Here is a 144179-nt window from a genome sequence, read left to right on the forward strand (position 1 = left end):
CGTCTCTTTCCAAACTCTCTGTCTTTGACGTTTATTAATCAGTGTTACAGCTAACATTGCGAGCATGTCACTGTCACTGTCATCCACTTCTTTTTATAATGATAACAGAAATCCAGCTAGTTAATTCATGTAACCTGGGCCTAATTCTAACGTTATATAGTTTTAACGCAGAAGTAATGGGGTATGTCAGTGCGTCGTTGCTATGGAGACGGTTAGCTGTGTATGTGTGCGTTGCGTTGCTTTGATGTGAACGGCCCAGTTTTAGAACGTCAAGGAATTCTTTTGGCAGTTGCATCCAGTCTCGTTGTGAATCATTGATCTGAACTGGCCTTACCGTGTCCTGCCAGAGCCGCTGGGGACTTTTATTTTTTTATATTGTATTTCAAAAACCAACAAATGTAAACATTAATTCTAGAACGGCATAACTTTTGTTGTGATTTGATACATTGCACAGGTATCTCATTTCACAATGCAGGCACACAGGATCAGTAAACAAACATTAGCTTTTACCATTGTCATCTCTCTTGTGATTGGTGGAGGTGTTTCTGCATCTGTGCTGAGCAGGTATGTTATCATGTTTCATGAGTTGAGTGCAGGTGAGTTATTAATGGGGAAATCTTGTTTGTGTGGACATCACCGGATGTAATTCAGGGTTTTGCTGAAATAGTAAAAAGACTGGTAAGATTGTATTGTAGATGCATTATTGTTACTTGTGTTTTAAACAGGAATAAATCAGCCGTCTGTTGGGGAAGCTGTGGTTTTAACAGTACAAATTACACCTGATAGAGGATTCTTTACGAGGCCTAGTAGTACAGGATGTTTGACAGATGTGCAAGAGGAAACAGTTACGTTCCCTGTACTTAACACCACCTACTTACCAATCAGCTCCAAGAGCTCTGTGAGCAGATGGTGGGAGGACGGAGGGGGAGAGGCCGGTAAAACACTTCTACTTAGCTGTATGATTGTTGATCTGCTATTCATGAAAGATATTCATCATGCTTCACTGATATAATTCTACAACAGAGATGGCTGAGGCTGAGAGAATAAATCTAAATCTGTCACAAACACCACAAAAATACATCTTTCAATTATATTTATTTAATGTAATACATGGTTGCTATCATAGTCAATAATTGTGCACTAATAATGAGCAGTGATAGTCTGTGATTTTTGGCAGTTGTCCTTCCTGCTTTTGTCAACTGAGTGGATTGTGGTCTAGACTATGTGTAACTTCCTCATATCAGTTTGTGAAATATGCTGATCAGCTGACGGCAGACTTGTCCCCATGTGATTGGTCATACGCTGCAAACAGCCCTTTTATGTGAACGTGCTCAAACCCTTGGTTAGTGTCACTGATGCCAGATAACCAAAAGATACCCTGGGTATGCTGAACGTGCTTCGTAGTGCAGGCCGCAGCTTATGCATTTCATCAGTTAAGCATTGCTTTGAGTTTTCTTCATCTTCATCTGGTGTTGTGTTTCCTCTAGGAGAGCTGACGCTAGTACAGCAAAGTTAAAGCTGATCTTCGACCCCAGCCTCCTCGAACAGCATGCCAGCTTTACTGACGGTAAGACAGCCATGTTATTTCATTGAAGAAGTTTAGCAACTCCTAATGATGATGAGGTTTTTAATAATGAGGTACGAAGTTATTCTTACACAAGACAAACTGTGACCAAAACCACAGCTGAGAAATCGGAGTGTTTACTGTTGAGCACAAACTACTGTTGTAACCATGGTTACATCCTGATTGTGTTAATGTGTTTGAGCAGATTACGGTGAGATGCCCCTCCCTCCTCCTCCTCCTCCTCCACCACCGGGCACTGAAAATCCTTATGAACCAAACCTGGAGGATGAATACTACTAAGAGAGCAACAGATCCTGACGCAAAATCAAGCCCACCAAAATATAATAAATAAAAACAAATCATCTTGCGTGTTCATGTTTTCCTGTTTGTGTGTGCAAGTGATGCCAGACGTAATAACGACAGGACACGGCGAGATCTGCATTAAAATTTTTAAATAAAGAAAAATTCACACCTAAAAAAATTCCAAAATAAAGAGAAATTTCACATACTACATGTTGAATCAATACAATGTAATATTTATAATTACAGATATTAAATTATTTATTTATATATATGGCATGTCTATACACCCTTTGTATAGCCCCCATTACTTTACATTGTCTCCTGTCTGCCTGATCGGCTCTTGAGAAGGGAACTCATAGAAAAATCAGTGCTGATCTCTCGATGCAAACACGATGGCTTTGATCAAAAGCAGACGACTCGTTTGCTTTGCTCGTGAATCTTATTCTGAAAGGAACAAACTGTGGGGACTGGTGAGATGGATGAAGTGACTATTACCACTCCTTTCATTAATTAATCGTCTTTTGTGGGCATTTTATCCTCTGTTGAATATATATGACATAAAATAATCTGTTAGAAATCCGTGTTAGTGATAAATGATGCAGGAAGTTTGCTTTCTGTTTGTTTTTCACTGCAGGAAAAAAAAAAAACTGTGCTGTACCTGTGCTGGACCCAGGATGAAGATAAACAATACTTTAGTTTCTGTTTTGATTCAGGCCCTCACTCAGAACACACGTTGATGAAAGTTTTAGCTGTTTCGACCCGTGGTCCCATCACGTTCATTTTGAGAATGCAGATTTAAGTCTGTTCAGGGAAAATGTGTCGTATCCTATCCCAGCAATGACCCATACTGGAAATTTTAAGAGTTTAATATTCTCAGAAAACAGACATAAAGGGTAGACGGCCGGTTCAGGTCCTTAAGCAAGGCACCGCATCCCCCTATTGCTCGGGGCGCATGTCCATGTGCAGCCCCTTCTGACATCCCTCCATTAATGCATGTCCTTTGGATCCTGTTTGTGCATGTGTGTATCTTGGGCTTTTGTGTGTGTAGCTTGTTCGTAAAAAAGCCTCACCTCACCCTGCGTGGTAACTCAAATATAATCCCTGACAGCACAGGTTAAGTACAGCATTCTTAGTGCAGCGGAAAACAGCCACATCAAACAAACGCCCATATCCCTATGTGCATTCAAACTCTTAAACTCAACACACACTCAGTGGCAATCCTTTCAAATGCAGTGATAATGAAGACTGAGGAAGGTCACAATGATCTGATGAAGAAGAGGCACTACTAGTGAAGATATGAAGACACCAGAGTTTTGCTTTTGCTCCCTTTACAGCACCTGCACCTACTGCTCCAAACACCAGCCTTATTGTCTTCTCACCGCCACACTGAGAGCATTTCATGTTTCTGATGTGGAAACCAGGAGGAGCACGTTTCTAGAACGCCACACGGAGGAGATTTTCTATGTTGGACCTCGTCTTGTACCACCAAAGAGCCTTAGTGTAAGATGTTTGTTTTTTTTGCAGGTATAAAATATATTTACTGATTTCTAGTTAGAACACACGGTAAAGAAGCGCAGTGTGTCAGCCAATAGATTAGGAATTAAGAACTAAGGCTTTACTGTGTGGGGGCTACTTAGCTTAGCACTACAGTACCAAAAGAAGCTGCTGAAGAGTTTGAAAGGAAAAATCCACACCTGTTCACCCTCACACGGTTTCGTTTCTATCACGGACAAGTGATGTTAAGTGCATTACAGGAGTTTTTTGTGATTAAGTGCTAAAAAAGTTTAGCCTACCTCGTCTAACTTTAATTAATGTTAAACTACATTTCCCAGAATACCCCTTAACCGACAGAGAGACAACCGATGTGCTAGCATGGAAACTGTGGCAATGCTTTCTAGCCTACTGCCCGCTCCTCTGGATGTAGGAATTAGTCTCTGTATTTCCTCTGTTGCCTGTCTGGCTGCTGAACATCTGTGACTCTATGGGTCCAAGTGTCAAATAAAGTCTTATAGGGAATCTACACAGGCAACGTATTTGAAGCGGATTTTTGACACGCGTGTTCCGGGACAGAACCGCTCCAATGTTATGCAATGCTGCAATCTGCACCAGCCGCGTATGCTGCGCTGGAGGCGGGAGTAATACGCGAGTAATTTTCTGCTGCTCCGTCATTTTACACGTCACCTCTCTTTTCCCCGCTGCTGAGCGTCAGTGAAGCGTAGAAAGCCACTGACTGCTATGTAAACATGCCCACAAGCAAGGAATCCATGTTTAACGATGTGATCTCTTCATTTTGGCCAACTTTGATTTCAGTTACCTTTTAAAGTTATTGATCAGCTACATGAGCAGGCAGGATTAATTAGAAAGAGCAGTGAATATGTACATTTCCTCAACATCCTATTAATTCATTCTCATTTGACTTCTACATCCTACATAAATAATGAATTTATGCACAAATAAGAAATAAGTCTACAAGTTGGTTGCAAAGTTCTCTTCTTCTACTGTTTCCAGCAGACTGCACACTTTTTAGCGTCGCTGCCGCCCCTATTTATGGCCACGAATCGCAACTACCATTGGCTAACTTTGAGACTCAGCTCTGCTGTAGTCATAGCCGGTGTAGATTGCAAAATAGATGCTGCCATGACGCTAACGTGTCGCACACGTTCGTCTGACGCTACAGTGTCGGTATAGATTCCCTGTTACACTTCTTGGTGCACATTAGCGAATGGCACCAACTCAGAACCTCACCTGTAAACAGCTCGTACTGCAGATCACGTGTAGGAAGCATTAATCTCTCGATGTTTCAGACAGATACATTTTCTTTTGTGTAACAGTGGATGAAATGGTCCTGAAGTGACAACGAGGTTTAGCCAAACATATAAATGGGACCCTAAAATGCACAAAACATCACTTGTAGCTGGTTTTATAACAGAGCTGTAGGGTGGATCTTTTTTGTTGCATCTGAACAATGTGAATATCACCTCCATAACAGGTGTTCTAAAAAGATAACATTCACTGTTCCTACATGGATTTGTTTTACTAAGTGTACATTTTCAGTGTGAGGATGTTATTTAGTAAATATACACCTCCCTTGTGCTCTGACTGTAAATATTAAACGTCAAAGCGAACTGTTCTTTTTTCCCAAATCTTAGCTTCTGTTTCTCTTTTGTTAAGTGCAAGTACAAGCTGGTTCGGTCCAGTACGGCTCCTGGGCTTTCAGTGTTTCACCTGCTGAGACGATGCTACGGCTAACTAGCGCTGCCAAGGCTGCGGTGATACAATGTTTGTGCTTTCCATGGGCAGCCTGTGATCACCACCTCATCACTGACTCCATTTTGCATATTTTCCTTTTCTCAGGACTCTCCTCCTTTGGCTCGTTTCTCTTTCTTTTCTGCTCAAAGATTTCACCACAGTTCCTTTTCCTTCTTGTTTTTCAGATGTGTTAATTTTTCATTTTCTTCTCCTTTTTTTTAAAGATTTTTAGATATGTCTGTCCTTCATGCAACATTATGTTATGATACAGTGTACTGTACAGGGCTGTGGTTGAAGGCAGGGCAGGGCTATTCCAGGTAGATGTCCTCTGTTGGGCACGAGAACTCCACAAACTCTTTATAGTACAACTGGAAAGCTTTCCTGAAAGACAAAGACATGAACTTTAGTCATTCACCGACTGCAAGGACACACACTGATATTCTTATAATGGCCAATCCAGGGGCTGCGGCCTTCCAAGGACGTATTTTAAGGCCGATTGCATCACAGCGAAGGCTGTCGGAGGCTCCTCCAGATGTGGCCGACAAATACGTCCTCCTTTCCCCCCGGGCCAGAAGTATCCGTTGTGTTCATCCTTCGTGGCCCAACGTATCCTGAGATTCATTGTGCGGCATTACTTATAGCATTTTTACCGAGAGTAGAACCTGGTCAGGTCACTATATAAATCAAGAAACAAGTGTTGGCCATTTTCACATTAACATGACCTATTTGTTGCTGTAGCTTTTACAAAGAGGTGAAAGAGGAACTCTTGAGGGGTATAATAAACTTGGAGTGGACATGACATGCTAAATGCTTCAGTTGATCGGCGGCAAATCTGAGTTGGCTGATCATCTTAAAAGTAATTCAAAAAGTGATGTTTAAATTACCGCTTCAACATTAAATCAATCAATTAAAAAATGATATCAATTGATCTGAGTGTAACTGCCTGATGATCCTCTGTGGTCGGCTACAAGATGGTCTGTCGAGCACAGTTAGGCCCCGATCAGACAGAGCGTGTTTTACAGGCTGTTAAACGAGATGCCAGCACTGAGCTGCATCCCTGTCACACTGTCAATAAACATGATGACAGATACCTCAACCTCAATACCCACCATATACTAGTTTCTAATTTACAGAATTTTGACACAAACCATAAATCATATCTACCTCTGCAGATTAATAAAGTACTTTTATGCACAGCAAGCAGTGCTTCTCATTCAGACTAAACTGTATAACATAGTGCTTAGGGAGATAAACTTGCACGTGCACAGAATATCTAAAAAGCTAGGGTACAAGAAAGTCTGACTCACCCTACTGACTCTGCAAGAGGTTTTGTTGAGTTTTCAGACACAAACACGTGGCAGGCAAATCTCTGGTCTGCTGGGTGCTTAGTTATGAAACCAAAATACCTGCAGAGAAGAGAGAGAATTTGTTGAAACTTTTTTGTCACGTATTAATAATAATAAGTTCTGTCTCACATTGAATCAGTAAGCAGCCAAAAGATCAAGTGCGGTGCATTATTGTTATTTCTAGCAACACCTTGTGTAAGTTTTGTTTAGACCCTACAAGAAACAGCAAAGGGTAAACAATATACCTTTTTATTATATCTTATTCTAGTCAGTACAATGCATGTGATTTGATACTGTTGAAAGAGCTGTTTCAGGTTGTCTGCCGACACTTACTTGCTGTTTTTGGGATGATAGCCGCAGAAGGAAACGTTCTTTAACTGGAAGAAGTGATTGCACTCGTTGCTCTGAGAACGACACAGAAAAGAGGCGGAATAAATGTCTGGGACCAACAGCAAAAACGAGAAGGCTGTGTGCTCCACGTCTACTACAGGTTACAGTATTTTATCCCGCGACATGTCTGTATCAAAAAGATGTTTAACTAATTCATGTCTATAATACATAAGAAAAAAGCCTGCATTCAAAATTACTGACAGCGCATTGTATATTCTTATCACAAGTAAAAGTTCATTATAAAGAAAAGCCCCTTTGTGAATGTTGTTGTATGGTACTATTGTGTTATTACAACACTATTATTAGTTGGAGCAGTACATGGACTATCTACATCTTACTGAATATATGAACCAGTACTTAAGTAAAGACGACCTTTGACATACTCGTGGAAGTATCACACACACACCCGCCCCCCCGCCCCACCCTGAACAGTGAGTAACAAGTTCGTTAACGATAAAAACCTTGGAACAGATATAACTCATAAAATAGCTCAGTGAGGAGCCTTTTGTGAAGACCTCAATGTACACTTTTATGAACAACCATAAACCAAACAATGGTGTCTCTTATGCTTGTTAAGTGATTTAGGTTAATGTGTAGTTGGTCTTTATAGGACTGTTGAAGGACAGGATTGTAAATTCTATCTCTTCAGGTTCAAAGGGTGTAAAAGATTAGTATAAATGTGGCTGCAACAAAAATATATATATTCATTGACTTATAAGCCAATGTGGTGTGCTTATATAGCATTAAAGTTTATCACATGTTCAGCATGTACAACTGGCGTCTTAGAGGTACCAAGGCACTACAACTGTCAAATATATTTAGTGAAGAAAAGAATAAAATGCCTCTCTGATATGTTGAAGAAGAGAAGCTGCTCAAACTGGAAATACTTAGACAAGAACTAGTGTAAGAATACACTCACACCCTATTGGCAGCCACATGGGGGCGACATGTCTTAATTGTTCAATGGGATTCCGACTTGCAGATGAGCTTCATTTTTGACAAAACCTCACAAAGCTGCTCTTAATTTCTTTACATAAAACAGACAGAGGACAGTAAGAGTCTTACTCTGTCACAGGCATAATAATCCTCCTGAACTGCGAGCTTGATGCCTTTCACACTGATCTCCAGGATGCAGGACGAAGGCGGGTTGTACTTGACTGTCATCCTTCTGTTGGTGGCAATCTGGAAAAGAAATGTAAAGATGTCATGTAAAACATTCTTAAAAGTTTGTCTTTTCACCTTCAACCAAATTATATTCTTGATGACAATCATAAAGTCTTAAGAAAATTTTAAATTGTGACGGATTCAATTACAGTCTGTGATTTTGGAAAGCTCCTGTTTATTCAGTGTTCGAAAAACTTAACAGAAAGATAGTAAAATATTTAATTAAATCTTTTGAGATGTCTTAATCACATATAAACAACCTCTAACTGTCTAAAGAGTGCATTTATTTTTAAAAAATATATAAATACTGCACACATTTCTTCTGACAAAGTTTTCTTGAACACCTCATGTATCTGTAGCCTTTTCTGTAGCAGTCAACTTCAAACATTCAAACATGCACAAATGTGCACAATATGGGCCATGCACTGTACCTTCTGCATAGCTGCACACAGAACATCGTTTCCTTTGTGGAAGGGCACTTGAACTGAGCCCAGGAACTTCAGTCGGTATCTGTCCAACCATTCGCTGCTCTTCACTGCACAGGGAGGAAAGGAAGACATGGAACTAGAGCAAATACCCAGGAAATAACTGAGAGTAACAAACACATGTATACCATAAGCTGAAAAATAAACTACGTCCCTCTTTTTTATGTATATAAAAGTAATTTTATGTTTGTCCCCTTGTCTCAAGCAGCTTAAACCTGACGAGTTTCACCGGAAGGCCATTCATTCTAACCTCAAAACCCTTAACTACACATAAAATTAAATGTCTTTGGTAAATAATAATCCGCAGATAATCCTTTCATTAATAAATTGATGTTTACGCTGTACAATAGGAAGAAAGATGCCCAGTTTCTGAAAGCCCAGATGGACATCTTTAAATTTCCTCGATCTTTACAATCAGAAGTTCAAAACACAAAAGATATTCAAGAAAAACAGAAAAAAATATCACAACTGAGAGGATGGAACAAGATTTTTAATTAGATTTATTTAATTGATAGAACACTTTAATTGACGATTCATTTTCTGTCAATTGACAGCTTTAGTTCTAGCAGATGGAACAGGTAAACAAGGTCTTTTTAACTTTCTCTCTCTGTATCCTCTTTGCTGCTGTTTTCCTCTATGACATCTCTCTTCTTGTCTTGCTCTGAATATGAATAACTTCTAAATTTAGATCACTTACAGCAACACTTGCGTGCCATGACTCAAAGAAGCATGAGTGTACAAAGGCTGGAGTAACCTAAAAAAAATAAAATGAGCTAGCTTCATTCTTTAATCTGATACATGCCTGATACACGCCCGTAACTCAGGCAGTAAAGAAAACTAATGCAGGACCAAAAACCTGCACCACTCCTGCTGGAATTTTCCGTCATTATTCAAGTCATTATGAAAGAGTTTTTCTGTGGTTATGAAATAGACTTAAATTAATTCTGATGACTCGATATGACCTACAAAAGCAAACCAGACCATCAGCAATAAGATTGTTTATTTTTATAGTTTTTTTTCGGTGTCAGACGAAGCCATCAACTGCACGCTGTCTTTGCTTACATTTTTCAGGGAAAAAATTTAAAGTGAGTGATACATATGACTGTTAAAGAAAGCAGGTGTGTTTTTTTGTTAAACACACCATCAGCAAAGAGATAAGAGGTACAGTTTTGTCCACAGGGGGCGACAATATTAACACAAACTGAAAGTTTCTCACAGGAGCTTTAAAGTGAAAAAAGTAAACTAAGCTGCAAGCTGTTTTCTTAGCATCTATTGCAAGCTTTTGGAAGCTTAAGAAAAAGCTGTGCAAATGTACTTTTCCAGGATAGTAGTAGTACTTATTTATCATTGTACTGTATATGGGGATTACATATAACAAGACATTAGCTTTTTACACAGGAATGGAAAGCAGGGCTGTCACAGTACTGGATTTTTCTAACTGTGATGAAACACTATCTAACCGCCACCCCAGCCCGCTGCCAAGTATGTTCTCTTTTGTTCACTACAGCGTGTCCCCCTGGTGGTAAAACATCATCGACATGAGTGAACACAGCATGAGTTTATTAACCACTACTACTAAGTTCCTATTCTTAATTGTTGAAATTATATCCGTGGTGACGAGCTTGTTGTCGTAGCGGCTAAACTAACATGTCGCGAGACCGCACACGGGCTCGTCTGCACCGATTAGATGCGCAGCAGTGCTCTGAGAGCCAGGTTTCTTTTTTCTGATTACTGTGGTGTTTAAATTCGTTTTTTATTCATAATGTAATGTATTGTTCTGTATAGAAAGATGAGGTGCTTCCCTGAGACACATGGATAGTGAGTTTACGCAGAACGCGTACCTAGCAACATCACTGGGTCTGTGACAGAGAGAAAAATAGCGATGATGACCGTCACTAGGTGCAACCCGCGGTAGGCGTCACATAACCACGATTTTGCGGTCATGCGGTTCCAGTGACAACCCTAATGGAAATGTTGCCATACTGTGGAAATGTCCTGTTTTCTCTTGTAGAAGTTTAAAAGCGTGATACAATTGTGTAGTACAAAACCAAGCAGCCCAAATAAATATTATTATGATGCTTTTTTGAAGAAAAATGTCTTTTCAAATTTGGTCTTTGATACGCTGACTAATACATTGTACTTGAGCACAGTTTCAGTCAGTGTTTCAAATCAAAGAAAGCACTGAATTATCTTCACTGACACATTTACAGTCAGCCTTCTATAATCAATAATATGTGGCTGTATCAGTGTCTGTACCTTTGTCGCTGTCAGAGTCCTTGGCCACCTCTATAGCGTAGTAAGCTGGAAAGATCCCGCGTGCACCGGTTCGCATGTTGTAGCCCTCGTACCAGTAATCCTCTGACTGCACCTCCACCAGCAACGGGTCGTCCACCTCCAGCTCCAACTCGTCGTCATGTCGAGGGACAAATCTGCCGAGACAGACGTCGTTACGTAGAAGATCAGAGGGACATCACAGGCTAATTTTAAGCTGCATGACATCCGTACAAGTTATCTGCACCACAAACATGTTACACTTTGTCTGTATGCTTTTATGTTTGATTCATTTTAAAGAACACTGGCTGATCAGTTGTGATGGAGGCCTGCAAAAATACAGAACTATACTAGAGCTAGAGACCTTTAAATGAAAAGGGACACTGCATTAAGCCTCCTGCCTTCAGCTATGCATGTATAATGTCCTGCACCATGACATGAGCCCTCAGTGTACAGAGATTCTGCTTTTCACATGACTGCATTGCTGTTATTTTTGTCCCCCTCCTCTATGCATTTATCAGCCGGAGGTCTTCATCAGCAGCTGTAACTGCACGCTGCCAGCTGGAGTGTGAATGTTACCGTGGAAACGTGAAGAAATGGAGTGTTTCTGCTGTAACAACCCCCATCGAAAGATAAAAAATTACTATTGGAGATATGAGCGTGTGAAAAGGTAGCTACACCATCAAATCATGCTAATGCTTGACGAGAGGGGTCAGGGGTCAGGGAGGATACTGACTGACTGATCACCGCTCAGTGTAGCATGAAAGCAACGTGGAGAGTAGGAGGAGTAAGAGCTAACCAGCCATTAACAGCTAATGTCAGAGTCTCTGTTTCAAGGCTGAAAAGGCAGGGAGTCATGTGGAACATGAGTAACAGACTGCTGAGGTGTTTCCTGTTTCATCACAGTTAGTGAAGGACAATAGACCTCTTATAAATCATGAATTCAAATCTAATCAGACAAATACAAGCAAAGTGATAGAATCGTTGTAGTTGAGCGCTGTGGGAGACGGCTGCCTCTCCAGTAGCTCTTCAGTTATTTAGCTCTTTTAATTTTTGTGTTATCTAATTTTGTACTTTTTTATATATATATATATATATCGATAGATATATATATTTTGATCTTTATTTTTTACCCTCTGTGTGCTGATTCTTTCCTATTGTATTGTACTGTATAAGCTGCTGGAGACTGAATTTCCCAGAGGGAGTCATCCCAAAGGGATCAATAAAGTTGAGTCTAAGTCTAAGTCTAAGTCTCTAATTTTCAGCAGAAACACAATGTGTCTGATATTATCTGTACAGCAGTGTGTGCTCTTTGTTGTCTGTCTCTTTGCTGCTGTTTAACACCGGAAATTTCCCCATTGTGGGATCAATAAAGGTTTTCTTATTATTATTCTTAATCTCAAAGGTCTCAGTTTCGTTCCCTTTGGCGCCACCTATGGAGATAAACGGTAATTTCGAGAGCACACTGCCTACGTCTCCAGACAGTGTTGCATGTGTGACGTCCACGTTTGGCTCCGGTTGTAACTCTTGATTTTCCACGCTGACGGTCGCTTTCCTTTTCAGACTGTTTGCCTTCATCTGAGCGTCGAGTTTGTTTCTTTTTCTTTGGATTTTCACTTATTGTTGAAGTTGTATCTGTAGTCATCCATCTTTTCTTTGTTTGTTCAGCCATAGTAGATTACTGTTTACTCACAACACTTGCAGAGACTGGAAAAGCAGCCGCTTAGCTCCGCCTACCCTCTCTGGCAGACCAACCACTGCTGGCTGATGGAAATTGTGTCACTAACTTGGCGCCGCTTGTGATTTTTTCCGTGTAAGTCCCCACAGACAACCGTCTGTAATACTGCAAATGTAAAGGCTTTCATCAGTGGGCCATAGGCTCAATCACCATTGTGTTACCTCAATGACTGAACAGACATTTATTTAAATGAAAATCTTCAAGATTATTACTTCCCAGAGGGGAAATTTGGGTGTTGCAGCAATACAGAGACAAAATTAGCAACTTGGTAAATCCAATTAAAATAAGAATAGATAAAATAAATTAAATAAAATGTGGCACATATATAAACAACTGGTATACAAGTACGAGTAAGTGACAAGTGACCTAATTCAAATGTCAACATAACTACATTTACACAATATGACTGAACTGTGTTTGCAGCCTGTCTGATGGAAGAATTAAAGATATCAATCACAGCTTCTGCAACCAAGGAAATGACCCCCGCCTTGTCGATGAGTTTCACATTTCATGTGAATGTATGCAGCCTTGTGCCTTTCTGACTATTGTCACACATTTCTGTAAGTTATTCGTATTTAATCATTTATTTTATGATTCTAATATAAATTTTGTTTGTACACCTAAATATGCAACCTCCGTTTTGAGACAACAAAATGATCCCCTGACTGCTTGTGTGTTGACGTGTGGCTCACATGACAGGTTTTCAGTCATGGTGCAACATTGAAAATGATGTTGGGGTGAAGGTGCTGATGTTGGTGATGGTTATAATGGTGGACGTGGTGGTATAGTTCTTCTTACCTGTAAACAGCTCTGTGGCTCTGATCCCTCTCCTCTCCATTAATGACACAAGAGTATAAGCCAAAGGACTCTGCACCTTAAAGACGAGAAGAAAAACATGGGAAAAAATTAATTAAGCAGTTTTATACAATGATTAACAAATGGAAAAAGATAAATTATATTAACTTTAAATGACAAAAGTCCTTCATAAACAAACAGAAAAGACGACTAGGGAACACTGAGTTTACTTTAAAGCTGATGCATTCTTTAGGAACTATGAATCACGCTGTAATTAGGCGTGAAACAGATGAGCATTGTGTATTTCTACCTGCATTCCCCTGAGTAATCCGTTATCCCCTCCTGCACAGCTCAGATAAACTGCTGCGGTGTTTCTAATGAGTGTGTAAAGCACATGGACGGCTTCCAACAGGACAGCGAGGACTATTAGAGGGAATGACCACACATACATTATTGAGGAATCTCTCGTTATGTGCGTCTCTTTCATATGAATCCTGCCTCCAGCAATTTCTGCCGGCTGCTTTATTCACACATACGAATCCGATGTGGGTCAGTGTGTGACTGGAATATTTCACCGCTGTTTTCCCAAGGTGAGAATCAGCCTAATGCAGGTAAATCCATCAAAGGAGCCTCCTATCCCTCCGTGGTCCTGTTCTTTATTTCCCAATGGTTAACAACAAAAGACACAAGGAAACCAGCAATGGGATATTCAAGGCCTCCAGATAATCTCTAATTTAGGTGATTAAAGGTATTTCCTGTCACCTATTGGTCCAACATGCCACACCTCTCAAGTTTCAATGATTATTCAGCAGATTCTAATGATTTTTTAAGCAGACTGAGTCTGTCAAAATTATGACTTGCCATATCTCAGATATTGATTATGCAATAGCTCTTGGAATTTGGCAGAAAATCAATAAATAACTGGGCTTTCAGAGCGATATATGAAAACCTCCAAAACTTTTGAGGCCCAAAAACCACAGATTTTGCTTTTTTTTTTTTTCAATTTTCAGAGGAAAATTCACGACAAAATGTTAAATTTTCTTGAGCCTTTAAATCACTTTTCTCTGATGTACACTGGTTTGTCTCTGCCCCTACCAAATTGCATGCATCTAGGAGTTCTATACCTGAAGATACTGAACTACAAAAATGGCCTCCTTTGTAAGAAATTCTTTCGGATGTTAGAAAGAAAGAAAAAAAAAAATGCATGTTGCAAAATGAATACAAAATAATTTACTAATAATAATTCACTTATTTGTCTTGTCTTGAATAGCATATACATCCATCCATCCATTATCTATACCACTTATCCTGTTGCGGAGGAGCTGGAGCCTATGCCAGCTATCATTGGACGAGAGGCGGGGTTACACCCTGGACTGATCGCCAGTCAATCACAGGGCTGACACACAGAGACAGACAACCTTTCACGCTAACATTCACACCTACGGGCATTTTAGAGTCACCGATGAACCTAACAAGCATGTCTTTGGACAGTGGGAGGAAGAACACGAGGAGAACATGCAAACTCCACACAGACAGGCCCCCAACGACCAAACCGGGACTCAAACTAGGAACCGTCTTGCTGTGAGGTGACAGCGCTAACCACTGCACCACCGAGCAACATAGCATACACGTTTGATTTGAATATCATTTAAATTGTTAACAAGAGAAAGACTCAAACTGACTTGTTTTTGAATGTGTGATTGGGGAAACAGAAGGGAAGAGAGTCTGGAGGCAAATCCAGCAAACTGCAGACTGTTTTTGGCTGCGTGTCCCTCCACCCTGCAGGGCACCTAAATACCCGGCTGGTTTCTGCTTTCAGTGCGCTGCTGTCAGAACGCTGATAACAATATCAACAAAGCAGCAAACACTGCAGCTTTCATTTACAAGGCTTACAAGCTGAGCTGGGTCATTCGGCCTAAATGAGTCAAACTTTCATTCAAATCACATTATTTCTCTAACAGTTTGGTAAAACAACATTATCAAGTATTATTCGTTAAATAGATTTAGATGTGACCCAACATGTTGTTCAGTATAGTGCTTTATGTCTTTGGACAAAGCTTAAACAGCTTATCAAAATAAACAATGCTGCCATTTTCAGCACCATCACAACATGAAACCGAACAGTCACAATATCCAGAGCTACGTGTCATGTGTGACATGATCTGTGCTGGATGAGAATATTCCAGCTCTGGACTCTCTGTGGCTTTGCTTCATCAGCCACATCGCTTTAAGCCTTTTTCACCACGCTGCCAATTTGGCCAGACAGCGCTCACTGCGGTGTTACTGCATGTTTAAAGGGAATCTAACAGAACAGCAGCCTGCCCTGCAGCCCTGATGTGTGTCCTGCTGTTTCACACATCATTCAGTGGGGAACATCATGTCCTCCATTGAGAAATATCCAAATTCTCTAAATGTAAAAGCAAGTCTCTGAGACAAAGAGGAGGATGACATGTTAAAGTAATAATCTCGAAGATTTTTATGTAAATAAATATCTGTTAAGTCTCTATCTATCGCCAAATGAGGTAACACAATGGTGATTGAGCCTATGGCCCCCTGATGAAAGCCTTTGCATTTGCAGTATTGCAGACTGGGTGTCTGGTGTGGAAAAAATCACAAGCGGCCCCCAGTTAGTGACGCGCTTTGCATCAGCCAGCAGTGGTTGGTCTGCCAGAGAGGGTAGGCGGAGCTAAGCGGCTGCTTTTCCGGTCTCTGCAAGTGTTGCGAGTAAACAGTAATCTACTTTGGCTGAACCAACAAAGAAAAGATGGATGACTACAGATACAACTTCACAAATAAGTGAAAATCCAAAGAAAAAGAAACAAATTTGAGGCTCAGATGAAGCAAACAGTCTAAAAAGGAAAGCGACCGTCAGCCAGGAAAATCAGGAGTTACAACCGGAGCCAACCGTGGACGTCACACATGCGACACTGTCCGGATATCTGGGAAGTGTGCAGAATATCTTCGAGATTAGAACTTTAACTGAACTTGGAAAACTATGCCTTTAGTTTTTGTGCACCAAACGTGCAATTATTAACAACATATTCTCAACGTTGACACTCTTTTTTTGTTCTGGATATTTCAAACCGATGATCTCAAACCAATTCACCTCATCGTGCAATGATTTGAGCACATTTTCGATTAGTCCTGATTGTGTGTTTCTCTGTATCTCAGTGAAAATGACTCAGTGCTTTTGAGACCTAAATAAAGGTTTGAATGAATGAATTAAATTACTCTTCAGTAAACACTGAAGTTACATAGGCAGTTTCTGGCAACCCCATATGCAAACAAGGAGCGAACTAGTTTGCATGTCTTTGCATGCTGTATTACTTACTAGTTACAGAGCAAAGTACAAACACAATCTGTTCGCAGATTGAACTGACGAATCCTGAGAGTTTAAATGTACAAATGTCATATTTACCAAAAAGTAACAAATGGTTTTAATCTTTCTCACCAAAATCCAGAAGAAGGAAGTACGAAAATTAACATATTAATCTTTTTAACTCATCTTTTATGACACGTTTTGCTGGGCTATCCATTATTGACTGGGTCATATGTGATCTGTAAATGTATGCAAGATGTGAAATAAATATTGAACTAATGTTTAAGTCAAAAACCGTTTGCAAACACTGTTATCTTCTGTTGTGTCATAATTTTAAACGTGCATATTGACATGAAAGACATTTTCTGCTGATGGACAAGCTGGTGTTAGAATATAGTCTTCCGGGCGGAGCTAAGAAGCTCCCACACACACAAAGACTGCATGTACTTAACATGAGGTATTCATGGCAGTGACTTACTGGAGGAGCGCGAGCGTCCATTCATGAACACGTTGAGGAACTTCTTGGAGAAGTGCAGGTCGACCTCTGGAGTGGAGTCCTCCGACAGACACGCCGTGGCCTCTCTCCTCACTCCTCCTATCCGTGAGCTGTCCTCCTCCTCCTCGTCCTCCTCTTCGTACTCCTCCCCGATGGCTGACTCATAGGGAGATGAGACGCAGTTGTCGTAGACGGTGGCTGAGTCGCTGTCGTCACTGTAGCCTTGGTAACACTGACGAAGACTGACCAGTTCCAGCTGAGCGTGCTCGTCCACCACCAGCGTGTATTTGACCGAGTCATACGAAAGCCCGCTGGCCTCCGAGCTCATGGAAGTCCTTAGTGGGGCGGCTCTGCTTCTAACGCCATCCCCCTTTCCTCCCCCCTTTCTCATCCTTCCATCCATTATTATCCTGTCCACATCCTCGTCCTCCTCCCCGCAGTAGCTGTCATCCGTGGCGTCCACATATTCAACAGATGACCCGCCTCTTAGCATCAACCCGGCCCCCGTTCCTGCCCCCTTCAGGCTGAGGTCCAGCGCCAGGGAGGAGCGAGCCATGCTAGGCGGCGTGATGAGGGACTCTACACAGGAAGCATACGAAGGTGGGGGGATGTAGACCTCGTCCTCCTCGTAGATGGAGGGGTTTGTCCGGTCAGGGAGGGGCTGGTAAGGAGGCGGGCCCTCTGTGTCTGAGCTGATGGACATGCGGCCCTGCTCAGTCTGCTGCGAGAGGAACGGCCGGTCCTGTGAGTTGGGGGGATCTAAGGGGTCTGCAGAGCGCTGCACAGGAGTCAGATAGATCTCCTCTGTGGGCTCTAAATGAACGTCCGTGTGGTAGCGGATTCTCTCCCGGTGGTTACCACCTCCATCCGCCTTCCCTGCTGGATAAAGTGGAGCGGGTGTGTAGTTCTGTGGTGGAGGTGGGGCAGGGGGCTTCTCCTGAAGTTTGGAGCGTGTTGCAGCCGCTGTGGATGAGCCGTGCGAGTGTCCGGAGGTGTGGCTGTGCCTGCAGGGGGCATCAGTGGAGGTCCCTCGGTCTTTGGTCTGCGCTCCCCCGCCCTGCACCTTGTCCTCGTCGCTCAGACAGCTGTGCTCACGTGGAGGGGTCAGCTCACCTGCAGGGAGAGCAGACGCAAACAGCAACATGCAGACGGCCACAGAAACACACACACAGACACACAACCACGCACAAAAGCCAGACACAAGCACAGAGTAAATATACACGAGGCAGAAATGCAGACAGGACCGGCAAACAAATACACAAGCAGACGTGAAGGCCGACATGTCAGCGAATGAACGGACAGATACAGGAAAGCACACACAGGAAGAGAGAAGAGAAGCAACGGTTAGGTAACTGATGACAGGATTACGTAGCTAAATCCCCATGACTCATCAAATTCACAGTGCAGCCAGGAGAAGGTAGATGATGTGTTACGTCATAATCCACGGACAGGAAATCCAAGGATAATATTCTCACTGTCTATGACGCAGCATGACATCTGAAGCCACAGGACATGTGAGTTCTGGCTTTTTGACAAAATTCAGGCATCCCTGAAAGGGGCCAAAGTCCAGATAAGCAGCTCCTGTTGTCATTAAAAAATAAATCATAAATATCCATGGTAGATTTTGAAGTGCCAATGTTGTAATCTCTGACCAGGATGGACATATTGTTATCTGGACATGATGTAATCTGTTCTGTGTGACATAACGCCGTGTCCAAGGCCAATAACGCTCTTTTTCTCTACATCTATTCTTCAATTTCATTTTATTGTCTTCCCAGGAAACCTTATGGGATTGCATACTGTGATTGTCTTAGAAGATATCACTTTTGAATTAAGGTTTCCACCACACCTTTTCACCTTCAGCCAGCAGAGTCATCAGGCTCAGTGAGGCCACCTGTGCCTAGAGATACACAGTGTGGAGCCCTCAGCTAGTGGGGTGTTTTTGGTTTCAACAAAACTGAGGGAATAAAACAGGATTTCATAATCACGTTTTATGTTGTTGATTTGTACGTGTTTTTGGTGTCCCACTTAATATAAACCTTACATGTTGCTGTGGTGAGTTTTGCTATTGTTTTTGTGGAATGGTTCAATCCAATTAGGGCGGGGCCAGAAGAGACATGAAAAGAGAGTGAGACGATGACTGTATCAGCTTTCTGTGAGGCTGGGTGTTTACACGTGTTTTCAAGTGTATGTGTTAGTTTACCCAGGACTGTTTTTTGGCTCCTTTGTTTTCAATTTTTGATTAATAAAAATTTTAAAAAGTTCTTCTTGCAAAGATTTCTGCCTCCTGGTTCTTCTAACCAACATCTTTTTTCTTAACCAGCAGTGCTGAAAAGCCACACTTAAATCCCTTACTATCAGTAATGCAACAGTCTGTAGCTAATAGTTACAATAACTTACACCAGATTTGTGAGGTAGGATTATGTTGTCCTTAAATATGGAGGTTAAGCATATCTGAATAAGAATTAAATATTTTCCATTGCATTGATGACGTTCTTTAAAATTACTTATTACAAAAAATAAAACATCCTGCCTCAGTTCGTCTTCTTTCTTTTTTCATTCTGTCGCAGTCAAACAGTGCTGGCCGTCTTTAGATTGATTTAACCGAGCAACACTAGACAATAATGCTATCAGGTTTCCTCGATCATTCTAGTGCAGCCTCCTGTTATTTTGTACAGCTTGTAAACAAGAGTGGCCAAATGTAGAAAGCAGTCTGCATTCGGGTATGACATATTAATGCAGAATTCTTGCCACCATGGCAGGTAGGTCAATCTAAATATAACACAAAATTAACTTTATAATATTTTCAGCATATTAAAAATGAGCTACGCAATGTTTCTATCCTCTTTCTTTCATAACCAACAAAGTAAAAATAGCTAATTGAGTTTATCTGATATGAAAACACAGCTAATAAAGGAGGAAACATCTCAGAATAATGCCTTATAGTTCTACCAGATAGCTGGTTTATCCTGATTTTTGCCGTTTTTTTCTCAAGGCTTCGTTTGTTTTAAAATGATTGAGTTAAAATGTAATATACTCTAACACTTTCCCCAACTGTCAAGCGTTGTTGGCAGCGAGGTTGGTTATTCTCGCCTCACATGGTGGTCTGAAAAGAGTGGTAGCAATGGGCCATGACAGCTCCCAGCTAGCTAAGCCCTGAGCTGACTAACACACACTGATACATGGTAAATAGCATTGCCCCAGCTAGCTACACTTAGCAGAGTAAAGCTAATCCAAGCCTTAACAGTGTCCCCTGAGGATCAGGCAGACCTGCCAGACTCTATGCAAATCACCAGCGCATTCAGCTGCAGTGTTAGTAGCACAAGGGTGAATAAAACCACACAATGTTCTGGTCCTCACGTCCCATTTTGTGTCAAAATCAGACAGTTCACAGTAACATATGAGCTTTATGAAGTTAAGATCCGGTGGGAGAGAAAAGCTCACCTGTTTTAGAAGGCGAAGACGAGCCTGAAACCTTCTCCTGCCAACTGTATTTCTTCCCAAAGGAGTTGTTGTTTAACGTGTCCTGTGGAAATGAAAAGAAAAAGAGGAAGGGAAGAAAAAAAGGAAGGAAGTGGTGAGAAATAAAAATAGATCAATACATCAAATAAAATAAAAAGAGAGAGGAAGAAGAAGAGAGGTTTAGCTCACAGAGTTCTGGATCCAGACGCTCAATGTACACAACTTTTTGTCTCTTTCTCCCTCACTTCTCTCTCTCACTCACACACACACACACACACACACACACACACACACACACACACACACACACACACACACACACACACACACACACACACACACACACACACACACACACAAAGCTTTTATTCTGTTGAATGAGCAGGGAATCTTTTGTCTGTGCTCCGTGGTGTGCATTTAAAGGGACCCAGACCTTTTACCGAAGCTACTGGGAACACACGCAGACACACAGACACACAACCAGTTGATTGACTGGAGAGAGACTTTTCTAGAAACCACGGTACTTTTAAAGGAGTTTTTTTCTTCTTTCAAAAACTTCCTAAAGGCTCAGTCAACCTAAATGTTGATGTTATTTATATTTACAGACGAGGAAAATACAGGTAAAAACAATGACCAAATCATGAATGAAAAGAGTGGAATTGAGTTGAATCTCATGTTATTCAAAGAGCAACTAAGCACCATTTTAATATCTTACTTTAGCTGGTAATCGCTAATTTAAATTCTCACTTTGCAGCAGTGATGGAGAAGAGCACCAGAGGGTGTGGTCAGCACACAGTGACATCACTGTTGAATGTGCTTACAGGTGCACTGGATGGTGCAGAGACCCAGCAAGATTGAAACTTTATATATAGCGAAGATGTTCTGGCAAACCTTTTTATTTCATTTTAAAGTCGAGGTGAAATGAAAAATGTAATTTTAATCCTTTTAGATCACATCCCTGGTAATATTGTGCATCAATATAGGCCAAAAAAAATACAGAAAATCAATTTCTTCGTATTCTTATATCAAAATCCGATCACTTTTTCTTTCGGTAAAACTAAATTTCACACGTGCTTACGTAAGTTAGCACCAAACAATTTCAACCAATCAATCTGCAACATTTAGCCGCAGAGCACCAAGAACGGTCAGTTAGCTAGCTACTGCGCTGTGGAGAACGTCTGTCTACGCCCACTTCTCAATGATCAAATCAAATGATATGATATGTCCCGCCTGCACGTCCTGTTTCACTCGGAAATACGTCACGATACAGAAGCTAGTTACTCTCGAAATGCCGTTTCAGCTCGACTTTAAAGCTCCTGTGAGGAACTTTCGTTTTGTGTGGATTTTGGCGCCCCCTGTGGACAAGGAAGAACCGATTATCTCTTTGCTGAACGTGGGCATGTACATGTTATGTTTTCTGGTGAAAAAACCTTCTCCTGCTTTCTGTTATCGTTTAAAAAAATGTAAACGAAGGCTGTTTTGCCCACATGCTGTCAATCTCTCTCTGTCTGACACCTACCCCGCAGCAGCAGTCAAAGGCATTGGAAATATCTACAAAGAAATAATCAAACCTGTCACTATTGGCCTTGCTTACTTTTGTAGGTCATATAGATGCAAAAGTATTCATTTCATTCTGTTTCATAACCACCAAAAAACTCCTCACAGGAGCCTTAAAGCAGCTTTAACCAAAATGGGTAATAATAATTCAAAATGATAATGTGAAAAAGGCCAAGGGGTTTTTATAGGGAAGAGCCTCCATAGTATTACCATCGTCTTGGCTTTATGGAGATTTATAGTGATTAGTTAATGTCCAGCCAACACATTCTTCACTGTTTTGTTTGGTTCAATCTCGTCACTCTCATGGAGTTGTTTTTGACCAAAGGAGGCCACAGTTGTTAAAAAGATAAACATTTAAATGAATGATATACTTCCTGCCCAGCACCAAAGAGCAGTCAGGTTTTGGTACAGATCAAAATCAGAACAAGCAAATGAAGGATTCTGTTGCTCTATTACTGCTGCTGGTGTTAATTAGCAACTGTTTACCATATTACCTTAAAAAATCTGAATGTTTAATTTAATTTGATGCCAGTTTTTGCGTCTCAGTGGTACACATTTAAATCCAGCTGTTCGTATCAGAAAAGTAGTGCGGTTTGGTATCCAGCCGTGGATCACAAACAGAGACACAGAGATGTAAAATGGAGATTCTATCAGACGGAAGGAGAACTGGAAACTCCTGTGACAGCAACTTGTCATCCAAAATAAGATCATATCGTCCTCCTCTGTCCACCCACCACACATGACTCACTTCCCATCTACGTGTACCAGGCGGGGACTGAGCTGTTGCCTTGGTCACGGGTGAATCAGCAGGTGGGAGACGGCAGCACTGATCCAAGGAGATAGGGTTTGTTCTCACGTAGTAACAAAAAGATTATCGCTCTGGCAGTGAGTCACATATTGTGTGAATTTGTGCATTTATTATTACTGACTGACTTTCATATAACATAATGTTATATTCAGATTCTCAGATCTGGAACACGTTGACTAAATTAAAGTCCAGCAGGCTGAGAAATGAAAGATATCGTACCAGGAAGATGACCTGTAAAGTACAGTCTCGGTTACAACTGTAACACTTTTCTTAAATATTTATTTAAATAGTCTCACTGCTGGGGGTGCAGTGGGTAGCCCTGTCGCCTCACAGCCAGAAGGTTCCTAGTTTAAACCCCGGTTCAGATGAAGCGGGCCCTTTTTGACTGGCTTGTTCTCCCCGTGCATACGTGGGTTCCCTCAGATTACTCCGGCTTCCTCCCACAGTCCAAAGACATGCTCGTTAGGTTCATTGGTGACTCTAAAATTGCCGTAGGTGTGAATGTGAGCGTGAAAGGTTGTCTGTCTCTACGTGTCAGCCCTGTGATTGACAGGCGATCAGTCCAGGTGTAACCCCGCCTCTCGCCCAATGACAGCTGGGATAGGCTCCAGCCCCCCGTGACCTTGAACAGGATAAGCGGTATAGAAAATGGAAGGAGTCTTACTGCTGTGTTCATTAGCCATTTACTTTGTTTAAGCAATGTCATCTTGTTCCCAGATTTCAGTTATTGATGTAATGAGGGATTTTAATGCTAAAAGAAAACATGGCTGAAACAGAAAAATATGGTGTGGAAAATTTGAATTGTTTGGAAAAAAAAAAAAGAATATTGAGGGGGTGTCAAACTGTCTTAACTGCTTTTGTTTCTTGTTCAGTCTACCTCTTTTTAGAAATATAGTCTCGTTCCCAGGACAGTGATTTAAATGCTGATAGAAACTATGTCAAAGGCAACAAAAAAATGATCAAACTTGTAATAAACTGCAATTGTTTTTGGTTGTTTTGGCCTTCTATGCCCTTATTGAGAGACAGAGGACAGAAGGAGTGGGGATGACACGCAGCAAAGGGCCGAGGCTGGGAATTGAACCTAGAGCCGCATTGACCACTGTAGCCTCTGTGACAGGAGACACAATTTAACCGCCGAGCTAAACTGGCGCCCGATAAACTGCAAATGTTAAATCAAATCACAACCAAAGTTATCTCAAGACACTTTACAAAAAGGGTAGGTCTAGAATGTTACTTAGAGAGAGACCCAACGTGAATCCACCATGAGCCGCACTGAGCAACATTTGTCACAGTGGCAAGGAAACACAGGCAGAAGCCTCGAGCAGAACCAGGCTCATGTTGAACAGCCGTCTGCCTCAACTGGAGGGGCCAAAGTACAGTTAAAGAAATGTGTCTTTTGGGGGAGGGTTTGCATTGATTGACAGGAGTTTCAGCCATTCGCACTTAGGTGGATTCATGCTGGACCCACCTCAGATCCATCCTTTGACCAAATTTCATAATTCCTTAATAGTACCTAAAACATAAAACTGAAACATCCTTCTCTCGTCTGTATTTTAGACATAATTTTTTTTAGAAATATTAACCAAATTCATCATCAATGTGTGATGTGGAAGGTATAACTTCATACAGGCCTAACTCTCTCTTATAGACACGCAACAACTTCAACATAAGGTGTGTCCCCGTAGCCAGGTGAGAGATTAAAGTTTGACTCGGATTAAGACGGACGGATCCCTCCTGAGGTGGACGTCTGTTTGTCAGTCTGTTGATCAGTTAGCTTCAGAGGAGACCATCTGTGAAATAAAACCTTTCAAGGTTTCTGCAAGGACCTCGTTTACTGTAGATATGAGTCTACTTCTATTTAAACATAATACAGCATCTTCCCTTACGATGTCTGGATAATAATCTGTTTATTTGCTCTTTTAAAAAAGTTCCTATCCTATTCATTTATCAATGATAAAATGTGTAACAGAACCAGTCTTACCCAGTTGTTTTTCCCAAATATTCTCGTGTCTCACTCAGGCTTCATAGGGTTTTTTTCACCTTGTTTTTCTCAACACAAAACCCTGGCACAATGCATGTTATGGATCTAGATGTAGGTTTCGTAGAACCTCCCTGCTCTAACCCTGATCAATGTTCAGAGGCGTTTAATTTAACCACCTGACTCCGTCACTCACTGCGAAAAGATTCAAAGCTAAATGTTTATTTTGAATTTCACCGATCCACTGACCTGGAAACAGACACCTAGTGAACTGTCTCTTGTACATGTCTCTGTCCCAGGAATAAAAACTGCCTGAGATCCTCAGCACTCACCCATCTCATTTTGTCTGCACTGCCTGACTAAACCTCGGCTATCACTGTCAGCTGGAGCAGGAAGAGCTCCTGAAATGTCTAAAGTATAGGCGTGCTGGAGAATAAAGTTCCCTTAAAACACTTTCTTCGTTATAAACTGATGCACATCTTGGGCATGGAGTGGTGGTTTTATGCACAAAGCTGTAAAACACCAATAAAAGTGAGACTTCAATAAAGAAATCACATCCTTTACTTGTGTGGGACATTCAACGCACGTCATCCACAGCAGAGACACGTTATGTGCTAGAAATCTGGGTTTTCAACAGTCTTACTTTCTAAGCTCTTTGAATGATAATAAAGGTTAAAATTTACTAAGAAAATATTTTAGGGACAATTTAAAGATGCATTCTGATGTTATCAGCTTAGGATGTGCGGGGAGATTATTCCAGTGTAAAACACAGACCAAGTTATGTTGTTTAACCTGTCCATCTCCTGATACACAACAGATATTCTCTAAACTACACTGTTCTCATTTTATATATAAACAACATGTTGAGCCTATGGCGCACTGATGAAAGCCTTTGCATTTGCAGTATTACAGACTGGGTGTCTGGTGCAACTTTCGCAGAAAAATCACAAGCGGCGCCCAGTTAGTGACACGTTTTCCATCAGCCAGCAGTGGTTGGTCTGCCAGAGAGGCTCGGCGGAGCTAAGCGGCAGCAGTGTCTGCAAGTGTTACGAGTAAACAGTAATCTACTATGGCTGAACAAACAAAGAAAAGATGGATGACTACAGATACAACTTCAAAAATAAGTGAAAATCCAAAGAAGAAGAAACAAACTCGACGCTCAGATGAAGGCAAACAGTCTGAAAAGGAAAGCGACCGTCAGCCAGGAAAATCAAGAGTTACAACCGTGGACGTCACACATGCAACACTGTCTGGATATCTGGGAGGTGTGCTCATGCAAGTACCATTTATCACCATAGGTGCCGCCAAAGAGAACGAAACTGAGATCTTCAAGATTACCACTTTAAAGCTAATGATTTCAGGATAAAGGTTATAACACAGCATGCAGCTAGATCCTCACATTAATCCAACATATTATCACAAACAGTCATACATCATCTGTAAATCTGGCAAAGATCAACAAGAAGCATTAAAGTCAAGACACCAAAAAGATCCAGTAATGTATTGTGATAGATGTCATGTTTCAGTTATGTGGTCTGTTGCTTCACGGTTCATGCAAAGGCCACTTTCAGGAAACCATTCAACAATTTGTCTCTAGCTACTGTGTGAGGAAAGTTAACAACGTCCCAGGAGACAGGAAGACTTCCCAAGAATGAAAAGGTTTCAGAGCAATTATTTCCTTTATACTTTCCCGTTCTGACAGCTCCACACACATGCACACACACGAGCACACACACACACACACAGTGACAGAGTCACAGCAGCGAGAACAGTCGGCTTGTTTCCGCCTCATGGAAACTGGGAAAAGAACAAAGCACAGATAAATATAGAGCTGCTTGGTTGATCATGTTGACAGGCTGCACTGTGGGGAGTGTGTGTGGGGAGTGTGTGCATGTTAGCATGACTCACTAACGTATACATTACTGTGTAAATTGCATAACAAGGCATTTATATCTCTACAGAAATGGCAGTCATAGAAGAGAATGTTTACTGAGATACACTAATGATTATAGCCCTGTTTACACTGCGGCTCCGCCTCAGCGCTGTATCAAAGCTACGCCGCCATGCAGCCTTTGCCATTTTACATTTGACCAAGCAACGCCACCGTTAAGCCGCCCCAGTGTGTGTTTTTACAAAGCATTCTGGCGTTGCGGAAGCAAAACGTGCGTGAGGTGTAAACAAACACCTTCACATGGCGCTGTTCCGCCCTGCTGGCGCCGCTGTTTAAAGACATCTGCCATTACACCTCTGTTACTACCTCTGATGCCGGCTCAGAGGCAGAACAACTTCACCCCACCATTCCGCCTCCATGCATTTTACATAGAAGACGGAACGTAACAGAGGCGTAATAATCCCGCCTTGAACAGTGTATAAGGGGCTTATGAGTAATATATACCCAAAAACCCCATCAGTGACTAAATTATGCCCTAAAATTATTCAAGTCCTTCAAATTAAGAGACTGCAGCAGCACGGACTAAAGTCACAGGTTGTTGTGGCAGGCTGGGGAGGTCAGAGAGGATGGCAGCTGGCTGGCAGCTTTGAATTAGTGTTGATTAGTGCCGACCATGTTCTTGATCTGGACTATCAGTTGTCTGTAAAATGTTGGATTCCTACTCTTCAATTCAAATTTTAATGTTTGTTAAGAATTGGTCTATGTAACGTGAATATCTATATATCTTTTTAACCTCTTTAAGCTCATAGTTTTGGTTTTACAGCACATTCACTATATGGGTGAATCTCATTTCTCTCTCAAGCAGCTGTATTGATCAAACAACTTGTTATGGATAATGCATAAGCCAGGGCTGAGAGTAATTATTGGTCTTGCATTAATTAAGTGGACAACATGCCACCAAACGAATGCTAATGTTGCTTAATTTCTAATGGATGTGTAGGCCATTCTTTTAGCTTTAACATTCGTGAAAACAACAATCATCTGACGGCTCATATTCTTTGTTGTGGCCATCTCAGCAATTATTTAGTGAATAAAAGATTAACATAGCCATTCGAAATAAGGACCTAAAGGTGTAACCTGAATTATTCTTCACACATATGTTACCGTCAAACCGATGGTTTCCGTTTTGTCGTCTTGTACTCATAAAGCAGACTTTGTTAGAACTTGGAAAATGTCCGCCCAAGAAAAACAGTTTCGAATTGTTCATGTGACAAAGCCTTCTAGTGGCGGTAGTACTTAAGACAGGAGAAGGAAATCAAGTGAGTCCGATAGGAAGTAGGTCAGGGTGGCTGACTGGATCAACAACACATTACAGTGTCATTCATTTCCAAGCTGTTTTTTTTAAAGCATGAGCACCTTTCTCCTCTAAGTTTAACCACAGGTCTATAATTAGTCCATACATAGTTCTGGCAACTATTTATGCTTTTTAATTTTGGCCTTGATGGTGGTTTTAATGATGGTTTAACATACTCTCTGCGTCCTCTTGTCACTTGATGTATTCTTGTATTCATGTGTTTTAATGGTTTTTGTCCCCAGGTTTATGTGCCTGTGTTTTCCAAATGTTTTATGGTTTTTACCTCGCTGCAAAACAAATTTCCCCTCTCGGACGATAAAGTTGAAGATGTTACTTGACCAGAGCCGTGGTCTTTCTCTTAACCTAACCAAGTTGTTTGTGTGCCTGAATCAAACCCAACCTTCACAATAACACTGTCACATTGTGAAATTGATGTTATTCTTCAGTAACAGTAATTGGTAATGAAAATGAGGAACTAATAATCTGAAGAGAAACATCCTTTATGTGTCATTCTAACCAGAGAATTTAGTTTTATTTGGACGACTTGTTGGACTTATTAGGATCCTCTGTTTAAGACAGACACTTACATAGGTATGACTGAACAAGAGGTGGATGGACACATGACAGTGATCAACCACCTGGCATTCCTACACTGTCACACGTAGACGGCCTCACCCAAACACACGCTGTCATGCATGTATGTCTATACACGGGGAGGACCCTTATTGATACGGCACATTCTGAGGCTTATAACAAAAACTGAATTCTCACCTTAAGCCTAAAATTAACCCTTAACCATCCCTTTAATACAAAATGTCTTCCATCTTGAGGTCTAAAGCTTGAAGCAGTCCTCACAAACACTGAAGTACACGAACACACACACGGTCACGAGCTCCAGCAGCATTCAAACACAAACAGAGATGGGCACCAAGGAAAAAAAAATCTCTGTCTCTGAGCCGTGACAATCGGGACCATTGTTCAGTCCAGCAAACGCATCCTGTCTGAGGATCAATTGTTGTGAATCCAACGGTGATGTCACGCACATTGATCTGAGATTTCCATTTTTTAAATGTCACATTTGTGTGTAAGGAGGAAACACACACACACACATACAAGCAGGTTAATCTTTCTCACTCAAACTCCTCTCCTACTGTTGATCAATATGATCAATATTAAGTCAGCTGACACAAACTGTCTGTGTGTGTATGTGTGTGTGGATAAGGTTAATTCATGCTCTACCTGTGTGCGCGGCACAATCGGGAAGAGGTTAAGGGTAGTGGGTCTCTTGGGCCGGTATGTATCCATGGTAACAGGTGCTGCCTGGTCCTTGGTGACTGGCGGGGGTGTGATGGCAGACGCCTTCGAGGACTCCTTGTATCCGTCAGCACCGTCGATGAGTTCCAAATGCAGCATCTCTGCCTGGAACTGGCCAACAGCACCCAGTTCCGCCCTCCCCGACATGCTATTGGTTCCTCGCCTCACATGGCCCTGCAGGGATTGGAGGAAACGCGCTGTCAGTCGTGTTAAAGGAAAAGAGAGAGATGCAGACGGAGAGGGAAAGAGAGGGAGTGTGGATGGGATGAGGAGATTGAGCCGGGCCAATTAGAAGCTGCTCTGTCTTCAGCCTGTAACACTATCACTGCCGACACTGAGCTGCTTAAAGAGACGATTCCCACTTCAGCTTCTCCACATGACAGCATGTAAGCACAGTCGCAACGCGAGAACGAAGACTCCCTCTGCTCTGCTTATAATGTTCAGCTTTATGGCTTCTTTTGTGTTAATGTCAGTCTTTTGATGACGACAGCTTAAATTTAGTCAAGTTCAAGTACTCACCTACCCTGATTATCAGACTTCCATTTCATTTTCACGTCATTATTTAGTTTGATATTACGTTATTGGCACATAAAGATGAAGCCTCCCTTCTTCATGCGGCCCACAAAGCTCAGTGTGATTAGATTTGCTTCGACTGTCTCTTACATTGCTGCAGAAATCAAAGCAAGTGGCAAACAAACACTCCTCTGGGAGCAGAGGAAGTCAGAGGGCACTGGGACAGTGCTGTCTGCTTCACTTACCATCTCTATGCCTGCAGCTACACACACATACACAGCACATGGTCACTCCTCCCGTCAGCTGACGCCTTGACATGGACACCAGAGTCACTGTTAAGCCTTTTATAGGCTATAGCTCCCTCTAAGCTCAGCATGTAGACACAACATAAACACATGCAGATACAACAAAGCTGTAAACCTAATAATAAATAAACACAAGTACAATGTACAGTTGAATTTTAATGTGGTGCTTTCTGCTTTAGGTCAGAGTGAACTTGGCTTACCAAAATCCAAATCATCAACGGCCTAAAAGCTAAATGAATTACACAACATGAAGTAGCTATATCTCACTCCACAACTACTTGTTACGGATATGTTGTCACTTTACAATTAAAAGGGAAGTTGATATTATTCAGACATACATATCAGTGAAATACTTATTAGAATATGACTAAGCAAAACTCCCCAAAACAGGAGCTCCAAATGAGTGTTGATCAGGGATCAAAATATTGTGTGTAAACCAAAATGCTTCTTTAAGAGCTGTACCAGAACTCATCCAGAGACAGGAAATCAACAATGCAACAGTTGTGTTAACACACAGCCACCACGATAACAACATTCACCACAGTCTGGACCATATCAGGGGAGGAGACCAGTGTTATCAGAGCTGCGAGATAAACCAAACCCCTTTCAAATTGTCCCACATTTTACATGCATACCTGGAGTAAGAGTAACCCACATGAATTAAGCCAAAACCACGTGCTCAGTATTAAAATTGTGTTAATAATATGCAGAATGTGTGTTTATTTATTCATGCATACCTCATGCTGGCTATACGTTGGTGACTGACTATATTTTAAAGATTCTATGTATTTTCTTTTGTAAGTGGAGCAGAGAGGGAATTAACATGCTTGTGCGCAGCTGCAGACATTGAACTAACTCATGAGTGAATGGAATGGAGGTTAATCCAATTCCATCTGCTAAGTGTTGCCTTCAAGCACATTTGTATGCAGCGAAACAGCAATCACAGATATCCTGAGGTCCCTCACTAGAGAAAGAAAGAGGCTTGTATCTGAGAGGGGGCTCTGGAATAATTTGCTTAATAGCCAAAACCTTTTGAATTGGGACCACAATGGTTTGTGTTTGTGTAGCTGCCTGCCTATTCAGGGCCCACATCCTTAAAAGTCCAGTTTTAGACTCAATACCGAAGCGAAACCTGTCCCTTTTCAGATGTTTCTCCAGATGTAGCCTGGATATGCTGTTCTGTTACACTGGGGTACTGCAGGGTGTAAACATTGGGAGCTGGACATGAACCAAATTGTTTTGTAAGAGGGGTTTTTTCTGCTAAATTTTAATTCCAAACAAACTAAGACATAAAAGCAAAAGTCAGCAATAGCCAGTGCACAGAAAAGATGTGGTTTTGGTCGTCTCCATCCTCTTTGGAATCTAAAAAACATAAAACATAAAAACATAATAATTGTAGCAGTTATCTTATTTTGTTTACTGCCCCAGTTTTTAAGCTGTTGATGTTACACTGAACAACAATGTTCATTTAGAATACTGGAGGTTTTGACGGACAGTATTTTTTTTGTTTATGATGGTATAATGTATCACTTTCACACCACAGGGAGTGTTTTTGTACTCCTGAGACTAACTAAAAATATGTTAATTTGCAATGACAAAGGCTATGTAGAGTTTTAATCATCCAATTTTAAATATACAGTGGATGCCAAGCCAAAGTATGGATATGTAGTGATATGGACGTTTCCAAAATGTCAAATATTGATTAATTGGTGCATGAGTTCATAACATAACCATTATTAAAGGAGTTTTAATTTCTTTCCCATCTACCAGTCAGTCAGTCTGTCCATCTGCCAATGATCTATCCTTTCATCTACCAATGTATCCAATCCTCCACATGGTAATCTATATATCTGTCAATCATCCAGATATCTAAACATTGATCAGCCAAAAATCCACCCCTTCTGTCATTCACCTGTCCATCCATCAATCATGCGTCTACCATCCATCCTTCCATTCGTCCATCACTCTGTTTATTTAACAAACATCCATTCATCCATCCATTCCGTCAATCCTGTCTATCCACCTATCCATTGTTCTATCCATTTCTCCATCTGGTAGTCGTCCATCCATCTATCCATAATCTATTAATCAATCCATCATCCATCCATAAACCATACACCTTTCTGCCCATTAATATGCCAATGCTGCGCCTCCTGTCCACCCATCTATGCCAATCTATTCATTTATCCGTCCATCCGTCTATCAATTATCAATCCATTTGCTGATCCTGTCCATCTTTCCATCCATTAAGTACCCCTATTTCACTTCACAATCTGGTGAGCTGTCAGAAGATGCTTTTCACCCCTCCTCCTCCTTCTGTAATAATCTCACTCACACCAAAACACTGTCTAGCTCCGCGCCTGTAATCAGTGCAGCCACTCTTCCCCCATTATATTTGTCATTCTCTTCCTCTTCACTTTTTCCTTCTGTTCACCTTTTCACCTGCTAAAGATCGATAATTGCTCATGCCGTGGGCCTCTTCTCTTCATCCAATGTTTTATGGCCTCAAATAATGACTGGCCCCTTTAAGAGAGCCCTGGCCCCTGTTGCTAGGAGACAAGGGGCTCAGTGACGATGAGGAGGCTGAAGAGATGCAGCTGCCCGGTAGACGCTGTGATGCTCTCCTCTCGTCCAATCAGAGCAGCCAAAGCAGGGCAATCACCCAGCCAACAGGTCGGATACGACAACACATGACTCAAAGAAAGGAAGACGGCTGAAAATACTGAATCACTCAAAACCTGCTGCTGAGCTCTCGCTGGTAAAACTATAACAGAACTAATAGAATCAATGCAATTGCCAATAAATACACAGACAGAAAGAAAAGTCCAAAAAGGCTATATATAAAACCAAGATGTGGAGTACAAACAGACTGATTTCAGGACTCTGAATTTTAAATACTTTAAAACTTTGTAAGTATCTAAATGTATACTCCACATAAATAAATGAATGTGTTTTGCAATTTAAATATTAAGTTTCTAAAAAGCCCTAACTTCGTTTCCCTGGTAGCACCCGAGGGTTTGACTTAAACCAGAAGAAATCAATATCATCCCATACAATTGTGATATGATGAAACATTGAATGCTCCAGTAAACAGAACTAATCTTAGTTAGGACTTGGAAACGCAAAATATTTCACGCCTTATCTTATAGCTGAACACTTAATTCGACAGTGAGTTTTACAACATGAATAGCCATCTTACCAGCCATGTCATTATTCCCAAATCAATCTATCACTTTGTGTTTTTCCATTTTTACTCTGCTGTAAAATAAAGCTTTGGCCAGCAAACGTCTGTCTAATCATCCTCGTCTCTAGCAGCAGCAGGTAGCATTCAAAAGGCTTTGATGAACCCCTCTGGAAGCCCAGCCAGCACTAATCAGTGAAGTTAGCAATAAGCAGGGGAAGAAAGGGAACATATTGATCCCAAAGAACCAGATACAGACAGGTGACTGATTAAAGGCACAACCAACATGATGTCTTAGGAAGGTTTTTGGCTACCAAGAGACCTTTCTTTAATGCACCTTAGAATTGATTCCAAGTATTTGGGATTCTACTGGAGGGATTAAATTACATTCTTAAGCAGAAATGTCCTTATTTGCTGTTTTGATGATGGAGGTAAAGAGGGCTATCTAACACATGGGTCCATAATCTCCCATAGTTGTTTCAGTGTGTTAAAATCTTGAGACATGGAAGACTGGTGGTGCAGTGGTTAGCGCTGTTGCTTCACAGCTAGAAGGTCAGCGGTTCAAACCCCGGTTTGGGCAAGGTGGTCTGTGCAGAGTTTGCATGTTCTCCTCGTGCATGCATGGTTTCCCCTCCGGCGTCTCCGGCTTCCTCCCACAGTCCAATGTGTCTCTATGTGTCGGCCCTGTGAATGACTGGCGACCAGTCCAGGGTGTACCCCGCCCTTCGCCCAATGATGCTGGGATAGGCTCCAGCCCCCCCCTCGACCCTGAACAGGATAAGCGGTATAGATGATGGATGGACATGGAAGACTTTTTTCAGGCTCAAACCATTAGTAACAGCATGGGGCATTGTCTACCCAGATGAGACGACTGCCATCATGACAGAGTTTAGCTGATCACTCAGAGCCACCAATCACCTCACTGTCAGGTTCAAGCATTCAGTCTTTCCTGTAAGTTTCACGCATCTTTATAGATATATATGCATCAAGGAGATGGTGGAGACCAAAGATGAGTGAACAGTGGACATGAATTCATCAAGTGGACAAAACAGGACTCAAATTAATTGTTAAGTGTTACCCAAAAATTCAATTTACAAAAAAACTGGTAACATAAGACTTGCAACATGCTGTCTCAGAATAGCTTTAAATTAGCTCCTTAACAACCAACCCATTTAATAGTAATGAAAAACAATAACATTGCTGGCATCTATAGGAATTAATGAACGGCAACAAACAGCTGTAGGTGGGTAATGAACCCAGAGATAAGAAAAGGTTTCTCTGGTTTCTGTTTGTGTTGATGAGGCAGCTTCCTCTCTGCGGTTTCCATGTGTGGACCAGATGACGCGAGCAGTAACCATGGGTGCATGCCAACACTGTGTTGCATGTATTTTCAGCTCTGACACATGCAGTAGGTGAGAAAACACTGTTGCCATGGCAATAGGTCTCCTTCTCCTCTTGTAAGTGTTTCTCTGGAACCCCCCCCTTTTTTGATTTAATGCTTCCTCTCTGTACACCCCCCCTCCCTCTTTAACTCTGCGTTAATGAGATCTATTTTTACTGTTTGATGTAGTTAAGCACTCTTCATAAAGAATCTCAAAGCGAGGATTTAAATAAATCATATTCATTGGCATGAAACAAAATATATATACTTTCAAGTTCAGATTGCATGTGACTGTTAGAATGTTGTTTTGAATAATTTATATTTATGGTGAAGAAGAAACGACCTCAGATATATCACCCTGATTAATGAAAGACAACCAGAACCATACCCAACCTTACCCTAACCCTAATCCAAGGAAGGCATGTTGGAGAAAGACTCCTTTGATTTTTCATCCATCCATTATCATTACTGCTTATCCTATTAGGGGCCATGTGGCGGAGCTCCATGGACAGGTCGCCAGTCAATCACAGGGCTGACACACAAAGACAGACAACCATTCACACCTACCCGCAGGCACAGGGAAAACATGAAAGGCCAGACACAGCAAGGCCCTGGCTGAACTGGGATTTATCCAACGAACCTTCCCTCTGTGAGGCGACAGTGTTAACCACCGCATCACCGTGAAGCCCTCCTTTTATTCTGATGGACGAAATATGCTCAGTTACGAAAAAGTAAAGCCGGGTTGCTGGTTTAGCTCAGTTGGTAGAGCAGGCGCCCCATGTATAGAGGCTACAGTCCTCCACGCACTGATCGCAGGTTCGACTCCTGGTCTGCCGATCATTTGGCGCATGTCATCCCCCACTCAACTCCCCATATTTCCTGTCTGTCTTCAGCTGTCCTACACAAAAGGTAAAAGCCCCAAAAAATAATCTTTAAAAAAAAGACAAGAAAAAGTAATGCAGAGTTTCATAAATTAAGTCCATGTAAAGACAAAACATTTAATTTTGCATTGCTTCTAATACAACTGTCTAACATGACGTGAGAATGGAGAGCAGAACGCGCTTTGAATGTTCTCTTAGTAGGGTCTGTTTGTGTGTGTGTGAATGTGGTTGTGTGCAGTCACGTCACGTTGCTGCCCCTTCTGTCTGACCTCACGTCGACATATGACTATTACAACCATCCACACGACAAAATGACTGCTAATCAGATCCATTAACCCTGCACACATGGAAGCACTCTGCGCTCTCACACACCCGCACAGAGTGGTCCTGATAATGCATGTTGTCATTTCACATCTCTGGGGAACATAACCTTTTTGTGTTTCATTCTGGACATGACCTACTCCATATTAACCCCTTCATAACTATGTCCCCTGTGTACAAGAATACAAATACATTTGGGAATCCATCCTTTTCTCTCTGTTGGCAGCTTCTGCCCACAACAAATGAGAGGACTAAGCTCTGATCACACAGCATCTTTGGTGTGTTTCCATCACATCTGAGGATCTGTGGAGCTGCAAAGATTAGGGGATTCGACTTATACCAGATCAACAAGCAGCAGCTTTGTTTGAGAAGCAAGCTTTTGCTTACTGTTTTTCTTTTTGTTGTTGTAGTTTACAACTGAATACTGTGATATTCTACAAGATGTTGGACATGGATTTACAGAGATAGAAATGGAAAATAGAAATGCCTGCTCTTTTTCTTTCTGGAACAGACATTAAACAATCAATAAACAAAGTTACCTTTCCTACCAGCTAATTCTTGTTTTTTTGCTACAAAATAGACATAACGACAAATTCCCCACTTGTGCTTGCTTGCTTTTTGAATTAATTACTTGTTGCATTACTCAGTCAGGGGTTTTTACGGGGCTACAACATTTATTTGAAACCTGTTCCTGCATTCTAGATGCAGGTCAAGGCCATGTCTACACGTACACGGGTATTATTGAAAACTGAGTTTTTGACTCCTTCGTTTCCAAAAAAATCCACGTCCACACGAGCAAGGTTATGAAAAATCCTCGTCCAAACAAAAACACAACAGAAACACTGTCATGAGAATGCCACACCAACAGGCGGCGAAATAACCCGGTCATGCAAAGAAGAAGAAGGAGAATCACGGCCAGAAAAAAGACGCCTTTGTTCCTCAATATAGTAGACGAGTAACGGGATATGTATGTGCAAACATGTAAAGAGTCCTGTTAAGCATCACTGTTGCATCACCGTGGCCGGAGTTTTACAAAAGATCCGTTTTCAGTGACCTGAAACGGCGTTTGTGTGGATGAAAGGCCAAAACACAGAGAAAAAGCTATGTTTTGAAAAATACCCGTGTACGTGTGGACATGGCATAAGTTTGGTATATTCTTAGGAAGTCCTACAGCTAAAAAGGTAGAGTACCTTGTGAACCATGATTAAGTCTGCAAACCCATGCCTTAACAGATCTTTGGGAAGAACTCCTCTGGGAGCAGGGACTATTCCCTCTGCAGGGGCTGGAGATATAAAATCTTTCTGCACTCTCGAGGAAACCGGTGAGTCAGGAGAGACACCTTGGGAAGGGAATCCGACTTATGAAGATCCTTGTTAGATCTAAATATTGTCTATGAATAAAGTGTTTATTTTTCAGATGTGGGGCAGAAACAAAACCTAGAGAAGAAGAAGAAGAAGAAGAAGAAAAGTTTTTCAGTCAAACAACGGGCAACACGTTGGTGTTTTCCACCACTGAAATCACTCAGTTACACAGCTGAAGATGATAAAATAAAGGACAGACGTTATTAACATTTTTTGCACAGAAAGAACATGGAATTTAAATAATCTTTACTTTGTCTGATTGTTAAAGTGTGAGAGGAACTCAGTTTGACCTGTAACACCGTCTTTAAACGTGTGCATCAGATGGGACCACCCTCTGACCCCTCCCTATAAACCCCTGCATTCAGACACCACGCCTGTCTGCGGTGACTGATGCTACCTCTATGTGACCGTCCATTATTGATGAGACAAGATGCACAGTGAAGCCCCCCTGGGATGATGAGGTCACCACTCTGTGTGTGTACATACAGCTAAAGCTGTGCACAAAGTGCTCAGAGTTCACAACCCCACACGCTGCCACCCCCAATGTTCTGCAGCTGCACCTCTTCCTCATGCATTTTTAAATTGGTCAGGCCTCCATCAAATACTGCGCACTTGAAATAGAAATGTTTGTCCCTACCTCTCTTTTTCATATTCGAATATTTACATAAACTTGCTGATTGACATCACAATGGAGTTGTCCCTCCTTTTGGCTTTGGTTTGGTCTCCCTCAACTCCTACAGATGTGAGATAAACAGGGCAGAAAAATCTTGCAGCCGTGCAGGAGGGACTCAGCATTCAGACATTGTTAGAGACCTGCAGCATGACAGAGCCAAGAGCAGACAGACAGGAACAAACCCAAAGAAAAAAGGTAGTCCTGCATCGCCCAAAAACAAAACAAACTAATATTAATACTTCTTCTTGTTCCCTTGAAAACACACAAACAAATGTGAGAAAGGAAATCGTTTGAAATCCCACCAGTTGTACGCCTGCCTACTCTGCCTTCAGACCTCTGTTTACGAGGTCTAAATGAAGCTTTGGAGTACGCCTAGCCTTTACTTCCTTTTCTTCCCACTCTGATCTCCTACGTAAGTCTGCTATCCCAAACTGTCAAAAAGAACAAGCATTTATCTGGCCAATCATCTTTTCACCAGCAACCCATCAACTCATTATATCATCTTATCTTTAAGACTATTGCGCTGCCCATCACCTCTCTCATCATAACTTCCAACGAGAGTTTCCATCATCCACTTCTGGTTTTACTTTACCAGAGATTCAATTTGGTCTTCTCTAATATCAGTTATGCTACCCGTGTTGACACATGTGTAATTAAGATACAACGTAATGACTTTTTAAAAGTCTCTTCTCAGCCTCCAGTTCATTCATGCCGTCCTTATGCGCGGCCCTCCACCTCCCCATCACCGCCCAGTCTTTGTCATCAGCTTCATCATTTCATCAGCAAACAACACCACCAGTATCCGGACTCCGTGGGGGGATATATCTTGCGTCTGCTCGGGGCCGACACCCTTCGATCACCATATCTCCCCGTAGAGTCCAAGCAGCAAAGACGTCTGACCGTGATTCATTACCACATCATCATCGTACAATAAAGGATCTTCCTTGCTTCATTTACTTGCCTCTCCTCAAATACTGTTAATAACAATGACTTACTTTTATGCCTCCTCAACTGATATACAATGTGAGTTTTAAAGGGTAAATGTACGTGGTGATGTGTTGTGTTTCTCCAAAGGCCGAACCACCAATGTAGGCAAAGGGGACAATTTCGAAGAAATGTATGGATCCGACCACCGGCGTCACGCAGGGCTAACACTGGGATACCAACCACCCACTCTGTAAGAAGTGTAGGCTGTCTGTTCAGTTCATGTTCAAAGCCAGCTGCTACCTTTGGCCTTTTTTTGAAGTGTGTCAGCTCAATGAGTAGTTGTGCACCTTCACAAGTACTGTAGTCAGGGTAGAAGAGAGGACATACTGTTTGTGTCTGACTGGCATCAAAACCAACAGAGAGAGACAAGCTACCATCTACAAACAAAATGACACGAGACTGAGGGATGGAGGGGAAACTCATTATTGGGACCAGCCAGCAGGGCCTGCTCTTTCCCTGCAGAGTGATGCTGGAAAAACCCTGAGCGGAAATATTCCTCACGTGCTCCACAAACACACAGTTTCATGTCCTGACATAGACGACACTCAGGGACACGTGTGGTTTGTTGTTGTTGTCGCTGTCACAGCTGTCTCATGTTTGCCAGTCAGGGAGCCATTTTGGATTCTGATCTCTGTGAGTCTCCTGCAGGGGTATGAGTCATCAATGTCCACACAAACAGACACACATAGACACACACACACCTCCAGCAGAGAGCTCTTGCATTCAATAATCTGGGTTATAATAAGCTCCCTGGACAGGAAGACAAGAAACTGCGGGGGGAGAGAGATCGGGCTTTTTAACCTAAAAACATTCCCGGCGCAATTTCTCATCCGTCAGGTCACTAAAACAATCAAATACAAGTCACACTGGAAAAAAATGTCTTATCTGTTCAATACTGAAAAAAGCCCCTCGACCCTCCTGTTGCCTTGGTTACGGTCGAGGAGATGAATGGAGGAGGAGGTGATGATGGTTTCACTGGGAACAGAGTCGGGGAGATCTGACAGCATAATAAATTCACCTCTGCTTATTTTCCTCCCTCTACTTCTCTCTCTCTCTCCCTCCCACAATAGTGCTTCACACTTGCTCCAGTTTTTATTAATGACCCACACATTTCCACGGCAATAAAAAGCAGGGTGCAGTAGAGCCCACGGTGGCCCCGGTGAAGTTTCAGTAGACTCAAACAAACAATAAACATCTCAGAGAGAAGGATTCGGATATGCAGGAAGCAGCGGGGTAATCATAAGTGACCAGACTTAAGGTTCATACAGAAGGTTTCTGTCGGCGGCTGTCAGGCCGCTCTGCCTCTAAACTCTCTGCTCTGCTGGCAGGTGGAGGAGTGCAGCAGCTGTTCAGGACAAAGTGAAACAGAGAGGAGATTCTCACCCCTCGCAGAGCTCAGTCTCAAGCTACAACCTCAGGCTGCAAACCGCCTTAGAATATGAGGATGAGCATACTGAAGGGAGATTATGTTTATGACTCACTATTTTATGTTTATTTTTATAATCCTTAAGCAGCAACTAATCTATTTTGTTTAATACTTTAATACTTAGACTTTGCCGCATAATCAGCAGCCTATCTGCTATCCGTCTCTTTCCCTCTCACTCTCTAGAACAGAAGTTTTTGCCTTGTGTTAAAGTTATAATCTCAAAGATTTTCATTTAAATAAATGTCTGTTAAGTCGCTATCTATCACCCAATGAGGTAACACAATGGTGATTGAGCCTATGGCCCACTGATGAAAGCCTTTGCATTTGCAGTATTACAGACTGGGTGTCTGTGGCAACTTTTGCAGAAAAAAATCACAAGCAGCGCCCAGTTAGTGACGCGTTTCCCATCAGCCAACAGTGGTTGGTCTGCCAGAGAGGGTAGGCGGAGCTAAGCGGCTGCTTTTCCGGTCTCAGCAAGTGTTCCAAGTAAACAGTAATCTACTATGGCTGAACAAACAAAGAAAAGATCGATGAGTACAGATACAACTTCAAAAATAAGTAAAAATCCAAAGAATAAGAAACAAATTGGACGCTCAGATGAAGGCAAACAATCTTAAAAGGAAAGCGACCGTCAGCGAGGAAAAACAAGAGTTACAAGTGGAGCCAACCGTGGACGTCACACATGCAACACTGTCTGGATATCTGGGAAGCGTGCTCCCGCATTTACTGTTTATCACCATAGGTGTTGCCAAAGAGAACGAAAGTGAGATCTTCGAGATTACCACAACTATGTTATTGAGAAAACCAGCATAGACAGAATAATGACAGGTTTTAGTTGTGTGTTTTGGACAGAAATTCCTGACTCTGAGTTTGAGCTGCATGCTATTGGAAAGAAAGGAAATTGCAATTTGCCATAATGCATATTGCAAAATGAAAAAAATCAGAAAAATTGCCCACATAAAGTGTGTTTTTAAATTCAGATTCACTGAAAAATATTTTATCATCTGTTTAGTATCACTAAATATTGGTCAAATTTCAAACAACCAAACCCTAGTGTCTAGTGCTTCCTGTGACTTACAAGAATCTTAACCGTGCATGCACTAAATGTTTTGTGCAGCCCAACTCGTACGAATGTCATGACATTTTAGTTTGTGGTTTGTTGTGCAACAATTTCAATCTTGTTTTTCTCACCAAACAGGGGACAAAGGTCAAAAACACACACCTGACATCTATCCGTGATAATTCTCCAACAAGACCACATCTGGTTTGACTTTTCCAGCAGTGAAATGGAGCTACGGAATTTGTGAATGGACAGATTGTAAACAAACACTTTCCTGCTCCCCGGCACACTTTGATTATGTACACCTCTGCTACACCTCAAATGATGGACGCGACAGAAGTGAGAAGCAATAATGCAAGGAACGGCCGACATCATGTCAGAGGCACAGCATCGAGCTATGCAAATGTTATACTAACTTGCCAACCAATCAGCTGACTGCATGCTCCTCTAGTGTGGCTCGTAATCAGAGCAGAGAGTAATTGTGAGAAGTGGCTAAAGACTTCTTTGTAAGAATGAGAAGCTTATTTTAAGAAATGTGGAGAGAAGAGGCTTTCAGCGAGGACAGCTTACCTTTATATCCGGCCCATTGCAGTTTAGGCTCATCCCGCACTCGTCTGTGATCTCTGTAATCTCCGACAGGTCGTCATCTTCAAACTCATCCAGGCTGATGTCATGGGTCAACCTGGTAGAAGGGAGGGATTAAGGTGAGAAGGGGGAGAAGTGAAAGGGGGAGAGATGAGGAACGGAAAAAAAATCAATGTTAATCCTTCAGCACTCATCAGCAGCCGCAGTACATCTCAACATCTGTGAATTAATTATGTGTCTGACAGGGTGGCAACGGCAATCCAACAACCAAACCTAATGACGAATCAGCTGTGGTCATACAGTATATCGTAGTTGTAAGCAGACATGTTTAAAATGATGATTTAACACTTAACTGGTTGGTTTAATTGGTTAAAATATGTCAAATAATGGATTTACTGTACAACTATAGTGTGTAACAAGTCGTTCATTAGGGGTTTGGGGTACAGTGTTACATTTATTTTAACAACATTTTTGCACTTCTCTACACCACTTCAGCTTACTTGTTTTATGGCAAACATCTGCTTTTATTCTGGAAACACAACAAAAAAACGTCTTGTATTTTTGGGGCTTCTTCTACGCATAGCTCCATCTGCTGTGTTTTTACAAGCAAGGAAGGATTCTCCTCAGCTGCTAAAAGAGGATGACAAAAATACAGAAAGAAGAAAGCCTCTGGTGACACTTTCTCATCACTGTTATATCCCCGGCCTATGACAACAATAGATATGTGACTGGCAGAGGGAGTGTAGTGGGAAGACAACTGTTAGCTGTGGGGACACAGCAGTTTGGATATATCTACACACATTGAGTGTAGACTGTATAAAGTCAAAATGTTTAATTTTCCAAACATATATTCTTTAAATGATCATCTCTCCTTCATAGGACAAACAAATGAGACAAACAGCAAACAGTCCAATTAGCATCCTGAAGAAGCCACAATGTTAATTCAGAAGACAATGCATTCAAAGAGTAAACATGAAAAGCTTCTTATAAGGGGACTAACATTAAAAGATTTGGCACTAAAAAGAGAGGTCAGAGGTCAAAAATGGTCCACTTGAATGTTTTCAGCAATCTTCATAGCAATCCGATGCTAACAGAAGTTCGTCCTCTGGGGAGCATGAATAAGCTCAGTAAATGTCAGGGCATGATTTGGTGGTTCATTGTAAATATATTAGACAATGGCCCAGGGCGACATAAACAAACATTACAATTCATCAAATGGGTCCCTGGTGTATCCACTGTTAAAGGTCCATTGTGTAAGATTTCCCATGTATTAATCATTTTATATTGCCAGTGTGTGAAGGGATTGTAGAGGGAGTGAAAAATTGAGACCTTCCCCAGCTTCCTCCATTGCCTCTAACCGCCTGTGGGCTGATTCCTATGTTAATCACTCGGGCCAGTTTACCCGCCAAAAGAAGAGGATGCGACGTATATGCACGCTCTCCTCTCCTCGCTGCCTAGAGCTTATTCTCCGCCCCTACAGTCAACAGTGTGCAACACGAGACAACGCAAGCTGAGAAATGGAGACGGATTATGCCAACAAACGACAGCACTCACAACAACACCAACACAAAGTACACACAAGAATAAAAACAAAACAAAGTTTCATCAAGTGAAGCCTGTCTGGCCAAACAGGAATGTGACCGACGTCAGGAGGAAAACTAGAGTCAACATCGGCAGGACATTCGAGTCATGGAGACCTTTGATTGCTTTTGGGAATCAAAACAGACCCACAACTGGCTTTCTTGCTATCGGACAGGTGAGCTGACATCAAAGCAAAGCATGTGAAATATACATAATTGTGATACTGTGGTTTTAGCTGGCTAATGTTAGCTTGTGACAATTTGCTGGGTCGACTACATAATTTGCCGTTTGGTTACGAAGCACAATGCCGGATTTATGCAGTGTATTTACGTTAGAGCTAGTTGGCTACCCTTAGCATGGTCGCTAACATTATGACTACCAAAATACTATCTGAGAGTGTATGTCAGTTATCTAGCTTGACAAATAACTTCGCCAGCTAACATGACAAAAGGTGTTCGTATTGGCAAACAGTAAAGTATGTAGCAGAACAAAGCAAATGTGTTTAACTACCAATTGTTTTCTATTAGCCAATATCATTGCATTACCTGCCGAGGCTAAGGTTAGCCAGCTAGCTGTAAGCTGGCAACAAGCTACCAAACAAGCAAATGTTAGCTTGTTTGCTATCGCAGACGATTTGCCAGTTAGCCTGCAGTGTCAGGCAGGGAGATGTAGTGTCCTGTTGTCTGTGGCAGGATTCAATTATCTTCCAGTAAACAATGCTTCAGTTTTCCCCATCTGTAATTATGTCCGCCTTTTATCTATTTACCCTGCAGCCTCGTGGGCATATCGAACAGAGCCAAGGAGGTAGGAAAATGTTATTAAAGGGAGGGAAGAGAGGATGACAGTGATAACAATGTGCACAAGAGCAAACCGTTCGTAAGACTCGGTGAACGTGGAGGGACACGATCCTTCTGTTGTTGAATGATGCTATAATTTCATTTCTCGCTACAGCCACACTGCAGCTGCCTCGTTTTGCCAAAGTACACACAGCTGTGGTCGTCTATAACCGTCACGTGTTGGAAGATGGGTATGGGAGTTAAATAGCTCGGATAGAAGCATCTGTTTGCTTCTATAATGAGGCCCTGAAGGAGGCAGGAGAGAAGGGCTGAAGTATGAGGAGAAAAAAGAGAAAGACGAAGAAGACAGGCAGGATATGAATCCAGCGCTCTATTGGGAGTGAAGGCTCTCAGATGGGAATAAATGTACACCTGATGGACAGAATGAAACAAAGGGAGACAGAGGCAGAGCAGAAATCACCCAGTGGAATACAATCATCCACCTCCACTGAACACTCCTTACAAAAATGCAACTTTGCACACCTTTATGTTCGATAATCAATCTTCATCACTGCGTCATTTTCTGAAGCGACACATACATGCAAAGGTGAGTAGTGGCTAACTTTTGTTAGTTTTGTGGGATAGTTTTGTTATCCCATGAAAAGACTGCAATGCCTGATACAACTTGTCTATGAGCTGCCAGAGAACCAAAACAATGAGCTAAAACAGGCTTAAAGCTCATTGGAGCTGCAGAGTGTGTTCATTCCCGGTAATTGCGGGAGCACACTTTCCAGATATTCAGACAGTGCTGCATGTGTGACGTCCACGGTTGGCTCCGGTTGTAACTCTTGATTTTCCTCTCTGACGGTCGCTTTCCTTTTCAGACTATCTGAGCGTCAAATTTGTTTCTTTTTCTTTGGATTTTCACTTATTTTTGAAGTTGTATCTGTAGTCATCCATCTTTTCTTTGTCTGTTCAGCCATAGTAGATTACTGTTTACTCGCATCACTTGCAGAGACCGGAAAAGCAGTCACTTTGCTCCGCCTACCCTCTCTGGCAGACCAACCACTGCTGGCTGATGGAAAACGCGTCACTAACTGGGCGACGCTTGTGATTTTTTCCGCAAAAGTCGCCACAGACACCCAGTCTATGATACTGTGAATGCAAAGGCTTTCATCAGTGGGCCATAGGCTCAATCACCATTGTGTTACCACTTTCGGGAATAGAGACTTAACAGATGTTATCTCTTCATTTGAATGTAATTAACTAATGACTGCACGAGCTGCTTTTTACATATTGTAAATACAGTAAAGTGACTGGTGTCCTACATGCATCATGCAATTCAAGATTTTTCGAGCAGAACAGAAACGCAGTGACTGATAGCAGTAATCATTTTAGTAAATGGGTTCTGCCTATATTTCTCCACTCCTCTTCACCCTCCAGATCAAACCAGCACTGAGCAACAGCATGCGGTTTAAAGTGCCATCTGAATTTTGTTTAGTCCCATTTGACTTGACAGGCTTTGGTCTGAGGACACGGCTCTGCTTTAAAATGACAAAATCTGGAAGCTTACCAGTTGACTACAAGTGTGATGTATTGCTGTACAGATGTTTGCCTGGGGAAGCAACAAAATCAATATTTTCTGGAGTGTCCCTCTGCTATCAGCATCACTTACAGGAAGGAGGAGAAAGGTGGAGGGGCGGAGAGTACAGACTGCAAATGCTGATCAGAGACAATAAGCCAAACATACAGTATGCCATGTTATTCTGCCCTTAAAGGGACGGTTTGCTCTATAATTGGGGCTTTACAAGGACAAAAAGAGGACAGTCCTGAACAAAAGGTGAGAGGAAATGATGTCGTGACTGTAGATCTATACAGAGGAAAGTCTTAATGGAGGCAGCGGACAGTGACAGGATGGAGAGAGTCATGGGGGCAAACATGAATGAATGGAGGGAGGGAGGGAGAAAATTAAGTGCAGAGAGATAAACCACCTAGACTGGACAGGGTGACCTCTTTGCTGCAGTGAATTGTGGGTAAGGAGGGACGCAGAGAAAACCAACAGAGTGTATAATAAAGAGCAAATTAGGTTGTCACACACCACGGCTCAGACTTTACAGGGTAACACGCCGGGCGAACAATGTCAGGCAGGCTCACGTCAAACCGGCCACAGAAAACCTGACAGGTGTCGTGTGTAAACCTCCGATCACACATTCTGGATATTTGTTACTCAAACAAAAATGATTACAGGGTTCCGGTTTGAGTCTGATCTGGCAGGTGCACAACAGCAAAAACAACAATATTTCACTCCAGTTCACTTTTTCATTGACAAAATAGAACCAAATCATCTTAATAAACTCTGAAGATTAGCAAGAGTTTTAAGAATTTGAAACATGCATTTCTGTTAAAAAAAGAGAGATAGTTTAGAGACTAAACATTTATCGAATAACTAAGAAAATACTCAGTAAACCAATCAATAATGGGACAATCTTGCAGCCCTGTATGTTGTATTCATACTGAGTGAACTAGGGCAGCATGACATTGGAAAAAACTAACATTGCGATATTGTTTTGTTCTGCGATATTTATTACCATTTTAGAAAATACAGGACATTATACAAGATAAACAGTGTGGTTTTATGTCCATATAAACAATTAACAATCGTACTTTTTTATTATTCGGGACTTTTAAGTCTGTTTTCTTCTAACAAACCCCCCCTCCTACTTTTACCACTCTTGCTTGCTCTGACACCCACATGAAAAAGTAACGCGTCAGGAGAAGCGACACATTTCTTTATAAAACAAACACAAACACACTTGTGGGTTGCTGTTGTTATTTACTCAGTATATCATCTACCGTTTCTAACAGGGTTCAAATGAATGTTTTAGCAGCGTGATCAGCCTCGTGACAGTAACTTTTTGAAACGAAAGCTCACGTTGCCTACTTCCTAAAAACGTTTCGCTGCACGTCCGCTCCGTGAACGATCCGTTTACCGTGACCACAGCGTTAACCAGCACTGGGACGAGGTGCCATTGATAACGGGAATACACACACTTATAAGCCAGATCTGCCCGGATCATCCCGCCGACATGATCTGTGACGGCAGCAGCGTCACGTGCTTGTTTACAGTTTACAGGCAGGAGACACACAGACTCTGTTGCACAGCGGCCAGTTCACTCTGAGCTCTGATGTGACATCAGACAGACCTTTCCTGTCCATCAGTGATGGGAAACAGGAAACTGGCAAGTTTTCATTCTGCATGAGCAACAATAAAGTAGCAGCTTGATGTCCATCCATCCATTATCTATACCGCTTATCCTGTTCAGGGTCGCGGGGGGGCTGGAGCCTATCCCGACTGTCATTGGGCGAAGGGCGGGGTACACCCTGGACTGGTCGCCAGTCAATCACAGGGCTGATACATAGAGACAGACAACCTTTCGCTGTCACCAATTAACCTTACGAGCATGTCTTTGGACTGTGGGAGGAAGCCGGAGACCCCGGAGGCGACCCACGCATGCACGAAGAGAACATGTGGGATCCATACACAGAAAGGCGCATCTAGCCCAAACCGGGATTTGAACCCGTGACCTTCTAGCTGTGTGGCAACAGCGCTAACAACTGCACCAATGTGACTATTGCACATCGCTATTGCAGTTGTGAAACTATCGTGCAGCCCTAGACACATGATGTAAATGTGACACTTTTAACCGATCACATTATTTAGACTCCACAGATTGCTTAGAGTGGTGGACTGCCCTGGCATCTATGATGAATCACAAACTTTATTTTGCATATTCAAAACACAGTTGCAATAAGCTTTACAGGACAAGCTACAATAGAACACAACAGGTGAAATAAAAGGCATAAAAGAGGGATAGATAAGAAGAGCAGATTTGCTAGAAAAGTTAGTTTGCAGTGGGTGTTTAAGAGTCTGACAGGAAACACCCATCTTCCTTTAGTAACAAGGCGAGCTATGGGATAAGTTAGGTGGCTGCTACCTAAAGAACGCCTGCAGTGGTTAGGTTCATGGGGTGAAAGTAAATCTATGATTTAGTAGCAGCGAGGCCATGTAGAGCATTAAAAGTCATTTGTAAAAGTTTAAAATCCAAGTTGAAGGTCTGGTCTCTTGTCTCTCAGCATTTTTTTAAGTCTGCCAGCTGAATAGTGAACAGGCTGGAGACGGGAGATGGCCTTTTGACTGAGCCTGTGAATACAGGGAATTAGAATAATCCAGTCATGACGAGATGAAGGCAAGCGTGACTTTTTTAAGGTCTGCTCAACAGTAGCATCCATACTTCCTCAAAAGTCCCTAAATACAAATACCTGCAAGGTCGGGAGGCAAGTGACAACGCAGGAGCTGATACAAAGAGGTTCATGGTCTGAAAGTGTGGGAACCTCTGACCTAGAAAATCCAGTACCTAAAATTACCCCATTAGCTTCCTCCGGGGTTGTTTCCTTGTACGATGTGTACACATCATCTCACTCTCACTCACAACAGCCTCAGTGATCGATGCCCGCTGACTCAGCAGACTGGCTGGGCTGTCCAGGTCAGAGATCTCTGTGACACATTTACTGTGTCATCATCACTGAAAGTGACTCTACAGTCGGTCAGAGCGTAGTAACAGCAAGCTGACACCAACAACATGGTTGCTGTATCACTGTTACCCCAAGGGATCCAAAAGACCGTCCATGAAGCTCAAGGGAACTCCGAGTTAGCGTTCCAGCATCATGATGGAGCTTTTGCCTCGGCCAGAGGGATAAAGAGCAGGATATGTTTTCAAGTGTGATAGTCATGACTGACTAAACAAAGAGCAAGAACTGGGAAATCTGTTGGACCAGATATTTCTCCTGCAAATGCAATTTGAAACTATCAATGTGAAGAAAGTTCTAGAAGAAACTACAATGATTGGCTGACAGGGTTCGGAGTGACCGCATAGCCCCTACCTCACATGTGCATTCCCACGTGGGGGAGTGGCCGTCACTCCAAAGTTGTAGAAAACATGGCTGCTCTAGGATCGGTTATTCGGACTCATATGTATGAGCCAGAATTGACAGGAGGCATCGGAATACTAAGTTGAAATCTTGACAATGACTTGACTACAAGCGAGTGCAAGAAGGCAGCCTGAGGTGAACGACGGTGAATGACAAAGGATTTCAGCAAAAGCAAGGTTCTACGTAGAAACCTGCAGCTGTTCTGAACGGCCCATTTCAGAGGCTACCTTTTTAAAAATGTAAATCTGGAAAAACACGGAATCATGCAGTTTTAACTTTTTCACTGTGAACAATAAACACCCAAAAATGTGAAACTCATGCAAGATATGAGAATATCCATTCAAAAGGTACGGCCCCTTTAAGTAAGTGTGGGTCTTTTTTTCTAATTAAGATCATGATCCTAACCAGGGCTGCACGGTGGTGCACCGGTTAGCGCTGTCACCGTACACCTTAAAGGTTCCTGGTTCAAATTGTCGTAAGGGGCCTTTTCTGTGTGCAGTTTGCATGGGTTCCCTCTGACCTGTCCAGGGTGTACACTGCCTCTTACCTGATGGATAGGCAACAGCCCCACGCGACCCTGAACAGGATAAGCAGTTTAGATAATGGATGGTTGGATGATCCTAACCAAAGGTAGAGAGTTAAGCGTAACTGTATGATGATCATGCTTTAGCTGCTATGAGTGGGTAACAGGTCCAAGAACCAGCTGGGTGCACACAAGCAACTTATGAGGAAAGGAATTAAGAAGCTACATGCTACTCTGCCTAGCTGTTCATTCATTGTCCACAGCTCCAATGAGGACACAACGTCTTGCTTTTCTTCGTCTACATGAGTGCAGCGTATCATTTTTTAAGGCTCATGTGTGTAAAATGTAACATCATAGCTAAATGCTGCTGCAGACCATCTTAGCACTTAGTTCATCAACAGACAGGAAATCAGTCAACTGAGAAGATCCCAAACATCTCAGAGTATAGATTTTTTTCTTTTCAATTCAGTGTTCTTCTACACTTAAGCCACGAGCTCACCTCTCCAGGGTTTAGCTTAATATTTCATGTGCTAATCACTGATTGTGATCCCATTCTCAGTATGTATGATCTTTCTCCCACGACTTCATGAATAAAACGGATACCATGATGCTATCAACGGCTTAAAGAGGAGTAATTTTGAGTATTGACTGCTTTCCTTTACTGACACATCTGTGGTTATTCATAGCTATAATCTGCTGCAGATTTCTGGATCTACATAAGTGACTAAATGGCAGCTGGTGGATCGAGTCTGGATTTCAAAACATCCCTTCAGAAACATCCCAGACAATAACCAGCGTTCATGTTGTCAAACAGCATCAGAGGGCACCGGCACTGCAGGATGGATGTCTCTGAGTGTCTCGCTGAGGATTTGGGCTAAACTCCTGCATTTTTCTAGCAGTGGGTGGTGACAGGGCATCCTGCCGGCCTGTTTGTGCCTCCTTGGCCCGCTTCTCTTGCTTGTGTTAATGAAGGACAGCATGACCTCGCGCTCAGGCCACGACAGGCCCGGCCAGCTGATTAGTCTTTATCCGAGTCCAGCTATGACCCTGATAAAAAAGCAGCGCTGTATTTACCTGACGCTTGTTGGCAAATGTGGACTGCAGTGTTTTTGTTTACAAGTAGCATGCAAGGTCAAATTATATGAGAGGCGTCTTTTTTCTTTTAACAGATTTTCACAGACAATTATATTGATGAAGGAGTAGTTAGGCTCATCCTGATTTTCACCAGGACCTGCTGCAAAAAAGATGATTTTCTGCAGCGTTCATGGGAAAAAAAGGTGTTGACTGATCAGAAGAATAGCTTCCGGCGTTAGCATGTGAAGAGAAAAAAGTAGAAAAATGCAAATGAGCTTCTAACTACGAACCAAAATCCTCCCTAGGAAAAAAAGACATGCCTAATATACAAATATGTGTTATGTATTTGTGTTGTTAATGATTCCTAATGCATGCAAGCATGACAGGCGTGCTTCCCACACACTCATGGATATAGCACACCTGACATTTCTTTTCATGTTAGTCTCATAGAACTAGCATCTGTGCTGTGCTGTTATCATTCAATCAAGTCAGACTCCATACACTCTAAGCCCGGCATTCATTCGTCACAGCAATTCCATATATTCCCCTCGCCTGTTTCTTTCTTCTACATCTCCCCCTCATCATTTATGCTCTTCCTCTCTCTAGATAGATCTAGATTTTCTCTCTCTGATAGATTACAAGGCTGCACGCTGTCTGTCACTCATCAGCCTCGTCCTCCTGCAAGGACAGGACCAGGACCACGATCAGGACCGTCCCGTCAGACTCGCCTCATCCGGACACCCCCACCTCCTCCCTCCCACATCATCATCACCGTCGGCTGTATGAAAACAAACTCTGAAGACGCACATTGCTCCACTTACATTTGATTTCTCAGGTCCTATTTTTGTCAACATAAACCAGCAACCGCTGCTGCACGCGCTACCGCTCTTCCATAAACACAAACAAACACAGCCATATGCCTCCACTCTCCTTCAAGGGCATCCCTGTCCTGAGCTTACAGATGGAAGGAGGCGACATGTAGCAAGAAACAGGCATGTTAGCAGTTACACACTCACAAGGTCACACACAGCCATGTTGCTGCATGAGGGAAAGAAAAAGAGAGACTCCCTACCATTTCTCCCACTGGTCCTCCATCCAGCCCTCTTCTCCTTCCCCTCCCGAGTCCATACTGTAAGTGAGGAGGGCATCCACAGCCAAGATGAGAGGAGGAGGAGGAGGAGGAGGAAGAGAAGGAGCAGGAGGGTTAGAAAGTGAAAGAAGGGAGGGCGAGGGAGAGGGAGGAGCGAGCAGGAAGAGAGCCGGAGGAGAGGGGAGGAGGGGTGCAGCTCGTTCGGGTCGATGGGAAAAGCGTCCGATTCAGAGCCCTGCTGCTGCTCATCATCCGGAGGAGAGAGAGGAAGAGAGGGGAATTATTTAAAGCAGAGGAGCTGAATCTGCCACAGAGGAGTAGTGTTATATAATCTCCTCCTCTATCTTCCCTTTCTCTCTCTCTCTCTCTCTCTCTCTCTCTCTCTGATGTTTACTCCATCCTGTGAGCATCAGATTTACTACACAACCGCAGAAAAGTGCTGCTGCTAGCAGAACATCTAACGCCACGCACGGCGAGCCCAAACAGGAGAAGCATCAGCACAACAGGACACTCCTCTCTCTCTCCCTCTCTCTGTATCTCTCTCTCTCTGTGTCTCTCTCTCTCTCTCTCTCTGTCTCTCTCTCTCTTTCCCTCTCTCTGCAAAACACCCTCCTGCTCAATTATTCATGAGGCACATTGATCATGAAGCTCCAAATTTTCATCATCCTCTTAGAGAAAAAACAGGCTTTATTCCAGCTTTTGTCTTCTTGTTGTATTTTGGACCATTATTTCTATAAGTTACGTTAGTGTGTCTTTTTCCAAAGGAAAATACTGAGGTCTAAAAATATAGCACTTGAAGCATTTCCGCATATTTCATACAGCTGGTGTACTTGCAGGATTCTTGCAATTCTTAGGTTGTATCCTTCCGGTTGAATGCACTTTTTGTGAGTCCCTTTTAGATAAAAGCGGCCGCTAAATAACTGTTACGTAACGTAACAAAAAGCCGCGAGCAGTCAGCGAACAGGACGGATGTAAACAAGCTAACAGAGTAACCAGATCATCCAAATCACTGCTTTTGAGGTCAAAATTTAAAATAAGTTTAATACATGTTAATTATACATTATGCGTAATCTTCTCATTATGCAGGAAGTTGGAATGCTCACAGCAGGCAGTTTCGTCAATAACATTCCTCTTGGCTGAGAGGTTTGGGCTGACTGCTCATGTTCCTACGTAAAAGCACTGTGTTCTCAGATTTCAGCCATTAACTTGATCAATTAAAGAGCAGCTCCAGTCATGTTTTAAGGCTCTGCTGGAAATAATAAATAGTGTCTGATGTGTTTTTTCTGCAAAATACGTTTAATTACCTTGTAAAAATCCTCCCAAAGCATCTCCTCCTTCTCCCTCATTAAAAATGCTTGAACCTGCATAGGCCCCGCCCACTATGCACATTTCCAACCGCCCTCTCCGTCGCGAAAATAAAACACGTCTCTGCCATCGTTTAGTGGCAACTTGTTGAAACTCAGCTAGCATCACATGATGATATGCGTAGCGTCACCCCGTCCATTTACGGGATTGGCTCCTCAGGTTTGTGACGTCTCAAACCTGCCAATCTGAAAACGTGTTGTTCAGCCTGTCCTTGGTACACTGCAGTTTAAAAGCAGACAGGCCCAGCCGTGGAGATGACTGCTGATGTTGTCCCTGATATGTCTTGTAGCACATGAGAACCACCACATGGAGATGTTTACAAGGTGGTTTTCACTGGAGGGGGTCTTTACATTACTACTGGCTACAGAAAGACAGCCCAACCCACTAAAATAATGTAAAAGTTGCAACTAACCCGAATCCTCCTCTAACCTGCTGCTACAAGTCTTTGCTTGTTCTTGCCGGTGCTTCCTCTCAAAATCAATGTGATTATAACGCCCACGCGCAGTGAACTGTTCAGTCCATTAACCCCGTCAACACTGCTGACCTTTAAACCACCTGCCAGCATCTTATTGGCTGAAACATATTCACTGTAGGCAGGCCATAACACTGTATCAAGGAGCATCCTGCTGAATATGAAGTAAGGAGGCGTATCTCTGTTAAAAGAGAGACAAAGACAGATTTTGCGAACAACCAGGACATTTTTATTAGAATGTTAAAACTGCACTAATTAACATTCAGCTAAAGGGACATTTTTTTTCTTCTCAGGTGCTGGAGGAGACCAAACCTGAGCTAAAACGTAAAGAAGATTGGACTTTCATTCATTGGGAGGGCAGAAAAAAAAGGTTGGAAGGTGTTTTATTTCTCAGCGTCTGCTACACATATAAACAGGTAATTGCTCGTTTGCTGCTATAATCGATAAACACCTCATGACATGCTAATATATCACTTGTCTGGCATCTTGTTTTTATGTTTCTCTGCCCCCTAGAGGCGAGAAGTAAATCAATGAAGCTCCAAATGACAGGAAAAGCATTTGATCCGGCCAAGTGTTCATATTTGCAGCTTCCATTATAACAAAAAAAAACTTCAAATTTTCCTTCAGAAAAGGTCACGAAATCCTTGTTTCTTTCTTCACACTCTGAGTGACAAACACTCGGCCATATGGCCACACCTGGGCATCCGGCCAGCACCTACAGTATGGAGATCACACACACCACGAGAGCTTCAAACACGTCCCCCTACACATGTAATGAAGAGTATAGAAAATAATAAGAAACACTTGCTGAAGGAACAATAAGAAAATGCTAGAAAACAGAGAACAGGCTCAAAGGGTTCTGTATCTGAGAGAAAGAGTTTCAAATGTTCGTGTTAGTCCTGAGAGACGGAAAGAATACGAGAGGTATCCCTGGATTGTGTGTTCGTGTGTGTGTGTGATGTTTAATCCCTCTTCAGCCTGTCGGAAGAGCCAATTTAACCCTGTAATAGCCGTGAGGAAATGAGCTGAATTCTTCTCTCCAGAATGTTCAAAAGAAAAAGGCTGACAATACTGGTTCATTTGTCAACGGGTCAAAAAACCTCCAGTGTTGAAAAATGAAGCCAATGCGGAAGTACAAAAAACTGCAGCTCCTCGAGAAACCAAGAAATAACATTACAGCAGGTGGGAACATGCCCATTTTTACAGCAGAAAAAAACATGTTTACAGCCTGGTACAAAAACGGTTTTGTTATAAATAGCAAATTTTACTGTTCAAGTACGGGGGGTGAATTGTTTTTATAACACACCTGTTTTAATTATATTAAGCCTTAAATCACAGGAGCCGGGTCACTTGAGTGACAGGTGGATCCTGCTGGCTGTCTGCTGGACGTCACCGCAGACACACAGTCACTGAACTTCGCCTGTTTGTGTTGGAAACTTGTGGGGACATTTCCATTCAAATTTTGGACAAATAATCCGTCTCTCTCTCTGCGGGATTTATGGAACTTTCTGGCCGAGCAAGAAGTCTGAGCTCCTGCTTTTCTGTGAGTTAAAGTCTAGTGTTATTGTATTTAATTTTTAGCACTATATATTAGTAGCAGGACATAGCTGGCTTGTAAGCCTGTTCAGTGTTTATCAAACAGTTATTTAATCGTTGGCCAGTAAATAAGAGTCGGAAGTTGTTGGCTTTCCCCTTTTACAGAGGACCGTAATTTCCTGCTACATGCTGTACACCTGCTGTCTGGTGAGAGTCCTCTACTTCTTTAGTGTGATAAATAAACACCTGCAGTCAGTCGCCGTCACAAACAGAATCTCCTCTGTGGGAAACATGAAGTTAAACCAGCTCATTCATGAGCTGATGAACTAACCGTAACTTGCTGTTTTGTAACCCCGCGCTCCTCTCCAGCTCCACCCTCTCATCCAAATTTGGTCACTTCAGTAAACCAACATGGCGGCGGCCATATTTCGGCTTCATTTACACAGTCGAGAAACCAGTGGGTGACGTCACAGTGGCTACATCTGTTATTTACAAAGTCTATGCTTGCATTGCACAGAAATTGACAGCCCTCTAGCCACCCTCTCTGAGGGTCCATGCTTAGACACTGTTTACATAAATAGTTTAGGTAAGAAGTGTCTCACTAAAATATGGTCAAATATTCCTTTTTCTTCATACACGCTTGTAAAAATACTTTAGACAGAATATAAAAAAAGGCTTGTGTTCATAGGGGAAAGACATGGAGAGAGAGAGACAAAGAGAGAGGGAGATACTGTATAAGCAGAGGGGAGGTGCCATTAGATGGAACGTGCAGAGTCAGCAGAACTGATCGACAGTAGTAAATAATCAGCGTGGGGGGGAACTGCAACCAGAGCACTAACTGTCCACTGTGTCAGCGCACACTGTGGGTGAAATTCAAATCAGGCCAATTTAAAATTCTCTCTCTCTCTTTGTTTCCCTGTGAGAGAGAGGAAAAGCCGGCTGAAAACTACAAGCTCACACCGAGAAATCAAGCTGTTTTTTTTATATAGAAAACATCAAAGTCCATAAAAACCAGATGCAGTGAATCAGGGAAACTGACACTTCAGAATCTGCTTAACCTCCCTCGTCTCTCACATCCTCTCACCCTGTGCATCTATCCGCCTGAGCAGATCTTGTCAGCAGAGTCACGTCAGAGTGGAAGCTGCAGTGAAAAGATGAAAGGAGAGAAAGAAAGAGGGAATATGCTGATGAGTTCGTGAGAGAGAGAGAGGAGGAGGGATCACGGAGACTTCGGCGCTTTCGTTTTTCGATTATTCAGTGATCTGCAAAATACACCGAACAGTCTGTCTATTTTGTGAATGTACTGCTGAATACTGCAGTTTGTACACAATAAAGTCTGATGTGGAAACTGCAGGGACAGAGAATAATGTAAAAGGTAGTCATCAGTCTTTGCCAGGAGGTCATTTAAGGAAGTATTCAGGGTGAAGTAGAGCTAATGTACTCCCAGCCTTTAATGTGACAGTATTAGTAGGCTGTTTTCATTCACTTTATATGACATTATGCAACTCTGTCTCCTTCAAATTACATTTTAGTTTTCCCAATTATGATTTCATGCTGATAAAGGTAATGGCTGCCTGGATTCACTTTACAGGCAGTGTTTTTGTGGTCATAGAAGGTGGGCTCCAGAGACCCTGGTGTCGTCCATGGTTTGGTTTAGGCAACAAAAGGACTTAAAGGTCCAGTTCGCAGATTTTCAACCTCAGTCCTATCATGCTATTATGGGGAGCTAATGCCATTAAGATAAAAAAAAAGCAATTTCACTCTGTGCCTTTGGACGTGGGATTTGGACCTCCCGCCCACCTCCAATGTCATGTCTCGTTCAAAATCGTCAAGTATGAAATGTGTTCTGATCTCTGGTCTGATTTTTCAGACGATCCACCGGTATATTCTCATCGTATTTTGGATTCTGTACCGCTCTGAGCCGTTGCCTGCAGCAAAAACGGTAGTATTTCACTCCAGCGTCTCTCGCTGGGCCGTGCCTTTCAGAGGGAGGGGCGCAATGCATGCTGGGTGTTGTAGGAATGTAGAATGGGCAAAACCACGAGCTGTTTGTACAACTTTCTCCACAGCTATGGCGCCAATTTCAAATATTACTGCTTCTATCGATTACAGAGAACACCAGCTTTGACTGACAGTTGCTTTTTCCAGGGGCGAATTGCTCCTTTAAGCCGGATATATATTTGCTTTTTACTACGCGTTCGTGTGCGTGTGATGGCTGCCCTGCGTTCCCTGCGCCTGTTTGGGAAGTCGGCTGTGCACGTCCTCAAAGATTAACATTACGTGTAAGCAAGATGCGGTATGCACGTCAAAGGTGGGGCAGTGTAGAGGCAGAGGGGGTGTGACATGGACAACACAGCAGCAGTGACAACAATGGCAGAAAGTTTTGAAGACCGAGTCCACAATTATACACATCTGTACGATGTGTCATTGCCACTGCACAGTGACAAACATGCCTGTCATGCCTGCCTCCAGTAACACACGTAGCACATAGATAAGTATGTGAACAGTTACGTTCATGATGCAGCCAGTTGTGTACGCGAACGCAGGATTAAAAATTCAATAACAATGGCAACGCACAGAAGTCCTTAATCACTTACTGCTGACATCACTGGAAGCCCTGAAAAGTTGGCTGAGACTGTGTCATCATCAGACGACAGCCGATAACTGCACTTTGCCTGTCTAACAGTAGTTAGAACATTATTATGGTGATACAAAATATTACTTTCCTTAAATCACACATGTATGAAAGGTTGCAAATCAGTTTCATATAAGCTAAGTTTCTAGATTTAAGTGGGGGCACGGTGATACAGAGGATATTTAATCGCACACAACTGCAAAAAAAATGTAATGAATGACAACAACAAAGTCAGGACTTCTGTTCTATCTGTTGTGCTGTCTGATGTGTGGATAGCAAAGATGCAGGCGCCCAGGTCATGTGGCAGAATACATGCCTCTATAATCATCAGTAAAATCACCTTTAGGTTTTGAATAAGGGATTCTATTTGCTGCTGATGGAACATTCATTTTCTGTTCAGACAAACAGCTAGTGGTCAAAAGCTGATGTCGCACAATCAATATCAATCAATGACTTGGCAACTGGACACACAGGAATCCCATCAGTTACAACAATAGCCAATCAATAAACCCATATCCAAAGAGGTTTGAAAAGAAAAAAACAAACATAATAAAAAAGTGTCTCCATAAGTGAATGTCCTCATTATTTATTTATGGTATGTTTACCTGTCATATATCTGAGCTATAAGTGTCAGATAAATAGAAATTGCAAACAGGATGAGAATTAGTTTTGCCTTAAGACGGATCAATCTCTGGCTTCATGTTACAGTCATCATGAATTCCCTATTTTTCCCCCATAATGCACCACAGAGCGGACTGCAATCCTACACTGTGTTGTATCCTCACACTGTGCATGCTGCAGTGCACACACACACACACACACACACACACACACACACACACAGATATAAATACTATGCTAATGTGAAGGAATCTCCTGCGACGCCCTCTTGTGCCTGACATTATAAATGCAGTGCAGGAGAATTTAAAGGTACAGTTCACCTAAATAATGTTGATCTGAATACTATGATGAACATTATACAACAGTTAGGTCCAGCCAAGTAATCTGATTGGACAAGAGGCAGTCCATGGGCGGTGATATAGAGAACAACATCACTGGGACTTTTCACTCTGTGTATTACTCTGCCTCAGCCAGGTGTTCTGAATACTGTTAATTAACATTACAGCAGACTGTGTGTGTCTACATTAATCAAGCTGGTACCTCTGAATCACACAGCAGACTCTTATCTCACTGGTTGATGATAAATTAAAACAAGCAGATAAATGTACATGATAAAAAACAGCTGATCTGGGGTAACCTGGAGACACAGAGTGCAAAAGAATGTTTGGGTTGCTCGGCAACAAGAGTCCAGTTTCAGTTAAGTTGTTGAGTTGATGATTATTACTGATTACTGCTTTTTGCTGCTTGTATAACTGTTGTATAAAAGCAATATCACACTAGAGGTAGTGATGTTGTACTGAATAACATCACTGCTGATTATCTGCAGACTCCTGCCTATGACCGACTCAAAGCCATGATGTTATTCTGCACAATATCACGACCTCGAGTGTGATATTGCTTAATCAGCTGATTTGGTTCTAAGCACATAATGCAACGTGCTGGACACAATGTTTAGTTAAAACTGGTAAAGCAGATTGGTTTTTAAATTATTACAGCCTGCATGTTCAAACACTTTTTCAAGCTTGAAGTTCTTAAACATGCTATTTTAATATTAATCTTAAAGTACGACGGTGTAACAACATGAAAACCAACAGAGAATGATTGTCTGAACGTGAGCTCCGTTTCGCTTTATAGCAGGTTCAGCACATTGTCCATGTTTCAGGCCCATAACATCACTGTTTTAACATAACTGGTGCACATGTGTTGACCGCACATGCAGTCTGTTACAGATGCTCCTCTTCATTTCCTTATTCTTCCTTTACTTAGTCGACTTCTTTTTATCATAATGAAGGATTCATTCCCCGGAGACGCACCGCAGAACGCCACAGGAGGTCAATCCTGCCTGTGGCTGTCAGACTCTACAACTCCTCCACACAGACACCTATTTAAAACTGTGCACTGAACAAGCTGGATGATGTGCAATAATTCAACTGTGCAATATGATCACACTGTTCATATGTAAAGAGCTCTTATTTTGCATTTAACTTTATTCAGGCAATTATATTAAATTCTGGCATTCATATGTAAATCACCATAGATCCACTTCTCAGCATTTCATCTTTAGCTCTTATTTTACTGTATAGCCTATACTGCCCATATTATGCCCTATATTTCACCATGCTTCTCTGTGTCAGAGCAACTGTAACGGACGACCCCTGGGGATAAATAAAGTATTTCTGATTCTGATTCACTCTCATCGCTCTCATTGTAACACTGTTGGCCACATTAGGCAGCTGTTTACTGTGAATAAGCTCTAAAAACCCTCTGTGCCCCACCTGCTCAGCATTAGAAGGCCCACAGACACAGTTAGCAACTAGCTAGCATTTAGAAGCTAAAGAGCCAGATCTTTCCATGAGGGGCTGAAAGGTAATATTGGACTAATGTTGTTCAAATGTAACTGCTGGATGCTAAAATATACAGCTGTTTTCAACAGGTTCCCCACATCAACATAGCAGGTAATATACTGTATGTAAACGTTGTGTTTACATCTTTACCTGGCCCAGGTTTCTCAAAAACACAGGTTTAAATGAGCTCAGGACATCACTAAAAATACTGACGTTTCAGCAACTTGACCGCAGTGTTGAATCGTACTGACAGTTTTAAAATGTGTCATATTTGGGCTGTATTTTGTCACGCAGAGGAAGGTTAGCAGCAATATTGGTTGCTCTGATCCAATGTACATAGATGTCTTTTAAATTCAAATGATCTGTCAACAGCTTTAAGTCCCGTCTGTTTGCTGTACATCCTGCACGTCGACATCAATACAGAAATATGTCGCACTCAATGTCATCTCTCTACTGACAAGTCATGAAAATTTAAGGGGGCATCAAACTGAGATCACACGAGGGAAACTGTGGACTGAATCTAGATTTGAGAATGAGATGCTCCCGTATCTCAGTCACTGAATATCTCCACACAGAGCTGCACATACGGCAGCAGATCGACAGTCTGTTCTCCAACAGGATGAGGTGGAGGATTGGATCAGGGTGTGTGGAGGCAAGGGAGGGTGACTGGGAAAAACACTCCAACATATGGCTGCTCTGGGAGTTGGCCAACTCCAAGATTGTGGATTATCTGGCCTCCTTTCTCCAGTAGGCAACCACTCTGAAATATCAATCAAGACTTCTTGTAGATTTAAAACTATTTCCTACAAGATTTGATGTTATTTCAAAAGACCTATATTCTTTACCCATGCCACTTCATTAGGTACACCTTGCAGTACCGGGTTGGACCCCATTTTGCTTTCAAAACTGCCTTAATTTTTCATGTCATAGATTCAACAAGGTGCTGGAAACATTCCTCAAATTCTCAGGTAGGCTGTGGCGATTAAACGATGCTCAAATGGTACTAAGGAGCCCAAAGAGTGCCAAGAAAATATCCCCCACACCATTACACCGCCACCAGCAGCCTGAACCGTTGATACAAGGCAGGATGGACCCATGCTTTCATGTTTACGCCAAATTCTGAAGCTACCATCCAAATGTTGCAGCAGAAATCAAGCATATCAGACCAGACAACATTTTTCCAATCTACTGCCGTTCCACGTGTTGTGCGTTGAGAGATGCTCTTCTGCATACCTCGGTTGTAATGAGTGATTTAGTTACTGTTGCCTTTCTATCAGCTCGAACCAGTCCGGCCATTCTGCTCTGACCTCTGCCATCAGCAAGGCATTTTCGCCCAGAGAACTGCTGCTCACTGGACATTTTTTAAACCCTAGAGATGGTTATGCGTGAAAATCCCAGTACATCAGCATTTTCTGAAACACTCCAGCCTGTCTGGCACCAACAACCGTGCCACGTTCAAAGTCACTTAAATCATCTTTCTTCCCCATTCTGATGCTCGCTTTGAACTTCAGCAGACCGTCTTGAGCATGTCTACATGCCTAAATGCATTGATTTGCTGCCATGTGATTGGCTGATTAGATATTTGCATTAGCAAGCAGTTGAACAGGTGTACCTAATAAAGTGGCCAGTGAGTGTATATTTACATAAAGAGCTTGATTTACAGCTAATCCTTTTTAACTTATAGTCTGATGCATTGTCTTTTAGGTGTACTCTGGTTTGCTGTGGCTTACATGAGTCTTTAAATAACCCTGCCCGTGTTGTCTCTATTGCTTATTTCCCCCTCTGTGGTTTGATTTTTATTCTGTGCAACTTTGATGCCCTTATTTATTTTCTTCATATATTTTATGTGACAGACAAATCAAACACTGCTGGAGCCACTTTGAAGCCACTGTGATGAAACATCTGAAGAAAGATAGTCGTGGATCCGCCCGCTCGCAGCCCAGCTAATGAGACAGGGACACACTGAGCCTGAGGGTGTGTATGTGTGTGAGCATGCGTGTGTGTGTGTGTGTTGCTGTCTCACTGGGGAATATTGATCACGAGCCTCCATCCACCCAGTAATGCCAGTGCAAAATCACAGCTTCTCCCCATGCAACATTGTAAGGCTCTCGGTGTGTGCGTACAGGACGGTGTGTTGGTGTGTATGTGAGTATAAAAGCATGTGTACTGCATGCAGCTAATCCCTCACACAGCTCAGCGCTTTAGCATGTTGAGCTGTTCTGCAGGTTGATTAGCTGACTTAACACCTACCTGATGAACTCTGTTATCTGTTGCTCTGAAACACTTCATTATTAACCACCTACCCTTTCAATCACAGCTTTATGCAGCTCATTATTAATTAATTATGTACAATAAAATGCCAATCATGCTCTATAAGTGACTCGTCAGACTGCTTTTTCAGTCTAAACAACCCTCCGGGAGGCAAAAGAGACTGAAATTACACTGCTGTGAAACTGACAAAAGAAGAAAATACTCTACTATAATCAGCATATAAAAATAAACAGAATTATAAATACAGCTAAAACAGTACAGCCGAGGCTTTACAGTATAATAAAAGTTATTGCAAATAGGCTGGATCCAAACAAAACAGCCTGTAGGCTCTTCAGAAATAGGCCTACAACATTTTGATTGACTGCACTGCAATGTTGCTGTCAACACACTGAGTCCTGCACACATCAAGAGTCTCTTTTAAAGCCTATTAAAGTTAAGTGGATTGATATGATGATAGAGTACAGTTGATAAAGTCATCGATGTGTGCCATAAACAGATTGAGTCAGTGGCTGGTTATCAAAGGGGTATACCAGAACAATAAACCTGTACTGTATTAAACCTGTATTAACCTATTTGTGTTAAATCACGGAAACTATCCTACAGTAAAAGTAGCCTATGAAGGTAAGAAAATAACAGGCGACAATATAAGAGGCATTATGGCCAATATAAACTCATTAATCGAAGCCGGGAGTCGCGCAGCCGCTGCACAGTTGTTTATTACAGGGATCTTTGGTTGGAGCAGGTTACCAAAAAGTATGCCACATTAAAAATGTATGGTTTTAGTGGATGCAGGGAGCACACAGAGCTCGTCTCGGTCCTCCAGGGAGCAGACACGCCCAAACACAAAACATGCCACTCAACAACACACTGCGACTTCAACCTGCAGAGCTGAGCCGAGCCAAACGCAGCTGCAGCGGCTCCGAGCAGACAGCACCAGCGGCTTCAGCCCCGCAGAGCCGCGCTGCCTCACACCGCTCATTCACTGCCTCCGGGGCTGGGTTACAGCTCAGCGCCCCCCCTCCACAGGCTGCCTCCGCCCGGAGCTCTTACCTGAAGCTGGCCGGGGACTTCACCTGAATGTTGCGTCCCGGTGGCGGGCTGGTTTTCCTCTTCTCTCGGTCCGCCATGCCGCCCCGTTAGCAGTCCTCCATTGGCTCCGCCGTGCGGCCGCCCAGCAGAGACACCTGAAGAGGTCCGCCGATGCTGCGATAGGGTGCTGCCTTCGAGGACTGTGGGAAAATGGCAACTCAGTTACACTGTGAATAAATTAATAAATAAAATTGAAGCATTTGGAAATAAGTTTTTATTTTTAAGTCCTTGTGCATGTAAATTAAGTATCCTTCTAGGCAACAACAGACCCATTTACAGATTGTAAAAAAAAAAAAAGCTCTGGTGAAATGTTGAATTTTTATTAAATGTGACATTAAATTAAAGCCAATTACAAAATTATTTAGCAAAGCGTTGTGTGTAAACATGCTCCAAAGGGCATGCATGAGTTTTTAGTTTATTTTATTTTTACAGTGTTTGACTGTACATCCCATGATAGGTCCAAAATTCATAGATATGGCTCTTCTGGATCAAAATCCTTTTATTGTGTGGGGATCACAATTTGAAACAGCACACCAAGTCAAATGAGACATTGGGATCTTTTACAGTTTTTTTCCAACATATTTCTAATATTTTTATTATCCTTATGTGTAATGCTTGATTAAATATTCATGTCATACATTAAATGTAACATAGACCGTGTGCCATTTTCATGAGTAGCAGCCAAGACCATAAATTATAAATTATATCAACTTTTAGGCTTCAACTTAATGCACAACACACCTGTTTGTACTATATGCTAGTTATAATTTGCTTTACTTTATTCAATTATCATTGTTTTCTGTTTAATTGGAAAAATGTAAAGTGTATGTTCTTTATGACAAAATTTAACCAAGTCCCTGGGGCAAAATTAGGCTTTGGATAATTTTTTAACTCATTAAAAATTGTTGCACCAAGTAGCCTTAAAGTTGCTAAATTGTCTTTTCCACACTGTTCAACACAACGTGTTTTTAAATGTTCAATTCTGTCTTAACTTTATTGGAAGAAATTCAGAGACCATCACATAAGAATTGTGTATAAAATGCAGAAATACATATTTTTATCTGTAATGTTCTGTACTATTGTAGCACTTCCTGGTTTAGCAAGAAGGACCTGAACACAAGACCAGGCTGTCTTTGTAAGTGCCTGAGTGGGGCACAAGGGTGTAGATAATCATACCTGGCACCATGATGAAGATTTGTTTTGTCATGTAGAGCAAAATACCGAAATAATATTCATGCTGAACATTTTATGTTGCAGTAATCATTTGCTGCCAATTGCTGTCAATAATCAGTGAGCAGAGGGAGGAGGCAACCATGCTGACAGTTTCATTTAAAAGTGTGATGCTGAGCAGATTGGGATTGCTGATGAACACAAATCACACCTTATTTTATTTAATTTTTTTATTAGAACAATGTTTATTCTTTTATACCACTTTACATAATCTCATATATTATACAGTTAGAGTTATAGGTGACAATAAGGCAGACAAATTATTATTAGCCAAGAAGTTGTTCAAACAAAGCAAAAACTTTTGTATCGCATCCACTAACAAGGGTTTGCCCTGAATATTAAATAACATTGAATTTCCATCGAAGGTTCAGATTTGTGGTGTTTTTGATCTTCAGCTATGTCAGACAAAAATCTTTAGATTCAAAATCAAAATAATCAAAAAGAGGTCAACCCTTATTATTTTAAGATTGTTTTATTTATTCATGGTAGGCTCACATGTTGAAGACAATTTACCAAATAAACCGTCCTGCCACTAGGAAACTGCTATTTTTATTATTGGATCTTATTTAAACACATTGCAGGCACGACCGTAACCTCCAAAGAATGGGGATTACAAGGAGACCCTGAAGGCAGCAGGAGCTCCCCCAGAGAGGAGAGAGCTAGGATGAGAAATACAGAGTCAGATATCAACTATGTGTGTATCAGAACTCAGTATCAGTTTGTGGTGATTTCAAATGTCTGATCAATATATTGAACAAATCCGTGTGGCTGGTTGGCATGTAAGAAGAGCAACTTCCCTGCAGGTTCAGCACTAACAGTCATTGTATGATTCAGAGAGAAAATCCTTCATCATGTTGAGCATGAAGCAGTTTTGTCCTGACACAGTGAGACAAACAAGCTGAAACAGCCTCACCAGAGACAGTTCTCATTTAAGGAGCATGACGACATTCTAAGAGCATTGAGTTGTAAGTACAGTGAGAAACCAGCAGAGGGCGATACTGCACACAGCAAACAGCATACTGTTTTCAGACATACAGGAGGTCAGTGAGAAGTGGTGATTCTCACAGCATAAGAAGAAGAAGGAGAATTATTTCCTCCTGTAATACCGTCTCCGCCTTTCCTGTTTTTCTCTTCTGTCCTCCCATCTTCCTCTTTTTCTTGATTTTTGTTATTGCATATCACACCCCATTGTCTTTTAACCTTTCTTCTCTCCTTTTTCACTCCATCTTTCCTGAACCTCAGAGCTTCCATCTGCCCAGCTTCCAACCTGGATTTGTTAAGCTCAGATCAGTTGTTTACATTTACACTTAAAGTAATCTTGAGACGCTGAGAACACTTAGTGTAACAGCTACCAGTGCTTCAGTGCATCTCACTCTTTTGGTGCCTTCTTTGGCCTCCCAGATACGTAGATTAAGAGCTATAAGAGAGGTTAAGAATCCATTATCCCTCAATCTAATACAATGTGTCATTCAGTCTTATCATAGAAGATAACTTGTGTTCACCATTGTGAGATTTCTGATAGTACTTGAAGACTTGAAGGCAACATAAGACAAAACGGGAATGGTATGCATGGGATTTGTTGTGCTGTCCTGATTATAAAGGAGATTAATTGGCACACCAGGATGTTTTTGATTCTTCTGTTATCACAGTACATTCTCTTAAAGAGTAGCTCCAGTCATGTTTTAAAACATATAAAATGCTCTGCTTGAAATAATGAATTGTGTCTGATATGTTTTTTTTCTGCAAGATACGTTTAATCACCTTCAATCCTCCCGAGGCATCGCCTCCTTCTCCCTCATTAAAAATCCCTGAATCTGCAGAGTCCCCGCCCACTATGTGTTGCATTTCTCCTTTCATAAAATTAAAGCCGAAAACAAAACACGTCTCTGCCATCGTTTAGCGGCAACTTGTTGAAGCTAACTTGAAATGTAGTAATTAGTAGTGGTAACGTTAATGTTAGTAGTCAGTAGTGGGTTTGCAAAAATGACGATGATGGTAACAGCTGGCTTGCACACTGCTGAAGTGGTTGACATAATGATATGCAAAGCGTCACCGCGTCCATTAACGGGATTGGCTCCTCAGGTTTGTGACGTCTCAAACCTGCCAATCTGAAAACGTGTTGTTCAGCCTGTCCTTGGTACACTGCAGTTTAAAAGCAGACAGGCCCAGCCATGGAGATGACTGCTGATGTTGTCCCTGATATGTCTTGTAGCACATGAGAAACACCACATGGAGATGTTTACAAGGTTAAACACTGGAGAGGGTCTTTAAGATATTCATTGCTGCAATTCAATAAAAGATACTTTTTATGTGACACAAAAAAGGCAAAGAAAACATGACACATTTTGCTGCCATCTTTAAAACAGTCCCAAAACCTAGCTGCTAATACAACTACATTTTCAACATACAGATCAATCAAGGTGAACACTTGATTTCATTTATTTATCTTTTGGAAAAATCAGCTCAGCCCGTCGTGTGTGTCCTCCCTTGCAAACTAATTTCTCCTCCTTCACCCTAAAAAAGACAAAAAAGTAGTGCATTGTACTGCTGGCAACAGAAACATTATATGTTATGTAGATTATCTTATAATGACAACACCTGGTGTTTGACTATATTAAAAGACAAAACATTGGATAGGCAATCATAGTGTGAGTTGGAGCACACATCTTTTATGTTCCTGTCACTAATCCTTTGTCATTACATTCAAGAGCTAACCCTTCATTTTAATGAGAGGAACATTTTGGCCATCTTTAAATAAAATGTTAAACAACATTATCAGTGTTCCGACGGTATTTCTAGAATCCAAAGTCCCTCTGACCATCTGGATCTCACCAGGGATTTTTCTATCCAAAGAAAGCTGCATAGCTCCCGAATTAAAATAATGATAATATGGCACAGGTGGGGGGCTTATCTTAATAAATGTATCACTTACAGGTTGTAGAAGTCAGTGTTGTTGAACTCCCGACAGTCCCTCCAGGTGAAGTAGTGTGGACAGCCTCTCTCTGGACAGGATGTGTGCACCTGCTGAGTCAGGCCCGGCCACTGCCTGGACAGCACAAACATCTTTGACATCACGGCCAAGATCAGGTCCCACAGCTGCTGAAACTCTGAGAAGAGAAACGGCTGTTGTTACTGAAGCTGAGCAGAGCATTTGATGTCATTATGAAGCAGTGAATACATTTACCCCCATCTTTCTCGGGTCTCCTGCAGCGTATCTCTATGAAAGGATCTTCGTCTTTACTCTGGTGTCTCACCAGACACAGTCTGTTTCCACAGCAGAGGAGACACTGCTCTCTCCCAACCCAGTGAGTGGGGTACAGGGAGCATGTCTTGATGATCACTCTGATGGTAACACAAAACAGATACAGACAATTTATGGAGGTTTAGAAAAAGGGATGAAAGCATTAAAACGTTGGAAACCGAGTCTAAAGTCTTCTCTATAGCTGATCATGTCTTTGAACCAACTGGCATTCAGTGTTTGTTTTTTGATATGAAAATATGATGTGTCAGGCTCAGCTGGTATTTAAATGGGTCAGATCAGATCAGATAATATTACCAACATCTAGGAAAATACTATATAGGAAAGTATTGGATTTGTGGTAGAAATTTCCTTATTCAGGTGTTAGAGTAAATAGATATTAGGTAAAGCATTGACTGAGGCCCAAACGGACTCAGAGGTCAGGCATAGGGAGATAGTACATTATAGATTGTAAATCCTAATGTGTGCTGATGAAGATATGCACCATCCATGAGCTGGCCTTCAAGTTATCTGTTGTTATGGACAGAGTGGCTCCATACCCAGATAACTCCTCTTAATACTTGTTCTCGGCCCTTTGCACATTTGAGACTGTCTGCCTTATTTACCTATAAGTAAGATTGCTTACAATATATTTCTAAGATTAGGACTATTGGCTCCAGTGAGGTCCTTGTATGGTAGATAGTAGCTAGACACCATGTCATCCGAAGGGTTAAATACCGAGCACGAGGAATGGTCTGTTAGAATTGACTTGGCATTACACTGCTCCTCCAAGTGTGTTGTTTCTGTCACTTCCCCTTGATCAAGTATATAAACTCTTCAACTTAAGCCATCTGGGTCTCGTGAGTCTTCTTCCTCTTCTGGGTTATCAAGCTTAACCAATTTTATCACAGGATTGATATCTGCAGAAACCTCACATAAAACAAATATCAACACTTTCTCTCCACTCTACATATAGCACCTTATATCTGTATTTAAAGTCGAGATGAAACGGCATTTCGAGAGTATCTAGCTTCCGTATCGTGACGTATTTCCGAGTGAAACAGGACGTGCAGGCGGGACATATCATTAGAGGGATTTGATTTGATCGTTGAGAAGTGGGCGTAGACAGACGTTCTCCACAGCGCAGTAGCTAGCTAACTGACCGAGCGTTCTTGGTGCTCTGCGGCTAAATGTTGCAGCTTGATTGACAGGTGGATGTCATATTATTGGTTGAAATTGGTTGGTCCTAGCTTACGTAAGCACACGTGATATTTTGTTTGACAGGAAGAAAAAATGATCGGATTTTGATATAAGAATACGAAGAAATGGATTTTCTGTATTTTTTTTGGCCTATATTGTCAAATAGATGCACAATATTACCGGGGATGTGATCTAAAAGAATTAAAATGACATTTTTCATTTCACCTCGACTTTAAGGATTAATTACCAATTATGAAACATGTTCCAATGCTACCTGTGGAAGAAGCTGTAAGGAATCTCAGGGAGGAAGTAGACGTGAACACTGATGTCATCTTGCCTGTCTTCACCCCACTTCTGGCACACTATGAGGTCGTCCTTCAGGTAGATGGGAAAGAGACAGGCTCCATCTGGATCTCTTCTGGCCTCTCTAGCTGACTTCCACTGTGTCTCACCGGGGACGAACTCTGGGGCTCCGGGGTTCATGGTTCCCCCAACAAGAGTGGGGAGGCAGACCTCGAAATGTTGCAGCAGAGTGAGAATAATGCCTTCCTCCCTTTTGGTCCCAACCACCTCTCCGACCAAGTCGTCATCGTCAACAACCAATTTCTGTATTGCTCTGCGGACCAAGATGCGCATGGCTGCATTGTGCAGAGTGCCTCTGCACCTCAAGTCATCCACCCAGGTGAACTTCTGTTTAACCAGAGCCCCTTCCTGCATGAGAAGGTCTCTGGAGACCCCCTCCAGCTGCTGCACCAGGTCATGTCTCACAATTGTCTGCAATTACAGAAAAAGTACGGGGAGTGAAAAATGTGGTTGATGAATTGGTAGAAAAATAGGAATTAAGAAAAACGCTCGAAATTATAATTTGTACCCTGTCTCATATATCTTTATGGACGATTTTATGAACTAGAAATGCTGTAGGATCTGTTACAAGATTGGAACATTTTCTCCCTGGAAATATAAAAAGATGCTGACCTTGAACATCGAGATGAGGAACGAAGGCTGGATAAACACTCTGTCACTGAGCACACTGATGTCTTCGTACCAAACGATCACCCCAATCCGATGCAGGTATCGCAGAAGGAATCGCAGGATGGAGTTGAGACTCTCTCTGCTCAGCTTAACATGGTTTAGAATTAAATCACTCAGTTCATCAAGTTGTACAATACCTAGTATGGAAAAAAGAAATCAACATGAGTTTATTTTGTCCTTTAACTACAGTACACAGTCCCCTGTTAAAAGTTGGCTCACCATGTTGTGGAATTTCATGCATAGCAACCAGTGTATGAATGGCCTGCTCCACTGCTTCGTAGCTTTTTGGTAAGATGCTCTCAGAACACAGAAACACACTCTCTGATTGAATGCACATCAAAATATGACTTCTGAGCTCTTCGATATCTTCTACCTTCGTGCAGTCGATGGTTATGAGATCCAGAACCTAAGATGAAGGTTAAGTGCAGCTGTGAAAGGCTGTATATGCAAGGACAGAAAATTTAATAATTTATACTGTGGAGAAATGCGTGCACTGGGGGAGTTTTTTCCCAAATAACTTGGATTTAAAATTAAGATTTTACAGTTTCAGAGCATTTTTTTTTACATAGGAATATTGAACATAAACCTACAAACCCAAAACTTAAAAAAGGTCAAACAAATATGAGCTTTAAAACAATACATCAACGTCTGATTCAGTACCTTCAAATTGTATTCCAAAAGGCATTCCAGCTCATCAAGCTGGTCTGTGAAGAGGGAGGGGTTCATGTTTTCTTCCAGATTTCTCTTCTGCTGTTCTAAAACTGTCCTCCTGTCTGCCAGCATAGTTTTGACCTTCCCCTCGATGTCTTCCTTCTTCTCCGTCACCTCCTCCTGGTCTCTACACTGGTCACAGTGTGTTCCCACCAGCAAGACCACTGAGTCTGGCACACGCAACTGTATGTTGTTTATCCAGAACCACAGCTGGTCTTTGAAAGATTGTGGGTCTACAATGCTGTAGCTGATGAAATATGAAAATCAAAATGAGCTCATTTTGGAATCAGTGAACAATTAAAGCAGTAACCTGATGTGCAGAATGGGTGGCTGTGGCTCTGTGGTAGAGTTGGTCGCCCCCCAGTGGAAGGTTGGTTGATCGATCCCTGACAGCTACAGTCTATATGTTGAAGTGTCCGTGGGCAAGACACTGTATGCATATCTCATGATTAGAGATTGTCACTTAGGCCTTTGCTATCAGTGTGTGAATGTGTGTGAATAGGTGACTGTGACATGTAGTGTAAAAGCACCTTAGAGTGGTTGGAAGACCAGAAAAGCGCTATAAAAGTACAGTCCATTTACATTTACAATAGTGTTTGTTACTTGTCTGAGTAAGTAACTTACCACCCAGACAAATAAAAATAAAAACAAACAAGTCTATTACTACTGCAGCCATGCTAGTTATCTCTGAGGCTGTACTACTTGATACTTGATACTTAATATCTTGCACTAAATAGTAACTTGTAAGTGAAGCAGGTGCAAAACTTGCAAAGATCACCTTCTTTAGCATCTTAGCATACAGATGCATTTACCGCTGAGGCTAATGGTTGAATAAGTCAGTAGTTTTGCAGATGGTCGGTCATGAACCAGCCCTGATGTTCATGCTTGAGTCCAGCCAACAGATCCAATCAGGGATTATTGGAGCTTTACCTTTTAGGTCGGCTTCAAATGGGCACGGTTTCAGAGTGGGCTTTTAAGTGGGCTGGTTTTAGGGCCCATATGGGCACATACATTGGCGAAAAATGGGTATCCAAGTTAATCAGGAAAAAACCAGGTTTCAGATGGGTCCCAAATAGGTTGCATTCTACAGATATAGGCGATGTATGGAGCCTATCAAGGGCCCTTCATGACCCACCTGGGCTAGCCAATGTGAGGGAAACTAAAAATAAAACATCTTGGTTGAGATTTGGTATCCCGCACATGAATGACTGGAAAAAAAAAGGTGATAACAATTCAATCTTAACCGGACATGATTGTGTATATGGCAATCCAATAAACACTTGTTGAGATATTTCACCAAAGTCAGCATGTTTCAGTCTCTAAGGATCAAAAATTACATGAAAAAACATCAGAGCAACGCATGTAAGTGTTCCGATTTTTCAATCAGGAACAAAGTTGTGGACCAATTGGACTCTGTTGACAAAATTAGCAGCAGAAATCTAAGCACCTTGGAAATGAAATTTGAAATCGATTTCATGTCATCTGTCGCAGCATTAAGGGGTCATAAGCGTCCAAGCCTTATTAAAAAAAAAAAAGGTAAGATCAGGAAGTGAAATCATTAGATGTACTCACCTGGCTAAATCAACAGTAAGGATGACAAGGGCTCTTGGTGTGATGAAGACATGGTGTGTCAGGTAGTACTCCTCCTGCCCTGCAAAGTCCCAGAAAAGGAAACGGATTCCCTGAGCGTAGAGTTGACTGATTTCTATTCCCTCGGTACGGTCCTCCACTGCCACAGACACAGGCTTGCGTTCCCTCAGGCTGCGGCAGAGTGTGGACTTCCCTGCCATGGAGCAGCCCAGGAACATGGTCTTTACTGTCCAGGCACTGCGTGTGTTGGGGTTTTCCTCCATTTCTTGGAAGTAGCTCTGGATGTCCATGACCCCTCCAGCACAGACCTCCTCTGGTGGGCACCTCAGTGGGTTCCCCATGGCTTTGCACACAGTCAGCTCACAGCTACCGTTCTGAAAAAGCTGGGACGGGAGCTCAATCAGTTGGTTCTTCTCAACTAACAGCTCCTTCAATTTTGGGAGACCAACTAATGGTTGGATGTTTTGCAGGCAATTCTTGGAAAGGTCCAGATAAGTGATACTGGTGCACTTGTTAATGTCTGAGGGAAGCTTGGCCAAGCGATTGGTGCTGAGTTTGAGGAACTTTAACCTCCGGAGATGTGGAAAAATTCCCTCAGGAATAGATCTGATGTTGTTTTGGTTCAAGTAGAGTCCTTCCAGTTTCTGCAGGTTGTGCATTTCATGTGCAAACTCCATTATCTTGTTTCTTGAAAGATTAAGTTCAATGAGGAAAGTGAATCTGGAGATGCCGGTGACCCGTTTCAGTTTGTTCCTCTGCAAGTCCATACTTTTAGCATGTGTTGGAACGTCATGAGGAAGGGACCTGAGTTTCTGTCCTGACCTGTCATATTCCTCCCAACTGGATCCTGTGTTATGGATATGTAGGTTTACAGTGTGTTTACAATATGGGCACTATTTCAAATATCAGGGTTACAGAGTTGAAACAGTTAATTCTACATGAGTCAATGCTCCAGGTTTAACAAAGCAAAGCTATCCAGATAACTCAGCAAAGCAATTTCTTGGATCAAACCCTGTTTGCACATTTATCATGCTTCCTAGGAACCAGAATATCCTTGTTAGCTTACTCTGATTAAAACCAGTACATTGTCATAAATCTGGTCAAAGCTTTACCACAACAGCAACCTTGGTCAGGTACTGCTTGCACTCGCTCGCTACCTAGCCTAGCTAGCTAGCTTGCCTTGGAACCAGGTCATGTTTCTTTTCTTTTTGCTCTGGCTGATGGGTCTGCCCCTTGATGTTTGTAACCCAAAGTAAATGAAAGTATGTTAACACAGTTACTTTGTGGTCTGTGGTAAATTGATCTACTTTTGTGGTTGTAAAATTGAGGGATGAAATCTAACTGTTGCTACCTACACCTGTTACCACAAACATGAATGGGGCTTTAATTCAGACCATGCTGCTTCTCTTTTCTAAAGCATTTCATATTCAGAGACTTATATGACACTAAATGGTGTCACTTATCTGCTAGTATGGCTTCCTCAATTGTGGATTCTATGTTTCCTCAAAGGTCAGGACTGTCAATCTGGTATGTTCAAGTTGAACTCAAAACAGCTGCATCGATGTATTGCACCTATGCCAGTGAAAATAACAAAAAATCCATTGAAGTTCATTCATCTGGGACCATTTTTACTTTGTTGCTGGTTGGGTCCTAGCTCTATTATATTATAAATATTGTTAAACAAAGAAATTCATTTTAAAAAAAATATCTGCATGCTTAAGTGCTCCTCAGTTCCTACAAAAACCAAACTGGTAAGCCCAAAGAAGTTCATTGTCAACTTCTGAAATTACTCTGAAGCTGGAAAAGAAATATCTCTGACGTTGAGAAGGTCATTAAGTAAAAAATCAGACAACTCTGACAACCCTGGTGAAAGTTATAATGACATAAATACTGAGGATACTCTATGCACCATAAAGTCTGATCAAAGACAGAATAAGGCACATGACGTAATTACTTTTAAAACTGAACTGAAGCAGTCCACTTTTAAATGATAATGCAATCACTTAGCTCGAAACAAGAATGTCTGAACCATGTTGTCCTTGACTAAAAGCTTCATATTGAATTGAACGGGGGAAAGAAGTGATTCAGGGTCATCTTTGACTCCTGTTCATTCAACTATAACCTTACCTTGAAAATGAAAGAGGAATGTTAAAGGTGAGGTAGAGTGTAGTTTGGTTGGACATTAACTGAAAATAGATTCAGTGGTTATAGAGCATCAAATGGTCTCTTATTAACAACAATAACAAATGGCAGCTGTTTGGTAATTAAGTTCATCGACTGAATGTTTAGCCTCCATAAAAGGATGTAGAGATGTCGACTTGGACTTGCAAGTTAATGACTTGAGACTTAACTCAACTTGAGGCATTAGTTTGAATGTTAGCTGTTCGACATAACATGATACAATTCAATGTTGTCAAGTTTCTAACTATCACGTATGTATCAAGCGCAAACTGGGAGTCATGATTGGACGACTCAAAAAGCTCCCCGCTATGTGATTGGAGGACTGGCTGTCAGTCAAACTCCTCGCTATGGCAACATCAAAGCCCCCTGTTACCTGATGTTTTTTCCCTAAAGAGAAGCCTCATCAGTCGTACTCGTTACTACTCAATGCAGTCTCAGATCAGACCATCAACGGCTGCGTCTGTGCCAAGATAATACAGATACAATTCATTGTCATACTTTTTGAACACGTTATATAAATTGGCCAATAATATCATTATTAGACGGGCTACTAACACCTTGTCTTTTCTCTTTATAAAGACCGGATACTACAGGTAAGAGTGCTGGATCTTGGGTGGAAAAAAGTGACCTAACCTGTGACTTTACTTGCCCAAGAAAAAGAGACTTGCTTGAGTCTTGGACCAAATGGCTTGAGACCTACTTGGCACTTCAACACTGCTTACAAGGCACAATACATTGCTGAAAGTTCCTTAGCAATCATTATGATGTTGTGCAAGATTTATACCCCCATTCTTTCAGTATTGTATTCCTGTACTGCAACCAGAAAAGCCAACGACCTCTATAATCACAGACTTTTTTTTAAGTGTTCAAAATAAATATTAGTTTGCTTACCAGAGAGCATTTTCTTATCTTCTTCAGATATTTGTGGGGCAGTTTTCTTGTTGAGTATTTTCCATAGGAAGTGTGCTGAACTAAGAGCTCTGCTCACTGGTTAGCTCATGACGTAAAACCACCAGTTACTAGTAAATAGTTAGGGGAAGTGAAAAGATGAACAAATGATTACTTCCCCAATTTGAAGAATTTACATTTTAGCTGTCCTCATTTGTAACTGGTTGATGCCCATTTGATCTGTTGACCAATGAAAAAGCATGGATTTGAAAGCACTGTACGCTTATTATACAAAGGTTTAAATCACTGTTACTCCAGGGTTTAAAGCTGTTGGCTGGGAAGGACGGATTTTAAATGTTCACTACATTTCTTCAAGGGTTTTACCCACAAGAAGAAACATGCAGCATAAATTCATGGATTGATAATATTCATAATGGATGAATACCATTAAGGTATACCAGTTACAGTGCTTTTAGTTACAGAAGATAACTATAATATCTTATTGTTTGTATTTGCTTACAACAGAATTGTTCTTCTTTGGGGTCATGAACCACCTATGATGTGATTTGATCCTCTTTTACTTATATTCAAACATTACTCATTAGTGTAGCAGACCTTACACATATCTAGGCCTATTGAACGCTTGTGAGCATATTTAACCTTTTCTACCAGGACATTAGCATAACTACTCTTAATCTACTTTGGTCAGCCTGTGTGTGCTATAACTGTTATTTTAAATACTTGGCAATGGTGGGATTATCTCTCTTTTGAGCTGATGGGGTGGATTATTCCTCACCTCTACAGAGCATTATGGCTAGATGGAAAGTGACGAACCATTCCTGACCGACCTGCTCCACAATAATTTTTAATAAAGATTGTAAGCTTTAACCTCTACTATAAGTTTAAAAAGCAAAGCACGTTTTCCTTTGAACATCGCGTCTTACCCTGAAGCTTTTTGTCATGTTTGCTGAGGGAAAGTTGGATTCTTGGGTATTCTTCTTTGCACTGCATATTGGCTTTAAGTGAAAATTTTATAACTAAAAGAATAAATCTGAAGTCTTAAGGGGAAGTTTTCAAAAAGTAACCATAAACATGTTCGCGGCATGTAAATGACTAAAATGAAGAGCATTATGTCCATGTTTATCCATGTGATAAGTGCTAATAAGAGCTGAATGGGTCACTCTTCATAAGTTGTTATATTATGAGTATTATTACACTACTCACAAGATTACACCTCTGCCTTGTTTTTCCTCAAATGCTGCTTTTGTGGAACTGTAACTTGTATTACATTTTTAGGAATGCTAAGTCCACGGAGGATACTGCCTTTATATCCTGCATAGACCGAACTGAAATGAGACGGTCTGCTCTACCCTTGCGTCACCAAACGCTGCTCCTGTCACCTAGCAACAGGTAGCTTTCGGGCTAACTAGCTAGCATAACTAACGTCGGGTAAGTTAACCTATTATTTTAAAGATAATTTAACTTTCATTTTCTTAAACATGTGTAACACTGGCTACTTGATTGAGTTGAAACCAAATACTTTTTAAGCGTATTCCTTGGCTGTTTAAAAGTCTGCCATTTCGTTTGAATTGGCGCGCAATGAATCTCGGGATACGGTGGGCCGCGAAGGATGCACCCGATGGATCTTTCGTGGCCGGGGAAAGGGAGGACGCATTTGTCGGCCGTATCTGAAGGAGCCTTCAAATTAGGACAGCCTTCGACACCCTTCAGTGACGCAATCTGCCTTCGAATACGGCCTCTGAAGGCTGCTGCGCCTGGATTGGGACACAGCTAACGTGTGTGTTTTTACTGACATTTGTGAAATAGCATCATCAATGTAGAATTGCACAAATGAATCACACTACTAGAGTGGACTTGAGTGTATCACTTTTAATGGTAAATGTACTATACTCATATAGCGCTTTTCTACCACTCAAAGCTTCTTTACGCAACATGTCACATTCACCCTTTCACACAGTATCTATGTACATTCAAAACTGATGGCTACCGACGAATTTGAGGTTCAGTGTCTTGCCCAACGACACTTTGACATGTGACTGTAGCAGTCAGGGATCGAACCCCTCACCTTCTGAATGAGAGTCGACCAACTCAACCACTGAGCCACAGTCTCCCCAATGCTGTTTAATGCTGTATCACATTAATCATTGGCATTATACACATATTCAAAAGGATGTTGTGTTTGTAATAATTCAATATAAATATATACTACAGAGTAACATAAATGGCGTAGCAAACATCATGGCTGCCGTCAAGTCTCTGCAGCAACGCAAAGTACACAATGAAGCATAACTCATTGTTGGTATGGGTCACATCGTAGTGCAAAAAGAAGGCAGTTTATCAACAGAGCTTTTTATAGAACATTGTGTTTTGTAATATAACAATGTGTTAACAACACAGTCTGGCATAACAATAATTTAAGTACTATAGTACTTTAACATATGTATATTGATATTGTTTGCCAAATCCTCTGAGAATTTTAAAGGGCACTGCACCACTTTAACATCTGCTGAATAGTCATTAAACTCTATGAAATGAGTTGATGTCATCAACTTGAAGTAGGCTTAAAAACTTCAAATTCTGTGTTACAAAAAGTAAAGTAGTGGAGTTCAAAGATGTGGCTGTTTACCAGTGTTTTTGAAGCTTAGCCACATAAGGCTAATATCTTTTTTATATAAGCTATGAGACTACTTTAATTCCAGCAGAAAATAATCATGCTTCATTGTATGCTAGTATAACCAGTTCCATTGAGTATGTAAATAAAAATAAATGGATAGATAGATGGATAGTCATTTACAAAATCATAAAAGAGCAATCATTTCAAAGCGATATGAGGCCACAAAATCAGTAACATCCCATAGCGTAATGCCATATATTGGACAAAAAAATGAAGTCCTTGTTTTGCTCACAGTGTACAGGCTCAGTGTGTCCAGTCGAAGAAGTTCAAGTGAGCCTAAAGGAAATAAAGAGTCAGCACAATGCTGTATCTCAATGAAGGCAAGATGAGTCTTCTCACACGCTGCTGGTTCACAGATCACACTCCACCATCAGTTTCCTTTTCATTTGGCATGCTGGTCTGAAAAAATTTAACTCTTTCAGGAGTCTTACTCTTTCAGGTACCCGTAAGCTTCCTGTCACACATGTACTTCTGGACATATCCATTGGGATTAATATCAAGCTTTAGGAAGCTCTGCAGCCACGGACTCCTCTGAGCCCCCTCGACGAACTCCTCCAGTGTGATCTGACCTGCAGCACAAACAGAAAAGCTTTCAATGAATCATTTATGGCTTAATATGTAGGACAACTATTTTTGTGGATTTTGTTTGTTTTCAGTATCCAGTCAACATACCGTCGCTGTTCGCATCGACCTCCTGAAAGATACGCTCACACACCTGCTCAGCAGTCAGGGTCACTGTTCCTGTTTCGTCAGGCACAGAGCCTTTCTTTATCTTGTAGATTATCTGAAAGGCAAATCAGCAATTGGATTCGATTGGATGTTTTTTTTTAATCTCATACAGTTGTTAAATTGTGTGGTTTTTAGCAATGATATTGGTGTGGTTTTAGGGATGGCATGACAGTCAAATATCTCAACAAATATGGATGAATTATCAAACTTTGTAAAGACATTTATGGTCAGTTATATTTGTTAACATTTCATTGAGTGGCATCATTAGGTCAATATTGTTATGTGTTCAGTACTTTGGTTTATTAAGAAGTGTCTGTAAACTTGACATTTACTTCAGCATTGGCTCTATTTTGTGTTTACTGTTATTAGCATGCGGATGGATGGACTTTAAGTGACTGGAATGTCAGCATGTTAGCTTGCGTTAGCCTTTAGCTTAAACCTCCACTGAGCCTACAGCTTTACAAAGCTGCAGACTTTTTTGACACAATGTCATTTTACACAATGTCATTTTATAAAATCATCACTTTTTTACCTTCACAATTTTCCGTAGTTCGCGTCTGTCAAGGCGGCCATTTTCATCTCCGTCAAACACCTTGAAAGACCACCGCAGCTTGTCTTCAAGTTTTCCACGCAGAACAAGATTAAGTGCAGCCACATACTCTATGAAATCCATTGTGTTGTCCTGAAAACAGGAAGACATGATTATTGAAACCCAAAATTGTAAAGCGTACTGGGATAGTTGATGGTATGATGGTTGCTCTTATTGCTTTTGCTCTCGTTTTAAGACTCAAACATTTGACTCACATTATTCATGTCAAACGCTCGGAAGATGTTGTCCATGTAATCTGATTCAGGTGTACCATTCTGTACTCCAAACATCCTCTTGAACTCATGCAGGTACAAAGAACCACTGGGGCACTCCATGATGAATGACTTGTAGAGGTCCTGGATGCTCATCAACTCCAGTTCTTCTTCCTTTGCCTGCACTTGCTGGTTTTGTCCCATGCTTAATCCAAATCCTTCCTCTCCAGCAAAAAACTTCTTCTTTGTATGGGAAATAATTAAACGCATACACATTAGTAAAGCATTATCCGTAGGACTGACAGCAGGGAAGAGCTCAGAGGTCTCTTCATGGCGAGTGGTAAAGGTCTCTTCGGCAGCTCAGGGGTCGCGAACGGAGAAGAGTGCAATAACTGATTCATGTGATGCTTGACCCCTGTCAAGAAGATTATTTTTAGCTAAAGTCTTTGGCAAGCTGTCTTTAACGGACTAATCCGCATGCCTTATCCTATCTTGAACCTCTAGTGACCCAGGGTCAGTAGTGCACTTTATGCTATGGCTTACTGAACTGACAACACTTAATAGTAACTTAAAGCCCCTGTGTGGACACATGTGTGGTATAGCTTAGATTCATTTAGATGAAAGCCCTCACCCAGAAACAAACAAATAAACAAATGGGTTAAGTTTAATTATTTAAGTAGGCTATTCACAGTTACCCCCTGCTTCGAATCGGCAGATAACATGACCATTTGTCTTTGCAAATTGACGTCCCGTTTTAGCACAAACTTTCTGTGATATTTTTCTGAAACCAAAATCTCAAAAGCCCCTCCACCAAAAGAGCTTTGTTCCATCCCCCCTGTTTCACCATTGTAGGGGAGAAAGTAGAAGTGGCACCCAGATACCCTGGCATTACACTGGACAATAACCTGCACAGCATTCTATAAAATAAATCACCTGTCTGTTATCATAATCTTTTTCTTCTCCTTCACTGTTACATCAGCTTGCCAGTTCGTCTGTGTGGTGCCGTAAGAACAAACTGTTAAAGATAACTCATTTAGCTAGCAAACTCATTGGGATTCCCACCAGCAACTTATTGGATTGTGTCACCTCAGCCCGTAAAGTACTCATAATCATACATGACCCAGGTTGTGAACTCTACCGACACTTTCTTCCCCTTCCTTCTGGATACAAGTATAGACTGCCCATGCTCAGAGAGGCTCGAAAGAGATTTGTTTCTGCAGCCATACAAGCTCTAAATAAGTCTATAGATCTATAAATCTATTAAACTATCTTCACAGAAAAGGCATATTCAATTAGTTGTTGTAACCCTGTCTCCTAGAAATGACATTAAGAGCAAATAAGTTCAAAGTTAAATGGTAAATGGACTGTACTTATATAGCGCTTTTCTAGTCTTTGCGACCACTCAAAGCTGCTTTTACACTACATGTCACATTCACCCTTTCACACACACACACACACACATTCATACACTGGTGGCAGAGGCTGGTACCTAAAGTGCCCAACTGTCAATTAGTCATCACATTCATGCCTGTTGGCTATGCCACCGGGAGCAATTTGGGGTTCAGTGTCTTGCCCAAGGACACTTCGACATGTAGCCTGAGGGAGCTGGGGATCTAACCTCTGAACTTCCGACTGAGAGACGACCGACTCTGACCACTGAGCCACAGCCGACCCAGTTACTTGAGTTTAATGTGTAATTTGAGTGTAAAAATGGTGAACAGTGAATACTATATACACACTAAATTGGTTCCAGATGCATACAAACAAATTAGACTCCAAAACCCAGGCTGTAATATAATCAATAGGCCCCTTTTTTAATCCATAATTTTGACCTAAGTTGTAATTTGATAGCTGGACTGTAGTTTGCATTTAAATACAAGTATGTCTGATATGGTAAGTGGTAAACGTAGAAATAAATGTACGTAAAGTAAGTAAAGTAAAAGGTAAAGAGCTAGAAAATCAATAGATAGAAAATATTTTTGCGTCTGACTGGCTGAAAGGTGGTGGAAACATTTTGAATGTTACGTATACTCAGGGTTTAATCAGTGAATACAGACGCACACATTTATACAGCTGTAGAACAGCGCATGATAACTGATCATGTTTTTATTGAAATGGAATTCATGGGTGTTAAATTGTGCCTTTACAATATTGATTTACAGATTACAGTTAAATTCAATATGTGCAACAAGAAAATAACTGTTCTAGTTTTTGTTATCATTTGATGAAATCACAGAAAAAAAATGACAAACAGTAAAAAAAAAACTCACAACAATAAAAAACAAACATTACAGTCATTCATGCATTATTTACATATTGACACTTTATAATCAGAAGGCTGTGGCTTGAGTTAGCAAGCAATACATTTATATATTAAATTGATATATAATCACAAAAATCATGAGTCTAGATGTAATGTGTTTTAATACATTCTCTAGATTCACTTAAAAGCTTGCGTATAAGCCACGATTGTTCCCTAATGGGAAAGGCCTATGTGCTTTGACAGCCAGCTCTTACTCCCAACCGCTCTGATAGGGCCGCTTGGTCAGAGGACCACCAATTCAAAATATGACGACGGTATCGCTGGAGCGAAATTTCTTGATACTCCACTCAGCTTATGGTTTTGATTTGGCATTTAAGTCAGGTGACGTACCCTAACCCTAACTTAGTCTACCCTGACATTGCTCATTAACAAACACTAGTCGGGATTGGGAATGTGTTGGCTTTGACTTCTCAGAAGTGTGCACTCTTCCTCCTCTGCTCCAACATCCATTTAGCAGGGTTCATGTCCAACTTCAACATGTTTAACAGCCAGGGGTCCTGCTTTGCTCCCGCAATAAACTCATCCATGCTAATATGACCTGTGGAACAAAGAAAGAGTTATTATGGGTTATTGTCTGTATTTTCTGGCTCTAGCAGGTCTTTCTTTCTGTTTTAAAGTTGACGGCAAATAAATGCTTACCATCTCCATCACTATCGACAGCCTGAATTATTCGATCCACAACCTCATCAACTGTAAGCTGCCCATCAGCCACGCCCGTCTTTGAGCCTTTCTTTATCCGATAGATGCTCTAGATGGGAAAAAATGATGAGAAATGATGTGGAAATAAGACAAAACTGTTTGGCATTTAAGATATATTAATTATTTTCAAGAAAGATGTGTCTTGTTTGATTTAAATGTCATTTCACAGTTTGTACTAAAAGTCTTTGAATAAAGATTGCACATTGCATTGGGTTTTGCTTTAAAGCTCCTGTGATTGATTTCTGTCTGTTTCATAACCACAGAAAGAAATCCTCACAGGAACTTTAAATTTAAAAAAACTCAAAGGAATAATATGGTCAAATGATTGGTCAGACAAACACAAGACATTCAACTAGGAGACAGGGGTTTATATCCATTGTCAAAACAAAAGTCAGGATTGATTTATCTTAACTTTCATGACCAACCTCATGAAGGTACCAAGACTCACAAAACAAACTCACCTATGGAATTAAGCTAATGTAGAGTATATAGTTTTAATCCAAACCACACCCTCTTTTTTGTTAACCAAGTAACGGCCAACAAAGTAGTTTCTTTTGCTCGGCATAAAAAAGACGTTGGTGAAGTTTTGTCCGTGTTGCCAGCCATAGGTAGAGGCTCTAAATACATTTTAAATACTATATGGTTGCGAAAGAGGGTCGGAACAATCGATCTATGCAGTCGTATAAATAAGAGGACTCAATGGATAAAATGACGTTGCTAAGTGCAAACTCCTCGAGATAATCCAAACACCAGCATGACGAGTAAAAATACTCTCTCCGTCCTTTATGAAACAGAAGTTATCTACAGAAGTTATATAAGTTAAGTTAAAATTGTTGCTTGCCTCTCACAGAATAGACATGTCCTTAGCTTATAGACATGTTTGGTTCACTCTTCAAACCCCTAGTACGTGGTAGACAGGGGTGACAATATTACACTGTATGACTATATGACATTTATTCAAGTTTGAAAACTACCGTTAGTAATTAAAAACTATAACTGGATTAAATTAGATTCATATGCAACATACCATTTAAGGAAAAGCACATGTAGGCTAAATAAAAACTTTGTGATAGCTGCGTTATATTTGGCTGCTTCAGTTTTAGGTTCCTGGAATAACACTACACTGCCAGGGCTTAGTGGGAGACCTGGCAGAGCCATTGTTAATGCCATTAGTAACACTTATTCTTTTACTATAATGACAACATGTTTACTCAGTTAAGACATTCTGTGAAATGACAAAAGTTTTGAAGAATGGCAGTGAATAGAGAATAAGAGATGGGAAAGATATGTCAAATATTCAAGTTTAGTATTTCAGCAACCTCCAACATCCACGAAACATTTTGTATAAGTTGACTTATGGGTAGACTTACATCGATTATTGACCGTAGTTCCTTCCTGTCCACATAGCCATTGTTGTCTTTGTCATACACCTTGAATGACCAGCGCAGTTTATGATCCAGGTCTCCCCGGAAAACCAGATTCAGCGCTGCCACAAACTCGAGGAAATCGATTGTGTTGTCCTGAAAGGTTGGTTGAATGAGGACAGGAAAGTGAGAACTTGGTCATATTTTCACATTTCGGTAAAGATGTACAGAACGACATGCTTAAACAGCTTTTTATACTCTTACCCCGTTTTTGTCAAAAGCTCGAAACATGTTCTCGGCATATTCCGACGCTTCCCCTGTAGGATCCACACCAAAGAAACGCTTGAACTCGTGCAGAAAAAGTCGTCCGCTTGGGCACTCCGTGACAAACTTTCTGTACATGTCCTGAATTTCTTTGATATCAACCTCCTCACTGTTCTCTGGTTGCTGTGCCTGGCCCATTGCTGGCTAGAGATTTATCAGTCCATATTCCTGTAGCCTTTGGATGTGCTCCGCATTGGACTGGCCTGACTTGAAATGGACACCTCACACTGATAGGTGTTTTGTAATACCCTGTGGAATCCTAAAGCCACAGTTTACGTTTGTGACAGGTGATTAGTGTGGCCTAAGGATTACTCTGGTCTTAAGTTGCTGGGGTTTCCTCTCTGAGTCCTAGGTCTGCAGCTCAATGTAGGTCTTGTCCAAGCTCAAATTGAGGTATTGTTCCAACATGCAAATTAAAGGTACAGTATGGCCATTCTTAGGCCTACAGTGTCACTGCGGGTCAAAAATAAAAAGAACTGCATTGAATGTAAAGAATGTTATGAAGGACAAACCACAGTTTGTGCAGAGTGTGAATCAAATCTCAGATTGAATATACGTCAACATAAATGTTACTGTCTTTAGTATTCGTTTGACGGCAAACATTGATACATAGGAATGTCTGATGTTAAGATCTGGATCTGGAAGGGCTAAAAAATTACCTTTTTCACATAACACTTAATAATCCATCCAATCAATCCATCCATTATATATAGAGCTTATACTGTTCAGGGTCGCAGGGGGGCTGGGGGCCTTTCCCAGCTGTCATTGGGCGAGAGGCGGGGTACACAAGGCTGACACATAAGCCCCTTTCCCACTGGTCAAAAAACCAACTAACAACCGCTAACACCCGGCTTTTTTGTTTAGTGTGAAAGGTTACAATCGGCATTCAGACCCGGGTCAAATGACTCTGCGGTAGACCCTGTGTAAGTATCTCCTCGACTCCGATCGGCATTGATGGGAAGAGGCAGAGGGAGCCGGAGTCCCAGGAGGGAACCCACTCATGCGCGGGGAGAACATGCATAACACTTAATAATCTTACATCTAAAGCAAGTAACATTTTCAAATTGTTTTTTAGCCATTCTAGTATCATGACTTGAGGGGATAGCAATGTCTGTCCTGCTGCTCAGGATAAATTCAAATTATTTTGGTTATCTTCCATCTCGATACTCTAGAGCCAGCTTAAAGGACAACATCTCAATTTGTTAAAAAAATTGGTTTTATCAACAATTATCAACAATATTAATGACATTGCTATCAGCCTAAGCTCTATTTTGGGTTGTGAGCAAATGATCAAATATAGCATGCTAACATGCTAAGCTGAGCTAGCAAATATGATCATGCCATTTTTGTTGCTTGTAGCATCAGAAAGGTGACATTTTTATTGTGATCAGATTAGCATACTAATGTTAGCATTTAACTCAAAACAACACTATGGCTATGATAAGCCTCCCAGAGCCAAAATGGCTGCAAGACAAAGACTTCAATTCAACAAAATAATAAATTCAATAGCTGGTCTTGTTTAGTTGAAAAAAATCGCCTTTTCCACCCTTAATTTTACCAAGAGAAATGACTTGTTGACCCGGAGCAGTGAGTAATGTTTGGCGTGACAGCTCTCACTGGCCTCCAGTTCATGGATATATCTGCCAAATGGCTGATGTCCAAACCAATTGCTGTCCCTAATCAGTCGTAGTGTTTTTTCTGTTCTGATAAAGAAGCTAAGGGACTAAATCGCTCTGGGTCATGCTAAGTCTGGATTGGCATATCAATCACTGTTAATTAGATTGCTTTAACTGTGTAGGTTGGCCAGTGAGACTTTCTACTGCAGGGTCTGAGTGGATCCCTCAGTGTGTTCAAATCAACCATGAGTGTACTGTCATTCACTGAAAACAGCTGATGGTTGCTGTTTCATTTAACAGCCCATCCAAAAGAAATTATCAAATGGACAACAGTAAGTGAATGAACTCAATGTTAGCTAATTAATTTAAAGTAAAGACATGTTTTACACTCTGTTAACTTTCACACTTTAAGATGATTTGTTGAATGAAGTTCTGGTTGTAATCCAGCTAAAAGTTCTTTCTTTGTGAGCCACCTACAGTCAGTAAAACTGGAGATAAACCTCTGTTTTCACAGGACATGAGTATTTTCCTGACCTAAAGGAGATGCTCTGTGTAAAACACTGAAACACCCTGTGTTTAGTGTCATTTTTCACTCTGTGTAGTTACAGAATACTGTCAGGAGCCTTCAGTCTGCTTTGCCAAATTGTGCCGATTTTCAACCTCAGACCTATCATGCTATTACGGGGAGCTAATGCCATTATGGTAGAAAAAAATGCAATTTCGCTCTGTGCCTTTGGAGGACGCTATCCGCTTCTCCAATGGGTCCTGGAAAACGTCTACATAACGTACCACATAAAACGCGTCATCTGGCGGAGGCCAGGGAGCTTGCTAAACTACACTTCCTCAATCTAGGACGCCCGCCTCTGATGTCATGTCAAAATCGTCAGGTTTGAAATGTAGTCTGCAGACCCGAACATTTTTTATATGGTATATTCTCGTCGTATTTTGGATTCTGTCCCGCTCTGAGCCGTTGCCTGCAGCAAAACGGTAGTATTTCACTCCAGTGTCTATTCCTGGGCTGTTCCTTTCAGAGGGAGGGGCGCAATGCATGCTGGGTGTTGTAGGAATGTAGAATGGGCGAAACCACAAGCTGTTTGTACAACTTTCTCCACAGCTATGGCGACAATTTCAAATATTATTGCTTCTATCGATCACAGAGAACACCAGCTTTGACTGACAGTGCCTTTTTCCAGGGGTGAACTGCTCCTTTAAATAAATGCTGATATTTAGGTGGAGAGGAAGGCACACGTTCCTCTTGCTCATTTATCAGGGTTTATTTCTGTGGATAAATTTGGCTTTTAAAGGTTTGTTAAGTTCATAGGAATTTTAACATGAACTAAAATTATTTTTGTTATGTTGACTTTATTTGCTTCTTTAATTTTGGAGCTGTTAAGAAGGTACATTTTGCTGAGTATTTTTTGTTAAGTCATGATTAAGTCTCGTTGAACTCCAGGTGAGGGGAGAATTGATTCCACCTGAGGCACGGTGGCACTAAATACAGAGCCCCACCCTGATTGGTCAAAGAAAGCAGGCGACATGGTTTAAAAGGTGTGGGGAAACAGTAGACTGGTTGCTCTGTGTTTGCCACTGATGTGAAGGCTGTGAGGAGAGCCACTTTTTCCTGTTATGAAATCTGAGTGCTGGTTGTCCACGCTTTCCACTCACGCTGCCTGAAATCCACAAGTACAGGAGATACAAAAACATGTTTACTAGCCAATCAGATAAATCTCAAGCTATTGCTAATGAGCCTGGGGAGTTTAAAGGCAGCTGTACTACTGTATGTTCTTGCACAAAACGATCTTGGGTCTGTGTAATTAACCCTTGTGTGTAACTGGCATTCCTTCCATGCCGCTGACTCATTGGTTAGTGGGCACAGCATTAATAGTGTGATCCACATTCAATTAGATTAGAGCTTACGAGGAGTTTTACACAGCAAGAGGTCCATTAGAATGATTTCTGTCACATGTATTTAAACAATCGTTAATTAAATGCAGAGCATGTCTCATGAATGTATGTATGGTGGCAGCTGGATTTTTAGTCTCATGAATTCACTTACAAGATCAAATCTGGAGGATAAATGAGAGATAGATATCTTGTTGCTTTAATCATCTTTGTCAGCCTATCCATTCAGAAGGTAGCCAGCTACCTGCGTGTTCACTTCACTGGTGCACTACTTCTTTGTAACCTCTAAAAGGCCAGCTACTTTTTCCTTCAGTTGATCTGATTATGTTGCTCTTTCAGGCTTGATCTATAGACCTCTTTGCATCGAGAACGATATACTTAGGATGGCATCCCAGAGTGCAGCAGGAGTGGACTCTGGCAGCGGGGTGCAAGTACATTTTAAGATCCTGACCTACATCTGAACGGCTCCTTCGCACCAATGTACCCGTGATGTTAGATGTTTGCTTTTTTTTCTCTACACTGAAGAGAATCCTGCTGAATTTACACATCAAAACCAAACCAGACTGAGCTCCTCAATGGAATTACTCAACGTTTTTAATTTAAAACAGGCAAATTATTTTTGAAATTTTCATTACAATCAATTTTAGTTCCCTGTAATAAAGTGGAACACGGTCTGTAAACTGTTCTGTACAGGTCTCTCAAATAGATGTAGATCTAAATGAGTATGCAAACAAAAGCAAAATTTACAGCACGCCAAAAATACCCGATTGTCATACTGATTCAGAGAAAATCACCAGACCAGTCTACCTCGCCTACTGTATCCCACAATGCAAAGTGCTGGAACGTCACATCGGCAGTTGAAATGATGGACAGCAGCAGCATTCCAGCAGAAGGGGGCGCTATAGCTAAAGAAGCGGCGGTTATTGTTTACCTCCACCTGGCGTAGTATACTGCAAAATTAATTTGAGAAGCCCCTCAATACTACATACTACCGCCGAACGCAGTATATAGCATGCAGCATGTAATGTATCGTATGCAGTATATAGTACCATTTCGAACACAGCCTGGATGCCTGGTGAGATTTCCACAGAAAAAAATCACTAGTTTTCCATCAGCCAGCAGTGGTTGGTCTGCCAGAGAGGGTAGGCGGAGCTAAGCGGCTGCTTTTCTGGTCTCTGCAAGTGTTGCGAGTAAACAGTAATCTACTATGGCTGAACAAACAAAGAAAAGATGGATGACTACAGATACAACTTCAAAAATAAGTGAAAATCCAAAGAAAGAGAAACAAATTGGACGCTCAGATGAAGACGAACAGTCTAAAAAGTAAAGCGACCGTCAGCGAGGAAAATCAAGAGTTACAACCGGAGCCAACCGTAGACGTCACACATGCAACACTGTCTGGATATCTGGGATATATCTTTGTCAGGTCTGTCAGAGATTACTTTAAAATGGTCGTTTGTTGAACGGAGGTCAGATCGGTCATTTAAATGCTGACCGGCTTTCGTGACAGTGTCGGGTATTTTATCACAAGTTGACTTTGAGATCTAGAGCAGATTGTTAGCTGTTAGCATGCAGATGTCTGTTTAGAGAGATTAATAAGAAGCTAAATCGTTACACTGAAGCCTGCTGATATGTGATTGGTCAATATTACTTGGACTAGTGGGGCACTACAAACGGAAACCAGAACACTTGTCATCCATAAATTCCACGTCCCTGCTAACGGATTGTACATTTGTATGTAGAATCTGTAAATAGAGATTATTGTCACACAAAAATATACTTTGATAAATGTATGTACTAGACTCATTTTGACTTTTATTTATCCCAAACATGCTAGTCAAAAATAGGAAATATGTTGTACACTATCTTGACCCATGGTGTTGAAGCGATACCAGGCCAACCTTTAAGGTGCTGATAAATTAGCAGATCAGTCGTGGCTAAGTTTAGAGCCAAGAGAGGGTTTACTCAGTGACCCTAAGAGGATTGAATGAAAAGCATCATGGGTCGTTCTATTCATGTCTTGAAAACTGCCAAGAAAAAAACAAAATACAAAAGCAAGAGGAGAATACGAAGATGCTGGTCCATCCAATCCATGCTGGTAAATGTTACACTACAGGGGATATTAATGCATGTGTATTACCACATTATTATGTAGATTTATTAAATACTTTTAAATGTTTATTTTTAGAGAGAGGTGCAGAGATTGAACCAATGTAACACACCGCAGCATTTTTAGCCAATAAAGTAGTTTGCAATAATTGTCCCTTTTATGGGCCTTTAACGTACAATTTGGAGATTTCAATCTAAAATACACTCAAAAAAAAGGCAGTGTTTGTTTAGCTTATCTACGTTTGTGTTCGGGTCCATGGTTTGTTGGTACAGCTCCTCAATTATAACTAACTTACACGGGTCAACAGGCCTAACAGGATTAGGATCCTGAAGGAGGGATTCCCACCACAGGGGCCTGACCTCCACTCCCTCTGTTGTTCTCCTATGAACTCTTGTATTTGTCTCTAATGATGCACATAATCAAATCATACTTACATGTGATGCATACATTTTTATTACTTTGCTCTTTCCACACCAACGGTTCCAATAGTCAAATAACGTGAATTGCATGTGTCCATTCAGCACATGGACTTCTTTTGGCTTCAATGCTTTGTGATGTTTTTATAAGCACGTGTTGTGTCCAAAAACTGTTAAATCAATAACAAGATGAAACTGACAATGTTGATCTGGTCATTTTTTAGGGATTTATTCAGGGGATGTATAATAATATTCAGGGATGTAGAGTACAATAATAATAGTATATATGTATGTAACATTCAGTGAGTGCAGCTGTACAGTCTGTTTTTGGTGACCTTGTTATAAGTGTGTAAAGGAACTTATAAAGTTAAAAAATACTGCATGTGTTTCAGATTATGTCCACTAGATGGCGACATTGGTTCATGTGACTTTTGGAGTACACATAGTGGGTGCACTTATTGGGAAACTATTCAATATTAACTATCTGTTACTTAATGATACGGTTATCCAAAGATCCACAGATAAAATATTACAATTTGTAAATCCGAATGTAATGGATTTAATAATCAGCGTATTCAACTGTGACATTTTTTGGGCATATACAACATATACTGTGTGTCTATTCTAGTGGATTCAATTTATTTGTTATATTGGAGCATGCATTGAAAAGATGCCCAGGAGCATGCAGTCATTAACCTCTCTTTCCCACTTTTATTACATTATTACTCATATATGCATATTATCCTGTTATTTAAAGTATCATAATGCAAGAATGATTCAACAGTGAAATCCATTATTACAAATGTCCCTACATAAGAAGAGCTACAGTAAGGGCTGTCATCAGTGTCTCACTGCATTGTTTTCGACACTGATGAAGCCAAAATTTTTAAGAGAAAGAAATCAAAGATGCCTTGGTAGTACAAAGGAACACAAACATTTATAATCATGTCCTTCTTCCACTTGCACCGAATTGATTGATTCTGTTTACTAACTCTATGAAACGTATTTAAAACGGGTTCAAACATGTACACTTACGAGCTTTTGCAGAACCTTTGTAGCGCCTCTCACAAAGCCCCTCGTCGATGGAGACTGCTAAATTGCCATCACAGGACTAATCAGGACGAATAATTTGTGTACTTAACTACATGCTATTGTTTGCAGATATAAAGGCAACATAAAAATTAAGAAAGCATGTCAATATGCCTCAGCCTCGTGTGTATGACTGAATCACAGCAGTGCTGAGATTCAGTACAACATCCCTCCCTCTCGTCTGATATTGCTTTCATATAGTTAAACAAGCGGCAAATAGTAGTAAAAAGTAATAATCAACAACAGATTATTCTTTGCTCCACCAACTCAACTAGTTCCACAACTTAACTGAAACTGGACTTTTTGTTGCCAAGCAACCTAAACATTCTCCTGCACTCTGGCTGATCTGTTTGTGTGTTCAAATTACCACAGATCAGATACTTTGTATGATGCACATGTATCTGTTTGTTTGAAGTTATCAAGCAGCCAGAGAAATAAGAGTCTGCTGTGTGATTCAGAGGTAACAGCTTGATCAGTAGACACTAGACATACACGGTCTGCTGTAATGTTAATTAACAGTTTTCAGAACAAGTGGTTGAGGCGGAGCGATACACACAGTAAAGTCCCAGAGATGTTGTTCTCTATAACTGTGTGCTGCAGCCTTTGAAGGCTGTATTTGAAGGCTGATTGCGTCACAATGGCATGTCCCATGTCGAATGGCGCCTTCAAATGTGGCCGACAAATGTGTTCTCCTTTTTCCATGAAGTGCATCCTCCGCGGGCCAACGTATCATTAGATTGAGCCCATTCAAACGAGATGGCGGACTCTTACGCGGCAGAGGAATATGCTTTTAGATGTAAACGTTTTTGGTTTCTACTCAACTGAATAGCTAGAGATACACGTATAAAAAAGTGAAATCTTTAAAATAATAGGTGAAGTTATGTGACGTTAGTTAGCCCCCTAGCTACCGGTTGCTAGGCAACAGGACCGGCGTTTGGTGACGCAAGGGTGAGGGCAGGAACAGCTGGTGACGCCAACAGAAAATCCTCCATAGACCAGACGGTCTCATTTCAGGTCGGCTTTAATGGTCTACACAGGCTATGAACGCCGCATCCTCCGTAGACCGCCTCCTTTGAAGGCTGCAGCCCCTGGGTTGGGACAAAGCTTACATCAGCACTCATGGATTGCCTCTTTTCCAATCAGATTACTTGGTCGGAACTAACTGTTGTGTAATAAACATTAAAGTAGGGCTTTTATATCGACCCCTCCATGCCTCGTGGCGTTTTGCACCATGTGGTGGCTTCTAGATTGTGACCACAGGTCTAAACCGCCGTGCTGCCCACTGTTCCAGTGCTTTTTAATGTTGTCTGCACCTGAATGTCCACTGCTTTGTGAAAAAAGATCGCATCAACAGCGACACCAAAATGCCATTAATCTTCCCCTTTTCATCTATTACTCATATCTTTAAGAGCTTTCTGTTCTTGCTTGTGTTACTTCCTCCATCTGTTACCTTCTGCCAATACAGAGGGAGGTGAACGTTCAGCTGATGGATAGTGGGCTGTGACTTTTATTTTTTTGAGCCTTTAAAATGTTGTCGAGTGATCCACTCTTATAAAGTAAGGTGAACAAAGGTGATGCTTGATTTCAGAAACTGACTTTAATATGACTACAGCACAAACATGTTCTCTTGCTGAGTAACAGAGCTCAGAGAGATCCACATCCTGAGTATAAAATATGTAACTTAGCAGACACACTGTACGGTTATAAAGTGTGTTTTTCCGCCATCTTTCTCGGGGGTCTAAACTGGAGCGTCTGATTCTCTCTTTATGGATTGTTCTCGCCCTTCCAGCGCACGCCCATGATGAATTTACTCCATTTCTAGGAGCAGTGTAGGGGGGTTGAATACAGTTGGGGTCACTAAGAGGTTTGTGCAGATTTTAAGTCTTTTCATATTTTCCAAAGCTCATGGCCTTCACAGGGTGAGACAATATTTAAGAGAAATCCTCTTCAGATTCTGCAATAAGTGCACATTCACTGGCCAACCTTTCTTAGTCTTTTACTATTTTAGTGAGGAAACTGAGAGTGTTTGTGTTGGTTCATGTTTGCCAGTGGAAGAGAGAAGCAAGAGAGCCTGAGAGGCAACCAAAATAAAAGGTATGAGTGAACATCCGCAGAACAGAGGTAAAATCTTTAGAATCATTCTTTATACATTCTTAGAGAAGCTGAAAAAAGTTGGCTGAATTCCAAACATATTCAGCATTTATGTCGTACTCAATGATCCCTTAATTCAAAATGTTCAACAACAAACAAATGCAAAAAAAACAGAAAGATCCTGCCTTTTTGTGTTTTCCCTCCTTTGTAATTTTGTGCCCCGCCTTCATTGTTTTCACCTGCGTCTTCTTAGTCTCACCTGTGTCTGATTTACCCCAGTGTTTATAGTCTTTGGCTGGGTTCGAAATGGCATACTATATTAGCAGTACATACTGATTTGGCGAAAGTGTAGTATGCAAACAAAAGCAAAATTTACAGAATGCCAAAAATACCAGATTCAGAAAACATCTCCAGTATGCATCGGACCACTTTGCCTCGCCTACTGTATCCCACAATGCAAAGCGCTGGAACGTCACAGCGGCAGTTGAAATCTAGGACGGCAGCAGCATTTACGCAGAAGGGGGCGCTATAGCTAAAGAAGCGTCAGTTTGCTTTTGGCGGGCTATTGTTATTGCTAAACCGGAAACGTGCGCCTGGCGTAGCATACTGCAAAATAAATTTGAACAGCTCCGTACTGCATACTACAGTTGAACACAGTATGTAGGATGTAGTATAATACAGGATAGTATGCCATTTCGAACACAGCCAGTGTTTTGCCAGTTTGTCTTCATCAACATTAGTCAAACCTTTGTTTAGCTCTGTGAAACCTTTCGTGAAACCTACGTCAACCCTCTCCAAACCTTTCTACCCTTCCTACCTGTCTAGATTCCCCGTGGCTCCTTGTGTTTTTTGCCTTGTGTTCTCGCCTGCTTGTTTGATTGGTTTTAAGTTGAATCCTTTTGCTGGATTTACCTGGAGTCAGTTACAAGTCAGCCTTTCGTTTGCCTTTCGTCTTTAGCTGAAATTAAGACTTTTGTGCTGCCTTTTGGATCGTGACCTTGCTGTTAAAATAAATCTGCATCTGGGTCCTCTCCCTTTTTGTTTCTACTCCAAATGTGACAGTAATGGCAGTACATGTTGCAAGAAGATGTTTCAGAATTTAACAATATTTTGCCTGTTAAGAAATTGGTTATACTTCTGAGTTAATAAAGCACGGTAAAATATATGATATGGATGTTGTAAAGAGTGTTAGTGCAGCTTCAGTTCTGCTATGTGTAGCCAAATGCAAGTCAAAACAATTATGTAAAGACGGAACTTATCAAATCATTGGTACTGGCAGTTTGTGAAGGAGTACTTCTGGCTACGAGTGCCTGTATTGTTGAGATTTTCCACTGTGGGAAAAAGGGAAAACCCTCTTTATTTAACAATATAGAAGAGTAATATGATCCTCTTTCCACTGCACGTCCTTCAAACAGACAGACTAAGCAGGTACGGCCTGGTTCATTTTGAGATGATGAGACTGTTGATTGTTTTTATGGTCTGGTTTCTATAGAGGTTAATATCCACTTCTCAGTTAGTGGCCTGTTTGATCTATTGTTTAATCAAACAAAACCAAGGTCAATGCAGTGTTTCTTGTGACTTTTCCCTCCTTGGTATCTCATGATGAACAGCCTGTGGAGGTCAAAGGTCACCACTGCTTGTGATGAAAGACAAGAATACCACCGATGATCGGAGGACATGTTACGCCCCTGAAAATGGGGAGAAATAATCACAGCCGTGATTTAACGTGTGTTTCCTTAACCAGGACTTTACTGGAATTTATTAACAATGTAAAAATGATACAAACGCATGAATCACAAATACGTAAATGCATACCAGACTCATAAAACATACGTGGCGACTACAGACCACACATCGCTAGCAACCGAGAGTTCTACTCGCACGTGCGCGCTCATTTACATTCGATAAAACTAGCATTTACCTCGCTCAAAATACAACACAAACACATTTCTCATACTCTAAACATGTTAGCACTGTATCACAATCATATTACTTCTGTCAAAACCCAACAAACCTGAAAATGGGGAGAAATAATCACAGCCGTGATTTAACGTGTGTTTCCTTAACCAGGACTTTACTGGAATGAGGAAAAACACCACGATTCCCGCTCAGAGTGGGAGGAGACAAAAGCAATCGATCTCAGACTAACTGATTGAGGCATAATGGAAGAGTACCGATCCTTCAGTTATGGCATAATACGAACAGTAATGACTTAGATAACATACATGAAATCAACCATTAAATATTTAACTCTTTTTAGACACACAATTTAACTACTTTGAACACTGTATTGTAATTTTAACATACTTATAAATTCAATAACCTTTTTTTTAACTCGTCTGTTTTTAAATCTCTTTTTAAACTTAGTATACCATGACCACTATTATGAATTCTCAGATTTTAACCAACATATCATTAGCTTTTAGTCTGTCACATACATAATGTCCTCAAAAGCACAACTATTCATTACAGTTGTTCACATTGCTTTTATGTACATTCCAACCTATCACACTCTCCCCCACGAGATAAATGTCGTCCCGACATTAAACACAATAGTGTTTCTGTTATTACAGTCTCTTTCTCTTCTGTCAACAGTCCTTCATGAACTTGATGCTGAAAATGTTCTGTGAGCCAGTACTCAAAACAAAAATCAAGGACAGCAGTCCATATAGAATCACAGTCCATAATCACAAAACCACAGTCCACGTCTGCTGACTGGCTACTGTGCAAACGATCCATAAACAGTCTTTCTGTAAAACATGCTCGTCCATTAGTTTGTCATGGTGAAGATCTGCAATCACAGTCCCAAACTTTCCATGGCAATTGCCTGTGAACTCATGTTCACTAAAGTCCATATATAAAAGGGGTCCGCGGATAGAATGGCTGTAAGGGTACCAGCCATGGGACTTGCCCTGCATGACAGGCAGGAAAAAGCTGGGGCGTAGGCTGGACATTGTAGCAGGAAGGGATGCCCAGCTGGTCGTAGGTCATGCGTCGTGGTGGTCGTCTCTCTCTTTGTGGTAGTCGGTAGAAGGGCTCCACTGGTTCTGCAGAAGCACTTGATGAGGGCGAGGCAGGCGGTGAGTGCTCAAACATATTTCCCGCAGGCAACTGCTCAGCAGGTGCATTGAACTCCTCCAGCTGATCACCACTAGGGGGCTCTGCAGGTGGTGTAGCAGGGGCTGGGGGTTCCTGTGTCATTTGTGGAGGCTTGCAGCAACTCTCCATCCTCGGTCCAGCAGGCTCATCATTATCAACCGTATGTGAAACAGGGGTCTCAAGTGGTTCATAATGAAGGTCATATTCATCTCCACTGTCCTCTTCAGACTCCTGAGGCTGTGGCACAGCGTGGTGTTTCCTTCTCAGTCCATTTTGTTTATCATCTTTGGCTGTTTCTGTCTCAAAAGGTAAGTAGTCACAGGACATAAGCAAATTTCTGTGCAAGACTCTGGAGCGTCCCTTACCCTTTTCTGGTCTCACTTCATAAATGGGGAGGTCAGAACCCATTTGTCTGACTACTGTGTGTATAGTGTCTTCCCAATAGTTACGGAGTTTACCTGGTCCTCCTCTCGGTGTCAAGTTTTTGACCAGAACCCGCTCGCCAGGCTGTAACACAGAACTCCTAACTTTCATGTCATAGTGCTTTTTACCTCTTTCAGCAGTTCTTTTCGCATTTCTGTTGGCAATGGCATATGCTTCCTCCATGCCTTGTTTCCATTTCTCCACATAGTCTCTGTAGTCACAGGACCCTGTCTCTGCATGTGATCCAAACAGGATGTCCACGGGAAGCCTTGGTGATCTTCCATACAGAAGATAGAAAGGGGAATAACCTGTTACTTCACAACGTGTGCAGTTATAGGCATACAAGAGTTTGTTCAGGGATTCCTTCCAGTTTGATTTCTGTGTCTCAGTGAGAGTCTTAAGCATTTGTAACAATGTCCTGTTCATCCGTTCCACCTGACCATTCCCCATCGGGTGATAGGGTGTTGTTCTGGACCCGGCCATTCCACTGAGTTTCTTTAGTTGACTGAACAACTGATTTTCGAATTCTCCCCCTTGGTCATGATGGATGCGGGAGGGGAAGCCAAACTTTAGGGCAAAGTCATTGAAGATGAGGTTTGCAGCAGTTTTACCTGACTTTGATGTGGTGGCGTACGCTTGCACAAAACGCGTAAAATGATCAACAATGACCAGAATGTACTCATATCCGCCTTTGCATCTGTCAAGATGGAGGAAATCAATACAGACCAGTTCAAAGGGCTGTGTGGTCACAATGTTTGTCAGGGGAGCTCTCGTATCATGGCATGGCTTTTTCTGCTTGAGACAGGAACATAGTTTAGTCACATAGTGTTCAATGTCGGATTGCATATATGGCCAGAAGAAGCGGTCGCGGACTAGTGACACTGTGCGATCAACACCCTGATGTCCCATGTTGTTGTGTAGTTCCTCCAGTACTTTCCTCTTGTACTGCTCTGGCAGGACTAACTGCTTGCGGGCTGTAGTGGTTCGATACAGAATACCATCACTGTCTATATGCAACTTTTCCCATTCTCTGAACAGACTTTTTGTTTTTGGTTCACATGTTTTCAGTTCTCTGATTGGTGGCTTAGAACCTGACTGTTTACAACGCAACACTGGGCATATTACTGGATCTGATTTTTGTGCTTCAATTAGCTGTTCTTTGGGTATTGGGCTGATTGATGCAGCAGCTTGTTCACATTCGGCTGAGACTGACATTGATACAGCTGTGACTGGCCAAGGGGCGGATGACTCCGTTTGAATTTCCACAGCCTGGGTGACGGCTGCAATGGCGTCAGGTGGCAGTTCCTCAGAACAGTCTGTCATTAGCGCCTCTACATCCAGTGGCATTCTCGAGAGGGCATCTGCATCATTGTTTTCCTTCCCCGGCCTGTACTTAATTGTAAAATGAAAGTCAGCTAACTCTGCAACCCACCTGGAAGTGGTGGCGTTTAACTTGGCAGTCGACAGTATGTAGGTTAGCGGGTTGTTATCACTATACACAGTGAAAGTCGGGGCATAGTATAGATAATCTCGAAACTTGTCAGTGACTGCCCATTTTAAAGCTAGAAACTCTAGCTTGCCTGCATGGTAGTGATAGTTCTTTTCAGCTGATGTCAGAGTGCGGGAACCATAAGCAATAACTCTAAGCTTAGCATCTTGTCTTTGATAGAGTACTGCACCCAAACCTTTATGTGATGCATCAGTGTGTACAATGAATGGCTGAGTGAAATCTGGAAAACCTAACACTGGTGGATGAAGCAAACAGTCAATCAGCTCCTCAAGTGCCTGCTGGTGCTGGTCAGTCCATGTGATTGGCTTGTTCGAGGGCACAACATGGCTCGCTTTTTTTGATTTCATTTTTGTTTTCATTTTTGCTTGTCTTACACTGTCAGGGACTTCATCTGATTCTGCCTTCAAGAGGTCATACAGGCAGCTGGCTTTTCGGGAGAAGTCTTTGATGTATTGCCTGTAGTACGAGAGCAGACCAAGCATTTTTCTAAGATGGCCAACATTTTGTGGTTTAGTGTCTTTTAGTGCTCTGACAGCTTCAAAATCAGCTGGATCAACTCTACTGCCATCTGCAGAGACTATTCTGCCCAAATACCGTACTTCTGGCTTAAACAAGTCACACTTACTGGGTTTCAGTTTTATGCCATACTCTCTCAGACGTTGTAACACTTGCCGTACGTCATTCACATGGTCACTGAAGGTTTTGCTGAAAACAAGTGTGTCGTCTAAATAGGGAACACAGATGTTATCACGGAGGCCATCCAAGCATTCCTCCATGCAACGCTGAAACGCTGCTGGGGCGTTCATAAGTCCAAAGGGGATGCGTATCCACTCATACAGCCCCCAGGGGGTGACAAAGGCTGTCAATGGTCTGCTTTCTTCAGAGATAAAGCCCTGGTGGTAAGCTTTCCCCTGATCTAAGAGAGAGAACCAAGAGTTGCCACCTAAGCTGTCCATGATGTCTTGAACACGAGGAATAGGTTGACGGTCAGGATGGGTCTTTCTGTTCAGATCTCTATAATCTATGCACAGTCGCAATGTACCATCTTTTTTCCTAACGCACACAACTGGGGAGGAATATGAGGAGTTTGACTTTCTAACCCAGCCCTGTGCTATGAGGTCATGTAAGTAACCCTTCATCTCCTGGTACAATGGTTTAGGTACTGACATGTATGTGCGCTTGACTGGTTCAGGATCTTTGAGAGAGATGGTCATTTTCAGTCTTTCAATGCAACCTATATCATTGTCTGACTTTGAAAAAGAATCACATTCTTCCTTAAGCATCTGCCTAACTTCCTGTCTCTGCTCTTCATTCAGGTGGCTAAGGTCTACTGGTGGGTCCCACTTTTCACTAGCACTACGTGAAGCTTGCATGTTGGTGTGATTTACTGTGACTGATGTTGCATCTTTTCCAACGGCCTGGGCAGGCAATACAGCTGTAATGGCCTGTACTGTGCCAATTACAGTGCGCCCTAATAAGGTAATGTCATGGTCAGTTGGGTTAGATATGGCAATCGTGATGCCTGGAAAAACACCTTTTTTAACTCTGACTAGTGTGTCAAAAAACTCAAGACCATCTGGCCACTGAGGGTTCAAATCTGGCTCAAACAACATAGTCATGTCCTCTTTAAAGGGCTGTGTGGCTACACGACAGTCAATATGAATATGACTGTGTTTTGGTACCGTAACCCCATCCTTCTTAGTTTTCACCATATACTCTTCTTCTCTGTCTGCACTAACAGCCTGTATGAAAGCTCTCACCTTGTTTCTTTTTAAACTTGGGAAAGATGTCCTCACTGTACTGTACTGCTTGGTTTTCTCTGTGTTCATCAGGATGTGCTCGATGACATTGAAACCTATGATAGGGTGGGAAAGGTGCCAACCCTTCATCACAAGCACTGGAATGGTCAGTTCTTCTGCTTGGTCATCTCCTGAGGCTAGCTGAAAAGTGGTTTCAATCCACCCCAGGTAAGGCATTTCAGTTCCGTTTGCCGCCATCAGTGTCAAACCATCAGGTGAGTCCAGAATTTCCGAAACATCTCTTAGTCTTGTGTTTGGTAGGTATTCCTCTTTCCACTTCTCATCAATGATTGAGACCTGAGAGCCCGAGTCCCACAACACTTGAAGTCTGTGGCCAGCCAGGTAACACTCCACCAAACACTGCCTGCCAACTAATGAAGTGACTCTATGCGGACAGCCAATTTGAGCTAGGGGTGGTGGATCGTGACTATTTTTCTCTTTACCTGAAGGATTAGCTTTGTCATTTGTCAGGTGCATACATTCTGATTTATGCTTAGTCCAATGTTGTTTTTGACATGCCCTGGAACAATACAATGTCTCTTTACAGGATGAGCACTGTTTCAGCTTGTGCGGTTCATTGGTTTGTGCATAGTCACAATTTGCACATTTTTGGGACTTTTTACTGGCTACGGTTAACACTCGTCCCGCAGTGGCAACCCATTCCTGTTTAAAGGAGTCTCTCTGGCTGGTCTGAATCCTCTGATCTTACAGCCGGCTTGAAAATGTTCCCCACTTCCACAGCGATAGCAGTGCATGCAGCGTTCTTCTGCTCCAGTCTGTTGGCAAACATAACACCTCCTTGGAAGACGAGCAGGGCGACTCATGTAGTGGTGAGGTGTATACTGAGGCTGGGTCGAAGCAAGTACTGTGGGGGGATTGGGGCAGCTATAATAATGCTGTTGTGGCTGGGGGTCCCTAACTGGCTGCATAACTGAGGGCTGAGCATACTGCTGAGACCGAAACATAGGCTGCTGTAATGTCTCTTTAATCTGAGCTATCTCTGCACTGAGCCCTTTTAAAGAAGCTACACCTGTTTTAAGCTCTGCTAGCTCTGTTAACAGTTCAGAAGGTGCTTTTGCTTTGGCTTCCTTCACTTGGCACCTAGCAGCTAAAAGATCATCTGACTGCACTACACTTGCACTTGTAGCTGACTGTGGAGCACTAAGCTTCTTCTTGTTCCTGCGTTCTGTCTCATTAGCACAGGCAATGTTCAACCTCTCTAATAAAAGCTCATCTGATGTTCCAGTATCTAACAGAAGTGGCTGCATGTCTACTCTGACACTATCATTTTGGAGACCTGTTAGTACTGTGTGGAAACACATGCGCTGGACTAAAGCTGGGTCATACTTGAGCCCTGACTCTGACTCTTGAGATGCAAACAGCACTTTTTGTCTTAAATCTAATACTCGCATTACAAAGCTTTGAGGGGTCTCTTTGCTATGTTGTGCCTCTGAGGCCAACTGTTTGTAAAGCTCTGTGGCACTTTTTTCTTGGAAGTGGGAACGCAGAATGCATCTGAGGGTGGGAAGGGTTAGGTTAGGCTTTCCCTCCAGGTAGCTGCGTAACTGTGAGCCTGGTGAAATAGCCCTAATGACAGAATCCACTATTTCAATTTCAGGGTAACCTCTGCTCAGTCCATTTTCGATTTGATGGGCAAGACTGGAGAATGACAGCTTATCTTTCTGGCCAGGTTCGCCTATTTGTCCTGAAATCTTGAAGTCCTTGCGCCAGTATGGGTTTGGGGGTTGGATGTTTTCTAAGCGACTAGCAGTTGTGTGGCGCAGGTGAGGAGAATCACTGGTTGTGTCGTTAGCTGTGTTAACCTGCTCATTTGGATTAACAGTTCTCTGTTCTTCTGACTTGTTGATACTTTGTTCGGGTTGTTCTGCTTCATCAATGCCACTGATCACCGCCATTATTTTGTCTTTCAGCAGCAACATTTCAGACATGCCTTCATCTTCTAACTCTGCTAGTTCCTCTCTTTCCATGTACTTCATAATGTGAGTCATCAATGATATGCGTGACTTTCCCTCCACATTTATTCTTTGTGCACCTGATATATCAAGGAAATCACAGATGCCCAGTAAAATGTCTCTGCTCAGTGTGTGCATTTCCCGCACTACCTCTTCCCGTAGCTCTTCCAGCTCTGTCATCATGTCGGCAGGATAGGAGAAATGGTTACCGTACATCAGTCGATGCTGAACCAGACGGTCTTTGCTGTCCCTGACGATCTCTGACTGGCCTCAGGTGACACGCACTCCACCTCCAGCTACAGCTCTCCTCTAGAAGCAGCACCTTTCTCGCTACAGCCTGCCTGGGTTGTTATGGGGGGATTTGCTGGCTCAGGGTTCGGGGTTCAGGTTGTGGATGCCAAACATCTAAGCAACAATCCCAGCGGTGCCTCCAAAATATGTTACGCCCCTGAAAATGGGGAGAAATAATCACAGCCGTGATTTAACGTGTGTTTCCTTAACCAGGACTTTACTGGAATTTATTAACAATGTAAAAATGATACAAACGCATGAATCACAAATACGTAAATGCATACCAGACTCATAAAACATACGTGGCGACTACAGACCACACATCGCTAGCAACCGAGAGTTCTACTCGCACGTGCGCGCTCATTTACATTCGATAAAACTAGCATTTACCTCGCTCAAAATACAACACAAACACATTTCTCATACTCTAAACATGTTAGCACTGTATCACAATCATATTACTTCTGTCAAAACCCAACAAACCTGAAAATGGGGAGAAATAATCACAGCCGTGATTTAACGTGTGTTTCCTTAACCAGGACTTTACTGGAATGAGGAAAAACACCACGATTCCCGCTCAGAGTGGGAGGAGACAAAAGCAATCGATCTCAGACTAACTGATTGAGGCATAATGGAAGAGTACCGATCCTTCAGTTATGGCATAATACGAACAGTAATGACTTAGATAACATACATGAAATCAACCATTAAATATTTAACTCTTTTTAGACACACAATTTAACTACTTTGAACACTGTATTGTAATTTTAACATACTTATAAATTCAATAACCTTTTTTTTAACTCGTCTGTTTTTAAATCTCTTTTTAAACTTAGTATACCATGACCACTATTATGAATTCTCAGATTTTAACCAACATATCATTAGCTTTTAGTCTGTCACATACATAATGTCCTCAAAAGCACAACTATTCATTACAGTTGTTCACATTGCTTTTATGTACATTCCAACCTATCACAGACACATTGATTTTTAATTTCTCAAAGCATGATGCTCTGTCAACGTATGGTCCTAATGCTTCTTTACGCCTATTTTTCTTAGTGACACACACGCACACACGGGCGCACACGCACAAACACAACAATCCGAAGTACTCCAGGGACACGGCTGAAGAATTCTCTTGCTGGTTTCACAACAGAGGTCCCTTAGACCTTCCTACATTCACGTCCCCATTTCTCATGTGCAATGAACAGCAGTCAAAATGGTCGACACTGGACAATACACTTCATAAACTTAAGACTTTATGGTGGCTTGTGTTCCTCTGAGTCCTCAGAGTTTTTCTCCTGGGGTAATTTACCACCTCAATATAAACTGTCCTACCTATTGTTGGTAAAAGAAGAAAATATTTGAATTTATAGGCGAACACATAAAAGCATTCAGTAAAGTGAAGACTTGAACCAAGGCCTAAATATCTCCTCAGTGTGCTTTTGCATTGAGGGCCTGTAACGCTGCTTTTTCTGCTGGCAGCGCCCACAACGTCAATTTCAGAGCACTTCTCATCGGCACTTACTGTTGCTCGGCTACGAAAGTTGTCTAGCAGCACTTCCTCTTCACTCGTTAGTGATTAAGTCTGTTTTTAAATCGCTCTTCACACTTGCATTCAATGACATTTTACAAACATAAAAACAATGACAGGAATTGTATCCTGTCGTGAGCAGCAGCTCTACACCTGGAGATTGCAGCCTCGAAAAAACAAAACTATCCGCTTCTCCTCTCCATTGTTGTTGACAAAGTTGATATCTGGTGTCCCGCCCCATCTTGATTTTGAGTGCAGCAGGGTTCCAAAAGTTGATTTTTAACTGAAGGCGCATTCACACCCAAAGTCCGTTAGTTTGGTCCGAATCAAAGACCAAACTGTTACAAAGTTGCATCTTGCCTCGAGTTTGGTTTGTGTTCACACGGCAGCTTTTGGCAGCGGAACAAAAGTTTTGATGCGCGGGGAAACTGCTCCCTGATTGGTCAGAATTTCCACGTGGGAAAACTCCCTGAAGTAAACAAAGCAAAAGATCACACTCAACATGATCGCAGACTTTAATGTTGCTCTAATTGTTCCACAGATCGATCAGTTCCATCTCCTTTAGTTTGAACACCTCTGTGTTCTTGTGCTCTTCCACAAGCATTTGTGAAACTGTTTGGTCAGCCCATATTTCTATTTCCTCATTGCTCCCCCACGTTTGTCCTCTTCTCATCTCGCTGCGTGTCTCTGCAAATGTCATCACCCGTAAACACACTACAATGCACAGTTTTATGGTTTTTGTTTCCTGTATTTGGTCCTACTTTAAGTCCGTTTACGTTCTCACCAGAATCAAACCGGACCGTTGTTCGTTTGGAGACGGACCGAGACCCGTCTTTTCTTGCGGACCCCGGTTTGTTTGGTCCGCACCAGAGTTTAATTACAGCGTTCACACCACCTAAACGAAACGCACCGAGGGGACAAACGCTCCAGGGTTCGGTTCAATCGGACTAAACAAGGCTTGTGTGAACCCGCCCTGAGACAGGTGACAGAGAACAGTTGACGCTGAGGGTGTGAATTGCGTTGGTTTTTTATAGAAAGTACGCTGCCAGGGCAAAAAAAATAGTTTCTAATAGTGTTATCAAGACTGTCAAATTGTGGAGGAAAGGTCATGGGGTTTCAAAAATCAATGGTTTGTGTCTTCATTAGTTATGGATCAGGGAGAGGTTCATTATAAAATATTTGGTGAAAGGTCAGAAGATCCTCAATCAATCGGTATTTTCCTCTAGTTCATGCATATACTATATAGATTTATAGAAATAAGCATTCAGACTGTCAGCGCAATAAATTCAACAGAGTACGTCTTCTGGTAACCCAAACTCCAAACTCTGATTGTCCAAAAGCTCAGCAACAGTAACTAGACATGTCCAGCTCTTTTCCCCACACAGTGAAATGGTGTGCATGGGGCTCTAACGAGAGTGACTCAGGAGTTGCCCAGAACAACAATTAAAACAATAGATTAGGAGTGTAAAGGTTTACTGCACACTCCTTCTTTACAGCCACTTTTGTTTTGGGATGGTGCTTCAGTTTCTACAGAGGCCTCAGAGCACCTTTGATACCTTCTAAATAGTGAATGCAGTTATTATTGTGCGGGGCTGTGTGTTCAAGTGTGCCTAAGAATTTGTTAGTGTGTTTTAATGGTGTTTTTTTGTGCAGGGGATGTTGTGGGGAAGAGGTATGGTTTGGGTTGAGAGCTATAAGAAACTCTGAATCATTTATACAGTCTGATCCCGGCAGCATTACTGAGATAAACCAGAATAACACCCATAGGTACGAGGAGGAGGCTGCAGAGAGACAAATCAAACTAAAAAGCACTCGAGCAGAAACACTGGCCAGTGCTGAACAATATCTGAACACTCCGTTAGGCTCAAACAACATTTCCATCTCTTACATTTCAGTTAATTGATTTTACCTCCTGAAACGCTCCCTCAGGACTCGGAAAGATGTCTCTATTTGTGTTAGTCGCTCATAGTCATATATATTTTTGTCTGATGGCACAAACCCCAGATTAACACCAAACTTTAATGAGTTCTTTCCTACCCCAAGGCCCATAAGTCGGCCAAATCTCAGTGAATACCATGAAATGTTCTCAGAGATATCGTATTGACAGACGGAGACTAATTAAATGGATAGAAACATAACCGTCTTGCCGGAGGTAAATCTTAGATCTGAAAATGGGGGATTGTCAGACCCTCCTGATAATTCTCCTGGAGTTTAAAAGTTTACTCAGAATAAAACAACAGCTCACTGCGGAAATACTGACAATCCAAAGAAATTGAACGGGAAGAAGCCTGTTATTGTTTCCTATACGTCTTCCTCAGTGCTCGTGCGAGGTCTCACGCATCAAAGCGACAAAATAGTTCCATTATTCTCAACTAGACTGGTGAAAGTCGAGTGGCTGTCATTTTATTTCCTAGGCAAGCATCCTTTTTCTGTAGCGCTAATCCTGTTCAGGGTCGCGAAGGGGGGGCTGGAGCCTATCCCAGCTGTCATTGGGCGAGAGGCGGGGGTACATCCTGGACACATAGAGACAGACAACCTTTCACACTCACACCCACACCTTCGGGCAATTTAGAGTCACCAATGAACCTGAGGCGCATGTCTCTGGACTGTGGGAGGAAGAGAATCCACACATGCACAAGGAGAACATGCAAACTCCACACAGAAAGGCCCATGATGTCTGAACCGGGGATTGAACCAGGAGGCCACAGCGCTTACCACTACACCACCGTGCAGCCTTATCTTATTTATACAGAACTTAAATACAGTTCTGAATGCATGCAGACATGTGACCAACTGTATGACTACAGTATATGGAAAGTACATCTCGTGTTAAAGCAGTGAGTTCTGCATTTTGGCCACCACCATCTTGTTTTTTAACCAGAAGTGACCATATTTGGAAGACAGGGTGGACATTCAGTGTTGTATTTCTATCTCGACTTGTCTCACCTTGTCAATCACATGCAGCCACGCCCTAAAGCATATCCTGCTTTATTGACGATTTTTGTCTAAATTGGACGATAACTTCAAAAATGAACAACATGCTGCATTGAAGAAGACTTAAAACGAGCTTTTGAGGCCATAAACTCTTCAGGGAAATGCTGACCAAGCTGATAAATCAACTGAGAAGTTTGGTTCATTTTCCCATCAGGTTAAAGTTGTAATCTCAAAGATCTCAGTTTCGCTCTCTTTGGCGCCCCATGGCGTTAAACAGTAATTGCCGAAGCACACTTCCCAGATATCCAGACAGTGTTGCATGTGTGACGTCCACGGTTGTAACTCTTGATTTTCCTGGCTGACGGTCGCTTTCCTTTTTAGACTGTTTGCCTTCATCTGAGCATACAATTTGTTTCTTTTTCTTTGGATTTTCACTTATTTTTGAAGTTGTATCTGTAGTCATCCATCTTGTCTTTGTTTGTTCAGCTAAAGTAGATTACTGTTTACTCACAACACTTGCAGAGACCGGAAAAGCAGCCGCTTAGCTCCACCTACCCTCTCTGGCAGACCAACCACTGCTGGCTGATGGAAAACGCGTCACTAACTGGGCGCCGCTTGTGATTTTCTCCACCAAAGTCACCACAGACACCCAGTCAGTAATACTGCAAATGCAAAGGCTTTCACCAGTGGACTATAGGCTCAACCACCATTGTGTTACCTCATTCAGCGATAGACAGTGACTTAACAGACATTTATTTAAATGAAAATCTTCAAGATTATTATCCGATTTCTTCTCCCAACCACTGGAGTCGCCCCCTGCTGGTCATAAGAAATAATGCAGGTTTGAGGCACTTGTGCATTTGTTCCTCTTCTGAAACCAGAGGCTGTGTGCTGTAAGCAGCATTCTGTCCTTTGAGTTAATAAATTACCTGCAGCAATCACAACACATCTGTTTCCAAATTGAGGGACGTGTATTTGGCGCAGCAGCAGTAACTTATACATTTTTAAATCTCCTGTTAGGGCAACAGGATCAGTCAGGATGTAGCTGTAATTAACATCAGTAATGAATCCAAAGAATTAATTTCAATGAAGCCAGTGTGTCGATGCAGAAACGTGGATCAAAGTTTGCAATGGGATGTGGAAGCACAAGGAGGAACACACAAACTGGTCAGAGGCGTAGTTTCACTGTCACCTTAACTGTCGTGACGTAGGATGAAATGTGTAGAAGATGTGGATTTTGTGGTAATGTGTTTATTTTTATGAGACACCAGGTGCAGAGATATTAAGGCCCAGATCAGCAAATAATCAAGTTTGTTTTATCAAGGCAGAGCAAAGACTTTATATCCATTCATATACATTGTAAAAATACTTTAACGGATGTTAAGTATATGTTATCTGCGTTTTTTTCCCCTGACCAGCTGCTGATGTGTTATTTCCTCTCGTACTCTCTGCCTTTCTATGTCGCAAATTCACGCTCTCCATGAGTGAATTGCACAGGGCCCTAAGCTAAATGTAAGCCTTTGTTGATGATTTGTGCAGTAGAAAAATGATTTTCTGCTGCTGGTTTCTCTTTGGAGAGAGAAAGCGGGGTGCAGAGGATTAAAGGCATCAGGGCTTCCAACTGGAGTCTGCATTCACTGCAGCCCCGGAGTCATTAACACAGAACAGAGATATCACAGAAAAACTACACCTTGGTGTTTCTTTATACCCATCAGGTAACTTTCCACTGCTAGCACTGCAAGAAACTCAGCTCTATTTTAATGTGAAGCCCAGCGACCTGGAGAAAATCTGACTGTCCAACAACTATTTCACCTGATTAAAGTTCGCTTACTTTAAACTTCCAGCTGTTTGTCTCTTGTATGGCAACTTTTCTTTTGTTTTATATTATTATTAATATTTTTATTAAGTCACAGACATCCTACATGGCAGTTGATTTTAAGTCAAAGACTGCAAGAATAAGATCAAAAGATTTTCATTTTTTTAAGATTATATTTGCGTTTTTTTTTATTGATAGGACAGCTGAAGAGAGAGAGGAAATATGTGGAGAAGAGAGGTGACGCGCAACAACTCAGGAATATACCGAGGAAGCTGAGTTCTCCTGCCACAGCTCCGGCTCGCTCTGCAGCATTTATTGAATAAACACTGCTGAATATTTAAAATCTATACTTGTCTATAACATCCTCTGCACTCACGCGTATGGCTGCGGTTTTTGCTGTTTGTAGCAAGCGCTGCAAGGTGTAGGGAAACTGAGCGGAAACAGCCTGTAGATTGTGAATAACATTGGTTAGATAGGCCCAGCTTCAGGCTAAACAGATGTTAAAATGTGTACTGTGTTCCCACTTTAACGCAGATTAGACAGAAAAATTATGTCAGTCAACCCAGATACTGTTTGCCTGGGCCACATAATTTTTAATAATCTTCAAACTCCTAACATCCATTATTGTCCCAGTTTCGCTCTCTGCGGAGTGTTTCCTGTTTCCTCCTCCCATCAAAATGGACACAAACTGCACACAGGGGAGGGAGCTTTTGCCCTTTACCCCATCATTAACCTTTGTCTCCCTTCCCCAGACACAATGACATGCACCAGTGAATATCGACCACACGGCTAAGCAGACCGAGTGTGTCTGTGTGTGTTTGTGTGTGCGCGCTACCATGGTGGTTATCTGCAAATCATGTTCTTTGTCTCTGGAAACGGTCTCTGGGTCAATGATCAAGGTCACAAAATCCTGCGTCAGTTTCCTGGAAATACTGACAATTCTGCTGCCTTTGAATTCCACAATATGAAGGAAGCAGGGAGGGTGGTTTTTTGTTCTACTGCGGTATTATTATCAGCAACAACCTGTGCATGTGTATGAACATAGACTTTATTGATTAAACGCTCAATTGTACTTCCCCGATGGTTTGCACTGAGTCAGATGTTTCATCATCTACAGTTGCTGTGCAGAACATCTTACTTACATAGAAACTAAGTTATTTCCCATGACATACATCAAGACTTTAAGACTATAATAACTAGTTTGTGTCACCACTTTTACGATGAAGTTACAGAGGTGTAAAGAGTACTGAAATATTCTACTTGTAGAAGTACTGTTCCTTAACATTAAAATAAATATAAATAAAAAAGTAAAAAGTAGCTCACTTAAAAAATACTCAAAGTAAAAGTTACTCTCCCAGCCCGCAGATTTTTATAATAAACAAATGTCTCCAAGGTTACCGACTCTTAAGTTTTATCAATTATTTCATTTACTCTGGCCGGCACGGTGGTGCAGTGGTTTGAGCCATCACCTCACAGCTAGAAGGTCACTAGTTCAAATACCGGTTCGGACGTAGGAGGCCTTTCTGTGTGGAGTTTGCACGTTCTCCCCGTGCATGTGTGGGTTCCCTCCGGGTACTCCGGCTTCCTCCCACAGTCCAAAGACATGCTCGTTAGGTTCATTGGTGACTCTAAGTTGTCCGTAGGTGTGAGTGAGAGTGTGAAAGATTTGTCTGTCGCTCAGTACACAGCGTACGCCGCCTCTCGCCCAATGACAGCTGGGATAGACTCCAGCCCCCGTGACCCTGAACAGGATAAGCCGTGGAGATAATTGAAGGATGGATTTTATTCATTTTTAACTTTTGCAAGAACATTTGTGTCTTTTTTATCTTCAAAATGTCTAATTGGTAACAAAGGCTTTCATGACACTTTAGCACATTATTCATATGTGATGAGAATCACTAAATGATGTCAAATGACAGTTGGCTTTATTTTTGTCAGCTGAATCCAATTTTATTCACCAGACAGAATTACTGTCCACCAATCTGACTTTGTGTCAGAAGGTTTAAAGAAAGCCTATTTGTGTGATATAATATTGAGTGATTTCTATGATGTGCTGTTTAATGGAAGTCATTGCATTCCTGTCAACCACCTTGCTGTTGGAAAGCCGGAGTGTGAGGGAGGTTAATCCCGACCATTATGCAGCTCGAAGCCTTCTCTTATCTGCCACTGTCCAGCAGCTGAGAGGCTCCAAATGCTTTCTGTTTCTGTAATTACTGCCATGTGAAAACGGTCCAGACGGAGCAAAGAAAGGGAGGATAAAAAGGTACCAAAGAACGGAGAGGCCGGAGGGCTTGTTTTATCTCATACAGATGAAATTTGCTCTTAACTTATTTTCTATGTACCAAAAATCCAATCCAAATGTATTCATAAAGCACATTTAAAAGCTACAAAAGTTGACCAAGGTGCTGTACAATCAAACCATAATAAAACACTCATACCAATTTTAAAACAAAAGGACTGTAAAAAGAGTGACGAACCATTTGGAAATTAAAAGGCAACTCTCATGCAGAAGCCGAGGAATAAAAGTGTGTTTCGAAGCAGGCAGTGCGGGGGATGGCTGAACACGTGGAGGCAGAGCGCTCCAGAGCTTTGACGCTGCGACTGAAAAGGCTTAGTCACCCATGAGCTTCAACTTTGACCTTGGGACAGCCAGAAGCACCTGGTCTGTAGATCTGAGGGCCCTTGATAACAGATGAGGTTTTGAAAGGTCTGAGAGATGATGGCAGCAAGCCCGTTTCACGATTAGTTAGTTAATAATAAAGTCTTAAAATCAATCCTCAAACGCAGGGGGGGGGGGGGGGGGGAATGTATGGTGGCAGAGAGGTTTCGAACGAACTGCATATCCGAAGCGCTTTGCAAATTCAAAAGCTGCAACACAAATACAAAAGCCACAAAGAAAGTGATGGAAGACGGGCAGAATAGTGTCTCCGGACTGTTATTGTTGTTGCACAACCTACATGTGAGAGAGAAGAACCTGCTCGTCTGAGAAGTAAGTGAGTAAGTTTGCTGGATAATTAGAATCAATTATTATTACTATCGCTCTGTATTTGCCATATAATGTTAGGCCATTGAGACTTGTAACAGAGAAACCTACATAAATATAAAAATATAGACAGTGAACCGCATTGCGCGTTTGTAACAAATACATAGCTTATTTGTGTTGCTGCTTTTGCACTCGAAACGTCTCGACCACCGTAGAGACGTGTTCACGTTTATGTTTAACAGTCAAAAGACGAGCTGCAGGCGTGACAGAGAGGCTTGGCTAACACCAACGTGCAGTGCATTAACAGCATGCGTAACCTTTCATAATCATTCAATACCAGCTCCAGTCATGTTTTAAGACATATAAAATGCTCTGCTTGAAATAATAAATTGTGTCTGTTTTTTTTCTTCAAAATACATTTAATTACCATGTAAAAATCCTTCCAAGGTATCTCCTCCTTCTCCCTCATTAAAAATAGTCCCCGCCCACTATGCAAATTTCCAACTGCCCCCTCCATCCCCAAAACAAAACACGTCTCTGCCATCGCTTAGTGGCAACTTGTTGAAACAAAGCTAGTTTGAAATGTAGTAATCAGCAGTAGTAACATTAACGTTAGCAGTCAGTAGTGAGTTTTTTAAATTACGATGATGTTACAGCTGGTTCGCAAATCGCCGAAGAGGTTGCCATAGGTTGCACATAATGATATGCATAGTGTCACCCCGTCCATTACAGGTTTGTGACGTCTCAAACCTGCCAATCTGAAAACGTGTTGTTCAGCCTGTCCTTGGTACACTGCAGTTTAAAAGCAGACAGGCCCAGCCATGGAGGTGACTGCTTGTGTTGTCCCTGATATGTTTTGTAGCACATGAGAAACACCACATGGAGATGTTTACAAGGTTAAGAACTGGATTGTTACTGGAGGGGGTCTTTAAAAGATACAAATAAGAACAATCATAAAATAATCCTATGAAAAGATCTTACTCTGTGTGGATGTACAGTAAGTGCAGCTCTGTCTCTTTGGCACAGCCTCAGCTTGTGAAAAATGCATATCATAGCAAATGGTTCATTTGGCGTCTTCATAAAACGGCTATGCTAAATGTTAATGATCACATTACACACAGGAATGATCCATGACCTTTGTGCGTACGACAAAGCACACAGAGGAGAGTGTATCAAACATTTATAGAGAACACTTTATTGTCTTTTCACTTTTATGTTAATGAGCTGGGGCCTCAGCTACGTGACTACAAATGCATTTAATGACACGAGTGCACGCAGTCATTCCAAGAAGCACTGGATTGGATGTACACGTGCTCTCCCAGCATCACACTTCACATGCAGTGCACAGGCAGGCTCCTGTCGCAGCACGGTTTGTGCAGTAACCAGAACATTTAAGTATTGTCATTGTTAATGACACATTCTGTTGACATAACCCTGAGTAAGCTCCTCTTCCAATTATGTGCGACACAAATACTCCGTACCTCATCCCGTTTACTGCACACTTTGTTATCAGTAGAAGCTTGGACTCCATTGTTGGATTTAAACTTTATTTGTTCCACTCATGCATGAAAACGGTCTGTTCTTCAAAGTCTTACAGCCTTTTTGAAGATGTCATATTACTTCCACGCATAATCACTTCTGTCCCGAGGACACTGTAATGAAAACCAGACAGGACTGTCACTCGCTGTTATTCTTTTGCTACATTGCGCGCGTACATGATCAGAGCCATTAAAGCTGTCTGGTTTAGGAGATGGGTGTGTTATGATGTCGAATTTAAAGGTTGAAGGCCAAATTCCCTGTAATTTGTGCATCAAGATGAGATAAATTAAGTCCTGAGCGCATGTGGAAAGATGTGTTGTCGAGTCTGTTGCTGTGTATTAATGTTCATCAATCTCTGACAGTTAGCCTATCGCTGCACAGAATGGTTTTACAGCTACAATGCTATTTTAATATGCGATGGGAGATTAGACCTTTAATGAGCAATGAAGTTAAAAGCCCCATTTGTCCTCTTAATTGGGGCCCAGCTGCTGCTGTCATAAGGGGACTTTTTGAATATTTTTGCTCACATCGATTTGGTTGTGAAATCTACTGTACATACCAATTTAAAAAGTGGTATAAAAATATAACATACGCATCCTTTTGAGAAGCCCCGAGTTGCTTCACCAGAGGTGTAAAAAATAACAAGAACGCCAGATGTTCTCAAGAGAGGCAGCGGAGTGAGGAAGATGTCAAACTTGTAATGTGGAAACAAATTCTAGGGAGAGAAATGTCCGTCCTTGAATCAGACTGCCTGTTTTTATAGACGATCAGAATCATTGTCAAAGTCATAAAAGTCTGCAGAATAAAAACAAGCACATCTCAAACCTAACGACCACATCGGACCGAATATGCAGCCAATAACAAAAGTCCACACATTCAATGTTGCCCTCGAGGCATATCAATGAATGAACACCTTCATAATATTTCAAGGCTCTGGGCTTACCATCAAACAAGAGAAGAATGAATACAACAGTATCGCTGGATGTCCACATCGCTTCCCTGAGACACGAGATAATCTGCCTCACTGCAGGACGCCAAGCAGCTCTACAGAACCGCCTGGAACAGGAGCTAATACATTTAAACACCTGGGAGTAACTTGAACACTCCTCTCCTATGAAAAAGGCTGCTTTTTTATGCGCCTCGATTCTCTTTTTCCTAAAAATGATTAAAGGGAGAAAGAATTAGCTCTGAGTATTCAGAGAAAAATGTTGTATGAAAGCAATAAAGCCTGTAATGAGGATCATAAAATGAACAAGAGACATCCCTCTGAAGTCTGAAAACTGACTTATAATTGTCATAAGCTTCACAAAATTGCAGTTTATTGCAAAGTTATTGTATTTTATATTTTTATGAAATTGCCACTTGAAGAAAATTATAATCTCAAAGATCTAAATTTCTCTTCTCTTCGTAATTGTGGGAGCACACTCCCCAGATATCCAGACAAAGTTGCATGTGTGACGTCCACAGTTGGCTCGGTTGTAACTCTTGATTCTCCTCTCTGACGGTCGCTTTCCTTTTTAGACTGTTTGCCTTCATCTGAGCGTCCAATTTGTTTCTTTTTCTTTGGATTTTCACTTATTTTTGAAGTTGTATCTGTAGTCATCCATCTTTTCTTTGTTTGTTCAGCCATAGTAGATTACTGTTTACTCACAACACTTGCAGAGACCGGAAAAGCGGCCGCTTAGCTCCGCCTACCCTCTCTGGCAGACCAACCACTGCTGGCTGATGGAAAACGCGTCACTAACTGGACTGAACATATTTTCATCAAATGCATTTTGGCTCTTCTTCATAAACATGTATTGTGCCTTAATTCTGATTCTATCTTTAAAGGAGCCGCAATGCAGTTGTGCGGTGTCAAACTAATATCTAAAAGATAAAGATAAATTAAACATAATTGGTCCTGCAGTAGGTTAAAACTTCTGAAATATTGCATTGCAACATTTATATGAAACTTAGAAAATAAAAGAATAACAGAGTAAAGTGAAGATGCATTTTCTGGATCAACTTCAAAGCATTACTTCCATGATCCTCATAATTTTTTACTTACTAACTTCAAAGGCTTGGAGCAGTGTTTGTGCAATTTATACTTGTGTTTTTAATATTGCATTTTAGAATTGATCCTGACTGACGGCCTGCATCTCTCTAACTTTGGAAACCTTGTAGAAAACAGACAGTTTTGACATTCCCCTGCATAAAAGACAACCTCATTAAAAGCCAGCAAAACATGCTGCAGGGGATCAGTCACCAATCAAGTGTGACCGTCTCCTCCCAGTCAACATTTGAATATCTGCTGCTTTAGCCCTCTGAGACAGTGGATGCCATCACAATCCTGTGAAACTGATTTTCCACAAATGATTACGCGCGTACCCTCCTGATCCAATCTAATAATTGCATCTGAAAATGAGCCGAAGCCGACACCTGCGGCAGCGACACCTCCATTCATTTTAAATTAGCAAAATTAATTTCTTTAGCACGTCATTCCAATTTCTACGGCCTCTCTAATGCTCATGAACAAAAAGACGGCTGTACTTGCTGGGAGATCTGTTTGGGTCCTTGTTATTGTTAGATCGTAACATACACATTTCCTGGACATCATTAAGGGATCATTTCAGAGAGATGAAAGCTTTCTTTGAAGGATTATTCGTGTCAGCTGAATCAGGTGAATGCAGGACAAAGTCACATGCATCCAGCAGCTTTTGGAGGCCAGTACGCCGACACATAGCAGCCGTGAATCAGGCAGCTGTAGATCATCCTTGGGGAGCAGTCGTTCCTTCGCCTTGAGGCCGACGACAAACTCATGACATTCTGATTCATCAGCCTTAGCCACGCTAATGCAACACAGCCTGTACAAAGACCTCCATAATGTTTTCATAAAATCAGCATAAAAGACATTAATTTGTTTGCAACACCGGAGGACTTGATTTATGAATCCTCTAACGGGATAAACAGCTTTCAGGGTTTATTCATTATTTGTCATGCTATCAGTGCGGCTTTATGGATGTTCTGTTCAACATTATGGCCACACTGAACTTCAGTCTGTTTCTATAAAAAGGATGACATGAGATGTTGCAGAAATTCATGGTCCCCAGATGATGAATCCCACTTTCACCTGACTTTTTCTTTAACACTGCAGCAGCAGCAACTGCTTCACAGTTTTTGGCTTTCTGTGAAAAGTCTGGACAGACATTGGATGGACTGTTACAAAATGTATTATTGATCCTTCATGATGTATCCTCCCAAATATGGTCGGTTCCCTGACCTTTTCTCTAGAACCACGATGAGGTTGATTTCTGTGAAAGGTTTCCAAAACTACTTTTTTTCCTGCTAGACGAATAACATTTCCACCAGACTCAACTTTGAAGTGATAATCTTGAAGATTTTCATGTAAATAAATGTCTGTTAAGTCACTATCTATGACCGAATGAGGTAACACAATGGTGACTGAGCCTACGGCCCACTGATGAAAGCCTTTGCATTTGCAGTATTACAGACTGGGTGTCTGTGGCGACATACACGGAGAAAATCACAAGCAGCGCCCAGTTAGTGACGTGTTTTCCATCAGCCAGCAGTGGTTGGTCTGCCAGAGAGGGTAGGCGGAGCTAAGCGGCTGCTTTTCTGGTCTCTGCAAGTGTTGCGAGTAAACAGTAATCTACTATGGCTGAACAAACAAAGGAAAGTTCGCTGACTACAGATACAGCTTCAACAATAAGTGAAAATCCAAAGAAAAAGAAACAAACTCGACGCTCAGATGAAGCAAACAGTCTGAAAAGGAAAGCGACCGTCAGCGAGGAAAATCAAGAGTTAAAACCGGAGCCAACCGTGGACGTCACACATGCAGCACTGTCTGGATATCTGGGAAGTGTGCTCCCGCAATTACCGCTTATCGCTATAGGTGCCGCCAAAGACAACGAAACTGAGATCTTTGAGATTACCACCGTGACATAACTTCAGCAACAGATAGGGCCATGAATGATGTATAATAAAGGTAACATGAAATATGTTTCACTATGTAAAAGCTCATTTTGTAGCAGGAACACCTATGACATGATAAGACTCAGTTAAGATTTAATTACATGATGTACATATGATGCCTCTACATACCATAATTACCAGAGTTATGTTAATTAATTACCAAAGCCTTTGATATGCAAAGCGTAATACCACACAGTTTCTGCTATGAACTATGTAATTTCTGAACAGCAGGAGAGATTTGTTGGTACTAATTAAAATTATGTTACTTTCAATAGAAGGGAAAGAGAGATGAATTAGCATTGATAGTTAAACACTTTCAAAGAAAATCTTGCAAATGTCACAACAAAAATCAATTAAAATATTTTGTGTGTCCATTACAGGTGCAAAAATGTGAGGTTGGTTTGAGGTTACACCCAGCAAATACACACAAATGTTAGGCGAGTGAATGAAAAGACCGAGAGAAGCAGAAATAAAATGTGAGGATTGCAGAAGTAAAATTGCAACAATTAAAATGAAATCAGCAGATGGCCGTGGTCTGTTACCTTGTTCACAAACTGCCAGGAGACACTAATTACTGATGTATTCTCTCCAATCCAACTGTTTGAAATACGGGAAGGGAAACTCGCTTTTTATTTAACACATTACAAAAACATTAGATGAAACAGAAGATTCTTCATTTGTTTGACAAACTGTTGGCAAACACGAACAGCATACTGTCTTAAACTATCAATTCAGCACATGCACGTACTTAAGCAAGTGCAATCCGCCTTCAAACAACAGAATTTGTTTTTCTCACTTACGCCTACCTTCCTTTAGCGCACTATTTGTTCTGGCTCGCTCCTTTTCCAATTTCATCTCTTTTTTCTCACTAGTCTGCCGCCCACCCCTCCCTCCCTCTCCGCCCGCGCTCTCTTCCCCGCTGTCAGTGTGTGACAGATCGATGCTGTATCCTTTCGGCTTCCCTTTGCAACTGTATTCTCCTGGTAATTGAGCTCAGCTGGTCTCCCAGGGGGCCGCTGATTTTCACAGGCGCTTCTTGGAGCTCACTCCCTCCTCTGCCAGCCACATCATCGCTCCCTCCCTCCATCCGGCCTCTCTCTTCCTGCCATCTTTTTCCTCACTCGCTGCTGCCACCTGTAAAACCTCTAAAACCAATATCCCGAGGCCGTAATTGGTTTTGATTTCCACCAGCAATGTCATCTCTCTCGCTGTCTGATGCCTGCTGAGCTTGGCCATGTCGCACTCACAAACAAACACATTTTCTCCCTTTAAAACTTCAAACTTTGGGATTTCAAACAATGATGTAAAGTGGAGAAATAGACTCTCTGCATTTGCCAAATTGCTTGGGTATTGTAGCTGTGTGGGACGCCCTTATAAGCCTGAGACTGCAAAGAGATGAGAAAAGTGACTCTGGCTGCAGGATCTATATTGTAAAGCATTACCAGTTTAAAGGTAGACATGTGTATAATTTATAGAACAGTCTAATTACAGGTTTACATTAAAATGATATGGTACTAATGGCACTAAAAACAGGAAGAGATACTTCTCGGAAGGCCTGTTAAAAACCACGCCATAAATCTCTTTAAAAGGCACCAACAACATTTGCATGGCTGAGGGGTAAAGTTCAGCGACACTCAAAGAAACAAGTTGTGCAGAAATCAACCCTGTAGAGTCATGAATATTAGCTCTAGAGACCTTGTAAAAGGCTATAAACCTGTTTAATTCTGCTTTAAAGTCGGTTATTTTAGTAAGGGGCCAAATGGGGATTGACTTATTTTTGGAGTCAGCCTCAAGTGGCCGCTCAAGGAACTGCAGGTTTTGTCACTTTCTCGTTGCCCCGTGGGCTGCTGTATGATTCACACAAAAGCCGCTGTAAACAATCAGAGAATGGATGTGCATGCGTAATATCTCTGCATACACACGAACGCGCGTGTAAGCTGCACTCTGTTTCCTCTCGGAGTGAATTCTGGGAACTACATGTCTGTGAAGGTGTTAATGAGATCAGCAGAAGAATGATGTTCTGCTCCCTGCATTCATTTGGCAGTGTGAAAAATAGGCCCCCCTCCTGTTAATTAAATGTTTGTGTCAACAGCTGATATATTGGAGGTTTATTAACCTTAGTGGGCAACAGTTACCTTTGTGAAATCCGGGCTATAATAAACTAGTGCTGTCCCTGTCTTTTAAGGGACTCTAGCGTGACTCCATAATCACAATGTTTCCTAGTTTTTCTTTGATCTCACAGAGGACACACATGTCAGACTGCAATAACTGCTTTCCTTCTCCATTGCCTTGTTGCATATTACATCCATGTTCATGAATTGATCGGTGTGCCAAGGATGGATGATAAAATCAAGTGAGAAAATTATGAAAATTGATGCTTTTATTTTGTAGCACCAAAGGCTCAGTTAGCTTTAAAATGCACAGTGCTGGCTGCGCGGTGCTGCAGCGGTTAGCGCTGTCGCCTCACGGTTAGAAGGTTCCTGGTTCGGATCCCAGTTCAGAATTAGGGGGGCCCTTCCGGTGGAGTTTGCATGTTCTCCCCGTTCCCTCCGTGTACTCCTGCTTCCTCCAACAGTCCAAAGAAAATGCTTGTTAGGTTAATTGGTGACTCTAAATTGCCTGTAGGTGTGAGGGTGAGCGTGAATGTCTATGTCAGTCTAGGGTGTACCCCACCTCTTGCCCAATGACAGCTGGGATAGGCTCCAGCCCCCCGACAACCACTATCCAACAAGATAGGCGGGATAGATGATGGATGGATGCATGCATATTGCTCTTTGGAAATTAATCAGCAGAATCATACGACTGACGGCTCACTTGACTGTGATTATAGTAGCTTGATAGAGACATCAATTAATGTGAGTGAAACATTCTAAATGTATTGTATCGAGTTTTGTTATGTTTTAAGGACTGTACATTTTTTACTGTTCAAAAATGTCGGTTCTGTTCAGTCTTCCAAAAACCTGCTGTTTAAGGGCACATTCACACCTAAAGATCGATCAGTTCCACTCTCCTTTAGTTTTTCATGGAACAGTTTGAACACCTCCATGTTCTTGTGCGCTTCCACAAGTATTTGCCCATATTTCTATTTCCTCATCGCTCCCCCACGTCTGTCCTCTACTCATCTCGCTGCGTGTCTCTGCAAATGTCAGCACCTTTAAACACACTACGATGCACAGTTTTATGGTTTGTTTCCTGTATTTGGTCCTACTTTAAGCCTGTTTATGTTCTCACCAGAATCAAACCGGACCATGGTTCATTTAGAAACGGACCGAGACCCATCTTTTCTAGCAGACCACGGTCCGGTTGTTTGGTCCGCACCAGAGTTTAATTTCGACGTTCACACCACCTAAACGACCTGCACCGAGGGGACAAAGACATAGCACGTAGACAGAACGACAGAATAAAAAGCTTTCATTTGATTTTACTCATCCTACAATCGTGACCTGAAGCACTTAACAAGAAGAGAATGGAAATTCTTAAAGTCTTGAAAATAAAATGAATAAAGTGTTAGAAATGTTTGACACAAAAAATATCTAAGTATTGTATTGTAATCACTGTGGAATAATTAATAATATGCCAAATTAACTTTCATCATACTTTGCTGTGTGTTGCCTGAGGTAATTTGTCAAACCATGTCTGCCTTCAGTTAAAGCCAGCGGTAGGTCAGCAGAGCCAAAATATATTCAATTGGCCTGGCAGCCAGACAAAATAAAAAGAGAAATACTACTGAGGTTAAAATAACTACGGCCTTGTTCAGACTGCCAGCCAAAATCCATTGTTGGCATATCCAATGCATCTGGATTGATTTTAAAAAGTAAGAGTAAAAACGAACATAAAGGCATGAAATGTGAGGCACGTTTGGAGACGGCTCTAAATGTGTCTCTAATCAGATTTCTACAGATGCATCCGGAGGCTCTGGCTGCACGATTCAGATTTCCCACTGTCTTTTGCATCCCTCACAATGTGACACAACAAAGACGGCAGGAAATCCTGATTGACAGAAGCGCATCAGAGTAGCTGAGAAGCAGCCATGTTTCTACTAGCAGCCGCTCGCTGTGTTTGTCTGGTGGGAGTGCTAGGTGGTGCGTCATTCCTCAAGCCGCATCACCATCGCACGTAGTTTCTGATGCCTCCATGTTTACCCTAGAAAACCATGGGGAAAGGATGGACGAACATCTGACCTCACTTCTAAATCAATTTGAGACTGAACATGAGCACTGGTTCTTTTTAAAGATGTGATGTGCCTGCAGACTGAACACAGGCATATATAGGGAAGCAAACCCACTAAATACATTTTGGACCACCATGGCTAGAAAACAACTAAGGCTATGGGTGGGTAAATAAACTTATAATAAGTAAATCGATGCATATATATACTATATTTATAAGTTAATGGGGGTCAGGTGTGCATGCAGGTGGATAATCAGGTGACTTGCAAGGGCCGCGCCACACTGAGGACAGAGCCACACTGAGGACAGCTAGTGGGCAAAACAGGAACTGCAAGGACTCAAACGACAGCAGGTGTTTACATTTACTTAAATGATTAATCAGATGAAAGGGAAGATGAATTAGCAGTCATAAAATGTTTCATGCTGTAAAAGAAAGTTAAGGTAAGGAATAAAAAGTAAAGCAAGTGCACTGCAAGATTTGTGATGTTTCTGGAAAGCTCAGCATTTCGTTTTGGCCTAATCTGATTCATGAAATCCTGAAATATACAGCATGTTATGTGGAGATATGTAGGTCATCACCTTACCGCTTGCTGCTATCTCTTAAAATGTTGAGCCCAGTCAATTACAAAATCATATTTCCATGTTTCCTGTCCTACTTTTCCAAACGGAGGGAGCAGCTCTCGTAGATAACACGGATGCTGTCGAGAGCCCGGAGAAGGAGTTTGTGCAGCTGCTTTTATTACTATTGATAGTTTCGTCAGAGCAAATTAATGGCATCTGGTGTTGCCTGTTCCTCATCTACACTGCAGACCATCCATATTTCATGAGTTGCTATTTATGACTCTCCTAACACGTTTGTAGCACCTGCTCTCATTGTGTGTGCATCTAGGATGTGTTTTACTGAGTTGTTGGTCATGATCATGTGTAATGCAGATGAAAAATAAAGATGCAAGCTGATGTGTGATGAAAAGGTAATTTAATTATTAGAGGACTGAAGCTACACGACAATTACCATAAGGAGTTCTTACATCTAAGTTCACATAGATAGAATGCTCCAACATAACTCCTTCAGGATCATCCCCTTCTCCCCTTTACATCTTATGAGTCAAACACAATGCCTACTGTCAGATACACTAAAGACTCATCGTTCTTACATATGTAAAATATTCATTACAGTGTATAAGACATGGTCTGTCCATGTGTGGCCTCCTTCCTCTTTAAAGAGCAACTTGCAGGTGGGAGACCCCAGTGAGTCAATACGGAAAATTATTTACTCATATTTTCAATGAAATATATGAATACACTACAGCGGCATCTGGAGTCACTTTTTGTCTGTTTTCTTTCCGCATCAAAACAGACGACCGGATGTGACGTAACAGAAGGGAGTCCCGCCGATTCATGACGGGTTTAAAATCCATAAATATGGATCTGAATGCCAGTCTTGTTGTTGAAGATGAAGAAACTGGTCATTCATAAGCATACGACGAACCACGGGCTTATAATTATGAGTCTGTTAGGCGTCAAAGAGACCAGGAAGAGGCCAGGACAAGGAGAAATAACGGCCACAGGAGAGACATTGGAGAACCAGTGGAGAACTGGGCAGGTGTCGTGATGAGTGACCGGAGTTAGCTAGCGATATCTAACCCTGTGCTCACATCACAACACTGTATGTTTAAAGGCTATAACAAATCATAAGTAGTAGCAAGTAGAAGCATTAATACTCACCAATTACAGTTACTAATGGGCGAGTGTCAGCTAGTAACAGTTTTATTTGCCTTCTTTAACGGTAAATCCGTACTACGATTTAAGGTGCCACAGCGGTGTGTGAGAGAGAGAGACAGAGAGGGAGAGAAAGTGATGACAGTTTGACTGTCTGACTTGTGTGTCCCTTCCCGGAGTCCCGTCTCTTCACCTGCACGAAATGCAACCAGGCACCAAAGCTAGCGTCACTCCTCTTCCTGTCAGGAAAACGGTGGGCTCGACATCCTCGACGTGCAACCGGCACAGACGCAAAAATTAAACATCACAAGAACTGGTGAAATGCAACGTTGGACTACCAAAATAATATCTACACAATACGATACAACCGGTCAGACTCACTACCACCTACTTCTGCACTTCTGATCTTAACAGCTTTACTAAAAACAGCCACTTTTTCCTCTAAATGTGTGCCCTTATGTCTTGTAAATAGTCTGAAATCAAGGATTCACCTTTTCCACAGCCATTTACAGACAAGATTGAGTATTAATGAAGTAAAAAATTTAACCTGCAAGTTGCTCTTTAAGGCAATGGACCCTTAACCAAACTACTTTGATGGAACTTCATCTCGAACACATCTGAAAGCGACATGATTCACCTTTTCTGAAGGCGAATGAAAATCCTGCTTTCATTAGGAGCTGCAAGATGCAATGACTCAGTCAATGCAAACTTTTCGACAGTCTCTGCTCAAAGGGGAGTCATGCAGTGATTTGGGTTGTACAGACAAAAGGTAGCAGTAGTTCTGTGTAGGAGTTTGGATGTATAGAATGAAAATAGACTCAAAAGAGGATTTCAAAGCATGCACACGTTCACACCTACACAACTGGCGTTAACTTGGTGTGTTTATCAGATTGTCTGATTCTGTGACAAATTGTTTGTAGAGAGGATTTCAGAAGGTGTTCTCCAAACCAACATTCACTTTCAAACATACGGAAGCTTATAAAGTAAAAACTTTATTGGAAAGCTTCATACGAAAAAGAGAGGGGGAGATGAAAATACAGTAAGATTGGCAATGCAACTGTTGTGCCTTCACAGCATATTCAATATGTATTCAGTTAGAAAATACAACATCTGCCTGATTTATCATTAAAAACCATGTTGAATGAACCCCAGTGTTCTGTTTGATTACAGACATGGAGACGGATAGTTCATGGTGGCTGAACAGATGCAACCACAGACGAAGTGACATCTCTGTGAACCTCTAATTCACCCGTTTGTGGCATGAAACTGCATTAATTAATCATGAGCCCACTTTAAAGTGCAATTATGACTGAAGGTCTATTTTCGTCAAGTTTTCAGCCCAACGATGGAAGTGTTGTCGACATGGGGCCTTGGGGTGCTGTTGAGTCAGCAGTCTGCTGTCTGTAAACAAGCTAAGTGCATATCTGAAGACCTGAGAATTCCTTTAATTACTAACTTTTCTTGCACTGTGATGTTTTTCAACGAGTGCTTATTTTGTTTAGCGTGAAAAACCAAAGAGATCAGATAAAACAGTTGGTCTTCCAGAAAGTATATTTTTTATCATTAATAGATAAACGTCAACTTATGGTAATTATACCAAACTGATTTCTGACAAGAAGCCGAATTATGTCTTACTGTCCTCCTAATAAAAAAGGCTAATCGATGGCTGATGCGACATAGAAATATGAGTCAGCTTTTCTTTTGTACATCGCCTCATGCGCTGTGTTGCTGAAGGTTGCTGGTGCAGTTTGGGTTTTCCGTTCTGTTTAAAGAGTGAGTTATAACCATCTTCCAAAAGTTCACAACCTTCATGCAGGTATGTGCAACAGCACCGTGAACGTCGGATTTTCATGGACCTCTTGATTCTGGAGAGAGCAAGGGTATACACGATGGACTGGATGAGGGGATTGGTTAAGACCAGGCAAGATGTGAAAAACCGGGCAATGGACATATAGAACTTTAGATAAAGCAGAGATGTATATATCATTTAAATGTTTCCATTTGTTTTCACTGATCCAGAGAATATAAGTCAGCCGTGTCCTCGGTTCTTAAATTTATCATTGGTCTGCTCTGATTTTAACGCAGTTTGTCTTGCATGGTCTGGCATCGTTACCTCGATAGTCAAACTGCCTGATCTTTTGGTTCAAGTGCAAGGAAAGTCCCAAGCTGTATGATGACGGATTTACAAAAGATTAGAGAAAATAAAATCTAGCTTAATTATATCAGAAATCAGAACCATAACTAAGGTACTAATCATCTTCAGGACACTAAAAATGCTGCTTATTCAACTTTGCTGTGCAAGACAAGTGGTCGCCCAGGACCTGGGATCTGTATCTCTGTATAGTCTTTCCAGAGAAGTATCTACTGTGATTTCTTTTTTTCTATACCATTTTCATTGACATATTTTGATGACAACATATAAACCAACAAAACCCAAGCTAAAGATACACACACCTGCACTCCCACACTCACTTACTCCCAGGGAGGAGGGGTACAAATACATTTGTCTAAACTGCGTGTCAAGCACACAAAAGCAATACAATGCTAAAAAGACTGTTGTTATGATATGTTAAACAGAAGGTGATAAGGACCTCAACTTTCCAGGCTTTCATCTATCAAGGCTGAAGTGTTTGTAACAAAACTAAATATTTGGGGCACTTCATCCCGGATCAAATGTCTGATGATGATGACATATACAGGCCGTGCCGTATACTATACGCCCAAGCTAACATGTTGGCTAGAAAATTCCACATGTGCTCAGACCATGTCAAGATAAGCCTCTTCAGAGCGTATTGCACTCCCCTCTATACTGCCCCTCCTGTGGGTCAAGTTTAAAAATGCAAGTATGCAAAAAATTCAGGTCGCCTCTCATGACTGTATGAGAATAAAAAACCTAGGTGGTGCAGTGCTAATGAAATGTTTTGTAATGCAAGAGTCCCCACTTTCCATGCTCTATTGAGAAACCTAATGTATAAATGTATATGTCGCCTGAACGACTCCAAGGATGTCGTTATCATGACGTTATCGAATCCTACTTTCTTTGTTTTATGGAAACATTAATATAATTGACTTTTATAAAAATTGGGAATGTTTTTCCCCTTTCTTTAGTTCTGTATGTGTTGTACCTTGTTCTTTAATGGACCTTGAGTCTGACAATAAAGATGAACTGAACTGATATCATCCAAACGTGATGGTTTAATGGAAGCCGTTAATGGCCGTATGCAAAACAAAACAGAGAAAAGGAAATAAAACAATAAATATATCAATACAAATGCTGTCCCCCAAGATTCTTCCCATTTATGTTGACATTTTAAATTATTAGTTTGCAATATCTCCAGGTGGATACCAGTTAATGCCACCAGTCTCTGAAGCACGGTGGAGTCGTTGTCTCCCAGTACTTTGCGTTTCCTCGTTCCTGTCCCAGGTCAGTCTACAACTTTATTCCATTGTATAACCCCATAAAAAGACCTCTGTTTGGGTAATGATTTATATATATTTTTACCATCCCACATCTTGGTCGGGTTAGCTAAATTAGTTAGCTAGCAAAAGTTAAGCCTCTTACTGATACAGAACTCTAGGAGTTGGTTCAGAAAATGGTTTCATGAACGAGAGGCAAACTTTGACAACAGCAGTCACATTCCAAAGTATGTAAAAGTGCAATTTGAATAAGACGGGGTTGTATTAGATACAACTGTCTGTCAGCTTAACACTGTGTAGGCTGAAGAGTCTTTATAAGGGCTTGGAAAGTTCAATTTACTTCTTCAAACCGCTCCATGTCGAGAGTCATTAATGCACAAATTTGCAAGAGATGCATTTAATTTGCTCATGCTTGCTGTCTGGATTTATGAGACACGACAGACTGTGGCAAAGTGTCTACAACTTAACAGAAGGATTATGTTTTCTTTCCCAACATTGCTGTAACAATCAATCTTTTATTCAAACGCAAGTGGTAACCTTGCTGCAGAAAAGCAATTAAATTGACTAAATTTGACCGTGACAGCTGGTTGTATGAAAGATAGAATGAGTTCTGAGCTGAAGTTTAACAGGAAGCTTCTTCAACACTAAGAAGATTAAGTTGCATTAGGATGCTTAACACTTTACTCTGATGACTATATTAAATATTTGGCAACTATGGTTCTCGACCTCTTTTTAAGAGCCGAGGCTCTCTTTGCAGAGCTGAAGTTGTTCTGTTAGACAGCTTTTAAAACAAGTAAACATCAACCTGGTTTATAAGCATCTTATTATTCCAGAGAGAATCGCTGGACTTGGACAGCCTAAGACTGGGACTAAGGAGTATACAAAATCTTGAGGTTAAATGATGGAAGGAAAGCGCTTTAGAGAAACCATTCTGCTCGTCATCTGTCCCTCCCTCCTGCCACATTCCCTCTTCTTCCAACCCAATCATTCTCCACCTGTCCACCAGATGCCTGCGGACTTTCCCTCATCCATGTGGGGCCCTTTACTCTCCTCATCAATTTTAGTCCTGATTTAGCCCTCACCAATGAGTCTGGCACAAGTTTTCATGTAGCTTCTTTATCGTTTCTGCATTCATTACTTTTATATGATATGCTGAGTATTTTTTATGTACAGCTATTAAAAGCAGATTTGTGCATGCACATGTAAGCCAAAGACAAATGTCTCCCGTTGGCATGCAAAAGGTAGACACAGAAGTATTTTCTATTTTTCTATCAACCTGCACACCTCTTTCCAGATTCTCTCTTCTTTGCTGCCAAACAACCTTAAGCGCCTTTCAGCACTTGACTTTCCCGGCCCACATATTCTCCTACTTCCCATTTTGCCTAATCAGCCCATTTCCACCCACTTTGCAAAACAGTCAGTTACCATCTGTCTCATGCTGTTACTACTTGCCCAAGCCTGAACCAAAATCGGTCTCGGACTCCATACCCTGTACCTGTTGGTTCTACCTTCAAATCCTTGATTTCTGCCTCAAGTGTAGGAGTTAAAGTATCTCGGGGTCTTGTTCACGAGTGAGAGTAAAATGGATCGTGTGATTGACAGAGATATCGGTGCAGCATCCGCAGTAATGCGGGTGTTGTACCAGACCGTCGTGGTGAAGAGGGAGCCGAGCCTGAAGGCAAAGCACTCGATTTACCAACAAATATACATTCCAACCCTCACCTTTGGTCATGAGCTTCTGACTGAAAGAAATACAAGCTGCCGAAATGAGATTCCTTCGAAGGGTGTCTGGGCTCAGCCTTAGAGAGAGTGGAAGGAGCTCAGACATCCGGAGGGAGCTCGAAGTAGAGCCGCTACTCCTTTAAATCATAAGGAGCCAGTTGAGGTGGTTCGGGCATCTGATTAGGATGCCTCCTGGGTGCCTCCTTTTGGAGGTTTTCCGGGCACGTCCAAGTGGGAGTAGACCCCGGGGCAGACCCAGAGGTTGCTACAGGCATTACATATCCCATCTGACCTGGGAACACCTCGGAATCCCCCAGGAGGAGCTGGAAAGAGTTGCTGGGGAGAGGGACTCCTGGGTCACCTTGCTTATCCTGCTGCCGCCGCGACCCGGGCAAGCAGAAGATAATGGGTGGACGGATCCTTAATCTCTTTCATTGGATTGGGGTCCTATTTCTTGATGCCTCACAATCAACAGCCTGACATGTTCGTGGCAGAGCTCTAGGTAAGGCAATGTGAGACCATGTGAGTCAGTCCAGCAATCGTTCCTAAAATCTTACAAGATTAATAATTCTCCAATAAATTACTTTTGTTCTGCGTTTAGTGAGGACAGACAATATTGAAATATAAAAACACTTGACACCACACACTCATCTTCATGAGGCCATTGTTTTCACCTCTAACTGTCTGATCTCAAATAGTCAATTTAGGGTGTTAAAAAGAGGAATTCTTTCTCTGATCTGAAATCCAGCCAAAATGAAAATGGGCACTGGCTATTCAATATGAGCTCTGGCCCCTCTGAGCCTTTATTTCACATCGATGGACATCTTGTTTGGAAATGAAGCACTTGGAACAAAATGAGAAGGGAACACTGAATGACAACCGCATGCCCGAGGTGACTAATGGCAGCTTTTTGCACGCTTACTTATCACAAAGTTGCGATCCCTCTGACTGACAAGTGTTGGCAAGCGCTGCATGCCATGTGACAGCGGCTGTAACTCTATTTTGGTATTGATTGAAGACAATTTGTGACAGAATTCAGATCACACATCCAATCACAACTAATGAGTTCTGATAGCAGAATCAAATTTAGGTTTTGTGATGGGACCTAACATGGCACAGTACCACGTCAAGCTCAGGTTTGTTTAGAAAAAAAAAAAAATAAGAAGCTAGATCATGATTTGACTGGCACTGACAGTCATTAGCAAATTGAGCATCTCACACTTTGGTGACATAGACTGGAAGAAAAAAACCTGCTGACAGCTGTCAATTTGTGATTTCTGACTATTTGTAAAACATTTTCAGTGCAAGGGCGTTATTTAGATGGCAGAAGGCGCACAGTCTAAAGCGCACAGTCTAAGTGATTTAGGGCGTGTCTGAAGCACTTTTGCTGGTTAGACGCCGCACAAGCTGGGTGCAAACCGAGGCGCAAGGCGCAAAGAGGTTGGCTTAAGTCCCTGGATTATTCATAGGCATGTTTTCGGCATTACATGAATCAAACCAACGATTGTCGGTGCCACAGGCAGTTATGTTTGAGTAATTAACTCCTAGTGCGTGTGTGTGAGTGTGTCTCGGTTTCTGCTGTATTAAAGAGAGTGTGCGTCCCCGTGTGAGTAACAAGCAGAGACTCATGTTGTGAACTCTCCGATGTAAGTCTGCAATGCGCCCTCTAAATAGCAGTCACAGACTGCGCCGTAGACTTTGGACTTTAGACCAGGTTTCTGTTGGTCTAAGGCGCAGTCGCTTTCTGCGTCCTCAAGATAGCAATACGCCACCAGTTTGCCTGACCACACCTCATTTCAAAACCAACCAGCGCTGGGTGTGAAAATGTCGACTGCACCGGGTGGAAGATAGCAATGACACTTGCGCTGCACGCTTTGGTGGTTTGCGTTGGGTGGACGATAGAGCCCTTTGTGATTAACTGACCCTTGACTGAAACTATTTCTCTCTAATTCTCTTAAAAAATGACATTGTGAACACAACTCTGTAAAGTAATGTGTCTGTGTTTGCACCACTGTAGTTTAGGTTTGGGTTATGATCATAGGCTGAAGTCCTCTCCCTTAATGGGGATGTTGACTTAATTTGTCTTACATTCAATTTCAATATACACGTTAACAAAGCCCCAGGAGGAGGACTAATGTAGCCTCCTCGTCTCCAAACTGAGCAGATATTCACTGGTGTAGTAATGCACCACTGATTCAGAATTATTATTCAAGTCTAATTAACAAGGAAAGAAGAAGTCAATGTGGTATGGTCAATGCCTGCGTGTACAAATAACACACTGAAACTTGTCTCGCTACAGTAACAATTGCATAATCCTCAAATTAACCCCAACTAAAAAAAAACTTAAATGCTGACCTTGTACGAACCAGATTCTTAAGTAATATAATTGTTGATGAATTATTGTAATAGCTTTCTCTGCCCAAGAGTGAGCACAAATAGACACACACAGAGATGCTAACACACCATCGTAAGAAACAGGGACATTTGTAAAGGTCAGAAACTGGGAGAGAAGTTTTATCAGTCCAAAGCCACATTTTCACAAATTTAATTTGTTGGCTGGCCGACATGGCATTTCACCATTTGTTTCCCAAATCAGCATTAGCAAGTAGATTACTCATAATGGCTTGAACCACCACAAAAGACCAACATAGTGAGCTGTGATTCTTAATACAAGAGTACTAACTGTGTACTCTGTCCATCATGCGTCACATTCTATGACGCATTAAGACAAAGTAGCTTCTCAAAATAAATAACAACACTGATTTATAATTATGGACAAAAACATAGTTGACTCTTTGCCATTGCTGCACTTTCAGGTTTACATTATGGTTTGATGCAGATGCCATGGAGGTCCAGACTACAGTTCAATCAACACACACACACACATAAAAAGTGGTACATAATAAGTGGTAAACAAACTACATGAAATTCAACAAGTTCCATTTACTTTAAAGAATATCAAACAAGACTGAGAACTTGCAAACCATGCTAACAGGCTCTCTGAAACTCAATTTGGCAAAGCTGTGCAGTTAGCTTAATGCTAATGTCGTTCCCCGGAACTGGCTAAGGGATGAGGGAGGTAACAACACAATACAAACCCAGGGAAACAGAACAAAATGTAAGCTAAGGAATTCATGAACAGCACTCGTCACATAACAGCTAACATGGTAACAATGGCACTGTTATCGTGTTGATGCTACAGTATGCAGGCATAATGTTAACCGTGGTTAGCCTGCTAACATTTGCAAATTAGCAGTTAACAAGTAAAACTGAGGGCGATAGGGATTACTTAAGTTTAAAGTTTAGAGTTGGTGCTACCTTAAAAGCCAAAAGACTTCCAAAAATGATCATGAGTGACGTGATGCATGTTTGTTCCAGCTCTCATGTCAATCCAATATTTGTTTCACACAAAAGCACAACTGGCAACCTCTCGGTGTTGCTAGCAGCAACACAATGACAATCCAACTAATAGTTGTTCAGGTATTTAAGTCAATAGAAGAAGACTAACTCTGGCATCCCGTGAGGAATGCGGCAAACATGGCTAACAAGTATCCTGAAAAATCTCCTAGACAACATTACCCAAAAAATGATCAGACATTCGTCCTTCTTTTATTTGAAGTAGAACCCTTATGTAAGCTGAGCCTCTTCACAGCCCCGATGCTGAGGAGTGTAAACCACAAGAACCAGTTTCACAATTTAGAAATGTTCTGCAAAAAGGAAAAGCAACTGAAAAACAGGTCACAACTTGAAGCTCTATAGAGAAGCGGATCAAGAAAACAACAAGGACACAAGAGTGTTTCTTTGACAACAACATAAATGTCTTTCAAACAGACACTAGAAATAAGACTCGATTTTCTCGTACATTTCCTGTTGTCAATAGAGCTTTGTGTGAGTTTTTCTGTCTTTGCTTTGTTGCTTCCACATCAGCAACCAACTGGGGTTTTTCTGTGAACCTTGAGGGAACTGTAAATACCCAGTGCAACACACACACACACACACACACACACAGATGCCCAGACACATGTATATAGAGCCTTTTCCTGTAACTGTAAAACAGGAAGTCCTGTTGCACCCCTCCCCTGATCCTTGTCAGATGTGCTCAGCGTCTCATTTCAGACTGCTAAACTTGCTCTCTTGACCGGGCCGAAGCAGCCAATCAGAGGAGTGATGGAGTGACCTACTGTGGGCCCAGAAAGGCCCTTTCGTGATGGCAGGCACTGAAGGAGTAATTGAATGTCACAATAGTTGACAGCCTATGTGACAAGTTGGAAAAGCACCTGCTGGTAAGACATGTCTCGAAATGAGGATTTCTAAGAGTGAAAGGAGCACGGCGAGTGTTCAGAATGAATCACACACAATCCCTGTCAGTTTGCCAGTGTTACGTGGTTAAAACCATGTCAAAATCTGTGGATGTATTTCTGTCCTTGAGTATGGATGAAGCGAAAATCCCACCATATACTGACTAAAATATACAGCAAAATTCATCTTAAATCCATCCAATAGTTCTATGAAGAAGAAAATGTGTAACTTTGCAGCATTTCTAGTATCAACACACTGTAAGTGAAATAAATTATACCAAGGTCTCCTTTAAAGTAGTTACTGGAAGAGAAGGTTCAAAGCGGACAATCCTGGTTGAGTGAAGACAGTAAATTATTGAGTGAAGGCTTGTAATGAGCCATGTTACTGCTAAGCCTGTTGAAGATCACATCTGTTATCATGTTAATACGTAATTGACTTATTTCCCTCTAGCTGGACTCGGACTACAGGAGGATCCGGAAGATTTTTCCCCGATACACCCCTACCTACAATCGGCCCTTGTTCGATACAGATTATCTGCAAATGTGAGGGTTTTACAGATCCAGTCTTAAGAGATGTCCTGATTATATCAAACATTTTTGACATTTGGGAATTTAAAATCTGGAAGATTACGTCAGCAATTTTCAAGTGGGACCACAGCAGCCAATAAGAAGGAGAAGGAGAAAGGAGACTGTGTTTCCATGCAACAGGAAACATCCTGTCCCTTAACGTTAGCTAGCATGCTACTGCTGACAGAAAACAAACAAGTTCAATCTCACCTTCTAGCTTAAGAATAGACAACTCCTGTTGACGACAACTTCCCTTTCTCGTTCCGACTTGTTAACATTTCTGCTTTTGTTTTATTTTTGACTGCAAAGCTTCACTACATCAGGTTGTCTTTGCTGTGATGAGGTATTTTGCACACACAATAATCCATCAGTCTTGTAGTGAGTGATGTGGCATTATTTTCAGATCATGTCGTGTGCATGGCTGAGATTAGAGAGAAGAACATGAAGAGGAAGAATATCATCTTGACAAGCCTCTCCGTATGTGTGTGATGAAACTTGGGGGGAATTCACTAGAGGATTGCACAAATTTTGCGCCTGCAAAACCTGTAGTCATTATGCAGACAGTCGGGGCAAATTTAGCCCCTTTCTATGCAAATGAGCCTCGTGGCAAAAAGCACCCAATTCAGGGTAACTCCGCTAACAGCACCGCGCAGTGAGAGTGAAAATATTACCGCCTGCAGAGAGTGGGCGGTAGCTGTGGCGCAGTATTATAAGGGCTGTCACGCTCTGAGTTTTCAGTGATCATGACAACAATTCCACCTTTTGTTTTTACACACAAATACATTTTTTTATCATACAATCTGTCAATAACAGTTTGTCATTATTATTAGAATTGGGAGGCCAATCAGACCGGGGATGTGTGAGGTTCAACCCCGGCACACGGGCACAAACACGCGCACACTTTGGAGCCGTTACAAATGACGGGGATTATTAAATGGATGAGCTGCTGTTGCGCACTTGTTTAAAAAATAAAGCTCCGTTCGAATAGTTAAACTAGTAAACATCCTTCTAATCTGGACTTCACAATAAACAGTTAAAAGAGCTGCCCCCTCCTCTCCATGCTCATCATCGATGTGTGCATGGAGTTGAGATCCGTCAGTGTGCGCTCAAATGCCTGAGAGTGCAGCACCGCACAGCAGAGAGTGGAGGTGCAGACAGCTTCTCTCCACAATCAGACACAGAACAACAGCAAACTGCACGGATCTGTGAAACTTTATGGCGTAGTTTGCGCTTGAATATCATCAGTGCAATTTGCTTTGTGAATCGGACCTTGAGACGGAGCAAATAGTGGGGGCAAATGATGCGCAATTTATGGAGCTATCAGCAGCCGCAATTCATACTTAGTGAATTCCCCCCAAAGTTTTCTCCTGTAGTCTCAGCCCGGTCTAATTGAGATGGGTTTTCTAACTGAAAGCACATATAAACTTTCTTTACAAAGGATACATACTTTGTTGAAATTCAGCCTTAACGCAAATTAATTTCTTATTCAGATTATTCATTTTTAGCCCATGATAACGAGTAATTTCCAGTTGTTTTCTGGAGATCTCAACTTATTTATCTTATCTTGATGACAAAACCGCACCACCGTAACAGCAGATGATGACTTGTATCCCTAGAGTTGCAAAAGCTCAACACACACATAAAAATAGGCTTAAGATACCTCATTAGTGTGAGCAAAGGCAGCATGTAATATCACAGTGAGCAGCCTCTTGTTCTGTTTTCTAGATTGCCGGAAAATTACCCCGTTATCACAAGAAAACAAGCTTTGTTATCTCGAGATAGCGAGGAAAATAAGTCGTCATCTCGAGAAAACATCACAGAAAAAGAAGTCCTCTTCTGGCTTCAGTATTTGGCTACTTATGTATGAAAAGATGTCTTTCTCCCCGGGCCTCATGAGCAATCAATATCTGACACCTTTCAATGAATCACATTTAATCACTCATGTGGTCTCTGGGCTCTCTCCACCTGCTTTGACATGCTTGTCCTGTGTGTGTCTGACCAGTTATTGCCTTGGTCTGTCAACACACCCGAGGCCCTAAATAAACAAGCATGGAAAGGTTCTGCAGAGGGGGGAACTGTAATCAATACACAGTAGTGGTATGTACTCCTGGTTCAGCGCCACCTTCTAGTCAAAGGCCATTTCTCTACAATCGATAGCTGTGGCACGCTTATGGCAGGAACAGGAGAGCTAACAGGGATACAGGGGAGGAGATTAAAATGACATTCTTTTCACGTTAGCTTGGGATGTGTGTGGACACCCCTTGCAAGCCTTGCAGTTGCATGTCAGTGTTGCCTACCAGCAAAAGCAGTTTTAGCTTTGAGTTGAAACCAAGGAGGAAACTGGCTCCCAAAGCAACTTGAGTCCTTTTTAACAAGCGCCAACTGAAACACATTACACATCAATCTATTCCTAGAACTTCCATAGCATTCTCAATCATTATAGGATTCAGTACTCCAAGTGTTAGGCTGAAAATTGTACATTTAAACTAAGCTAATCTTAGCTAAACGCTTTGCCTCCTAACTCCATATATTTGCGTCTTAATCTCATTCGCACAGCCGTGCATGAACATAGCAGTGCTGAGTGGCCCTTGAGAGTAAAATGGTGCAATGATGGATGCCCTGCCCACTTATTCACAGTCGAGGCACGAGCCGCAATTAAATAGTCTAAAGTGGGGAAGTCAAGGTGATGCAATGGCAGTAACACTTCCAGCCAGCCAGCAGTGTTTTGTAGCCCTCTTGAGCTAAATATGATGAGTGTGTTTTCTGCCTGGTTCAAAGGAGACCATCTGAAGACCCTCTGAAAGATGCTGACATACAGTGTGCCGCAAAACAGCATGTCCCATACTTAATGAAGAAAAAACCTGAAGACTTTATCTGATGAAACTCACAGGAAATAGTTGAGAGTAAGCGGGACACAACTCTTTTGAAGTTTATGAGTGCTTAAACTCTCTTGTCACTGACTTATACAGAAGGGAGCCCGGACTACTCAATGTATATTCATGATTCAAAATCCCTTTTCAATTATAGCGCTGATCTTTATCGGCCCAGGCGTTTCTTGCTGCTTGGTTCTTTTGAGAACTTCAAACAGACTGCTGGCTCGTACACAAACTTCCCTACTTGTAATTACTTTGTGCCAAGTGTTTTGATTTCAGAGCAGGACCTCCTTCCTCTGCTTTTTTTTGGTTTGTTTTACCATAAATAGCTGCTAAAACGTTGTTGTAATACTGAAGGAGTGGACGCAGCCCCTTCATTCTGCCGTGTCATGCTGCGGGGGCAGTGAAAAGCCAAACTAATGGACACACACACACACACACACACACACACACACTGCTGGGAGCATTTAGAGTCAACAAGGCCACGATATGTTGGGGAGGAAGGAATTCTAATAATGACACGAGTAAAAAAAACACGCCTGAATGCTTGGTATGAAGTCTTTGTGGCAGCTCGATGAGGAGGTGATTAACAAGTGCTTGTTTTTATACGATGTTAGATACACAATGCTGCACAGGTGGTGCAGCGGTTAGCGCTACGGCCTCGCAGCTGGAAGGTTGGTATTAATCCTGCTTCAGACGTAGCTGGTCTTTGTGTGTGAGTTTGCATGTTCTCCCTGCGCATGCTTCTCTTCAGGTACTCCAGCTTCCTCCCACGGTCCAAATACATTCTTAGGTTAGATTCATTTGTGATTGACTGTCGATTGGTCCTGGGTGTACCCCACCTCTTGCCCAATGACAGCTGGGGATAGGCTCCAGCCCCCTCGCAACAGTATAAGCGGCATAGATAATTAATGGGTGGATGGGCAATATTTGTTACAGTTAAAAAATTATAGCAACAAATTCTTATATATAGCCTTCAAGTTTAAATGTGAATTAATATTTAATATTAACAATAATTGGAAAAACATCTCAAATCTAAATAATTCATATCAGGTTCCCTGAATTGGCTGAATTTGGGTGTGATAGCCATTAGCGAAACAATCTCACCTCCAGCATCACAGATATTTCACATGTTTCTAGTCCACCTCAGAATAATACTTCCATGCCTGTGTGAACATTGAAAGCACCTTTGTTGTTAAGTTTTCCACAATGAGATCCCCTCTTTAGTTTAAGGGGTTGAGGACAAAACCCAGAGTGCAATAATGTATTCCAAAGTTCAGCCAAAGTTTACTTTAGCCCTCAAAGTGACAGCCGGACCTCCCTCCCTTTGTAACTATCCCTCCTCTGCAGCTCAGTGCAGGAAAGCTGCATGTGTGTAACCTTGAAAGTTACCAATTAGATTTTTTAGAGCCTGCTGAGGCCTCAAATCTCATATTCATCTGCAGAACTTAAGAACACATTATTATACAAAAGAAGACTGTGCCCCAAAACACAAAATGTTTTACAAATGTGTCTCTCTGCAGCGTTTGTGGACAGGAGGATAAAGGACAGAGATATTTTTCTATGGTCAAAATAATTAATTAATTGTCCACAAATGTGGAGATTTCTCTACGGCTCCACAGGTTGGTTAATCCTAACACATCATGCACTGTACGATAGCTCAACCACCTATATAGATAGCTATTTAACTAGCTTCCTCACAGACTGCTGCCCAGGCTCACTGAGACTGACTGCAGGCTGGGATTACGACTAAAGCCATGGAACGACATAGCGTAGCTTAGGCCATTTCTGTCACTGTGAATGTGGCAATGTAGCAATGCACTGGTTATGATTATTGCAGTGACACATTTATAATGGGTGTAACAAAACATGCTGGGGTTGTGTGTGCGTGCTGACCCGCATGGTTGTGTTTAGTGAGCGTTGTATGAAAGCTGCTGCATGCCTGAACCTCTGTGGTGTTTGGTAACATATGTCATATAAGCATCGCAGGATCCTGTGCGGCTTAATGATGCGTGTTTGTTTATAGCAGCAGTCAAGAATAGTCACGGCCGAGCTGTACTGCAGTCAGATCCATAGCATCACAGACTCCTCCAGTCCGAGTCCCAGAAATAACTTTCTCCACACCACCGCAGTCAGGCGGAGCTGCTGCAGCTGTCATTACAGCCGGTGGCTCTATACCATCAGAGCTTTTTCTTTTCAAAGCAGTAATGAGTAATAAATGTAAAGTTTACGATGTCACATCATCTCTGCTTTCTGCATTTGCAATGTGTTTCACTATATTGGCAGTGTATTATAAATGAACTGGAACAGCACATTAACTCTTATCAGGGGGAGTGCAAAACTCAATGCGAGGGAACACAAAACTATTGGGGAGAAAAACTTAATTTCAGGTGCTTTGTAGAAAAATAGATTAAAGTCAATATTAATTGCTATGAGAAGTTACAACTCTCGAATTTAAATATTTGTTCCAGCCTGAAAAATCCAGTATTACAGAGCCCCTGAAGTCCCAAAAGGTGAAAAACGTTATCTTGTGCGCACAAGATAATTAACTTATGTGCAAACAAGATAAGAAATTGTTCCCACAAGATAATTATCTTGTGCACACAAGATAAGAAATTGTTCCCACAAGATAATTATCCTGTCCGCACAGGATAATAACTTGGTTTTAACTTTTGGGACTTCAGGGGCTCCGTACAGTATAGCTCTGGTTTGATCTAAGCTTTCGTCATTATTTCCTACATGTAAATATGTTGAAATATCATTGTATGAAAATACAATGGTGGTTGCAGACTACAGCCACACAAAAACAAAAACACAACCACCTGCACAACTTCATAGACAAACTCAAATGTTTGGTAGGTGAATTAAAAGTTATTTAATTAGAAATAATAAGTAAAAATGACTGAATGTATCAATATCCAACTGAGCCAGTTTAACAAGAGTCTAAGATGTAACGTAACATGCCTGCATGATTGTTTGACATTTGAAATGTGACATTACAGTAGCTGGTTTACATTCACACTCTTTTGTCATTCTGATTGAAATCATTCCGATTGAAGATTTCGGGTCAACTGTTTACATGGGGTGTGATCCATTACGATCTGGTGTTTACATGCGCCAACGCATTTAATCAGAACAACTGTTTGATATGCTCACATTATGCATTTGGTTCAGCGCGTGTGTACACAGCTGCACTTCAAAGCTTTTAAAATAGTGGCATAAGAAGGTCCAAATTTAATATGGACGTACAAAAAGTGTGTGTGTATTTGTGACCCCAAGGCAGGGTCACAGCACAAGGTGAGGATCTGCAGAGGTTAATCAGTCGTGGAAGAGGATCCGTGGAAGAGACAGATAAATAAGAAACATGATAGAATAACTTATTATAGAATATAGTTGGGCGCTCGTTAATACACCTGGGTGGCCCAGGTGTAGTCTACCTATACCGAAACACATACCTGAAAGTTCCACATTTCTGACTTTTCTTCCGTCTAGCCGTCCACTAATGTTAAGGTCTCTTATATGCTTGAATTAAAAACTAGCTCTCCGAGGTTGTTTAACTTGGATGCCGCCATCTTTTCAAATGTACATCACCACGCGTTTACGTGAAGACGGAGGGCATTCACAGAAGAACACAGTCAGGACGTAATTGGGTCAAATAGTTTACATGGTACAATTTTTCATTTGATTGGTTCATGAAAAGGTTTAAACCACTCTCTGCAACCATGTTTGGGCCTTTTTTTTCCTGATTGAGGTGTTTATGTGGAGCATTTTTATTCGGTGTGGGTTTTAAACCAATTATGCTGTGTATCTATTCTAAAACAGTTTTGAGTTGAATCACCTAATGATGGTAAAATATGTATTTGCTATGAGAAAATGTTTCCAAAACTTTACAACAAAGGGGAGAAACAGTTTTCAACACAGCCCTAATCAGTTCACCGGCTCTTAACACAGTTCTAATCAGAGCTAAATGTGATGATGGAGCAGCCAGAAGCCCGGCATCCACATGAAGCTGTAGAACCATTGTCTGATCCGCCGCAGGAGCTGAAAGAATAATTACTCCGAGGTCCCTCCTTCACAGTTGGAAATGGAGGTGGCCTAATGACAGGTAATTTAACCTCGTTCCCTTACAGATGAAATCATGATAATGCCATTCTATGAAAAACTGCTCTTTCACAGATGGCCCATAAAATACAATATTAACGTCGGCTTTGTGTACACAAGCATGAAATGAAATAGGAAAATGACATTGTATATAATTCCAAGGTTTATTTTTGGGATGCTGTGTTTATTTGTGTGTTCAGCTTTCCCTCAGTCTGACTCCACTGCTGCTTGTGATTTGCTGTATTTTAAAATGACTTTACCCAGAGAACAGGTGTGAATGTTTCATGTGTAGGTGGATAGAAAAATAGCTGAGAGGGACGCTAAGCTCTCGACAATGTTTTGGGGGTGTAATTTGTGTACACGACAAATATCATGTTTCTAAATTACAAAATTTGACGGGAGAAAAAACACAAATCAAACGTATTGTCCTTTCTGCAATGATACGTTGCCATTAAGCTATTACATTGTGGAACTGGCTCAGTTTGGTGGTTATCAAAACAAAAAACACATATTACATGAGAGTGATTTGCACACTGCAAAATTATCTTCTTCTTCCATGGCATTAATTTACATAGGACCATGGTGCAGATGGCATAAATCTCCCACTGACAGGAAAGTGCCACATTGCTGCTTTTAGCAAAGATGACTCTACCGACTCTTTACACTATAGAACACATTTTTTAAATCTTAGATTCATTAAAGACCACCAGCTGTCAGCTCTCATAGTATTTACCCAATCACAGCAATGTTTATGTTCATGTTCTCTCATTCCTCTATTTAAAATCTACTCAGCCCTCCACCCACACAGTGATTCATTTACACAAAGTTATGCTGCAAATATATACATCTAACTGAGCCGGATATTATATATATACAGTTTTAACCGCTGAACAGAACTCATGTCTTTTGTTTAAACTCTAGAAATTAAAGTCATGCATAGTGTGAGAGTATACACACACGGTGATGATGTGCCGCAGGAACACTTTTACCATTTTTAACATTTTAACCGAGCGTGTTAGTGTACTGAAGTTAAAAACCAGCTCCAGTCATGTTTTAAGACATATAAAATGCTCTGCTTGAAATAATAAATTGTGTTTGATATGTTTTTTTTTGGTGCAAAATACGTTAAATTAACTTGTAAAAATCATCCCTTATTAAAAATTCCTGAATCTGCATAGGCCCCGCCCACTATGTGCTACGTTTCTCCTGTCATAAAATGACAGCCGCAAACAAAACACGTCTCTGCCATCGTTCAGTGGCAACTTGTTGAAGCTTAGCTAGCTTGAAATGTAGTAATTAGTAGTAGTAACTTTAACGTCAGCAGTCAGTAGTGAGTTTGCAAAAGTTACGATGACAGTTACAGCTGGATGGCACATCGCCGAAGTGGTTGCCATAGGTTACACATAATGATATGCATAGCGACACCCCATGCATTAACGGGATTGGCTCCTTAGGTTTGTGACGTCTCAAACCTGCCCATCTGAAAACGTGTTGTTCAGCCTGTCCTTGGTAAACTGCAGTTTAAAAGCAGACAGGCCCAGCCATGGAGATGACTGCTGATGTTGTCCCTGGTATGTCTTGTAGCACATGAAGAACACCACATGGAGATGTTTACAAGATTAAACACTTGATTTTTACTGTAGGGGCTCTTTAAGTTAAAGCTTTTATATGTATGTAATGGTTGTTAATCAAATGCTGGGAAAAATAAAAGCAAAATTTGGATCGTCGACTGTATTAATATTATCCTAAATGTTTGTATCAAATTGAATGGTAATCTAGAAAATAGTAACCAATTCATATTTCACTGAGAAGCTTTATTAACGACCTCATGGTGGCGCTAAAATAAGTCAGAGGATCATCAGAGTCAGTGGGTTTCATCCTCTGGGTACCAATGATATCTGCACTAAATTTAATGTAAGTCCATCCAATAGTTGTTGTAATATTTCAGTATGGAACAAACTAACATGCAGCTTGTAAAGCTAAGTGTGAACGCAATCTTGGAAACACTAAATAATGTCTTAGTGGAGTGTGACCTTTATTCCATCACACCGCCACACTTACAGTTTTAGTACTGGTAGTTATGCAGGCATCAGTGGCAGTGCGTCACAGGTGCAGCTAATTGGGTTCATAAAGTGCATACTGATCAGTAATTGGCTCATGTGTGGGAATGAGAAGGTTGTTTCAGATTCATGTGATTGATGGTGTGAACCATAAATATTATGTTAAAGCATTGCATGGCATTATAAGAGGGGGCGGTGTGAGAGTACACGATGAAAGAACACAATTCAGACAGCAACATATCATGGTGTATCCTTCACGTAATTATGTAGTCCATGTGCCTTCACTAAAGACTGTAAATAATTAGTGGACGTAGCGTCTGGTTTCAAGAGTGAAGCCAATGCAAAGGTGCCTTTAACCTGCATTATTTCTAATGGCCAGCAGGGGAAGACTTCAGCGGTGGCAAAAAAAAGTTTGATTGTAAGAAGTCAGAGATGAGAATGGCCCTACATCCTGGTTGATTAATTACCTCAGTTACGTCTATCATGCCACCTCTAACAGGTACAGATGTAACAAAGCATAACTACCGTGTTGTCCCAATAAGGTCACTATTAGTTCCAAAAAACAAGACGGCGACAGCAAATGGCAAACTCAGGGTGGTTCACAAACCAAAGGGTGATGTTAAAGGGGCTACAACCATGTCTTTATACTGTCTATGGCCTAAACCTAACCAGACAAACCATTTTAAACCATTTTACCATCTGTTAGAAAGGGAGAAAACAGATCTTCAGACAGACACTCAAGGGTACCTGAATACAAGTGTGTGTATTTGGAACAGAAAGTTGTGCACTATTCTTCATAAGATATCACAAAAAGTATTAGAATACATTTCATGGGTGGGAACGTGAAGCCTGAATAAATATGGTAAAACTCACAATTTTAAGTAACTGGCAAAAGAGAAACAATTAATACATTGCTTAATACATTGCTGTTGTTGAGGAGGCCTGCACAGCGGTGCAGTAGTCTGGTGCCTTACAGGAGAAGGTTGCTAGTTCCTTTTGCACGAGGTTGCATGTTCTCCCCGTGCATTCGTGCTTTCCCTCCGGGTACTCCCACAGTCAAAACACATGCTTGTCAGGGTTACTGGTGACTCTAAATTGCCCGTAGGTGTAAGAGTGAAAGGGTT

The 144179-nt window shown here is 41.6% G+C and overlaps 4 protein-coding genes and 1 long non-coding RNA gene across 6 annotated transcripts; 1 reads left to right on the forward strand and 4 right to left on the reverse strand.

Moving 5' to 3' along the window:
• The first annotated feature begins 1323 nt into the window (after positions 1-1323).
• On the forward strand, positions 1324-1918 carry LOC138594663 (uncharacterized). The gene is made up of 3 exons (XR_011308447.1): positions 1324-1382; positions 1488-1567; positions 1770-1918. It is a non-coding gene; the product is annotated as an uncharacterized lncRNA (long non-coding RNA).
• Positions 1919-2001: 83 nt separating this feature from the next.
• On the reverse strand, positions 2002-64062 carry mapk8ip1b (mitogen-activated protein kinase 8 interacting protein 1b). Of its 2 annotated transcripts, none has more exons than XM_069657866.1 (12): positions 63986-64062; positions 42144-42255; positions 29410-29658; positions 20565-20646; positions 17103-18233; positions 13309-13384; positions 10758-10930; positions 8448-8551; positions 7918-8034; positions 6796-6866; positions 6424-6522; positions 2002-5497 (listed from the first exon to the last, which is right to left on the reverse strand). In XM_069657866.1, exons 1-12 carry the CDS (start codon positions 64060-64062, stop codon positions 5425-5427), a joined length of 2364 nt encoding a protein of 787 aa, XP_069513967.1. In that variant the 3' UTR covers positions 2002-5424. The 2 variants fall into 2 exon arrangements, with proteins under 2 accessions (XP_069513967.1, XP_069513968.1); XM_069657867.1 differs by lacking the exon at positions 63986-64062 and adding an exon at positions 52174-52252.
• Positions 64063-67692: 3630 nt separating this feature from the next.
• On the reverse strand, positions 67693-76166 carry LOC138593667 (malignant fibrous histiocytoma-amplified sequence 1). Its single transcript, XM_069664754.1, has 9 exons — positions 76098-76166; positions 73008-73872; positions 71385-71682; positions 70944-71130; positions 70668-70861; positions 69967-70466; positions 68439-68596; positions 68187-68361; positions 67693-67768 (listed from the first exon to the last, which is right to left on the reverse strand). Exons 1-9 carry the CDS (start codon positions 76105-76107, stop codon positions 67693-67695), a joined length of 2463 nt encoding a protein of 820 aa, XP_069520855.1. The 5' UTR covers positions 76108-76166.
• Positions 76167-79224: 3058 nt separating this feature from the next.
• LOC138589196 (guanylyl cyclase-activating protein 2-like) lies at positions 79225-80595 on the reverse strand. Its single transcript, XM_069659392.1, has 4 exons — positions 80323-80595; positions 80051-80200; positions 79462-79573; positions 79225-79358 (listed from the first exon to the last, which is right to left on the reverse strand). Exons 1-4 carry the CDS (start codon positions 80593-80595, stop codon positions 79225-79227), a joined length of 669 nt encoding a protein of 222 aa, XP_069515493.1.
• Positions 80596-83052: 2457 nt separating this feature from the next.
• On the reverse strand, positions 83053-86368 carry LOC138590446 (guanylyl cyclase-activating protein 2-like). Its single transcript, XM_069661076.1, has 5 exons — positions 86353-86368; positions 84970-85169; positions 84712-84861; positions 83282-83390; positions 83053-83180 (listed from the first exon to the last, which is right to left on the reverse strand). The coding sequence occupies exons 1-5, from the start codon at positions 86366-86368 to the stop codon at positions 83053-83055; spliced, it is 603 nt and encodes a 200-aa protein (XP_069517177.1).
• Between the last annotated feature and the right edge of the window lie 57811 nt (positions 86369-144179).

Source organism: Semicossyphus pulcher, unplaced genomic scaffold, assembly GCF_022749685.1.
Source record: "Semicossyphus pulcher isolate SPU_LCO1_2020_fin unplaced genomic scaffold, fSemPul1.0.p SCAF_1, whole genome shotgun sequence".
Lineage (NCBI taxonomy): Eukaryota > Metazoa > Chordata > Actinopteri > Labriformes > Labridae > Semicossyphus > Semicossyphus pulcher.

Coding starts and splice junctions, on each gene's coding strand:
- LOC138589196 (XM_069659392.1), bottom strand. CDS start 80,595: ATGTGTATGCGTTTAATTATTTCCCATACAAAGAAGAAGTTTTTTGCT. Junction 80,201..80,322: donor GAGCGTTTGACATGAATAAT/GTGAGTCAAATG, acceptor TCCTGTTTTCAG/GACAACACAATGGATTTCAT. Junction 79,574..80,050: donor AACTACGGAAAATTGTGAAG/GTAAAAAAGTGA, acceptor TTTGCCTTTCAG/ATAATCTACAAGATAAAGAA.
- LOC138593667 (XM_069664754.1), bottom strand. Junction 68,362..68,438: donor GAGACCCGAGAAAGATGGGG/GTAAATGTATTC, acceptor TTCTCTTCTCAG/AGTTTCAGCAGCTGTGGGAC. Junction 67,769..68,186: donor AACACTGACTTCTACAACCT/GTAAGTGATACA, acceptor TGTCTTTTTTAG/GGTGAAGGAGGAGAAATTAG.
- mapk8ip1b (XM_069657866.1), bottom strand. CDS start 64,062: ATGGCGGACCGAGAGAAGAGGAAAACCAGCCCGCCACCGGGACGCAAC. Junction 13,385..17,102: donor TGGACGCTCGCGCTCCTCCA/GTAAGTCACTGC, acceptor CTCGTCTTTAAG/GTGCAGAGTCCTTTGGCTTA. Junction 8,035..8,447: donor TGTGTGCAGCTATGCAGAAG/GTACAGTGCATG, acceptor TTTCTTTTCCAG/ATTGCCACCAACAGAAGGAT.
- LOC138590446 (XM_069661076.1), bottom strand. Junction 84,862..84,969: donor GAGCTTTTGACAAAAACGGG/GTAAGAGTATAA, acceptor CCAACCTTTCAG/GACAACACAATCGATTTCCT. Junction 83,391..84,711: donor AACTACGGTCAATAATCGAT/GTAAGTCTACCC, acceptor TTTCCCATCTAG/AGCATCTATCGGATAAAGAA.